The sequence below is a fragment of the Lucilia sericata genome, unplaced genomic scaffold (genome assembly GCF_015586225.1).
Source record: "Lucilia sericata isolate MDLA Ls3-8-SP2 unplaced genomic scaffold, ASM1558622v1 Contig000026F_arrow, whole genome shotgun sequence".
Classification (NCBI taxonomy): domain Eukaryota; kingdom Metazoa; phylum Arthropoda; class Insecta; order Diptera; family Calliphoridae; genus Lucilia; species Lucilia sericata.
Window position 1 is genome coordinate 16126 of NW_023994064.1, and position 113365 is coordinate 129490.

General features: G+C 30.0%; 1 protein-coding gene across 1 annotated transcript; it reads left to right on the plus strand.

Annotated features, from left to right (window-relative positions):
• The first annotated feature begins 23730 nt into the window (after positions 1-23730).
• On the plus strand, positions 23731-93680 carry LOC119609959 (selenide, water dikinase 2). The gene is made up of 4 exons (XM_037965020.1): positions 23731-24035; positions 24102-24471; positions 63701-63894; positions 93086-93680. Exons 1-4 carry the CDS (start codon positions 23858-23860, stop codon positions 93475-93477), a joined length of 1134 nt encoding a protein of 377 aa, XP_037820948.1. The 5' UTR covers positions 23731-23857; the 3' UTR covers positions 93478-93680.
• The last annotated feature ends 19685 nt before the right edge of the window (positions 93681-113365 follow it).

Here is a 113365-nt window from a genome sequence, read left to right on the forward strand (position 1 = left end):
TTTGATTCAAATAGAATTTACATTCGGATTGTGCCCAACAACATTTTGCATTTGTACCAACAAGTCTTTTACTGTTGTCCGAAAGTGTTGCCTAAAATGTCATATTTGTTGGCCCAACGGTTCAGTTGCTGTTGTCGTAACTGCAAAAATTGTTGTCTCAACAGTTTAATATACATTTGTCGCGAATGCAGAAATTTTTGTTGGACACATTCAGAATGTAAATTCTATTTGAATCAAAATAAAAAGTTGTTGGGCACAATCCGAATGTAAATTCTATCTGAATCAAAATCAAATTTTCTTGGCATTACAGTCCTTTTTTGTATGTACGCACACACGATGTTACTTGCTCTGCGGTCACCACAAAATAAAGAGTAAAATAGAACAATATTAAATGCAATGCAAGCACTTCCTTGGATAAATCCACCGTACAAATTGTTTCCTGAAAAATATCTTCCGACATTGTTGTTTGTTTATTTGAAACACTTTAATTTTTATTTTAATTATTTTTAAAACAAAAACCTCAATTTTTCATTTGTTTCACACCGACAAACTACGCAATACTGATTGCAATGAATAGAGCTGTGCCGCTCTCAACTAAAACGCTCTTTTTAATGATTTATATTACGTCTACAATTCAATTACAAAAACAACATTGACACATTGTTTTAGTGTATCAGAAAATAAGAAATTACCTGTTGTTTTTGTAATTGTTTTGTAGTCATAGTATAACCTTTTAAGTCAATCACTAAAAAAAAAGCGTTTTAGTTGAGAGCGGCACAACTCTACCAATAATGTCATTGACAAATGCACAACGACAACAGTAATATTATTTAATTCATAAAATAAATATTTTGTGGCAACAAACATTTTTATTTCCTTCAAATGCAAATCATTTACCTTAACAGCAATTTTCAATGTGCTGAATACAAATTGAATACACCAAGAAACAAAAACAACATACACATGGCAATGAAACACACAGCCATCCAAACATAGGTACCGGGTAGCTATATCTTCATTGTTTCCAAAAAAATTTGACTTTTTTTTAAATTAAAAAAAATATTAATATTTTTTTAATTTTTGCTCAAAAGAATGCTTAGACAATTTCCAAAAGGCTTTATAGTTCCATAATGGGATGCGATTGGAATATCATCAGAAAATATTTTTTAACTTTAAGAATAAGATTTTTTCAATATTTGGCAATTAATTTCACCCCACACAGAAAAAAATATTAACAATCGTTTGTTTAAAGTTAATTTCGATTTTTATAAATATTTTTATTTGGTTTTATAACGAATTTGTTTGATTTTCATACAGAAGGAAAATATTTTCTAACAAACACTTTATTGAAATAAATTTAATTTTCAGTAAACATTTTGACTGGTTCAATTAATGTTTCAATGTTCAATATATGTGTTTCAGTTTTCACAGTGCAAAATAATAGTTTCTAGAATGTGAAATAAAATTATTGTAAGTATATAAGTACTTTTTTCTACAAATTTTAATTTTATAGAATTAGTAAAATTTTTGTTAAAATTCAAAATATATTTTTTAACAAAATTTTTGTAGATTCAATAAGGAATTTTGTGTATTATTATTGCCAAAACACAATAAATAAATTATCTGTTTCAGATAAAATAATTGCTTGAATTTCAGTACAAATACAAATAATTTGCGTTATTGTTTTAGTAAAATAATTGTTTGGAAATGTTGCGAATATTTATTAATGTTTTTCGTAAATAGTATATTATTTTAATTAAAAAAATCTTGAAATTTTTTCAATAAAGAATTTACGAATTTGAGTACTTGATTTTACGAGTTTCGTGATAGGTCCTATTTTAGTAAAAGGAATACTTGGCTTTATGAATTTTTTGTTTAATTTTGAATTTACTTTTTTTCTGTGCGTTTGCGTTTGTGGTTGCTTAGTGAGATGCGAGTGGGAATCTATAAAAAAATATTTTATCTCGAAAAGCAATGTTTTTGAGTTAAAATATATTTTTTTACATCCCACTAAGTGACCACAAAGCTCTTAAAGGAAATGGTCTAATCTTTCTTTTGAGAAAAAAAACACAGCAAAAACGTCCATTTAAAAAAAAATGGGTAAAATTAAGTGCCAAATATTGAAAAAATATTATTTTTGAGTTGGAAAATTTTTTTTTATAGATCGCATCCCATTATGAGACTATGAAGCCCTTAAAGGAAATTTTATAAATTTTATTTTAAGCAAAAAAGCGCAAATTACAAAAATATATATATATGTATGTATAAAAATTAAAAAAAAAAAAATAAAAAAGAAATAGTTTGGAAACAATGAAGAAATAGCTATCTGAAATCCTTTCGACAATTTTAGCTAGGATCAATGGGTGAATAGTTACACTAATTAGAATAAAACCCTGTATATAGATCCTTGGCGCAAATTTCATCCAAATCGGAAGACATCGATTTTAAAAGTTGGGTCACTTGACACGAATTCGCCGTATTTATATCTACAACACTCAATGACGTTTTATTACAGACTGACTCATTTGGTTTCTTGGGGCACTATTTATACGAAGTTATCATTTAAGGTGGTATGTATTAGGTAGGTAGGTTGATAGCAGGATGTATACTACATCAAATCCGAAGAAATAACCTAGGCCACTATCGGGCCTGCTGTGAGCTCCTTATCATGAAAAAAAAGGGAACTGACTGATTTATTTTTCAGTGTTCCGAAACTCAGTTTCCTGAACGTAATTCCTAAGAATCTTCCAATCACTCTTAGTCAGGAATGTTATTTCTGGAATAACATCACTTCCAAGATACTTGGATCTAACTTTGACGAATGCCTGGCAGTGGCAAAGAAAGTGAAGTTTCACTGTCCTCTCCACATGCTCTACATTTGTCTGAATCCGCACGTCCAATTTTGCATAGATGTGCTCATAATCCTGTGTGTCCACTCAGAATACGTACCATCATACTAACTTCAGACTTGCTAATTTTGAGGAGATTTTTCGTCTTGCTCTCATCAGGGTCACCCCATAGAATATTCGTGGTTCTATCCACTGTTTCATTATTCCAAGAGGCCTTATGGGATTCTCTCACCCATATTTTTAGTTCAGCTTTTGTTGCGTCGAATGGTTTTGCGTTTGTCAGGTTATCTGCCTCGAGCTTCCTTCCCTTTAAAGCTATTACATTCGCCCTTTCGTTACCGACTACTCCCGAGTGGGCTGGTACCCATAAGATGTGAACCTTACCTCTGGGAGAATATTCAGTTAAAGCTTTCTTACAATCCAATACGGTCTTAGATTTAGTTATATCGCCTGATATCGCCCTAATTGCCTTCTGGCTATCGGTAAATACCTATATTAAGCGCTGTGGGCGCCATATTTATTCTAATCCAATTTACGCATTCTGTTATTGCTCGTACTTCTGCCTGGAAGCATGTGTAATGATTTGGTAAACGGTGGTATATTTCTGTTTCTGGATCTTCAATATAGAACCCCAGCCCCACTTTGTCCCCCAATTTAGAGCCATCCGTGTAACAACGGATTCCTAATGGTATTTGCTCTAATGTTCCGCTTGACCAAGACATTCTATCTGGTATCAGCGTTTCAAAGTTTCCGACATATTCTGTGTCTGGTATACGATCACGCACGTCCGATGATTGTGTATAACCTTCCAATGTGTCCAGTATACATTGATGACGTGTCTTATAAAGTAAAGAGCCGTTCGGCTGTAAGCGCCGCCTGATATCTTAAATATGTTTCAATAGGTGGAATATCTAGCATCGTTTCTAGAGCCTTGGTTGAAGTAGTACACATAGCACCACTTATACCCAAGCAGCATGTACGCTGAGCTCCCTGTAGTAGTTTGATATTGCACTTTTTGTCTAAAGCAGTCCAACTGATTATTGAAGCATAAGCTAGAATTGGTCTAATTACACTTTTATAAAGCCAATTTGTCATAGTAGGACTAAGACCCCATTTCATGCCTATAGTTCTCCTACATATCGCCCAGCATCGATGTGCCTTGTTGCCATTTTAATTTCCGGTCGAGGATTACAGTGGTATGTATTGGACGACATGTATTTTACATATATACAGTCAAAATTTCCATCTGTAAAAGTTGTACATATCGTCTGATACATATGAAACATTGGATGTGTAAAATACATGTGGAAATGAGTATGTAATTTTTTGAATAGAGCGTGCTCTATTTTCTTGTGACAAATATAAACAAAACAGCTGTTTTGTTTTGAAATAATTTTTATTAAATAAATTAAAGAAAAATAATAAAGAACATGAAAAAGTAAGTATTTTTCAATTTTCAATAAACTAATTTATAATTTTAACAAATTTTGCACATTAAAAAGACAGCTTTGATTACATTTATAGGTTACTAGCTGTGTACCACGCGTTGCCCGGGTTTCTTCGAAAAGTAAAAACAATATCTGTAATAACTATATTTTTCTTAATAGATGTCAACATTTAGCTTATAACATTAATTAGTTATTATATGTTTCTGATGTTTCTGACTAATGTGTAGAACAATCAAAGGGAATGAGGTTGAAGGATTGTTAATTCTTTAAAATATATCTCAATTTCCAAAATATAATTAGAGAATCAATTTTTAGTGCTTTGCATACTTACATACATATGTATAAATGTAAAATAATATTAAAACATATACATTTTTTTTAATTATTAACAAAAATAATGTCTTTTCCGTAAACGTATGAATAATGCAACATTAATAACATTTTTTAATTTACAATCTTCCCAGCAAAAATATTCATCAGAAACTCGCCTGTTTTTATCATAATTTTATGTTATCAAGTTGTATAGTGACTCGACGACTAGAGAGAGCTAAAAATATAGCACTGCTATTACTGATTTGGTTTCTGAAAGTAAGAAAAAGATAATTTTTAATTTTACTGGATATTTTTACCCCAGTAAAAATATCAAACATACGTTCACAACATATGGTTGAATAATGAATATGTAAACAAACCAAAGAAAACGAAAATTTGGCAAGTTTTGCATTTTTAGAAAGACATACATAAATTAATAACACACGAATATCAAACAATTATTTGTAATTAGATTTATTTTAATTTTGTTTATCATAAATTAGTTTTTAAAAGAGTTTGTTTGTTGCGAACAATCATAACAAATATTGTCAATCTAGGAAAAAGGGTAAAAACCAAATTGGTAAATACCCAGTAAAATGGATAAATTGGGTAAAAATGGGTAAATACCCAGGTGTTTACAAAAAAGCTGGGTATAATCTAAGTTGTACAAAATTTTTTAAACACGCGAATTGTAAAAAGTAAAAATTAATTAATTTATTATTAAATTATATAAAGTGGATGCTGCATCTGTAAATGTGATAAAAGTTATAGATATGTATGTGTTCTTTTGTAGACATTTTTTTTAAGAGATTCCAATTCCGTGCTATAAAACTCTTTTAAGCTTTTCCACCAGTTGGTGGTATTTCTGGTATTTTTCTCATGTAGATCTTGTCATTTTTTAACCTAAAATGATTAACATTTATGGATGCACTACATACTTATGTACCTACAGCAATGTTGCCCAAAATCGCGATTCCCTATCACGCGAGATAGGGCAAGAAATTTCTGCTGACGTTGCGTTGACTCACCTACACTATAAGCTTACTTGTGTATATTCTTATTTGAGCATGTGTTAGTTGATTATCTCTCAACTTGCAAAACAAAATCAACTCAACATCAGCATTTGTCCAAGCAAGATCTGTACGCAACATTTTTAAAATCCACACAGAAATACAACAACAAAATTTTGAGAAAGCCGAATTTATGTAGATGAATGAGAGAGCACAGCTGATAGTTTTTTATATATGAACTTTAATGTACGCTGTCCGTCAAAATCCATAATATCAATTTGACAGTTAGAATATACTTTTTAGTTTGCAGTCATTTTATTAGTACAGTCAAAGTAAATTAATAAAGTAGCGACACGGGTTGTTGTACAACAAACGTCTACAAAAACCACAGGCAATTTGTTTTTGTTCGAAATACTCACTTGTCAAAATTTGTTTACAAAAATGAACCAATAATTAATGGAAAATATGGCATTATTGTTGTACTTTCCAAAAATATATTGTTATTTATATTAAAAGTAACAAAGTTTTCTTTATTTTTTAAAAATTAGAACATTTTTAAAAATATTGCACTTAAAATACACTTTTTCACATTAAATACAGCAAATTACTCAGAAATTTGTACAAAAGCAAGCGTTAAATGAAAACAAATATGGCAACATAAACATTTTTGACAATTAAGTCCACAAATAGCAAGTTTAAAAAAATAGTCAGCTGTTCAAATGAGTCTACTTTATAAATTTACTTTGAGTACAGTTTTATTTTGGGTTACATTTTGTTCTCTGCTCCTTTACCAATACAAATTAATGTGTAACAGTATGTGTATGGGCAGCACTGACCTACAGGCATCACTGATATATTCATTCTCTACAATTTTTATTCAACGTAATGCATTTGGACGCATTTTTTTGTAATTATTTTGCTTTTATAATTGTATTTTGTTATCTTTTATTATCAAAAAAAATGAAATGTAAAAATAAATATTTTAAAACATTTATGAAGTGATTGTCAATCAGTTTATGAAAAAAATGAATGTAAAAAAACTTTTTATAAATACCCCAAAAAGATAGAAAAAAGGAATATACCTGGTATTTACCCTCAATTTACCCATACATTGGGTAAATACCGGGAAGAATACATCTATACTAATGTGTAGAAAAATTTAAGAAACTTTTTTTGAGAAATTATATTGAAATCAGCGTTTTCAATCGCTGGTAGGGAACTAAGGACACTTTCGAATTAGTTGCTTTAATTTTTTGGTCACACTGTACTTTGAATTGTAGTCCGCCTGGTGTAAAGAGGCAAAAGGCTTCGGGAATTTTATTAACTACAAAAATACGTACCATTAAACGTACAAAATTTCAAGCGATTTTCTTGCTATTTGAAAAAGTACATGCAATTGAAGAAACTCTGAAACAATTATGAAAAATTCTGCACAAAAGCATGAAAAATTTGGGCTCATTGGAAGATTTCAAAATTCTTAAAATAGAACAAAATTACGTTTTTTTTCTGTCCTAGGAAAATATGAGGAGTCTTTGAATTTTGACAGAGAAAATAAAACAACTTTTAATTTGACAAACAATTTTGAGTTGTTCATTCAAGAGTAAAACTACCGTTTTTGTCTCATCATTGTCCCTCTAAAATACATCCATTTATACAAAAAGTATGTTTAAAAATATTATTTTTATTTATTAGCTTTTATGCATCCACATTAAAGTTTTGGATGGATTTAGACACCACTTATTAAAACCTAAGAAATAAAGTTTCAAAACGACGACTGTCTTCATTCTCGTTTACAAAGAGTTTATTCCAAACGTGCTAAAAGCTCGCCAGCGATGTTGCGGAAGTATAAGAATTCTTGTCACCAGTCGGGAAGAACTGATGCCGAGCTGGGGAACGTCTAAGAGTAACGTGGAAGATACTTCTGGAAGACCCGCAGAAGAAACTTCTAGATGACTCTTGGAAGTAAGGTATTGCCAAAGACTCTTCTAGATGTAACTAGGAAGTCACTTCTTGAAGTGACTACTTGGTATCATCTAGAAGTGTTCCTATCTTATCTTCTAGAAGATGAGTTTTCTCTTCTTCTAGGAGATGAGTATTCTCGTCTTCTAGAAGATGAGTTTTCTCTTCTTCTATTTGTATACTCACCAAAATAAAATCTATAAAAATAAATCTAAATAAAATGAAATTTTATAGTTTTTATTGAAATAAGTAAAATTAAAATAGTAGAAAATATAATTGATTTAACAAAAAAAGTAATATATGTACATTAGACCGACTCACAAAAAATGGTGCTTGAGTAATATTCGCTCTTATGTAATATGATGTTACCCAAAATATTTTCGGTTAAGTGTTGTCCATTCGTGAGCTGGACAGTTTTAAAAAAAATATCGTATGGGAACACGATTCTTCATGTTAAATTAAATATTTTAACCCAGCTTCAAAAAATCTTTGTTATGTTTTATAATGGTTCCCAAAATATTCCTAGTCTCTCGATGGCCGTTCGTGAGCTGAACCGGTTACAAAAAAGTCCCTTTTTAGTTATTTTGTTTTAAATTATACAGCATTTCTTAAACAATATATATAGTATGTGGTATCAGTTGAAAGGTTTTTTGAAGACAAGTCTAGTGGTGCGCGTTTTTCTTAGTGAAAAACATAACAATTTTAAATATTTTCGAATATGACAATTATAAGCAGATGGTTATTTATGATTAATACATCGTTGGACGCGGCTTTTACCTTTTAAACGATACCCCGTATTGGATATTTTGTTTCAAAACAAACAAAAATTTTAAAAAAATATTTCCAAAATATCTTTTTTTAATTTGGTCCAGCTCACGAACGGTCATCCCTAGACTTAAAATATTTTGGGAATCATCATAAAACAAAGAAAGGAACATTTTGAGAGGGGTAACAAAAACACGTTTTTGCTTTCCATACAAAGTGGGTCGGTCTAATGTACATATGTATCAAAAATTTAGAATAATTACCTTATAATAAGATAATTTTCAGGAAATCTTTATTAATATTCCAACTGCTGACTGGTATACTTCCAAAAATTGTAAAACGTTGGACTCTAAAATATTTTTGTAATTCTTCATAAATTTTATGATCAATCTATCAAATTGTAAGAGTTATATTTTGGAACGCATTAATCCTTCAACAAAATAAATAAAAATAATGTTATAATTAATATTGAATATACATACTTTTGTATTTATTGAAATTACCTGTTATACTTTAGGAAGCAATAAAATAGGATTCTCTTATGTCCAATACATTTACCACCAAAGTTTAAACTGTCAGATCCATTTTTTACATTTTCTGCAAATAATCGACATTTTTAATGGAACCGCGTGATGAAATAAGACATATATAACTTACCAGATCCCTTTTTTATATTTTAATTCGGTTAGAAGTATTTTAATAGGGGGTACAATATTAGCTACTACTTTCTAAAAAAATAAAATAATTAAAAATTAATTAATTTATTGCTTTTAATCAATAAAAACATTAACTTTCATGAACATTTTTAAATAACTTGGAATTAATCCATCTATAAAGATTGGAAATTACTGAGCCATGGATTATTTTTAAAATTATTTACAGTCACTAACACTAATACTGCAATACTATTTTGCTCTCTTCTAATTAAGGAGTTATACACGTTCAAAAACTATCTACTTAGGTTTAATATCTTGGGAACGGCATGCTCAATATTAAGAATATTAGTATCATATGATAGGTCATAGAATACTAATAACTAAAAAAGTACCTATAATTAGAATAATTAAATCCAAAGCTATGTGAAAATTAATAAAATTGTATTTATTTAAAAAAGGTGGGCTTAAAAATATCTGATTTCAATATTAAATATCTTATATGGGCAATTTCGTGTCGAGTAACCCAAGTCAAAAAATAATTTATGTATAAAACAGTAGTATTAATTTCAATATAATGATTCCAGATAGCGTTTGAATACTTTAAGTAAAAATTTTAATGTATTTTGTTTTTGTTACGATAATGAAATACAAATAAAATTTTAGCTCAAAGTGATCATACGTAATCTAGAAACAGGACCTAAACGCGCTAATAGTTTAAAAAATATTGAAAGTTAAGATTTAACTCAAATAAATCTAAATAGGTTAAAAATGCAATGTTCATCAAATGAAAGCCGAAACGTACAACTTGAAAAAGTCTTTAAATGCTTATAACTCCTAAACCAATTAAGAGAGATACGAAATTTAATATAAAAACATTTTTAATTAAACATATTAGACTTCGTTTAAAAATAATGGAAATGGAAGCCGTTTAGAGTTGTTAACTTATTCCTAAAATAGTATTTTAATGTAAAATATGACAACTTACTTTTTAATTTTATTTATATAATCCTTGAAGATAATTACTTTTTGGTATATATTTAATAAACTTCGCCAATTAACAAAACCTTCTTAAATGTTTATTAACAGTTGACTTTTAACACAACACTGTCATATTGTTTTTTATTACTTAAGATTCACATTATATTAATTACACTATTTTTCTATGAACATTAAATTCAATAACTCATTTAAGTTTAACAATGAATAATTAAAACTAAACATGACTGGACAAAACGCAAAACATCACTGAACTTAGCTAAATGTCTGCATTATTTATTTTTATTTTTTTCGCGTTCACGCTAAAAAATGGAGTATTTATATTTTTTTGTTTTTGTACTCTTCTTACTTTCATACGGAAGTAACCTAAAACTATACTTTCAGACGGCGAAAACTAGAAATCAATGTATTTTGTTTTTGTAAAATGTGTGCTCTCGTCTGACAATCGTCCAGAAGTGACTAAAATCCACACTTCCAGATGAATAAAATACAACATTAATCTGAACACTCTTCAAACTGTCTTCCAGAAGTGACATAAACATACAAATCAAGAAGACACAAATTAGGAAACAATGTATTTTGTTATTGTAAAATGTGTGTTCTCACCCAACTCTCATACAGAAGTCACTAAAACGTATACTTCCAGATGAAAAAAGTTCAACAGTCATGGTTTTTTGTTTAAGCAAGATGGATGCACTCTTCTAACTATCATCCGGAAGTAACTTAAAAGTGTATTTCTAGAAGAAGAAAATTCGAAATCAATGTATGTTGTTTTTGTAAAATGTGCGTTCTCGTCTGACAATCGTCCAGAAGTGTTTCTGACGTGGCGTCTGGGATGATGCGCAATAGTTTTGTCTTCTAAATGTTTGAAGGGCTTATAGTGTAGGTGAGTCAACGCAACGTCAGCAGAAATTTCTTGCCCTATCTCGTGTGATAGGGAATCGCGATTTTGGGCAACATTACTTTATATGCATCATTTGAGGGGTCTACCTATTTGCAAAAGTGCTGTCTTTCAGGACACTCTGATGAGTAGTCAAATACAAATCATGGTTTTTTAGATTTGAGCTGCATTAAGAAAAATGGCAACCGAATTTATATCAAGATAGTTTTTTGATGGTTTATTTAACTTATTGCAGATTTTTATTGAAAAAAAATTTTAGGAAGTTTTGTGCTATAATAGTTTCCCAGACATACGATTTTTTCTATCTTATTAATATGGGGGTTCCATTCTCCCTAATGAAAGTCCGCTTTTTTTCTCCAAAATGTTCAGATGGATATAAAAGTTCTTCGTGCAAAATTTGAAGATGCTAGCTTTATTAGTTTCCCAGATAAACGAATTTTTGTATATTTTATTCATATGGGAGGTGCAACGCCCCATTGGTAGTCCGCCAATTTATTACCCAAAATGTTTAAATGGATGTTAAAGTTCTTCGTGCAAAATTTTAAAATTCTAGCGAATTTTTGTATTCAATTTATATGGGAGGTGCCACGCCCCTACTGCTAGTCCGCCCCTTTTTTCCTTAAATAATCACATTGATACTAAAGTGGTTCCGACAAAATTTGAGGACTCTAGCTGTTATATATTCGCAGATATACGGATTTAACATTTTATTCTTATGGAGAATATCACGCCCACTATAGCCATTCCGCTCATGTTCTCAACAACTATTCTTATGAACTTATGTATTAGTGCAAAATTTTAAAATTTTAACTACAATATTTTCCCAGGTCAATGAATTTTATTATGTAATTCCTATGGGGGGTGCCACGCCCCCTATTGCTAGTCCGCCAGTTTTTTGTCCAAAATATTAGTGTCGATACTAAAGTGGCTCCGAAAAAAATTGAGGACTCTAGCTGTTATACTTTTACAGATATACTATTTTAAGATTTGTTTATATGGGAGAGGCCACGCCCACTGTGGCTAGGCTGTTAATTTTGTCAACATGTGTTCATATGGGTGTCAAAGTTGTTGCAGTTTCTGAGGTATGCGACTTTTAATACTGATTTTGTATGTGGGCGTGGCACCTCGCCCACTTGACTTTTTGAAATAAAAGGTAGCCTATAGTTCCTTCCAGACATACAGGTAGACACTGTGAAAATTTCGAGAAAATCGGTCCACAAACAATCAAATAAACACACATTCATTTATATTTATATTTATATATATATATATATATATGTATATATATATACATATATATATATATATATATATATATATATATATATATATATATATATATATATATATATATATATATATATATATATATATATATAACTACAGGCATCACTGATATATTCATTCTCTACAATTTGTATTCAACGTAATGCATTTGGACGCATTTTTTGGTAATTATTTAGCTTTTTTAATTGCATTTTGTTAATTTTTATTATTATCAAAACAAATGAAATGTAAAAAAAATATTTGAAAACATTTATGAACTGATTGTCAATCAGTTTATGAAAAAATTTAATGTAAAAAACTTTTTATAAATACCCCAAAAAGATAGAAAAAAGGAATATACCAATTTACCCATACATTGGGTAAATACCGGGTAGAATACCATCTATACTAATGTGAAGAAAAATTTAAGAATCTTTTTTTGAGAAATTATACTGAAATCAACGTTTTCAATCACTGGTAGGGAACTAAGGACACTTTCAAATTAGTTGCTTTAATTTTCCCATGTGCAGTAGATTTAAAGAACTGTTCAGTTTATATTTGGTCACACTGTACTTTGAATTCCAGTCCGCCTGGTGTAAAGAGGCAAAAGGCTTCGGGAATTTTATTAACTACAAAAATACGTACCATTAAACGTACAAAATTTCAAGCGATTTTCTTGCTATTTGAAAAAGTACAATTGAAGAAACTCTGAGACAATTATGAAAAATTATGCACAAAAAATTTGCATGAAAAATTTGGGCTCATTGGAAGATTTCAAAATTCTTAAAATTTATAAACAACAAAATAGAAGTTGTTTATTTTGTTTTTATTTTTTTAAGAAAAAATAAACTCACTGTTATTTTTAGTGCTTTGTCAAAACTTTAATGTTTTGTGAAAGATGCGTTTTGAATTCTTATTGAGTTTAAAATAATTCTTTCATAAGACATTTCTAGTTTTCCTAAAATATTAGGAAAGGTTTCCTAATGAGCTGGCTTAAGCAACCGGCGAAATGCGCATAGGAACTAGCTTCCCCACCATCAATACATTACAGTGAATTTATTTATAAATTGGGGTTGAAAAAAAAAAATAAAAAATCCCGAAATCAATTTTTAAAATAAGAGCGTGTGCCAAATGATAGCAAGTTCTATGGTGGATTGTAATTTTCCTATGGTGGGAACATTTTTACATTTTGCTGTGCCAAACGATATCTTTTTTGATTACATTAAATTTTTACAATTGTCACTAATTTTACAAGAAAATCCGCATTTAAAAGAAACACTTTTATTGATTTTTTATTATTGAAATAAATTTCTACAATCACAAATGTATTATAAACTAAAATTATAAAATATTTTATTTTTTGTATTTTCAAATTTTTCTTTTCATTTGTCAAAAATTTATATAGCCCTATGAGCTAGTAAAATTTTATTCACCTCATATCTATCAAAAATTTTCATTTTCAAGTAAATTGTTACCGATTGGCACACACTCTAAAAAAAAGAACAAAATTACGTTTTTTTCTGCCCTAGGAAAATATGAGGAGTCTTTGAATTTTGACAGAGAAAAGAAAACAACTTTTAATTTGACAAACAATTTTGAGTTGTTCATACAAGAGTAAAACCAACGTTTTTGTCTCATCATTGTCTCTTTAAAATACATCCATTTATACAAAAAGTATGTTTAAAAACATTATTTTTATTTATTAGCTTTTATGTATCCACACTAAAATTTTGGATGGATTTAGACACCACTTATTAAATCCGAAGAAATAAAGTTTCAAAGGTCAAATATCATTAGATATACAAAAAAGTTAAACAAATAATTTTACTTATTAAATATCCACATCTTCCTCTAATTAAAAAAATCGGAATTTGTTAATGGTAAATGGAAAATGTGTGCTGGAATTATTCAAAATCATTATTTAATTTGAAAAGCTTGGAATAAATACGGCGCTACATACGTGCAGAATTTTTGGTGGATAATTTTCTAAAAGTATAAAAAGATATTGAAAGATGAATTCATTCATATTTTATGTGAATAATGCTTTATATGCATCGTTTGAGGGGTCTACCTTCAGGACACTCTGATGAGTAGTCAAATACATATCATGGTTTTTTAGATTTGAGCTGCATTTAAAAAATGGCAACCGAATTTATATCAAGATAGTTTTTTGATGGTTTATTTAACTTATTGCAGATTTTTATTGTTATCTAGATTTAACAATAAATTTAAATTTTATATTTTTGACTAGCTATACCCAGTGTGCTTTGCTACCCTAAAAGCAATGTAAATTAAAAAACACTATTCCAAATGTTCATATTGATTTCAAAGTTTTCGTGCAAAATTTGAGGATTTTTGCTATAATTGTTTCCCAGATTTGAAGATGCTAGCTTTATTAGTTTCCCAGACAAACGAATTTTTGTATATTTTATTCATATGGGATGTGCAACGCTCCCATTGGTAGTCCGCCAATTTATTACCCAAAATGTTTAAATGGATGTTAAAGTTCTTCGTGCAAACTTTTAAAATTCTAACTCAAATAGTTTCCCAGATAGGCGAATTTTAGTATTCAATTTATATGGGAGGTGCCACGCCCCTACTGCTAGTCCGCCTCTTTTTTCCTTAAATAATCACATTGTATGTTTGTATGTATGTATGTATGTATGTATGTATGTATGTATGTATGTATGTATGTATGTATGTATGTATGTATGTATGTATGTATGTATGTATGTATGTATGTATGTATGTATGTATGTATGTATGTATGTATGTATGTATGTATGTATGTATGTATGTATGTATGTATGTATGTATGTATGTATGTATGTATGTATGTATGTATGTATGTATGTATGTATGATGTATGTATGTATGTATGTAGGTAGGTATGTATGTATGTCTGTATGATGTATGTATGTATGTAGGTATGTTGTATGTATGTATGTATGTATGTATGTATGTATGAAGTCTATACGGCTTAACCGATTTTGTTGAAATTTTCACAGTGTGTTCCTGTATACCTGGAAGAAGGACTTTTTATTTTGAAAACGCAAGTTGGGCGAGATACCACGCCTACTTACTAATAACTATTAAAGTCGTATCTTGTAAACTGGTGTAATTAGAGTCCTCAAATTTTGCACGGACAACTTTGGGCATCCAAAGAATATTTTTTGACAAAATGGGGGGAATGGCTATAGTGGGCGTGGATAAAAAAGTGGGCGCAGGACAGCATGGGGGGGGAGAAAAAAGGGGGCGCAGGACAGCAGGGGAGGGGCACCGCCAAGAGGAAGGAAAAAGGGGGGGAGAGAGGAGAGGAGAGATGAGAGATAGAGAGAGAGAGAGAGAGAGAGAGGATAGAGAGAGAGATAGAGAGAGAGACTAGAGATATAGATAGATATATAAACTAACTTTGTATATAGATATATACATATATAGATATATATATAGATATATATATATATATATATATATATATATATATATATATATATATAATATATATATAAACTAACTTTTTAATTAATATTGGAGGTGCCACGCCCCATGCTGTAATGCGCCCACTTTTTATCCACGCCCCATGCTGTAATGCGCCCACTTTTTATCCACGCCCACTATAGCCATATATAAACTAACTTTTTAATTAATATTGGAGGTTGCCACGCCCATGCTGTAATGCGCCCACTTTTATCCACGCCCACTATAGCCATTCCCCCCATTTTGTCAAAAAATATTCTTATGGATGCCAAAGTTGTCCGTGCAAAATTTGAGGACTCTAATTACACCAGTTTACAAGATATACGACTTTTAATAGTTATTTAGTAAGTAGGCGTGGTATCTCGCCCAACTTGCGTTTTCAAAATAAAAAGTAGCCTTCTTCCAGGTATACAGGAACACACTGGTGAAAATTCAACAAAAGGGTAAGCCGTATAGACTTCATACATACATACATACATACATACATACATAGACAGACAGACATACAGACAGACAGACAGACAACAGACATACAGAAGCAACAGACATACAGACAGACAGACAACATACAGACAGACAACAGACAGACAGACACACAACAGACATATACAGACAGACAGACAGACAGACAGACATACAGACAGACACATACAACAGACAGACAGACAACAGACAGACAGACAGACAGACAGACAGACAGAGACAGACAGACAGCAGACAGACAGACAGAAGACAGACAGACAGACGACAGAACAGACAGACAGACAGACAGACAGACAGACAGACAGAAGACAGACAGACAGACAGACAGACAGACAGACAGACAGACAGACAACAGAAGGGAGACAGACAGACAGACAGACAGACAGACAGACAGACAGACAGAACGACAGTATACATACATACATACATACATACATACATACATACATACATACATTACATGACATACATAATAATACAACGACATACAGTACATAATACATACATACATCATCATACATACATACATACTACGATACATACATAGACATACATACAACATAACATAACATACAGACAACATACATACATACAATACATACATAATAAATCAAACATACATACATGTACTAATACATACATACATACATACAGACCATACATACATACATACATACATACAATACATACAACATACATACATACATTACATAAGTACATACATACATACATACAAACATACAATGTGATTACTTAAGGAAAAAAGAGGCGGACTAGCCAAGTAGGGGCGGTGGCACCTCCCCATATAAATCTGAATACTTAAATTCGCCTATCTGGGAAACTATTTTGCGTTCGAATTTTAAAAGTTTGCAACGAAGAACTTTAACATCCATTTAAACATTTTGGGTAATAAATTGGCGGACTACCAATGGGAGCGTTGCACATCCCATATGAATAAAATATACAAAAATTCGTTTGTCTGGGAAACTAATAAAGCTAGCATCTTCAAATCTGGGAAACAATTATAGCAAAAATCCTCAAATTTTGCACGAAAACTTTGAAATCAATATGAACATTTGGAATAGTGTTTTTTAATTTACATTGCTTTTAGGGTAGCAAAGCACACTGGGTATAGCTAGTCAAAAATATAAAATTTAAATTTATTGTTAAATCTAGATAACAATAAAAATCTGCAATAAGTTAAATAAACCATCAAAAAACTATCTTGATATAAATTCGGTTGCCATTTTTTAAATGCAGCTCAAATCTAAAAAACCATGATATGTATTTGACTACTCATCAGAGTGTCCTGAAGGTAGACCCCTCAAACGATGCATATAAAGCATTATTCACATAAAATATGAATGAATTCATCTTTCAATATCTTTTTATACTTTTAGAAAATTATCCACCAAAAATTCTGCACGTATGTAGCGCCGTATTTATTCCAAGCTTTTCAAATTAAATAATGATTTTGAATAATTCCAGCACACATTTTCCATTTACCATTAACAAATTCCGATTTTTTTAATTAGAGGAAGATGTGGATATTTAATAAGTAAAATTATTTGTTTAACTTTTTTGTATATCTAATGATATTTGACCTTTGAAACTTTATTTCTTCGGATTTAATAAGTGGTGTCTAAATCCATCCAAAATTTTAGTGTGGATACATAAAAGCTAATAAATAAAAATAATGTTTTTAAACATACTTTTTGTATAAATGGATGTATTTTAAAGAGACAATGATGAGACAAAAACGTTGGTTTTACTCTTGTATGAACAACTCAAAATTGTTTGTCAAATTAAAAGTTGTTTTCTTTTCTCTGTCAAAATTCAAAGACTCCTCATATTTTCCTAGGGCAGAAAAAAACGTAATTTTGTTCTTTTTTTTAGAGTGTGTGCCAATCGGTAACAATTTACTTGAAAATGAAAATTTTTGATAGATATGAGGTGAATAAAATTTTACTAGCTCATAGGGCTATATAAATTTTTGACAAATGAAAAGAAAAATTTGAAAATACAAAAATAAAATATTTTATAATTTTAGTTTATAATACATTTGTGATTGTAGAAATTTATTTCAATAATAAAAAATCAATAAAAGTGTTTCTTTTAAATGCGGATTTTCTTGTAAAATTAGTGACAATTGTAAAAATTTAATGTAATCAAAAAAGATATCGTTTGGCACAGCAAAATGTAAAAATGTTCCCACCATAGGAAAATTACAATCCACCATAGAACTTGCTATCATTTGGCACACGCTCTTATTTTAAAAATTGATTTCGGGATTTTTTATTTTTTTTTTTCAACCCCAATTTATAAATAAATTCACTGTAATGTATTGATGGTGGGGAAGCTAGTTCCTATGCGCATTTCGCCGGTTGCTTAAGCCAGCTCATTAGGAAACCTTTCCTAATATTTTAGGAAAACTAGAAATGTCTTATGAAAGAATTATTTTAAACTCAATAAGAATTCAAAACGCATCTTTCACAAAACATTAAAGTTTTGACAAAGCACTAACAATAACAGTGAGTTTATTTTTTCTTAAAAAAATAAAAACAAAATAAACAACTTCTATTTTGTTGTTTATAAATTTTAAGAATTTTGAAATCTTCCAATGAGCCCAAATTTTTCATGCAAATTTTTTGTGCATAATTTTTCATAATTGTTTCAGAGTTTCTTCAATTGTACTTTTTCAAATAGCAAGAAAATCGCTTGAAATTTTGTACGTTTAATGGTACGTATTTTTGTAGTTAATAAAATTCCCGAAGCCTTTTGCCTCTTTACACCAGGCGGACTACAATTCAAAGTACAGTGTGACCAAATATAAACTGAACAGTTCTTTAAATCTACTGCACATGGGAAAATTAAAGCAACTAATTTGAAAGTGTCCTTAGTTCCCTACCAGTGATTGAAAACGTTGATTTCAGTATAATTTCTCAAAAAAGATTCTTAAATTTTTCTTCACATTAGTATAGATGGTATTCTACCCGGTATTTACCCAATGTATGGGTAAATTGGTATATTCCTTTTTTTCTATCTTTTTGGGGTATTTATAAAAAGTTTTTTACATTAAATTTTTTCATAAACTGATTGACAATCAGTTCATAAATGTTTTCAAATATTTTTTTTACATTTCATTTGTTTTGATAATAATAAAAATTAACAAAATGCAATTAAAAAAGCAAAATAATTACCAAAAAATGCGTCCAAATGCATTACGTTGAATACAAATTGTAGAGAATGAATATATCAGTGATGCCTGTAGTTACATATATATGTACACTGAAAAAAATCCATGCCTAATATATACGAAAAATATCGTACATTGTACGAATCGTTCGTTGTTTCGCACCACGAAATTCTTTCGTAATATATACGAAATATAAAATAATCTTGGAAAAATGAATTTACATAAATTGAAAAAGTGAATTTTTAATAAATATGGTAAAATTTACGAAAGATTAATTTATGCAAACATTTTTGTTAATTTTAAAATAATTTTTCTACTTTTAGTTCAAAATTATTCTCCACACGAATTTTATTTTTTTTATGAAAATAATTCTTGAATAATTTCTTAAATTTTATAAAATGTTGTAGTTTTATTTAATGATAATATAATTAATATCATTATGTTTAATTTCGCTAAAATTTAAGAAAAAAATATTACGAAAGGTTTTCGTACTTTCGTAAAAATAGAAAAGGGTTTTATTAAATAATATTTCGTATTATACACGAAATATTTGTAAATATTACGAAAAAGAAGTTACGAAATTTTTTTTCGTAAAGTTGAGCATGGATTATTTTCAGTGTAGTGCATCCATAAATATTAATCATTTTAGGGAAGCTCTACATGAGAAAAATACCTGAAATACCACCTACCAACTGGTGGAAAAGCTTAAAAGAGTTTTATAGCACGGAATTGGAATCTCTTAAAAAAATGTCTACAAAAGAACACATACATATTTATCACTTTTATCACATTTACAGATGCAGCATCCACTTTATATAATTTAATAATAAACTAATTAATTTTTACTTTTTACAATCCGCGTGTTTAAAAAATTTTGTACAACTTAGTTTATACCCAGCTTTTTTGTAAACACCTGGGTATTTACCCATTTTTACCCAATTTATCCATTTTACTGGGTATTTACCAATTTGGTTTTTACCCTTTTTCCTAGATTGACAATATTTGTTATGATTGTTCGCAACAAACAAACTCTTTTAAAAACTAATTTATGATAAACAAAATTAAAATAAATCTAATTACAAATAATTGTTTAATATTCGTGTGTTATTAATTTATGTATGTCTTTCTAAAAATGCAAAACTTGCAAAATTTTCGTTTTCTTTGGTTTGTTTACATATTCATTACTCAACCATATGTTGTGAACATATGTTTGATATTTTTTACTGGGGAAAAATATCCAGAATCCAGTAACAATTGTTGCAAATTATTACAAATTGTTACAAATTATCGAGTACGCGAACAGACCTAATATTGTGATAAACAAAACTACTTATTAGTTTGAAAGAAATACTTACTTTCAGAAACCAAATCAGTAATAGCAGTGTTATATTTTTATCTCTCTCTTGTCGTCGAGTCGCTATACAACTTGATAACATAAAATTATGATAAAAACAGACGAGTTTCTGATGAATATTTTTGCTGGGAAGATTGTAAATTAAAAAATGTTATTAATGTTGCATTATTCATACGTTTACGGAAAAGACGTTGTTTTTGTTAATAATGTAAAAAAATGTGTATGTTTTAATATTATTTTACATTTATACATATGTAAGTATGCAAAGCACTAAAATTCATTCTATAATTATATTTTGGAAATTGAGCTATATTTTAAGGAATTAACAATCCTTCAACCTCATTCCCTTTGATTTAATCCCTGTAATTTATTCTTAAAGCCTTGGATGTAGTTGAATGAATTCTCACGGAAGTAAATGGTATGAAATTGAAGAGTTGAAATAGAAAAATGAGTTGTATAACAAGAGAAATAAATTAAATAGTATTACGAATACAAAAATTTCTCAGAAATCCTACTTTTTAATCTCTCGGATTCCGTTTTTATTTAAAATCGTTGAAAATTTGAAAATAACTACAAACTTAACCGGCTTAGGGCGGGTTTCTTACTACTCAGTTAAACTAGGTTTAACTTGCTGTTTGATTAAACTCGGAACAAATTTAGGCGAACTTTAACCGATGATTGTGTTTTTCAGTTATGGATTTAAGTTCAGTTAACTTTGTTAGTATTGCCAACTTTTCACTCAAAAACATAAACAATAAACAGCTGGTTTTTGCAAATAATACTTTTGTAAAATTAATAATTTTAGAAAAATGTTAAATAAACATTTAAAACAATAATAAATAAAACAAAACAAATCAGAAAATTGCAATTTACTTAAAATATTAAGTTTTTGTTCTTCCGAAATCATTGTTTTATTGTTTTTGTTAATTGTGTCTTCTCACTTATAACTTAAGTTTAATTGGTCAATAACACTCAGTTAAACTAAGATAATAAGTAACGTTACTGTTTACTGAAAAACACATAACATATATTAAACTAGGTTTAAATAAAGGATGTAGATTATCATTATCTGAAAAACCCGCCTTTAGATCGATTTTAAGTCGCCGTCGACTTTTTCAGTGTTAGCCGCCACAGTCGTTAATATTTGTCGGCGCAGGACTCTGTGCAGTGTCGCCAGATTTAAGGATTTTCGTGGGGAGAGATTTGAAGATTTTCGTAAAATTTGGGAATTTTTTATAATTTTTGCGCTTTTTTTGGGGATTATTATATTTTTTATAAATATTAATAATTATATAAATATTATTATTATACTATAAATATGAATAATAATATAAATATTATAATTATACTAAAATATTTCAAACAGGATTCGCACCTCACACTCTCCGATTTGGAGAAATTTTGGCACACATGCTCTTTGAATAAATACAAAGATCTAAAGAATTTTCAAAATCGTAAATTTTTTCTCAAAGGCATGAAGTTTAATATCGTATAATTTCTAAATAAATTGTTCGATTATATTAATCTTGGTCCCTATTTTCACTCGTATTTGGATTTTTTCCAGTCCAAAAAGTAATGTACAATAAAAAATATAATAGAAATTCCCAAGGATATGAAAGGATGAAATTTTTAAAGGATATTATTTAAAATTTTTCGTCCTGAAAAATAAAAACAAAAATTATATTTGATTTCCGAAGATTGTCCTTTCTCATTGACTAAAACTATTAGTAAATAAATTTAAATAAATTTGTATGTCCTTAAACTTTGAAGTTCTTTAAAAAGGAAAAACTATAAACTGAAAACACAGTTTCACTTCAATTACCTCTAGTATCATATTCTCGTTCAATTTCAATAACAAATCTAAAATTGTACCACGGTGTAACAATAATTTTTTTAAGAATTGCCAAACTAGAAACATAACCATTAATTTAAAACCCAGAATAATAAAATCGGATAATTAGTTTAGAAAATATGCGATACTAAACTTCATTCCTCAAAAATATAAATTTTGGACGTCGATCCAAATAATTCAATTTCATATTTAAAATCAAAAAAATCCATCCATAAATAACGGAGATATGAGCAAAAATCAGAGACAACCTGTGAATATTTCATCAAAAAAAGATAATTTGTATGCTTGACAAAGAAGCAAACGCAACTTTGCTTATTGTAAAAAAACATATGTTTGGATGTCTGTTGGTTTTATTGCTTTGCGTATTTTTTTTTGACCGATCCTCATGAAACTTGTTTTAAAGTTATATAAGAATTGTTTATGTCGAATTTCGTTGTATTTTTTATACAGTCAAACTCGTTTATAACGAACTCCGCGGGACCAGTCAAATTTGGTCGTTATAAGCGAAGTTCGTAATAACACAGGTGAAGTTTTTGTAGTTCCAAAAATTAAGTGGCATTTTACGAAATTTTAAGAATATGATTTATAAATTTATTAAAATTCTTTACAAAAAAACACCATTAATTTTATTTGTTCATATTTTTCTTAACAAATTTAAGTTTTTTTCAACAAAGCATATCTTGTTTTGATTTCAACACATAATTTTGAAGTTCGTTATAAAAAGGGAAAATTGTATGAAATTGTACTTGAGGGACTAAAAAAGTAGTGCGTTTTATACGAGGATTCGTAATAACAGAGTTCGTTATAAGAGATGTTTTCTGTATGAAAATAGTTACCAAAATAGCGGGACTTCAAAACTTGTTCGTAATAACCGAGAATTCGTTAAAATCGAGTTCGTTATAAGCGAGTTTGACTGTAGTATACTTTCTAGCTACCAAATTGACCTAAATTAAATCACGATTGCTGCTTAATTAATATATGCTGTTTTAATTGTATTCCGGTGCCATATTCGAAATCAAATTCCGATATTGCGCCTCTTAAATACCAAACAGTGCCTATCAATGGAAAATATTTGTGTCGGACGGACATGAGGGTTTTTCATGAACAAATTTTGGGGAAAACCGTGGGGAATTCAATTTAAAAATGGGGATTTTTGGGGGCATCAAGCTTAAGATTGGGGACATAAGTCAACATTTTTCTGGCAACACTGGTTCTGTCACTTATAGCACAAAGTATACTTATAGCGCAGTGTAAAGTTGTGGTGAAGTTCTTATCTGTCTAGACCCCAGAAAAATAATTCTGTTTAGGTGACGAAAGTTATAATTAAAGCAACATGTTCGATCCTAGAAAGTATGGCCTTAGGCCAGATTTTCAACTAACGAAGTTTTCTACGTTACGAGGGTGAGGTTGTAAAATCCCCCAAGATACTTTGCTAAAGTATCTTCAGGGAACAGAAATAATACAATCGACCAACTTACAAGGAAAAGTAAATAATGAAGAAGATTATATTGGTGAGCAAGATAATAATATAAAAGTTAATTATATAATAAGACCCAATATGTATCGTTATATTTTAGGTTCAGGAATGGATTGCGCAGTAGTGCCCCTAAAAAAATATAAAAATATTTCACTTATACAAACGGTCGACTTTTTTTACCCATTAGTAGATGATCCCCATGTAATGGGGAAAATCGCATTAGCCAATGTAGTTAGTGATGTTTACGCCGTAGGCGTTACTGATATTGACAAACTTAACCTTATTATGACAGCTCCCGAAGAATTAAAAGAAGAGGAAAGAAATATAATAATGCCAATGATTGCTACCGGCTTTCAAGAATCTGCAAAATTAGCTGGATGCAAGGTTCATGTACAAAATATTACTGTAAATCCATGGTGTATAATTGGTGGGATTGCAACGGCTGTAGTCAAAAAAGAAGATGTCATCATGTATGTATAAACATTTTACTATCTAGTCAATTTTATTGTAAAATAACTGGTTTTTGGCATTTCAAAATAGTAGCTGTTTTGTTTTATAAAATTGACAATACCTACGTAATCTTATTTTTAGATGTTATTAGGATGTCGTTTGTACAGTTGGGAACTAAAATACATTGGGTATAAGTCTCCAATTTTGAAAAAGTTTACCTTTAATTCTATAATTTTTCAAAAATAAATCATTTATGATATGTCTTTTGGTCAACAAATTTTTAGTTTTGGAGTTATAGATCTTTTAAGTTTTTATATATATGTATATCCAATATTTTCCCTATTCATGAACCGACAGGAATAATAAATATATATCCGTTATTTCGGTGGATTTGTGAAGTAACGGCACTTTTATCAAAACACTATAAAAATATACTTTTTGTGGGAATAAAATGACAATATGCACCAATTTAATAATGCAATGCACGGCACTATTCAAAACAAATGAGTGTAACGAAAAATGATGCTTATATTGCTTGTCTTCTGTAAATGTCAACGAATTCTCTCAAACGCAACGAATACTAAATGATTGGTATGCTGATTGAATAAGTTGTAAGAACAAATTAACTTAACAATTTTACCATGTTTTTATTTATGGAATGAAGGTTAGACTTTCCGAAATTCATATAAATTTCGCAAACGTTTGCTGATTGTTTTGCTCATTATAAAGACTTTATTGAGTAAATTTAAAAGGTTTTGTTCATTCATATGTGGTTAACCGAAAAATTGGTTTTTAATGCATATTTTGTTTTTCGTGAAACGATTTTTTGAAAATATTGATTTTCGGTTAACTTGATTATCCCTTTTTTGTGGATCGTTTAACCGTTTTAAAATAGGTATTTGTAATTTTTAGTATAAAATTGTATGTTTTGTTTGTTTTTTTTATTGCAATGAGTATTAGGCTTCAGTCAGAAAACATTACAGAAAACGATTAAAGCATTATGACATTTATATAAGAATGTTAATATAATTTTTCTTGTTTATGAATATAATCCTAAACTTTTTGCATAAATGTTAAAAATATTTTATGCGTATTAAATGCAGATATAAAATAAAAAAATAAAAAAAAACAGGTAGTAAAACCAGTGTGATACGCCATGAGTATATTTTAAAAATTATTTATTTTCCATAGAGAAACTTTTATGTTGAATATTTATTAATAGCGAAACCATTTTTTGTCAGTAGGCCACGGAAAAATCGTTCTTCCGCCGGACTGTTGTATGTGGAACAAACATTCTGCAGAAATATTTCTTGTCATTATCTATTTAAATAGGTTTAAATGTATCCAGCAATTTTCTAGATGATTTGATGAAATTTTTATTTTTTATCACCAGGACGAAGCTTATTATGGTTGAAATCTATCAGAATAACACTTTGGGGCTCATAATATGTTAACTATTCTAGTATTCCTACAAAAATCAATATAACTATACATATTTTGTACTATCCTAAATAATTATTCCGATTTTAGTAATGATTTCTTGGATGCATGTACCAGATATATATAAACTAAATTAGTTTAATTGATGTTAATCTAACTAAATATTATTTTCACATTGTCCATGGATGAGTTGATTTAATATGTTTAACGGTTTTTTCATACTCGGTTAACCGACAAACCGGTTTTCTAGAAATAGTCAATTTTTGGTTAACCGACAAACCGGTTTCTCCAAAAGTTGTTTTTTTTATAAACTCTAAAGGGGGTTTTAAATTACAATACTTTGTAATAATGTCAGAGTTTCGTTATCTTTAATACAAAATCGAATTTGTTGTCAAACTGTATTGAACAATTTTCATGTATTATGAAACCTATTTTTTTGGTTTATTTTCAATTTCAAATGGATTATAACCAGGATTATAACTGTAAATAACAGTTATTCTGAAATTTTTAACAAAAAAATCTCTATATTGGTGTCATCGTAGACCTATACTATTATATACCAATATACTCGTATTGAAGTACTTTTTCAGAACATATGGTGATTTTAAAACACGATCTTAGCTCCACAAATAACAGTTATTTTTTGACGGAAAAATAAAAGTCTGATTGAAACAGTTAAAAAATGAGTTTTATTTTTCCGTCATAAAATAACAATTATTTGAGGAGTTTTATTTTTCCCATCAGAAAATAAAACTCATTTAGGGAGTTTTGTTTTAACAATCACAAAATTAAACAATGTTTTTATACATATGTATATTTTTTCAGTCTCTTATTTTATTGAGTATATCTGACCAAGTCCATTAAATACTTGATTTGTGCCGACGTTGAAAACATATGGATCAAAAACGGCAAATGGTAATTTTTTCTTTTGTGACTGAACATAAGCTTTTTTAATTTCTTCGCAAGGCATTATTATGGAAATTGAATTTTATTTTCTGACGGAAAAAATAAAACTCCTCAAATAATAGCTTTGTTCCAGAACTTTTCTGGCTAAAGAGAATTAATGAATTTTCTCTTCGTACTTATAAAAAGTACGGGAACAGAAAAAACAAAATTTCTCTTTCAATAAATTTGTATTGAAGTTTATTCATAAAAATTTCTATTGAAATTAAAATAAAATTGAAAAACTACAATCACACATACTTTTTTTTATTAAAACAAATCAAAAATATCAAACATTTTTTGTTTTCAATGTATTTTTTTAAACAAATAATTTATTTGACAATTTTTTTTTCTATTTGCCAGGAAAAAATTTTCTGGCTAAAACCTGAAAGTTCTGGCAAAGAGAAAATAATTTTAATTGCTCAAATTTGTTCTCTTTTACAATTTCTGGTAAAAACTTGCAAACTTGACAAGTAAAGGAACAAAGCTAATTTTTATTTTATGACGGAAAAATAAAACTCTTTTTTTAAAATTTCATTTGAATTTTTATTTTTAGGTTGAAAAATAACTTTTTCAGATGGATTTTTATTTTTAAAGTCACAAAATAACTGTTATAAATTAACTTTTTTGATATAACTTATAACTGTTACGGTCCTTGATTATAGCGAATATTATGATGTAAAATAAAAGAAAGTTAATTTACAAATTAAAATCCAAAAGAAAACTATAAATAAATTGTGTATTTTGTAAAGAAATATGTTAAAAAAAGTTTTTAAAAGCTATATTTCAAACTACAAAATGTTTTAGTTTTTCAGACTACAATACATATTCAAATAATACTTTGTATTAATACAAAATAACATAATGTAAAGTACCTTTAAAGCTGCCTACACACTATGAGAGAAGTCGTTAGATTTTTATTTCATACTGCCAAAACAAAATAAAATTAAAATTGGTATGATTATCAAAAAAATCAAATAAAAAAATATTTTGTTTTACACTATCAGATTTGAAATAAAATTAAACTTCAATTTGAAAAAAATTCAATGAAAAAACGTAAATTTTTATTTTGTTTCTGTTTTTATTTGAAATTTGTTTCTGTTTTTATGTTTTTCTTTGTTTAAATAAAAATAAAACTCAAATAAAACAAAGATATCCAATCGTTTTGAAATTTTTCCAAAAATTTTTAAAAATTATTGGATTTTCAATTTTCAATCCATATTTTCAGTAGGTTAGGTTAGGTTTTTCAGACTGCTTACTAACACGAGTAAGTCTATACTTGGGTCCTATTTGGTCCCTTTGTAACGTCTGTAAAGAGAAAAGTTAAGGGAAAACATTTGGAAGGGGAAGAGTAGTGATAAAGAAAGTAGTGAAGAAACAGATATAGAAAGTAGAATGATGAGTATAGAATAGCGAAGAAGTTAAGACTCTGTTACCAGAAAAATCATAGTGTGTATTTAGTTACACACCCACTTCGACAATTTCAAGAATGCTAGTATACACTCAGGTTGAATAGCTGACAGATCAGATAGATCAGAAAAGTGAGACGAACCCAGCGCCTGATGACGGAGCGATTCCAGGGCCGGGCAGTTACACAGAAAATGAGTAATAGTTTCCTCTTCTTCTTCATTTTGACAGCTCCTACAAAAGTCATTATATGGAATACCAATACGTCTAGCGTGGTTTCCAAACTTTGAATGACCTGTAAGAACTGATAACAAAGCGCTCAGATATATTCTGTTTAGCCCTAAAATGTAGGATGTTTTATGAGAATCCATACGAGGCCACAGTAGCCTAGCGATCGAGCAAGTGTGCTCCTGAGACCATCGCTCCTGGGCTGAAATGAAGCAGTAATCAAGTATTTGCTTCTTGATGACCGCTAAGGGGACACCACAGAACTGGTCAATATCCAGTATGGTCATCCTCGTGCCGGCTTTTGCCAGAATGTCAGCAGTATTATTGCCAATTGTTTCCCCGTGTCCTTTGACCCAAATAAGGGTAATTCTTGAATATCTCGCCATCTCGTTTAGAGACGCCCGGCATTCTTGGACAAGTTTTGATGTAGAATACACACCTATCAGGGATTTGATAGCGGCTTGACTGTCAGTATAAATTCTGATATCTCTGTTGGATATCCGATAGTACCTAAGCCAATTAGAAGCCCTTTTTATAGCTGAGATTTCAGCCTGCAAAATAGTACATTCGTCGTTGAGTCGGAAAGAGATTTTCGTCCCGAATTCTTCAATGAATATGCCCCCGCCGACACCTTTAGTTGTTTTTGAGCCATCTGTATATACATTAAAGCTTCCAACACTTTCAGGTGCTAATTCATTATAATCGCAGATTAAACTATACCGGAAGTTCCTCGATATGCACGGTTCCGGAATATGGTAGTCAATAGCTTGATGTAGGTTTGGTACAAGATCTACAATCTTTGCATGACCACTGGAACCGTAGTTCCATCTATTCGTAATACTTAGTCTGGCTGCAGTATTCATTGCCAGTTGTTTAGCAAGAAGATCCACAGGCAGCCAGTTCAGCATGGCAAACAACGCTTTACTGGGCGTAGTCCTAAGAGCGCTCATTCGAACAAGCCAGCAGTTTTATATGACCCTGGAACCAGCCAGCGTCATCATTTTGGGGGGCGGGTCCTGGATTTTCCTTAAGGATTTTCCAGTACACCCCTAGCATTCGTTGACGGATGATCCCCCATTTATCTTGAGAGATGGCCCCGTCACTATTGCTCCTGTCGATAATAGCCCTTACCAGTGGATTTTTGGCAACCTCACTGAAAGGCCTATTAACGACGACAGTTTGCGCCTTCTTTGGACGTTTAGTCGTCGGCTGGATGGTTGACAACGAAGGGGACTCTTCCTCTGATCTTTGCCGTTTAGGCGCCTCAGCAGCAGACTTCGTCACTTCTGCTTTGGCTGGAGGATTTGAGTCCTGTTGTCTAGCCAGGATACTTTTGGCCCATTCAAGAGACGATTTCTCGTCCTTGGACAATACATTGTTGGGCTTGGCGCCATGTCGCTCAACAATGCGCTCGGCGGCGCGCCGATGTGCAAAAGCCCTACGGGAAGGGGTTTTGTGCCGTTGGGAATCTGCTGGTACGCTGGAAGAGCCCGACATCGAGTTCGACGACTTTTCCAGCGTAGGGGGAGGTGCGGATGAGGAACCCGACATCGGGGTCGACGATTCCTCTCTTGCACAAGGTGGCACATGGGAGACATTTTTGTCACCCGAAGGCAGGGAAGAGGCTGACTTTTGATCAGCTAGGGCTGCTCTCGCGGCTGCAGAGGTACTTGCCACAACGGGCAGAGGTACCTCACCGCTTGGGACCTTTCCCACAACTGAAGGTTTGGTGGGAGGGATTGGTTTACAAGCAGCCAGCTTGGGCCGGCTGCTTGCGGGTTTTATTGTTGTTGTTGTTGTTGCTCCAGTAACTTGCGAATTAGACAGGCCCGGTGCTACCACCTGTCTAACTCGGATGCCAGTAACATTCGATTCACCACAGCCCGGTGTCGCCGCTGTGGGAATAGGGTCTCCGGGTATTGTCAAGCCCCGAACCGGATACGAGGGGCATTTTTCTTCTTCAGACATCATTTGGGGGGGGGGGGAGATTTGCATTTTTCACCTACTGCCAGGACACAAAAACTGCCGTCCCTCTGGGATCAGACAGACCATCAAGCCGCCCAATATGGAACAGACGCTTGATGGGTTTCGGACTGCACATTTAAGTGCATGAATCCTTTAAGGATTCAATCGGACTGCTCTATCGATTGCCCTATCTCAGTGATAGGAAAAACAATCGATAGAGCGGGTACTGACAGACCGCCCAATATGGGAAACAGACATCTGTCAGTTGGGAGGGGTAGTTCTTAGTTTCGTGCTCGTCCTATGGCCCGTCTGACAAGGGTGACCCCTTGGAGCCAGCCAGCTTGGGCAGAGCTGACTCCGTCAGCATGGCCCATAGGATTCATTGCACTTAAGCCTTCACATCGCGACAAGATGACTACCCTTCGTGAAGGGTAGGTCAGGAAGGGTATTTTCAGTAAGTTTTATTACATTTTGATTCTACACTATAATATTTTTAATTTTATTTAAAAATGTTGACATGTCGTTTTACTGAATATTATGGTGTGTAGACAGCTTAAGTAGTAGTAAAACAATAAAAAATTAATTGAAATCAAACACACTAAATGAATTTTTCATTAAATACTTTTCTGCTTTTGTTTTCTTACTTCAAAAGTATTTGTTTTAGTTTTGCTCATGTACATTAGTATTAATATTGTACATTATATAAACGTTTGCGAAAGCTTTCGTTTGCTTTCATACTCTGCAACGAATGCTGGGCGAATGGTGTGAATGTTTTTAGTTTTTTCATGTGGCATTGAATTATTTCGTTGCTTGACGTATAAAGTCATAAAGTAAAAAATCGATTATTTTGTGATCGATTCTACACTACCAATTTGATTCTGAAATCGACTCTTGGCGATTTCTTTTATAAAATGTGAAAACAATTATAATACTCAATTAATTATCAAATTTTACACAAATTATTTATATTTATATAAGTTAGAGAATTGTTTTTAAAAGTGGTATATTACATTCAAGTTTCTAATAAAAGTTTTATGTAATCTGAACATGCACAGTGGGGCAGAATGGACATTTTTTGGAAATAAATCTGGCATTTCTAAACGGCTGATCCGATCGGGATAAAATTTGGCGTGAGCGTAGCCAAGGAGTATTCGAGTTTAAGTTTTGAAGATGAACCCTGCAGATGCCCCAGGGACGGCGCTGTGGCGGCTCAAAATAGGGTACCTACGACATGTAAAATTTTTAAACTCGTGCCATTTTTTTTCACCCAAATACAAAGATTTTTATATTTTCTGAAAGCGCTCGACGAGATCTTGAAAAAACATGCTTGGACATACTACTTACCTCTTATAATATCCGAGTTATAGGCATTTAAAAATTTAGTGATACAAAATTTACCATACCTTGGTCCGCCTTTTTTTTAATACAGGGCGTAATTTTGGACCAAATGGATTCAATTTTTTCTTGTTAGTTAGACAACAAAATTTCCAATAATATACAAAAAATTTCAGATCAATATCATTTACAGATCCAAATATATACGTTTTTTAATTTAAAAATTCAAAAAATTTTAGATTTTTGCCGTTTTTTGCCAAAAATGTGTCTTAACTCTTTTATTAATGAAATAAAATTTTCTTTAAGAACATATAACAATTTTATAGTTTTCTAAAAGGTATCTTTACGCAGAACACTTTGGCGTAAAAAACTTGTCCTATTTTTTGAAAATGTTGCCACTGCGTCCTTCCGAATATGACCTATTTTTTATCAAAACTTCAACTTTGGGCGACATGTTCTAAAATCCCAAAGCTGGGATCAGAAAACTGAAAGCAGTTTTGGAAACCTCAATATGTTTTCTATTTACTCCAAAAGTATTTTCCCAGCCCTGAAAGAAATGTGGACCCTACGGGCAAAAAATCCCATTTTTGGGATTTTCATTCCTATTTTTGGGAATTGCGGGATTTTTTTTTTGCATTTTCTTATTTGAAACGACAAATTTAACAAGCGTTGAAAATTTCATTGAGTTTTGTTCATAAATAAAGATTTTGTCATATATTACATATTTGTTTAATTTCTAAAACTATGATTTATATCAAAATTTTAATAGGGTCGCAGATAGCTACAACAATTTAGTCCATATTTATCCCTTAATATCATTTTTTAGTTAGATATGGAAATTCTCGACCCTTTACAAAAAATTTCAAGCCAATATCTCAATTACATTCAAAAATATGTTCATTTAAACCTGTGTCCTTTAATTTCATGTTTTTCATATTTTAGTATTAAGTATGACAGAACATAGATTTGGTGTTGAATAAAATATTTGGACAATTTTTAAAAATTATTTAGTTAATTATTTTATTAAAGACTATAACATTGTATATACAATAAAAAATTATAATTTTATTATGAGCCACGCACAACAACACCTAAATCACCCCACACAAACCACCTTTCCCGCCCACCGAAATATAAAACACAATTTAATACAATATCATCAGTTAGTATAATAGCCTTTTTTATTTGAACGTTTATCTTAAACATAATACAATTAATTCTTACAACCTACTTATATAGTTAATTCCTAACACTACTTATTTTCTATAAAATAATCTGTCATATCGGTATACATATCCAGAAGGTAATATAAGTCCTTTAAATGTTCCTTGTTTTGAGATGATAGAGTTTCATAACAAATCCATCTTTTTCGCATAGTTGAAAGAACAGGATCAGAAGATAGAAGTAAACTATTAAAAATATCTTCATTCTGTGATTGCCTGGAGCATTTTCTTGAGCTGAATAGTTGAACATGCTTAAAATCTCTATTCCTCGCTTCCTGGGCTTCTTCTGTTAACTCTCCAAGTGGAAGAATATTCGATTCAATTATTATTATTTGACCATGACACAATACTTTGTGTACTGTTGGTGTTACTTCCCTCCATGGATACAGAGATACAAGTAATTTAGAAATTTCAGATGTATATTCCCCAAATCGATTTCCATTAATTTTATGTTTACTATTCAGTGCCATTAAAATAGTGTTAACTCTTCGAAGCAACTCCTTGTCGATTCCAGTTATTTTTGAAGTAATTTCAAAATCACGAAAAAACCTTCTCGCCGTATTATCGTCATTTGTACTACCGCAACTTGGAAGTGGTTTGTCGATGTTTAATCCCATCTGAACTTTAAATTCTTCTTGGATTCTGCTTTTTTCCGCAGCTCTCAGTTCTTTCAATTCTTCATTATTTTTTGTTGATTTAGTAAGATTCTCTGGCACACTTCTATATTTGAGGTCGTATGCTATGTGTAAAAAGTAATCCAAAAATCGTATTCTGGCATGAAGTGGTGAAATTCTTCATTAATACTTCTGCTTTTGTTTATATTTGAGAATTGCGACTTTTTCTCATTACATATTGAGCGTCTCCAGAAGGAAGAAGTTTCTGTTATGGCATTGCTGACCTTTCCATCAATCATTGTTAAGCTTAGCTGATATGATACGTTAATAGAGAATTCCTTATTTCATCTTTTAAATATTTATTTCATCTTTTAAATATTCCACTAAATCTTTTGTTGTTTTCTTTGACTCCTTTGTATATTCAATTCCAATGGGTCTACAAAAATTTTTTGAACCCGGAGTTGTATTGATCCATATATCTTCAAATGAATTTCCGATGCTTGACGATGATGGATTAAGGGAATATGAACGAATTCGTAATGGCACCAATGATGACATAAATACACTTTTGTAGTCTGCTAATGTCCGACTTCCACAAGCTTGTTTGTATTCTGGAAGTGCTGATAAACCGTCACATCCCCACTTACACATTAAGACAACATCACAGTTATGAATTTTCCTTAGTTGGTCTTCTGAAAAGTCTGACACAATTCTTGATGCTGTGTTTTCGAGCAAAGATTATATATCAATACAAGCTTCCACATTATTAACAGTAATAGGTGATGGTAGGATAGTTTGTTTTTTTCCTGGATCGCCTTGTATGATTGTAATATATTGTGTCCTTTTTCATGCAGAGCTTTCCTTAATATTTGGTACTTATTTCGACTGAGACCCAGTTCCAACATAGGCGCTATTGCTTCCTCTTCAGTAAAATTTGATTGTGATGTTGGAGTTGGTATACTTTCTACAATTCGCTTAAGTCGTTTTGGTGATGCATTAGGAAGAATAGTTGCAATATGTACGACATCCATAGGTTGCTTTTCCTTTTTCAGCATTTCGTTAAATGTATCAGCAATTTCCTCATTTGAGATTGAAAAAAGTTTTTGTGTGACCCTCTTTTTTTTGACCTTGAACATAAGTCTTCGTATGACTTGCAAGGCGCTCCTGTTGATGTGTTGTAAGTTGAGATTTCCGTAGTAGTTTCCATCCAACTACAAAATTTTAATCGAAATTTCTTTTGATTTCCATCCACAGACTTACTTTTCACATCAAAAAGTTTTAAAAAGTTTTCAATTTTTGATATGCCTGTTTTGTCTACTTTTCTACTATATGTAGTTTTTATATAATTTGAAATGTCTTCAATTCTTTCTGTCCCTTTTGAAGATACACTCCATAAAACGGAACACAACTCTTCGTACTTTAATGTAATCTTCATTGTAGATTTATTAAATATGGTACTTAAAATCTGAGAAGTTTACTTATATACCAATTCTTGTCATTTCCGATACAGGTATTCCAAAGTAAAAAAATACGAATTGTCTACCTATTAACATTTAGGACTATATTACTATAACCTGTAATTCAGTCATTGATATTTCTTATTAGTGAATGAATCGAAATTATCATTACCTGTATATTTTTACCTACATGATCATAAACAAAACAGAACGAAATGATCTGTCGAAAAAATTTAGATAAAAAATTGTTATACATTTTTGAAAATTTAAGCATAGTAGGACCTTTCAATTATAAAGATAAGTAAACAAATAGAAAATAGGTAAATATAAGATTTAAATATGTTCTGTCATACTTAATACTAAAATATGAAAAAGATGAAATTAAACGACACAGATTTAAATGAACATATTTTTGAATGTAATTGAGATATTGGCTTGAAATTTTTTGTAAAGGTTCGAGAATTCCCAAAAATAGGAATGAAAATCCCAAAAATGGGATCTTTTACTTTTTTGCCCATAGGGTCCACATTTCTTTCAGGGCTGGGAAAATACTTTTGGAGTAAATAGAAAACATATTGAGGTTTCCAAAACTGCTTTCAGTTTTCTGATCCCAGCTTTGGGATTTTAGAACATGTCGCCCAAAGTTGAAGTTTTGATAAAAAATAGGTCATATTCGGAAGGACGCAGTGGCAACATTTTCATAAAATAGGACAAGTTTTTTACGCCAAAGCGTTCTGCGTAAAGATACCTTTTAGAAAACTATAAAATTGTTATATGTTCTTAAAGAAAATTTTATTTTATTAATAAAAGAGTTAAGACACATTTTTGGCAAAAAACGGCAAAAATCTAAAATTTTTTGAATTTTTAAATTAAAAAACGTATATTTTTGGATCTGTAAATGATATTGATCTGAAATTTTTTGTATATTATTGGAAATTTTGTTGTCTAACTAACAAGAAAAAATTGAGTCCATTTGGTCCAAAATTATGCCCGGTATTCAAAAAAAGGCGGACCAAGGTATGGTAAATTTTGTATCACTAAATTTTTAAATGCCTATAACTCGGATATTATAAGAGATAAGTAGTATGTCCAAGCATGTTTTTTCAAGATCTCGTCAAGCGCTTTCAGAAAATATGAAATCTTTGTATTTGGGTGAAAAACAAAAAAATGGCACGAGTTTAGAAATGCCAGATTTATATCCAAAAAATTTCCATTCTGCCCCACTGTGACATGTTTAATACATTTCAGAACAGATACATATGTACATGCAAATTGTCTTTGGCACACATATTTTTAAAAACATTAAAATTTAAATCCTTCCATATCTCATTTCAACCATTGGACTCACAATACTTTCAAAATTAACAATTCATATACGTAAATAAGTCCCTTTTATGACTGTTTATGTACAAGAAATTTATTTAAAATAGTACACATTTATTATATTTTGTTTCGTTATGTAATTTTTCATGAAAAATAAAACAAAAATAAATAAAATCCAATATTTTATGTGTGTTATTTGAATTTAAACATACAAAATGTGTTGTTCAATAATACGAATTTTTCGGTACTACGAAAGGGCCTGACACTATATAATTCGTACTAGTGGACGTCCACTGTATCTCATTTCAACCATTGGACTCACGATACTTTCAAAATTAACAATTCATATACGTAAATATGTCCCTTTTATGCCCGTTTACGTACAAGAAATTTATTTAAAATAATACACATTTATTATATTTTGTTCCGTTATGTAATTTTTCATGAAAAATAAAACAAAAATAAATAAAATCCAATATTTTATGTGTATTATTTGAATTTAAACATACAAAATGTGTTGTTCAATAATACGAATTTTTCGGTATTACGAAAGGGCCTGACACTATATAATTCGTACTAGTGGACGTCCACTGTATGGTGCAAATTTCATCGCGATCGGAAGACATCGATTTCAAAAGTTGGTTCACTTGACGTGAAATGCCCCATATACAATACTTAACACAATTCGCAAATTTCAATTTGCCAATTTATATGAAATTTTGGTTCATAAAAAATTTTAAGTATAATTTCATAAAAATACTAGTATTTTTAAGCCTAACTAACGTTCATAAGTAATTTTCTATAGCGAACATTATATGGAGGCCATGTCCAAATGTAAACCGATTTTGTCCATTTTTAAGCATTTTTAAAACTTTTTGATGATATAAAAATATGATAAAAAAACATTTTATAAAAAGTTCGGCGTTCAGTGTTCGGTCAAAATTTCGCCGAACACCGAACATTGACCGAACCTCACTTTTTACCGAACTCCGAACCCGTACCCGAACGTTCGGTCGGACACTACTATTTTCTTTACATTCAAATAATTTGTTTGCAAAACAAATAGAGTAATTAGTCCAAATAAGCAAAAACCATTGAAATAATGTTAATATGTACATCCATAGACATACATTCATATTAGCAATTATCAAAGTTTTTTAATTCCTTTGAAATTGAACTAAATTATTAATAACTTTGATAAGAGTAAAATGTCAAACAATTTTTTTTTTCAGAATTATATACACAAGACTTCCAGCCTAAAAATGATCTTCATTAAAAAAACGCGTGTCACTAACTAGTTTTTTCACCTTCTTTTATTTTTTTGTCCATAGCTTTAAACTATTCGTTATAGTGCTAACTAAAGACATTTAGGAGATAAATTCTTTACAAGCTTATCCGAGTGATATCACTTGGATGTTGAAATTTGTCACCAGGTTTTTTCCAATTTTGAATTTTTTACAGTTTTTTTGACCGGGCGCTGACGCCCCTTAATAAAATACAAAAATTGGGACAACAGTGGTTAGCTGATGTAATTATACACAGTATGGTATATATCTCGTTAATGTGTCCTGAATGGGAGATGGGTACGATGGGTACCACAAATGCGTCAGAGGTGACTCAAAAGCTAACCATTTTGCTTATAAAATACTATTCAGTTTTTCACTATACATCAGTTTCAGTTAACCAGAATTTACCTCAAGATGAGTTAGCTTCTAGTGCATAAATAAAAGATCAGCTATAAGTTACCTGTGCAATTTTCTTATATTTTTATACTATTTTTAACAAATTGTTAGTGTTTATAAATGCCTTCAATATGCAGCAACATTTCCTTCCTATATACACCATTATCCATGTCTTATATTCCTGAAAATGTTAATTTAATAATAATAAATTAATTTTTCATTGCTGAAACAAATTTTAATTTTCATAATTTAATTTTTTCAATACAAATTGTTTGACAAATTTGATAAGAGTTTCTATTTTATTTTTTATTTAATTTTTTATTGAAATGTTTGTTCATTTCCTCGATTATTTTTGAGTTACTTTGAAGCTAGTCATAAGAAGTTATCAAAAAGTTAACTTGATTTTTAGTTAACTCACAAAATCCTACAGGGTAAATACTATTTTTAAGATTTTTTTCAAATATTTAGGTGAAAACCGCTATAACTTTTGCGCCCCTCGATCAAAATGATTAACGCGAACGGATTCATCACGTATTAGGGTCTGTTTATATTAACACAAAATATTTTGAATGTGCCATCGAACATTTTTTTTGATTTTTTTTAACTCTAAATTTAAAAAACTTTGATAATTGCTCCTATACAGTTAATCACAAAAATAAGTATACAGAAATACTGACGCACAGTGGTATAGGAAAAAAAAGAGGGAAATAATTCGGTAACTTCTAAACGGTTAATCCGATTTTAATGAAATTTGGTATGCACAAAAAGGAGGTGTTGTCGAGTTTAGGTTTTGAATTTGGACCTTATAGGCCAACCAGGGGCCCGGCGGGGGGTCCTCAAATTAGGACACCTCGGCTATGTTAAATTTTTAAAACGATCTTATTTCTTCATTTGAGTTCCGATTTAAAAAAAATTTCGTATATAGAATCTTCTCATCGAGCACTATAAAAAATGTCGTCGTAGCAGTAAATTATCTCTTATAGTTTAGGAGATATTCGCATTTGAAAATTAAAATTTTAAAATTTTTACCGTCCTTACTTTAGTTTTTTGATAATAGCGGGTCCAAATATTCCCGATTTTCGCCATTTTTTTTTTATTCGCTTAACAACAAGTCTATATATCAAGCAGTGAAAGAATTATGTAAAAATCATGACTGAGTCCAAAGTTATAGGCATTTTAATTTAAAAAATTAAAAAAAGGCGATTTTTTGCCATTTTTTTGGGAAAAAAGTATCTTTTTCTTTTTAAGTTATCTAAAAAGTTTCTAAGAAGATGTATATAGAATTTATACTTTTTGAAAAGCTGACTTTACATAAAATACGATAAATGAAACAAAACCTAAAAATTTTTGATACCGAGGGGACCAGATCCATCCAAAAAAACCCTATTTTTTATATAAAATTCAATTTTGAGCAAAAATTCTCAAATCGCATAGTCGATATCAAATTATAGTGACCTGTTTTATATGACCCAATATGTTCTTAATCATTTTGTAACGGGTTTCGATAACCCCGCCCCTGGTATGGATATAATAGGCAAAAAACCAAAAAATCCCATTTTTGGGATTTTTTAAAACTTTTTTGGGAATTCCGGGATTTCTAATAAGAAAATTCGAACTTTTTATTTAATTTTAGATTTTGAGTAAAAAAATCTACCTAACTGTAAAATTTCATCAAAAAATATTCATAAATAAAATTTTTATTGCAATTTGAAAAATTTGTATCTTCGCAAAAACTGAATAAAAAACATTTTTTAATTTTTTTAAAAAAGTATTCCGCGAATTTTTTAATTTTCAAAAATTATATACAGTTTTGAAAAATAGACAAAATTACCTTTCCATTGATATATAACATGCCTACCTAATGTTTTTTAAGTGACAAATTAATTAGGGAAAACTCAACATCTTTTAGAAAATTTACCTAGCACTATTATTTTCATCCATAACGTTAACTCTTAAATTTGTTACATATATTAAAAAATTTTCAGGTATTATTTTTTAAACTGTAATGATTTTTACCCCTATAGGTCACTTTAATAGGTAGCTTATTAAAGTGACCTATTGAGGAAAAATTCATTACATAAGGATACGTTAGACATATTAGGTAGAATATCATAACCCTTTAAAAAATAATTTAATTTAAGTACCTGTAATTAATATATAAGACAGGTTTATATCTGTTTGTAATTATTTGTAATTTTCTAACCATGGCGATCGTACTAAAAAAAAAATGATTTGTGCTCCATTTTATTTGAACACTCTTCAGCTCCTTTTCAAGATAAAGTGAACTTCTTATTGAAATATATTGAAACTGCACATAAAAATAAAGTGGATAAAACTGATATATGTAAAATTGAAAATTTTATAAAATCAGTTGATATAAAACTGAAGAGTGTTCGGTATTCCATTGCTAAATTTCGATCGAAATTTTCTGATTGGCTGGATGAATGTGTAGAAGTTGCTATTTGCGTATCAACTGTTGGTGCTCCCTGTAAGCAGTATGAGGATTTGAGCTCAAAATCTAAGAGGAAAAGGTTATCAACTTCACTAGAAACCTTATCTAACGAAGAAGTTTCGGACACTTTTAAAGCAATGTTAAGAAAAGAAAAACAGCCTTTGGATGCCATAAAAATTGCAAATATTCTTCCAACCGCATCACCAAGACGACTGAAAAGAATTGTAAAGAGTATACCCACACCATCATCTGATACAACGTTCACTGAGGAAGAAGCTATTGCGCTTATGTTGCAGCTGGGATTAAGTCGTGATAACTACATAACGTTAAGAAAGGCGCTATCTGAAAAAGGAGTGGATGTTTTACCATCATATGACAAAATAAATGAAAAGAAGAAAAGCATTATACCACCTCCTATTGAAATAACTGATCGGAAGGCTGTTATTGGACTCGGCGCTCTACTCGAAAATACTGCTTTAAGGATTGCTTCTGACTTTTCTTCAGACCAACTAAAAAAAATAAATTCTTGTGATCTTCAACTCATTTGTAAGTGGGGATGTGATGGATTATCAGCACTCTCGGAATATAAACAAATCAACACAAGTGAATCATCTTCCGAGTATAAAAGTGTATTTATGGCATCGCTAGTTCCATTAAGAATTCGAAAGTATGCTGACAGCGATTCTCCATCAACCAGTTTCGATGATATTTGGAAGAATTCGACTCCAGGATCCAAAGCTTTTTGTAGGCCAATAAGCTTTGAGTATATAAAGGAATCCAAAACAACAACGCAAGATTTGATAAATCGTATTGAAGCAGAAATTAAAAACTTGGAACCTATAACAATCGAAATAGAAAATTATTCGTTTAACATGTCCTATGATTTAAAACTTACAATGATTGATGGGAAAGTTGGAAATGCCATTACAGGAACATCATCTACTTGGTACTGCTACATATGTGGTGATAAAAAATCAGAATTTTCGAATATTTCCAAGCAAAGATCAATAAATGAGGAAACATTACAATTTGGAATATCCCCCCTACATGCTCGCATACGATTTCTGGAACATTTTCTACATTTAGCATATGATTTAAAGTACAGAAGCATACCGGAAAATGCAAACAAAAGTGCAAATAACAATAAGGAGTTAATGGAAATGAGAGCCAGTGAGAAACGAAGAATTCAAGAGGAATTTAAAAAGCGGATGGAAGCACAAACGATGGTAATACCGCTAGACGTTTTTTTAAACATTTTGAAACTACTTCCGAAATAACCGGAATTAGTATGGATTTACTGCAAAAGGTCAATATTATTCTAATGGCGATAAATAGCAAGCATAAAGTGAACGCAACAAAATTTGGAGAGTATTCTACAAAAGTTTCTAAATTACTTTTGGAATTATATCCCTGGAAAGAAATGACACCTACAGTTCACAAGATATTATGTCATGGAAAGGTCATCATAGAACATAATATTCTGCCTTTAGGAGAGCTTACAGAAGAACCCCAAGAATCGAGGAATAGAGACTTTAAGCATATTCATCAGTTTAGCTCAAGGAAGTGTTCTAGGCAGTCTCAAAATGAAGATATTTTTAATAATCTGATTCTATCTTCTGATCCTGTTTTATCTACTATAAGGAAACGTTGGATTTGCTACAAAACGTTAGCATTTGAAAATATTCATGAATTTAAAGATTTACTTTATCTTTTAGATATGGACTACTGTGATACCGATTATTTTACAAAATTATATTAATTTATAAAAAAAAATAAATAAAGACTATTTTTATATAAAATAAATACTTGTTAATTTTTTTAGGGATAAAGAATAAAAGATTAATCGTAAAAAGTGGCTGTAAAAATTCATAAAAATTTAGGTAGTAAAACATGCCTAACAAATGTATGGATGAAAATAATAGTACTAGGTAAATTCTCTAAAAGATGTTGAGTTTTCCCTAATTAATTTGTCACTTAAAAAACATTAGGTAGGCATGTTATATATCAATGGAAAGGTAATTTTGTCTATTTTTCAAAACTGTATATAATTTTTGAAAATTAAAAAATTCGAGGAATACTTTTTTAAAAAAAATTAAAAAATGTTTTTTATTCAGTTTTTGCGAAGATACAAATTTTTCAAATTGCAATAAAAATTTTATTTATGAATATTTTTTGATGAAATTTTACAGTTAGGTAGATTTTTTTACTCAAAATCTAAAATTAAATAAAAAGTTCGAATTTTCTTATTAGAAATCCCGGAATTCCCAAAAAAGTTTTAAAAAATCCCAAAAATGGGATTTTTTGGTTTTTTGCCTATTATATCCATACCAGGGGCGGGGTTATCGAAACCCGTTACAAAATGATTAAGAACATATTGGGTCATATAAAACAGGTCACTATAATTTGATATCGACTATGCGATTTGAGAATTTTTGCTCAAAATTGAATTTTATATAAAAAATAGGGTTTTTTGGATGGATCTGGTCCCCTCGGTATCAAAAATTTTTAGGTTTTGTTTCATTTATCGTATTTTATGTAAAGTCAGCTTTTCAAAAAGTATAAATTCTATATACATCTTCTTAGAAACTTTTTAGATAACTTAAAAAGAAAAAGATACTTTTTTCCCAAAAAAATGGCAAAAAATCGCCTTTTTTTAATTTTTTAAATTAAAATGCCTATAACTTTGGACTCAGTCATGATTTTTACATAATTCTTTCACTGCTTGATATATAGACTTGTTGTTAAGCGAATAAAAAAAAAATGACGAAAATCGGGAATATTTGGACCCGCTATTATCAAAAAACTAAAGTAAGGACGGTAAAAATTTTAAAATTTTAATTTTCAAATGCGAATATCTCCTAAACTATAAGAGATAATTTACTGCTACGACGACATTTTTTATAGTGCTCGATGAGAAGATTCTATATACGAAATTTTTTTTAAATCGGAACTCAAATGAAGAAATAAGATCGTTTTAAAAATTTAACATAGCCGAGGTGTCCTAATTTGAGGACCCCCCGCCGGGCCCCTGGTTGGCCTATAAGGTCCAAATTCAAAACCTAAACTCGACAACACCTCCTTTTTGTGCATACCAAATTTCATTAAAATCGGATTAACCGTTTAGAAGTTACCGAATTATTTCCCTCTTTTTTTTTTTCCTATACCACTGTGTGACGATTGATTTTTTTTTTAAAAAGATATTATTTTTTCAAAAAACAAAAAAGTAACACATTTATTTATTAAAAACAATTATGATAATTATTATTCACTACTTTTTATACCCTCCACCACCATCAGTGGTGATAGAGGGTATATAACTTTGTCTTTCCGTGTGTAACACCAAGAAATATTCATCTGAGACCCAACAAAGTATATATATTCTGGGTCCTTATCAAATTCTGAGTCGATTTAGCTATGTCCGTCTGTCTGTGTAAAACACGCTCACGATAAAACGAAGCAATAGAGCTTAACCAAATTCACCCAAAATGTTCTTCATTTTCCTAAGTTGTTTGGTATTGCAAATGGGCAAAATCGGTTCACACCGGGAAAAGTTATGAATCAAAATTTAAAACAACCTCGGAAAGAAATAAGCATTTTTTACACATTCTGATGTAGTTTTCTCGAAAATTATGCAAGATAATTCCATGGAAATCACCATACATTCGTTTCTGTACAAGATCTTGATCCCTGCTGAAAATTGCCAGAATCGGTCCACAATTTCATATACCTCCCATACAAAAGTACATATTCCCGGAAAATGGGTTTTTTGTTAATAACTTCCGCCACAATGTCGATATCTTCACAAAATTTTACAAATTAAAATCTTATGTCAATAGAATTCTTTCAGAGGAAAAATTTTATGGCTCGGTCCATAATTGGACATAGCTCCCATACAAGATCCCCTCCCGAAAATCACTTAAACGCGCATGACTCATTACTAAATTAAGATATCCAAATAAAATTTGGTATAAGTATTGCCCATATGCATAGAAATATTACTGTGAAATTTTTTTCCGATCGGTCCATAATTGATCATAGCTCCCATACAAGGTCCCCTCCCGAAAATCACTTAAACGCGCATAACTCTACTAAATTAAGATATCCATATAAAATTTGGTGTAAGTATTGCCCATATGCATAGAAATATTACTGTGAAATTTTTTTCCGATCGGTCCATAATTGGTCATAGCTCCCATACAAGGTCCCCTCCCGAAAATCACTTAAACGCGCTTAACTCATAACTAAATTAAGATATCCATATAAAATTTGGTACAAATATTACTCATATGCACAGAAATTTTGTTGTGAAATTTTTTTCCGATCGGTCCATAATTGATCATAGCTCCCATACAAGGTCCCCTCCCGAAAATCACTTAAACGCGCATAACTCATTACTAAATTCAGATATCCATATAAAATTTGGTACAAGTATTGCCCATATGCATAGAAATATTACTGTGAAATTTTTTTCCGATCGGTCCATAATTGGTCATAGCTCCCATACAAGGTTCCCTCCCGAAAATCACTTAAACGCGCATAACTCATTACTAAATTAAGATATCAATATAAAATTTGGCACAAGTATTACTCATATGCACAGAAATATTACTGTGAAAATTTTTTTCGATCGGTCCATAATTGGTCATAGCTCCCATACAAGGTCCCCTCCCGAAAATCACTTAAACGCGCATAACTCATTACGTAATTAAGATATCCATATGGTACAAATATTAATCATATGCACAGAAATATTACAGATAATTTTTTTTCCGATCGGTCCATAACTGGTCATAGCTCCCATACAAGGTCCCCTCCCGAAAATCACTTAAACGCACATAACTCATTACTAAATTAAGATATCCATATAAAGTTTGGCAAAAATATTGCTCATATACAGAGAAATATTACTGTGAAATTGTTTTCCTATCGATCCATAATTGATCATAGCTCCCATACAAGGTCCCAAATAATGATATAAATAAATACTATTTTTGTTCATAAATACTATTTTGTAATGCAAAAAGCACTTAATGCTATTTCAAAAATTTTTCACAATCGGTCTATATTTGGTCATATCTCTCATACTAGGTCCTGCCCCTAAAAGCGCTTTAACCGTATTTAACTATTTGCATTATCAATTTGTGTAGAACAAAATTATATATGTATATGTATGTATTTTTAAAATCCTTAAATCTTTCACACACATGCATACATGCAAATACGAAATATCGCTAAAGCATATCTTAGGGCGCTATAAAAATTTAAATGAAAGTGGCGTTTCTAATGTTCAATAAATCTTGGAATTGTAGTAGATTTAAGCTGTTTAAATCTTGGGATTTTTCTATTTAAGACATGAGAAAACTTATTTCTACAAATATTTTATTAATTAGAAATGTATTAATACAAAAGTTGCTGGTGGAGGGTATTTAAGATTCGGCTCAGCCGAATATAGCACTCTAACTTGTTTTCTTCATATTTTGGTTCTTTGAGTTCTCATTTAAGCTGAAGTTAAAAAGGTGCAACATTTACGTCACAAAAGTAAGTATACAGATCATTTCAGTATATATTTGGTTTAATGATGTTAACAAAATTTATGAAAATTTTACTTGTATTAATATAATTACTTTTTAATAAAATATACCACCGTTTACCTAATCATAACACAAGCTTCCAGGCAGAAGTACGAGCAATAACGGAATGTGTAAATTGGATTAGAATAAATATGGCGCCCACAGGGCTTAATATATTTACCGACAGCCAGAAGGCAATTTGTGCGATATCAGGTGATAGAATTAAATCTAAGACCGTATTGGATTGTAAGAAAGCTTTAACTGAATACTCTCCCAGAGGTAAGGTTCACATCATATGGGTACCAGGCCACTCGGGAGTAATCGGCAACGAAAGGGCGAATGTAATAGCTTTAAAGGGAAGGGAGCTCGATGTAGTTAACCTGACAAACGCAAAACCATTCGACGCAACAAAAGCTGAATTAAAAATATGGATGAGAGAATCCCATAAGGCCTCTTGGAATAATGAAACGGTGGGTAGAACCACAAAGATTCTATGGGGTGACCCTGATGAGAGCAAGACGAGAAATCTTCTCAAAATGAGCAAGTCTGAGGTTAGTATGATGGTACGTATTCTAAGTGGACACACAGGATTACGAGCACATCTATACAAAATTGGACGTGCGAATTCAGACGAATGTAGAGCATGTGGAGAGGACAGTGAAACTCTGGAGCACTTTCTTTGCCATTGTCAGGCATTCGTCGAAGTTAGATCCAAGTATCTTGGAAGTGATGTTATTCCGGAAATAACATTCTTAACCAACACCGATTGGAAGATTCTTAGGAATTACGTCCAGGAAACTGAGTTTCTGAACATTCAGTAAACAATTTTTTTTTTTTTTTTTTTTTTTTTTTTTTTTTCTTGAATTGGAGCGCACAACAGGCCCGATAGTGGCCTAGGTGTATTTCTTCGGATTTGATGTAGTATACATCCTCCTATCAACCTAACCTAACCTAACCTAAGTATACAGATCATTTCAGTATATATTTGGTTTAATGATGTTAACAAAATTTATGAAAATTTTACTTGTATTAATATAATTACTTTTTAATAAAATATTTTTTACACAATAACTTGGAAAAAATCTACTTTTAGTTTCGAAATCTTGAAATTTGGGCCGATTGGCTCCGGAATTAATGCTCCTATAAATAATATTCAGATCAATTACCAAAAATTAAAATTTTTCGGAACAAAAGGTGAATTTTTTCCATGTTATAGTGTACAGAATATTTTATTATAAAATAATTACATTCAAACAGGTAAAATTTTCATGAATTTTGTTAATATCATTAAGCCAAATACATATTAAAATTATCTGTATACTTACTTTTGTGACGTAAATTTTGCACCTATTTAACTACACCTTAAATGAGAACTCAAGTAACCAAAATAACCCGGAAAAAAGTAGTGAATAATAATTACCATAATTGTTTTTAATAAATAAATGTGTTACTTTTTTGATTTTTGAAAAAATAATATCCTTTTTTAAATAAAACCAATTGTCAGTATTTCTGTATACTTATTATACCCTTCACCTTCGTGAGAATTGTATATATAAGTTTGTCATTCCGTTTGTAATTTCCACAATATAATTTTCCGACCCCATAAAGTATATATTTTCTGAATCCTTATAGATAGCGGAGTCGATTAAGCCATGTCCGTCTGTCTGTCTGTTGAAATCAGTTTTCTGAAGACCCCAGATATCTTCGGGATCCAAATCTTTAATAATTCTATCAGATATGCTTTCGAGAAGCTTCCTATTTCAAGCTGTGGTGCTTGTTCTTACACTGGACATATGTAAAAACGCTTTGACAATTTGTATTTGTGTGAGCTGAAGACAAACAATTACTACAAATTTTGTTCTTTTCTACATAGTCAATTCTCTGCTTTACTGGCCGTATACAAGGTCCCCTGCCGAAAATCGGTTAAGCGCACATTACACAATGATATCCATACAAAATTTTGCACAAATATTGCCTTTATATACAGAAATGATACTGCATTTTTTCATGGTAGGTCCATATTTGGTCATAGCTCCCGAAAATCACTTAAACGCACATAACTTATTGTTAAATACCGGTATCCATACAAATTTTGGCACAAATATTGCTACTGTAAAATTTCTATTCAAAATTTACCACAAATATTACTTTTGTAAACAAAAATGTAATTTTAATATTGTTTCACGATCGGTTCATATTTGGTCATAGCTCGCTCCTGTAGAAGATCTCCTTCAAAAAATCACTTAAACGCACAAATAATGATATCCTTACAAAATTTGGCACCAATATTAATTTAGTTTACAAAAATTTTATTTAAAAAAAATTTCACGATCGGCCCATATTTTGTCATAGCTCCCATATAAGGTCCCCTCCCAGATATCACTTAAATTCACATTACTCATTACCAAACAATGATAGCCATGCAAAATTTGACACAGACATTACTTTTGTATACAAAATGTTATTTAAATTTTTTTGTTCACGATCGGTCCATAATATGGGTCCGATCGGTCCCATACAAAGCCTCTTCCGAAAATCTCTTAATGCACATCACTTATTACCAAATAGCTATATATATAGATACAAATTTTGACAGAAATCTAGCTTTTATTTACAGAATGTTATTGTAAAAACACTTTAACAGTATATAACTAATTGTAATTTGTTTAGTAAAATTAATTTAGTATAAACAAATTCTGAACAACAGTACACATACCTAAATTTTCTTAAATATTTCACACACATGTATGTTAAATATATTTAAAGCATATTTTTTAGGCGCTATAAAGTATTATAGAAAATCGTGCTTATAAGAAATGCTGCGAAAAAACTCGCAATTGTAACCGATTTAAAATATTTAAATCTTTGCTTGTTGTATTAGAAAAGATGAGAAACCCTATTTCAACAAATATTTGATTAACTAAAATGTTATTAATATAAAAGAAGCTGGTGGAGGGTATTTAAGATTCGGCTCAGCCGAAGTGAAGTTCCCAATTAAAATTTTATCATCCATCTAAAAATCCGCTGTATGAGACACATTTTCAAAATAATTCTAAATCACATACAAAAAATGTATGCTTATTATAATGGATTTAGGTCTAACTTTTCCGATATTTTAAAGATTTAATCTATGTGCATTTTTCTTGTCACATATTATTGACCAAATCGGACCCCATATTCATGTTTTTTGTAAATATTTTTTGTCTTTTATTTAATTTTGAACTGATTTTAACATAATCCATACCCTTTTTTTAAATATAACGGTGGAGTTCCCAACTAAAATTCCATCATATTCCAAAAAAGGTCTCGACAGGATTTTACATTATTTTTATCATTTTATCTGCTTTTTAAGGGCTTTTTTTCGGTATTTGTATCTTGGGAGTATATATACCCAAAGAACTGGAAAATTTTTAAAAGGTGGAAGCATTTTCAACGACTTTAAAAAATGTGTAAATACTTTTGAAAGACAAAAAATTTGTGTAAATAATTTTTTCGGTAGTCTTGAGTACAATTGATGACAACATAATATTATGATCGAATATTCGAAATTAAGTTTGAGAATTCGAAGTTATGTTTGAAAAATTCTTTATGCTTTTAAATTATTCTTTGAGTCAAAAAAATTTTTAAATTTTTTAGAAAATTCGAACTCATGTTCGAAAAAAACTATTTGACTTGAATCACACAAACACTCTCAGTACGGCTGACTTCCAAAACTTACCAATACAAAGTTTAAACAGAATTGCACTGCGGTATTTAAATCTTGTACACATGTAAAGTTTCAAAACATTGCATCGATGCTTTGTTTATTTTCACGTTCTAAAATATAGAAGATGCAAAGTATTGTTTTTAGTAAGTCAGCTGTTTGTGTAGTTTTAGCAAATAATTTCAAGAAGCATCAACATTAAAACTGATGCCCTGATTGCCATTTCGCCGCGTTTATAATACTTTTCGATGACGTTTTGAAATAGTATGCATTGTCAATGTTTTGTACTGCGGCGTTATGAAACACTATATGTACTTTGTTCGTATACAAAGCAACTGACGTTTTGGAAGTCATCCTACTTGTATTTTATTTTCAAATACTTATACTATTCATTTCATTCATAAAACAATGAGTGAGTCAAACACAGTGTTTGAAAAAAATTAAATGTTTTAATTTATTATTTAAGTCACTCATGCAGGGCTATAGTAATTATATATGCATTTGAAAACATTTAAATTTCATACATAGCTTTTGAGAACAAATTTGAATTTTTTTTTGTTTTCAAGTGGAAAATAATGGCCTTCTCGAACAAAAAGCAGTTAGAAATCAAACGTATTTTTCAAATGTATATCAAGTATTCTGTATTATTTTCATGCATTTTTCAAACCTTAATTATATGCTAACTATTGCAAAATTCATATATTTTTTACATCACCTGAAAATAAAACATTTATACATTCATTTTAGCATATTTTTTATTTATTTATCCGAATGTTCGTTGTTAGTTAGTTCGTTGTCGTGAACTTATGTAGACGTGTTTTACAACCGTGCTCACAAAAGTGAATTATTTATAGTGAAAACTGCCACAAAAAATCTTTTTAAAAAAACTTACGAATACTTTGAAGTGAAATATAACAATCTGTTAAAAAACAATATTAAAAATTACATATCTTGCCGGTGAAAATTAAAATTTTTCATCAAATTTAAATACATACACTCCTAAATAAATAAACTTTAATATACTTTTTTACAAACTAACGAACAAAGCATAAAAGAAAATAAGAAATGGTGTCATTACCTATCCATATTTATACTTGTAAACAATGCTCTGAGCCTCTCCCGAGCAATCATGTAAAGTGTCATAATTGCAACAACAACTACCATTTCAACCCCTGCTGTTCCCTTTCGTAAAGCACCTACGCTAGTATGAACGGAGAGCGGAAAACAAACTGGAAATGCCATATATGCAAACCTCGATCAAAAATTACCACCAACAATCTCTACGAAGTAGCTATTTATCATGAAAAAGCTCAACAAAAACAACAGCGTGAGAGTGATGATAATGAAAATGAGCAAACAAAGCGTTTCAAAGAGTCAATCTCCTTAAACGAATTACAATCGAGTATATGCACAGTAAAAGCTGATCTCAAGTCCGATGTAAGCGAAGTCAAAGCCGATATAAATGATGTTCAAAATAACATAAGAGAGCTTAAAACAATTGTAGAGAATTTAACTCTTAAAGTCAGCGAATCTGATGACTCGTTTAAGGAAGAGATGAAAACTGCCCTATCGCAGATTACTTCAACACTCTCTAATCTATTAATCCAATTGGGAGAGATGAGAGATGAAAATAAAGAAAATAAAAAAGAGATTAAACAAATGGAAATAAAAATCAACCAAATAGACCAACAAATGTTAAGGAATAAAATTGAAATAAAAAATGTGCACAATAATGAACTAAATGCGAATGAGGTGGTCAAAACAATAGCTGCTTCAATAAATGTAAGCATGAACGAATATGATATCAGCGATGCTTATCGTCTGAAAAACATTCAGAACAAAATAATTGTAGAATTCACAACCCAGTACAAAAAAAAGGAATTCATGGGAAAGATTAAACGTCATATAATTGACGGTAACGTAATAAATAATAATGATGACAGTTTTATTTATATAAATGATTAAGCAAGAAAAACTTAACCTTAATCAAGTTGATAAATTATACTTGAGTTATCCCTTAACAATACTACACATGAATATACGCTCATTACGCAAAAACTTTAATCCATTTTTAGCTACTATCCAAAACATTATCAATAAATTAAAAATTATTGTAATAGTCGAAACAAATATACATGATAATGAAGTAGATATTTACAAAATAAGAGGTTTTAACGCCGTTTTTATAAATAGAGAAGGGAAAGGAGGTGGCATCGCAGTTTACATTAAAGAAGATTTGCCATTTATCACCAACAACACAAACACAAACTCTTTCGAAATAATAAATATTGAAGTACTTATAAACAACAAACCCCTTACACTTCTTGCAATTTACCGTCCACCTTCATCAAATGTAAATACCTTCATTTCTGAACTCGACGAACTAATCAGCAGCATCAAAAGAAAACAAGAGATTGCAATCATTGGAGACAACATCGATATCTTAAAGAACAATGCAACAACAAAAAAATATGTTCACATGATGATGTCGAGTGGCCTGGAGAGCATAATAAATGAGAGTACGCGTGATGATGTACAAACAAATACACGTACATGTATAGATCACTGCTTTGTCAGAGATAATAAAACAAAATCATCTGGTTATGCAGCAGTTATAACAACAACAATTGCTGACCACTACAGTATTCTCTGTTGTATAGAAGACGAACAAAGAGAAGATGATAATACAAACAAGCAGAGATCGCCAACGTATTCTAAGGCCTCCCAGGGAACCCCAAACCTTTTTAGTAACAAGCGATCGATCAATAATAAAAAAGTTGACAGACTAATAAGTGAAACAAATTGGTGCAATCTAATATGTAACACGTCAGATGTAAATGATTTGTTCAATATATTCAATAAAAAGTTCAGTGATATATACGAGAAATCTGTGATAATAGAAAAAAAAAGAAAAAAGTAGAAAATCAAACCGATGGATAAATAATGAAATAATATCATGTTGTGAAAAACGGGATAAACTCTATAGAAAATGGTTAAATAATAGAAATAATAAAGACTATGAAAATGAGTATAAAAAATACAGAAATTCGTTAAATAAAAAAATCAATAATACTAAAAATAATTATTACCGAAAAAAGTTTATAGAAGTTTATGAAGTAATCAAATCTTGATGAAACAATAATAAATAATTTCAGAAAGCAAGACATTCAGGATGTTTTAAATAAATTTGCATTAAATTTAAAGCATAATGTTCAAAAAATCATTCATGTATGTAATAAAAGAACGTTAACATATACTGAAAAAACCATCAATAATTCAATTTTTATTGAAAACACAAACGAACTTGAAATATACAATATATTAAAAACACTTAAAATAAACAAAAGTGCGGGCATAGACGGAATAAGACCACGTGACATAAAAGTTAATGCAAATTCCTTAACTCCTTTAATAATAACACATTTAATTAACATGATTCTAAACCAAAATATAGTTCCTGAAATTTTTAAAACTTCAATAGTCCGACCTATATATAAAAATGGACCCAAAAATGATTACAACAACTACAGACCGATATCAATACTACCAGTTATCGAAAAAATGATGGAGGAAGTAATCGTAAAGAGATTAACGAACTCCTTAGAACGTTACAAAATAATCAACGAAAACCAATATGGTTTTCAAGAAGATAAAAGCATTAATAAACTGCTCGGTAATTTTTCCAATCATATTAATACATGTTTGAGCGAAAATATTCACTGCTTAGTCCTCTTTGTCGATTTTAGCAAGGCATTTGACACGCTAAATCACAACAAATTGTTAAACACCTTGGAAAGAATTGGAATACGTGGAATTTGTTTAAATTTCTTCAAAGAATACTTATCATGTAGAAAATTTAGAGTGAAAATATGTAACAACATGAGTAATGAAACTGACTTAAATCATGGCGTTCCTCAGGGCTCTAAGTTAGGTCCATTAGTGTACCTTATATACGTTAATGACTTAATCAGTATTCTTAAAAACAGCGTCACATTTGCTTACGCTGATGATACCGCCATTATAGTCGCCAACAAGGATATAAACGTAGCAACAAAAACTATGCAAAGTGAGCTTAACATAGCGACAAAATGGTGTCATGATAATGGTTTAATTATCAACGCTAGCAAAACTAAAATAATGCACATTAAACCTCGTCACTTCAGGTACTCTAGAATAAGTCTGAAATTTCATGAAATTTATTGTATACATAATGAAAATGATAATGATAATGATCAATGTACAACATCAATCGAATTAGTAAACACATATAAATATCTGGGTGTACACAAAGACCAAAATTTCAAATGGAGAACTCACATTGAAGAAGTTCAAAATCAACTAAGAAAATCATCGATTATGCTGTATCATTTGAGCAACTCTGCAACATACAGTGTACTTAGACAGGCATATTTTTCAATGACGGAGTCTTATATAAGGCATGGTATCACTGCATGGGGAAGCTCTACTTATTGCAATATTCTTCAAAATTCCCAGAATAGAGTTTTAAAAATACTTTTAGAAAATTTCCAAAAATCAAAAAAGAATACAAATAATAATTCCAACATAACCGCAAACAATAACAGCAACACAAGCATGCACAACGGCAGTTTAAACACTAACAACAACTTTAATAATAACACTAGCACAAATGAAACCTGTACAAACAACACCCTCAATACAACCACAAGCAACAACAGTTACAACAATAACACAAACAACAGTACGTACAACCACTTCAACATAATTAATAACACTATTAGAAGAAGAAACAACTCAAATTTAAACATAACTATCTTCAACAATAATAACCAACCCAACCCAACCACCAACCCAAATAGTGCAATCAACAACGTCAACACAGACAATAACTACAGCTTAAACTACAACACCAGATTAAACAACAACACCATAACATACACTAACAATACAAATAATATCAACGCAAACAACAATAATATCATCTCAAATAGCAACACCACAAAAATTCAATCTATTGCCAAAAAACTAAATATATTAAATATTAAAAGCATTTATGAAACTACACTCATAAACAACTTTCAAAACGAAAACAGATATTTAAATAAAATAAACCACAACTACAATACAAGACTTCGAGCAGAAGGAAGATTTGTAACAGCTAAACATAAAAATAACTATGGAAAAGCCACATTTGATGTACGGTTGCCAAAAATTCTCAACAACTTACCTATAAATATAATAAATATACAACATAAACACAGGAAAAAGAAAGAAATTAAAAAATTTTACCTAAGTTCTTAAATATGAAAATTAACTTAAGTTTAAGTAAATAAATTGTGAAAAATTAAATTAAATTACTTTTGACCTACAGAAAAGCCATGAAATGGCTTCGTGGGTCTTAATAACTTTTGAAAATGAAATGTAATATTTACAATGAAATGAATACAATAAAATTAATTAATTAATTTAAAAAAAAATGTTTCTCTAAAATAATTTATCTTTTGAAAGAAAATTTTCTAATTTCGATTAAAAAAAAAAACTTTGAAAATTTTATAAATATCACACATTATATTTTATTAAAACTTTTTTGAAATTATTATGTATATTTCAATGGCTACAATTTTTAATTTCAAAACAATTTGAAAAATACATTATTTAGTTAAGAAAATTTTCAAAAATGTTCACAGGTTTGAATCGATGCACAGTGGTATAGGAAAAAAAAAGAGGGAAATAATTCGGTAACTTCTAAACGGTTAATCCGATTTTGATGAAATTTGGTATGCACAAAGAGGAGGTGTTCTCGAGTTTAGGTTTTGAATTTGGACCTTATAGGCCAACCAGGGGCCCGGCGGGGGGTCCTCAAATTAGGACACCTCGGCTATGTTAAATTTTTAAAACGATCCTATTTCTTCATTTGAGTTCCGATTTAAAAAAATTTCGTATATAGAATCTCCTATATGTAACAAATTTAAGAGTTAACCTTATGGATGAAAATAATAGTGCTAGGTAAATTTTCTAAAAGATGTTGAGTTTTCCCTAATTAATTTGTCACTTAAAAAACATTAGGTAGGCATGTTATATATCAATGGAAAGGTAATTTTGTCTATTTTTCAAAAATGTATATAATTTTTGAAAATTAAAAAATTTGCGGAATACTTTTTTTTTTTTAAATTAAAAAATGTTTTTTATTCAGTTTTTGCGAAGATACAAATTTTTCAAATTGCAATAAAATTTTTATTTATGAATATTTTTTGATGAAATTTTACAGTTAGATTTTTTTACTCAAAATCCAAAATTAAATAAAAATTTCGAATTTTCTTATTAGAAATCCCGGAATTCCCAAAAAAGTTTTAAAAAATCCCAAAAATGGGATTTTTTTGGTTTTTTGCCTATTATATCCATACCAGGGGCGGGGTTATCGAAACCCGTTACAAAATGATTAAGAACATATTGGGTCATATAAAACAGGTCACTACAATTTGATATCGACTATGCGATTTGAGAATTTTTGTTCAAAATTGAATTTTCCATAAAAAATAGGGTTTTTTTGGATGGACCTGGTCCCCTCGGTATCAAAAATTTTTAGGTTTTGTTTCATTTATCGTATTTTATGTAAAGTCAGCATTCCAAAAAGTATAAATTCTATATACATCTTCTTAGAAACTTTTTAGATAACTTAAAAAGAAAAAGATACTTTTTTCCCAAAAAAATGACAAAAAATCGCCTTTTTTTAATTTTTTAAATTAAAATGCCTATAACTTTGGACTCAGTCATGATTTTTACATAATTCTTTCACTGCTTGATATATAAACTTGTTGGACCCGCTATTATCAAAAAAACTAAAGTATGGACGGTAAAAATTTTAAAATTTTAATTTTCAAATGCGAATATCTCCTAAACTATAAGAGATAATTTACTGCTACGACATTTTTTATAGTGCTCGATGAGGAGATTCTATATACGAAATTTTTTTTAAATCGGAACTCAAATGAAGAAATAGGATCGTTTTAAAAATTTAACATAGGCGAGGTGTCCTAATTTGAGGACCCCCCGCCGGGCCCCTGGTTGGCCTATAAGGTCCAAATTCAAAACCTAAACTCGACAACACCTCCTCTTTGCGCATACCAAATTTCATTAAAATCGGATTAACCGTTTAGAAGTTACCGAATTATTTCCCTCTTTTTTTTTCCTATACCACTGTGCGATGTTTATTGGGGTCGTTCAGCTCCAACAAGTTTCCCAAGATTTTTTGTAAAAATAAAACAAAGAATATTTAAAATTTATTAGATTTATTATTATTAGATCGCAGGTGGATTTTTGGGAAGTCTCTCGACTTTTCCCACAGAACCAAAATCCTGCAGGTGGATTATTATTTAATATAAGTAATATAAGATATATAAAGATAATAAATAAGGGGTAAAAACATAAATAAGGTAGTAGGAACATAAATATATTTCTGTGAGCGTTTTAAAGTGATAATAAAATATAGGTTAAAAAGCGTTAGACCACGTAGAATACGTTAAACAGTCCGGTTCGAAGGACCAAATGGCTCCAACAAGTTTGCCAATATTTTTTATAAAAATAATACAAAGAATATTTCAAATTTATTAGAGATTTAGATCTCTTTTTATTTAAACCAAAATTAATTTAAGCGCCCAATGTGGGTGGTTTAAACTTAAGCACGAAATGCAAATGTGTAAACAGCTGATGCAAAAAATTAATACTATTTTTATTAATATAAACATTAAAATGTTCTATTTATTGATTAGTATAAATTATGGACACTTCAAAATACATTTTTTTGTTTTTAATTTATTTTTTCATTAATTTTCATATTAAATTTACAATTGTCTTCTTCTTTTTTATAAAATATGCATTGTTTTGATAACAAACAGTGACGTTTTCTGTTGTTTTGTATGGCAACACTGCGAAGTTTAATCTTGTACTCAAAAACATCAAAGGGGATTAACATAAGATTATATTTATTTTTAGATTAACTAATCTGATTATTAATTGGCATTTGATTACCATCTCAAAAACCCGCTCTAAATGTAATATGCACTAGGGTGATCGATTATTCGACATTTTCCAAAAACCGGTTTTCGAATAGTTCGAATAGTTAACATTTAAAAAAAACCGGTTGATATTTTTCAAATTCAGAAAAAACCGGTTAACCGGTTTTTCATTACAATTAAAAAAAATATATTTTAATTTGAAAAACTTAATGTTTATGTTTAAATTTGATTAATAAAACATGGCCCGAAATGATTTTTAACAGTTTAAAAGATTATAACTTTAGATCTAGTCGTTTGATTTACATTATTTCTTTAATATAAAAAAATTAGGAAAAAAGTGGGACACTTCTGTTAAACATGTAATCCTAGCTTATTTTAAAAGCCCTGTTTAGGAAATTTGCATAGGCATTCCAATACTTCCATAAAATTTCAGCCGTAAATTAATTATTGTAATTGGAATATAATCTTAAGATTGCTAAATTTTATCAAACAGTTATCCATTTTACAAATAATTTTTAATTAATTAGGAAAATCAAAAAAGTTTAACCAAAAGAGCTGTAGAAAAATATACTCTTGTTCCTCGACTCGAATATTTTTAAAATTTAGACGGGCTGTATTATTATTTACTTAAAAATTTCATTTAAATAATCTTTGAATACAAAGCAAATAAAAGTATTCGAAACCGGGTTTTAAAAAGTGAAAAAACCGGGTTATTTGATATTCGAAACGTCAACATTAAGAAAAAACCGACACTGGTAAAGCAGAAAAACCGGTTGAAAAATCGATCACCCTAATATGCACGTAGTGCTTGTGTCGTAGACAAATCGAAAGTGATTTATAATGTCAAAAACGAAACAAGCATAAATTTGGTGGCAAACAATATTTAAGCACCGTTAGCGGTGTACTCGTTAGAATCTTCCAAGAAAGTTGAAATAAAGAGGAGCTTTATAAGATTCTAACGTTGTTATAAAAAGTATTACAAAAAAGTAGTTACATCAATTCTAACTTAAACAGGGGTTATATTAAAAATATATACAGTGGTGGCCATGAGGTTAGCACATTTGGTATCTGTTAAATATAAAATCAAATATTTCCTATAGTTCTTAACTTTTTTAACAAATTCTTTTTTATGCGTAACACATGTCCTTCGAGGATCACGACACATTACATTTTGTTCCACTACTTTGTTGCATGTAGATTTTTTTCTTTCCAAAGTACATCTACCCCCAAAAAAATCTGGACATAAGTTTAGCACAAAATTAAAAAATCATTAAAAAATTAAAAATAAAACAAAACAACCGGTTATATTTATCTTATTGCACTTAAGATTTTATATTTTGTGGAATAGTTGCAGATTTTGATAATATCATTCCTCCTCCTGGACATAATCTTCACCAGAACCCTCTAGAAATTTCAGCCCATAAATTGGCAAAATTCTTGGTGATTTCTGCTTTTATTTGTTGGTCCATATTATGTTATATGTTCTCTATTGAATTGGAATCGAGAAAATATACTGGGCACTGCAAACATGACAATCCCGGTCGCTTCCAAGCAGCTCATCTCAGCACTTTTAGCATATTTACGGTCGATGTCGACCAAAAAACGCCATCTTTGTCCTCCGATTTTTTTAATAAAGTATTTAAGATCCTATTTTGATAGTCATACGGATCCACTTCTGCATCCAACATCAATATAGGACCAACAGCATGCCAAGAAAATGCAATGAATACCATGAAATTTCCCCCCATTGTGATATATGATTTCTCTGGAACACTTTAGCTTTATCTGCATGATTGGAGGATACTAGTTGAAGATTAATAGGATCAAATTTGATGGAAAAATGTAATTATGCTGTACTCCAAACATGCAGCAACAACCAAAGTGTACATTTAAAACCATAAAACACAATGGGTGAAATATGACGAATTCGGAGGCGTTTTCCGGGCTAGTGGAGGTTCTATACGCAAGGTGGATGCACAAATGGATCAGTATGACTATCAAAATAGACTCTTAAATATTTTAGTAAAAAAATGAGTGGACAAAAGTTCAGTTAAATGGCGTTTTTTGGTCGACAATGACCCAAAATATGTTAAAAGTACAGAGAGGAGCTTCTTGGAAGCGAGCGAGATTGACATGTTTGCAGCCCCCAGAATAATTTCTAGATCCCAATCCAATAGGGAACATATTAAACGAAATGGTGCAACAAATAAAACACAAATTCCTAAGAATTTTGCCTATTTATGGGCTGAAAGTTAAAATTTATGTCATGAAATTTCTAGTGGGTTCTGGTGAAGATTATGTCCAGGAGAAGAAATGATATTATCAAAATGTGCAACTATTCTACAAAATATAAAATTTTAAGTGAAATTACATAAAATTATCCAGTTTCTTTGCTTTATTTTTAATTTTTTAATGATTTTTTTATTTTGTGCTAAACTTATGTCCAGATTTTTTTTGGGGTAGATGTACTTTGGAAAGAAAGAAATCTATCTGCAACAAAGTAGTGGAACAAAATGTAATGTGTCGTGATCCTCGAAGGACATGTGTTACGCATAAAAAAGAATTTGTTAAAAAAGTTAAGAACTATAGGAAATATTTGATTTTATATTTAACAGATACCAAATGTGCTAACCTCATGGCCACCACTGTATGTATATTATTACATATATATATATATATATATATATATATATATATATACTAGAGTTCGCCCAGTGGTCGAAATTCGACCAGAACCAATGCTGGAAAAATTGCATAAATAAGCTAAAATAAAACCCTATTTTTGTAGTTCAAATCTGTGGTAAAAAATTAACTTTATTGATATTATCAAAGTGTATAATTTGCTTTGAATAATGTTTTCTTTTAGAAAATGTGATGGGTTTTAGTAAAACTTCCATCAGAAGTTTAAAACCTCAATTGTCATTAAATTAAAATTAATCCTTGAAAGATGTTTTTGAGTACTCAATTATTTAATTTTGTTTGCAAGTTTAAGCGCCCAATGGAAGTGGTTTAATCTTAAGCACGAAATGCAAAAGTGTAAACAGCTGATGCAAAAAAAAATAATAAAATTTTTATAAATATAAACATTAAAATGTTCTATTTATTGATTAGTATAAATTATGGACACTTCAAAATACATTTTTTTTTTGTTTTTAATTTAAGTTTTCATTAATTTTCATACTAAATTTACAATTGTCTTCTTCTTTTTTATAAAATATGCATTGTTTTAATAACAAACAGTGACATTTTCTGTTGTTTTGTATGGCAACACTGCGAAGTTTAATCTTGTACTCAAAAACATCAATAAGATAACATAAGATTAAATTTATTGTTAGATTAACTAATCTGATTAATAATTGGCATTTGATTACCATCTCAAAAACCCGCTCTTATTATCCCCTACATATTTACGCATCGTTCACAATGCTGGAGTACTCTACTGTACAGTGTACACACCAGTAAAGAAATGTTAGCTGTTCAAAATACAGAGTTGAAATGTTCTAAATAATTTGTGAAAACAGTAAAAATATTTAAAATAAATAATGTCTTATCTAATTATAAATAAATTTTATTTGGATGTCATTAGTAGTCCATCCAACAGGTATATGCTGTATAAATTTTCCCTTATAACACTCGACAAAGACTTCAGCAGAAATACATTTATTCAATTTTAATGTCTACTAATAGAATTTAATAGTAGATATTCTATGAGGCCTTTTAATGGGCCTTTTATTAGCCTTCATATAGAACCGCATAACGATATGCATTGGCTTCCAATTACACACTGATTTTGTATATGCATAATAAGGCCTTAATTTCTCAAGTACTGTTTTTAGTACTGTTTGAAAGAAAACATTAATAAACTATAAATTTCAGTCTTTTGTTAACATATGCAAGTTTAATAGCAAGTAAATGAATAATAAACGATAAATTGTTTACGGTTAAACACTCTTCATCCCAAAAGACATGATTTATATTTAGCAGTTTCAACTTGTATCTATTTTTATATAACAAATAACCATCACATATTCAACTTACAGTTTCACTTTACAGTTTCACTTTACACTACTTTTTCCTAATTGTTTAGAATAGCCCAAAAAAGAAGAATATCATCAAGTCCTCGCTGTGCTAAACCTGCATATAAGCGATATACATATCCATTTATTGCGGTGTATCATATACCGACATGACCAACTAAACTTTACTTATATTTTTTACAGGCTATTTTTATTTCTTACTGACACTGAATCAATTCGTTAATCCATCATTTAAATCTTCCAAATCAATCAAAACTAATAATTATGTACCGCAATTCAGTATTTTTTTTAACTACAACACTTTGTCGTTATGTGGTATGTATTCTGAACTTCATTTCACCGATTTTTTTCGTTAAACATAATCGAAAAAGTAAAAAATAAATTAAAAGTTCACGTTAATAATTTTATATTTTAAAAATATTTCAATACATAACTTTTGACATTCTTATATTTTTCCGATATTTGTCTTTAAAATATTCTACGGTTGTTAAAAAGTTAGGGAAATTCGTTAATGTAACTGATATTTGTCATTACTTTTAGATATCAATACTTAAAATTAAAAAAAAAAATTACTGAATTCCGGTACTGATGTCCTACCAATAATTTTCCAGTTCAAACACCAATATCAGTACATTGTTTGGCATTTCTTTAGGTGTCCCCAAGCATTATTTACGCATGTTTTTATATTCCCAGTTCGTTGTTTCGTCGGGAATGTCCTTCAATTTAACTACATATTTTGAAAAGTTTAAATAACGAAAAACTTCCAATCGAAAACTCTGAATATAAAACTGAAGTCCTACTTCTTATAAAAATATTCCTTTCGATTTGGTAACAATCGTAACGATATTATAACAAAATAGATCATTATCTCATTCACAATTTAGCACTTTACACAAAAATATAAAACAATAAAATCCTATTTTCGCATTGCCTAAGCCTTATTAAAAACAACAACAAAAACAAATATCATGCAAAATACAAAAATCAAAACAGCAACAGAGAAGTTAAACGTTTCTGCACTCTCCTCTCTTTTTTCAAAAAGCCGTGTTGTTTACTTTTTTTGTTTTGTTTCTTGCTTTGTTTGTTTTTAATTTCAAGAATACGTACGTGTGACTATTGTTTCTATGTATTAGTAAGAACTTTAAACTCTTATAGCACCTAAAATTCTGAACCGATCTCATTAATATATATATTGTGCACATCTGCGAACAAATACCTTTAAAATGATATAATTTTTGGCCAAGATCAGATGTATACTGTAAGAGTAAAAGGGGTCACAAAAAATCGTCTTGCCTATTAATTATATATATATATATATATATATATATATATATATATATATATATATATATATATATATATATATATATATATATATATATATATATATATATATATATATATATATATATATATATATATATATATATATATATATATATATATATATACGCTTCGTGATGAATTCGCTGATACATTTTACAAATAATCTGCATACATCCAAAAATTTTTAATATAACGATTTTTTTAAAATTTTTTTTCATTTAAGTAATGAAACATTATAATTAATTTAAAGTAGCCCTTAAAACCGTTAAATACATATATATATATATATATATATATATATATATATATATATATACGCTCCGTGATGAATTCGCTGATACCTTTTACAAATAATGTGCATACATCCAAAAATTTTGAATATAACGATTTTTTAACATTTTTTTTACATTTAAATAATGAAACATTATAATTAATTTAAAGTAGCCCTTAACACCGTTAAATTTAAATTCAAATACAATTTCGTAACACTATATATAAGTTAAATTTTACTGAATTTTTTTACGATTTCTCTTTTCTATTTAAATATTTAGGCCTCACAATGCTAAAGATGGAGATCATCTAGTTTTAACGAAACCATTGGGGACGCAATTAGCAACAAATGCATATCTATGGCTCAAAGAAAGAAATGATAAATATTTAAAATTGGCGGAACAATTTACTGACGACGACATAAAGGAAACATATCAAACTGCAGTAAATACCATGGCTTATTTAAATAAAAAAGGTAAGATCTTACATTATAGAAACATTTTCTAGGTTTAAAGGTCCAAACACATACAATACTTTACGACGAACTGCGACTGACAGCTACTCAACATGGAGAAGTGATGCCCAATCGTTGAGTTGATAAAGTATGAAAAAATAATTAAATATATATGTAAACATATTCGAAGTACATCAAATTTTGGTGACATCCAAATATTATTATTATTATTATATAAATATTACTGCTTCTAAAAAAGATTAGATGTAGTTCATAGTTTTTCACACTAATTTGAAGCACTTCGAGTTGTGATGAAAATACTACATCTTTTTCCACACTTTTTTTGCTGGGAAGTAGCGTCAAAAATTTTTTTTGTATAAACTACTGATTTGTGCTGTCAAAGTTTAACAATTTTTTTAATTAAAAAAAAGAAAACGTAAATTTAAGGTCTTTTAAAATTGAATTTAAATAAGAAAACATGTCTAAAATTAATATTTTAAAATGGAAGACTGACTCTATTACATGTACATGGAAATATATATACATTTATATGTAGGTTTTGTTAAACTTTTAGTTTTTTTCTTATTTTTTAAAAAAATAGTCTAAAAATAGGCTCTATTTGAAATTTAAAATGTTAGCATTTGTTTGTTCCGGAAAAATGCCTGAGTGTTTAGTAAACGGTACTCCTTTAATACCTAGTACAGACAAAGAAGTTTGTTACTTCTTGTTTAATATCAGTATTTTTATCGTTTTTGTTATTGTTTTAAAAGTAGCCATTAAATATTTACATTAAAGTTAGTAATGCCAAATTTGTTTATAAAATTGTTTGTTTTTTAATATTTCAAAACTATACAATGTAGTTTTTTTTCCTATTTGTTTTATAATCCTGTTAAAAGTTGGGATGTTTTATTTTGTAAAATAATATAAAAAGCATTTAAATATGTAGCCCGATATTTTATTCCTTTGGCTTAAATTAAGCTGACCAAACCTCCTCTTTTTTAGTGGACAATTATCTATTTTAACTGACTGTCATCTTTAAAATTTTTGTCCTCTTTCTGTCATCTTAATTTTTAAAACCTTGATCAATATTTATTTTTTGTAATTTTGTAAAATACTTAAAACAAATTTTATTAATTCATAAAAGTCAAGTAGCTTAAAATACCTTCATTAAACCATTGACAAATATGTATAAGATTTTTATTTAGGCCAACAATAAGTTGATTTTTAAAATTTTTTAGGTTGATAGCGAAATCTAATTATGATTTCTTTTAAAATACAATCTAAAATTTATAAATTTACCGTTTACAAATTTGCAAATAAAATCTCAGAAAAATTTTAAAAGGTTATATTTTAGGAAAAAGACTTTAACCTAGGTAATATTTAAATAATAGATGAATATTTGACAATATTCTAATTAGCCAGCACTATTTTTAGGCAATTTGGAAATGTCCCTCTGTCAACCAAATGATGGCCAAAATAATTTTATTTTCCTTCTCATGGTGAATATCGTCATATAAAAGCTAAGTTACATTAAACAAATTTTTCAGGAGAAGCAAAAAACATTATAAAATTTTAAATAAACCAAAAGTGTTCAACATTTTCTCTAATTAAGCTTATTTTTTATTCGGTAGGCAGGTTGATAGGACGATGTATACTACATCAAATCCGAAGAAATACACCTAGGCCACTATTGGGCCTGTTGTTCGCTCCTTATCATGAAAAAAAGGAACTGAATGAATTATTTTTCAGTGTTCAGTTTCCTGAACGTAATTCCTAAGAATCTTCCAATCAGTGTTAGTCAGGAATGTTATTTCCGGAATAACATCACTTCCAAGATACTTGGATCTAACTTCGACGAATGCCTGGCAGTGGCAAAGAAAGTGAAATTTCACTGTCCTCTCCACATGCTCTACATTCGTCTGAATCCGCACGTCCGATTTTGCAGAGATGTGCTCGTAATCCTATGTGTCCATTCAGAATACGTACCATCATACTAACTTGCTAATTTTGAGGAGATTTTTCGTCTTGCTCTCATCGGGGTCACCCCATGGGATCTTCGTGGTTCTACCCACTGTTTCATTATTCCTAGAGGCCTTATGGGATTCTCGCCCATATTTTAAGTTCAGCTTTTGTTGCGTCGAATGGTTTTGCGTTTGTCAGGTTATCTGCCTCGAGCTTCCTTCCCTTTAAAGCTATTATATTCGCCCTTTCGTTACCGACTACTCCCGAGTGGGCTGGTACCCATATGATGTGAACCTTACCTCTGGGAGAGTATTCAGTTAAAGCTTTCTTACAATCCAATACGGTCTTAAATTTAGTTCTATCGCCTGATATCGCCCTAATTGTCTTCTGGCTATCGGTAAATATATTAAGCGCTGTGGGCGCCATATTTATTCTAATCCAATTTACGCATTCCGTTATTGCTCGTACTTCTGCCTGGAAGCTTGTGTTATGATTTGGTAAACGGTGGTATATTTCTGTTTCTGGATCTTCAATATAGAACCCCAGCCCCACTTTGTCCCCCAATTTAAAGCCATCCATACCTTTTTCCTAATTGATATATCCTACATCTCGCAGCTTATCCATCTGTTCCTTAGCATGTTGTTGATCCAATTACGGAGCACCCGGTCAACATATAACTGGTCTAGGGATTGGATAAGAGTATAAGTGTGCACGTTATTGAAGGCGCCTTCGATGTCAATGCATACCGCCAGTGTATATAGTTTGCTATCAAAGGATGCACATATGTAGTGGACAACTTCGTTTAAATCGGTTTCCACCGATCGTCCCTTTACATAAGCATGCTGCTTAAATTTTAGGTCTTTGTCCGTTCCAAGGTTTTAAGTAGGAAGGCCGTAAGACTTATCGGCCGAGAAGACTTAAGTGTCGAATAGCTAGGTTTCCCAGGTTTAGGTATAGATATTACCCTTGCATCCTGCCATTTAATGGGGGTATATGTGAATTTCAAGCATGCAGTGAATATCTGGGACAGATGTACGGAAACCAGTCCCGCCTCCATCTGTAAGAGTGCCGGAAAAATCCGGCCCTACAGCTTTATAGGGAGCGAAGCTCTTGATTGCCCCTTTAATCATATCAGATGTAATTACAATTTCCGTGTTAGCCTCCACTTCCTCCAATATCGGTTCATCTATGTTATTCGATATACCGGGTGGAAAATGAGAGACCATTAGGAGTTTCATTGTCTTCTCCATATCCTCCAGCCTCCTGCCCGTGCCATCGACCGTAGATTCCGGTTGGACATGAGTTTTGGATAGGAATTTTTTAATCTTCGATACTTCATTTACGCTGTCTACCTGTTCACAGAAAAGTTTCCAGGAGTCTCGCTTGGCTTGACAATTTTCATATATTGACCAAGTTTACTACGAAACTCATCCCAGTATACTGCGGTCTTTTTACGACGTGCCCGGTAAAATAGTTTGCGAAGAGTCTTACCAAGTTTCCGGATCTCCCCGGCTACCCAATTCAACCAAGGCACTTGTGAGCATTTCTACTATTTATTTCGACATTGAAAAGTGTCCTGACATAAACGGTTCTTTGGTAAGGAACTTACTTATTTATCGGCTTTGGTGGCGGCCGTGGTGGTGAATCTTATGTACCGATGGTCAGAAAAGGAGTGCTCGTCCGAAACTCTCCAATCCTGAATTTCGTTTATAGGCTGTTCTAAACATATAGTTATATCTAATACTTCTTCTCTGATACAATTGACGAAGGTAGCTTTATTACCTAAGTTCGATGTGATCAAGTCTTTAGTATTAAGGAAATCCATAAGGGCTTGTCCCCTGCGATTGGTGTTTGTACTACCCCAAGCTACATGGTGGGAGTTGGCATAGGAAGAGCAGTCTTTTTAATTGACACTTTCCCAATTTTGGACAGCACTGCTTGGTTGTTTGGCCTTTGAAGCGATTGCGTGGTCCACTATCTTATTGTTCACCAGATCTTCTACCTTACTCTGTTGGTCTATTGGAATTTTGCCTGTCGGATTACCGGCATCGTAAACTGCATAACAGAGATCGTCCCGGTGTCTTCTTCTGGCAATTTTGGCGTAAGATGGCGGCTCTTTTCCTTTTTCACTGTCTAGCCTCTCTTTCCTCGCTTTTCGGGGCTTCTTTTGAGATACCCGTACCTTCGAGGTTGATTTCGCCGACGTTATCGTCTTCGGAATATCTACCTTGCCGTTGTCACCCTTACTCTCAGGATTCTGATTTGAGGTTCCTTTGAGAGAAGTATGGCTTGGCTTCGACTGTGAATTAGAAGACGGGGAGCTCTTTTTCTTCTTAGGTTAATTCTCAGTTGTCAACTCTTCGAGAGACCTGATCCTCTTTGCCTCAGATCTTGAGAGAGAGTCGGATTTTTCCTTTGGAGTGTCGTTGGATTGACTAACTACGATTTCCTGAAGCATCTTTTTCAACTTCGTCCTCCGTGCTCCAGATAGTCTTTTCTTAGTAATACGTAGTTTAGCTATGCTATCACTCACCTGTTTCACCATTTGCTCTACTTCATCCTTTTTGGGATTTGCTATAATGGTGTTGTTATTATCTTCTGAGAATTCAGAGTCGGAACCCTCACCTATATTTAAAGGCTGAGGTAGCTTAGAGCTCTCTCTGAGTACATCCTTCTCTTTCACCCCTATGTTTTTGCCAATGTCATGCTGTACACTTGACGCATTGTCCGCCACGGAGGCCAAGGTACCCACCTCCGTAGTAGCATTTTGCTCACGATTGCAGGATGACGACGACACGTGACTCGCGAGTGGATTAACACTTGCCGCCGGTACTGGGTTATTTAGGCCCTGCACCGTAACTTTCATCTTTTTATTTTCCATGTTGTTTTTTTTTTCAGTTTTTGGTCCGCGGGGAATATAATATTCCCAGGTGGTGGACAATCTGCCCTCCCTCAGCTTGATTCAAACTAAAACTGGGGGAGGACAGATGGTCCATCACCACCCCCTATCCGCCACCACCCCCTATTTTTTATTAACAATTTAGCATTTCGTCATATGAAATCCAAAAAGCCCTAAGTTATATTGAACAAATTTTTCAGGAGAAGCAAAAAACCGCCTGTAATGATAAATAAACCAAAAATGTTCAACATTTTCTCAAGTTAAGCTCATTTCTTATTGACAAATTATTATTTGAAGAAAAATTTGCGGTTTTTGTTTTACTTACGGAGATATGAAACTTACGCCCTTGAGAATTTGTTTTTTCTGAAATCCAAAAGGGCGTAAGTTACATTAAAAAATAGTAAGTTTTAACATTTTCAACTAAATTCAAATCGGTTTTTGTTGGTCAAATAGGCCTAAACATGGAAGACATAAGGCGTCTTTGTTTTCATAAAGATTTTCGGAAATTGAAATTTTTAATGTCTAAATTACAAGGATTCGCTAAAAGTGCCATTTTTGTTTTATTTGATGCCAACTTATAACATTTCACAGTTTCGAAGTTAAAAATTCAAAAGAATTTTAAAATTATCATGAATTTTAAGGTAATTTTAGAACATAACCTTTTAGAATTTCTTTGATAGGGACGTTAATTTTAATTATAGGTGTGTAAAATTTAGCAGGAGTATTTATTTTGATGCGGTGCATCATAATCAATCAAAAAGTCGATTTTGATTTTTTTGTAACTTAGGGCTTTTTGGATTTCATATGACGATTTGAAAGAAAATTTGGAGTTTTTGTTTTACTTACGAAGATATAAAACTTACGCTCTTGAGAATTAGCTTTTTCTGAACCCCAAAAGGGCGTAAGTTACATTAAAATATGGTAAGGTTCAACATTTTTAACTTAATTTAAAGCAGCTGTTGTTGCTCAAATAGGCCGAAACTTGGCTGGAATAAAGCTTCTTTGTTTGCATAAAGATTTCGAAAATTGGTATTTTTCTTTGAAAAAATTCTAGAGCTGTGAAAATAAGCCCGAAATCACAAGGATTCGATAAAAGTGCAATTTTTTTTTATTTGATGCCAACATTCGACACTTTACAATTTCGAAGTTTAAAATTCAAAAGAATTTTAAAATTTTAATGAATTTTAAGATAATTTTAAACCGTTACCTTTTAGAATTTCGATGATTTTAATTGTAGGAGTGTAAAATTTAGCAGGAACATGTATTTTGATACGATGCATCATAATCAGTCAAAAAATGAGGGCTTTTTGGATTTCATGTGACGATATGTATGTTATATATAAAGCTATAATTGATATTTATAGTGTTTATAAACCGTTAACCGAAACCCGTTTTTTATTGCATATTTCGGTTTTTCTCAAACCGGTTTTTTTAAAACATTGGTTTTCGGTTAACCGGATTATCCGGTTTTTAAGTCTCGGTTAACCGGTTTCAAAAAAATCGAATTTTTAGTACAAAATTTTATGTTTTCTTTGATTTTTAAAAATTTTGGATAGATAATTCTAAACATTATTTTCCGTTTGTGCATATAAAACAAACCTAAGATTGTTAAACAAATGTTAGGAAATGTTAAACATATATTATGTATATAAAATGAAGACTTACAATTTCAGACAATCAGGAAATTAGTAAAAAGTTGGCATTTAAACCAATATAAAATATGAGAATGTCAAAAGTTTTGTATTGAAATATTTTTAAAATATAAAATTATTAACGTGAACTTTTTATTTGTCGTTACATTGCCGATACTTTTCGTTAACTAATAATTATTTTTAACGAAAAAAATCGGTGAAATAAAATTCAGAATTCCACATAACGACAATTATTGTCAACTTACGAATTTTTACTATTTAACGAGAAATTTTTGTAGTTAAAAAGTTACTGAATTGCGGTACAGATCTGTATAAGTTTGTTTTCTTATAATACATTAATGTACATATCTATACTAAAAAGTGCAAATATCTTATAAAGTAATTCATAATATTTCGCAAAATTACATTTTTCAACTAAATCCTATATATGTATATATAAAACAGACTGTTTGTTTGTTTGTTTGTTACGCTTTCACGGCAAAACTTTTGAACCGATTTACATGTAATTTGGACCGCTAATAGCTCTAGCCCCAAAAGGAACAATAGGCTATATAAGATCTTGATCGGATGCCACGCTCCTTTTTACGCCCACTTTTTGTAAAACTATTATTATACCAATTTTACAATCACAATATGCAAAAACTACTAAACCGATTTACCTGAAATTTTGCATACCGATAGTTATAAGTCTGAAAAAACTATAGGCTATATATAAGATAGTGATTCGATGCCACGCCCCTTTCTACGCCCACTTTTTATAAAATTATCCTTACCTATATATTATCCTATAATTATTTGAAAGAGAATGTCTGTTTGTTACGCTTTCACGGACAAACTACTGAACCGATTTACATGAAATTTAGAACACTAATAGTTCTATTCTAAAGTGATGATTTGACGTCACGATTCTTCTTATTCTCACTTTTTTCTATATAATTGTCATACAAAATTTCCATTCGAGACTTACAGAAAACTACTGAACCGATTTACATGAAATTTGGTATACCAATAGGTCTGACCTCAGGATCTGGATTGGACGCCATGCCCCTTTTTACACCAACTTTTTGTAAAACAATTATTAAACCAAATTTACGTTCAGGCATACAAAAAACTGATCCGATTTTCATAAAAACTATTATAATGAATGTTGTGGAATGAACATTACGAAACATTACATCTTCAAAACGTATAATATGTATTTAATAATAAATATATATGACACTCTTTTTACTCTTTCACTACATAACTACTAATCCGGTTTACATAAAATTCGGCATATTAATAGGTATAACCTCAGAAGTTAAAAAAGACTCTATATTATATTGATTGGATTCTACGCATATTTTTATGTTCACTTTTAGAATACCACCTATAACACCAAATTTCTAGGCTAAATATAAAAAATATGAACCGATTTTCAAGAAATTTGGCAACATACAGTGTATTTTTGGAATCAACTTTTTGATCTGGATTTTATGCTTCATGAAATTCAGCATGATAATAGTTCGTGGAAGGTTAGGTTAGTTTGAGGAATAGAATATTTAATACATAAAATCCAAAAAAATACACCTATACCACTAATTTCAGGAATGTTGTGATCTTAATGAAATGCAATGACTTTTTTCCGTCTATTTTTTGTTACATTTATAATGCTAAAGATCATGATATATACTTCTTATATTATATAAGAATTATTATTTAGTTAAATTTTTAATCAAAAATTAATTTTTATTTAAAACTCTATAATGTTTAACTAACTTTACGATTACGTAAAATAAAAATCTGTAATCAATTTAATTTATTATCAAAAATCGATTTTCATCTAAAGCGTAAAATCGGTTGTAGATCCGTATATAATACTCCCATCACTTATATTTTCCACCGGAAAACTATTCTTATTTTAAAACCTGTAATCGGCTGTATATCCTCAAAAAATAACTATTTGAAAACAGAATCGGATGTAGTTTACTACGATCGAAAATAGCATATGAACATTTTTTATCAAAATTATATTGTTGTAGATCCATATATAAGACTCCCTCACTTATATTTTCCGCCGGAAAACTATTTTTATTTCAAAACCTGTAATCTGCTTTGTATCAGAAAATAACTATTTTAAATCAGAATCGGATGTAGTTTCCTACGATCCTAAAATAGGGTAAATGATATATTCATATTACATTTTCACAAAAATTCGAATTTAAATCGGCTGTGGTTCCTTATATAACACTTAAATCTATCTAGAAAATCATTCTTATCTCCCCTTAAAATTTATATTTATATAACTCTTTAAAAATTTACTTTAAATAACTCTCAATTCGAGAAAACAATAAAGATGCGTAATCACTAATATTTAAATCGAGATAACAATAAAAATCTGCGATCAGTTAAACATACCATGAAAAAATTATCTTGATATAAATTCGGTTGCCATTTTTTAAATGCAGCTCAAATCTAAAAAACCATGAAGATATGTATTTGACTACTTATTAGAGTGTCCCGAAAGACAGCACTTTTGCAAATCTTATATAAATAGGTAGACCTCTCAAATGATGCATATAAAGCATTGTTCATATAAAATTTGGATGAATTCATCATTCGATATCTTTTTATACTTTTAGAAAATTATCCACCAAAAATTCTGCACAACTTTTTCTGTATGTAGCGCCGTATTTATTGCAAGCTTTTCAAATTAAATAATGATTTTGAATAACTCCAGCACACATTTTCCATTTACCATTAACAAATTCCGAAATTTTTTTAATTGGAGGAAGATTTGGATATTTTAATAAGTAAAATTATTTGGGTATGTTTTTTGTATATCTAACAATATTTGACCTTTAAACCTTTATTTCATCGGATTTAATAAGTGGTGTCTAAATCCAGCCAAAACTTAAGTGTGGATGCATAAAAGCTAATGAATAACAATAATATTTTTAAACATACTTTTGTATAAATGGATGTATTTGAGAAACAATGATGAGACAAAAACGGTGGTTTTACTCTTTAATGAACAACTCAAAATTGTTTGTCAAATTAAAAGTTGTTTTGTTTTCTCTGTCAAAAATTCAAGGACTCTTCATATTTTCCTAGGACAGTAATTTTGTTCTTTTTTAAGAATTTTGAAATCTTGCAATGAGCCCAAATTTTTCATGATTTTGTCCAGAATTTTGCATAATCGTTTCAGAGTTTCTTCAATTGCATGTAATTTTTCAAATAGCAAGAAAATCGCTTGAAATTTTGTATGGTTAATGGTACGTATTTTTGTAGTTAATAAAATGCCCCGAAGCCTTTTGCCACTTTACACCAGGGGCACTACAATTCAAAGTAAAGTGTGACCAAATTTAAACAGAACAGTTCTTAAAATCTACTGCACGTGGAAAAATTAAAACAACTAATTTGAAAGTGTCCTTAGTTCCCTACCAGTGATTGAAAATGCTGATTTCAGTATAATTTCTCGAAAAAAGTTTCTTAGATTTGTCTACAAATTAGTAAAAACTTCCTAATTTAAGCTCATTATCAATTTGTAAATTTTTAAAGGACTTTTTGGTCCAGAAACTGACTTTAAGTATTAAACAAAATGCGAAAAAATATAATAACTATTTTATCGTTATAAGCTAAATTTTGACATCTATTTAAAAAAGTATAGTCATTACAGATAGAAAAATATTCTTTTTAATTTTCGAAGAAACCCGGGCAACGCCGGGTATACGCAGCTAGTATTGTAATATTTTAAAGAATTCCAAACATTTCGGTTAACCGGTTTAACCGATTTTTTTATACTCGGTTAACCGACAAACCGGTTTTCTAGAAATGGTAAATTTTCGGTTAACCGAAAAACCTTAAAATCTTTAAATTTGGTTTGTTAATATTTTAACAAAATTAATGCATAAAAATGGTCATAATCTTTATAAAATAAGATACGAAGCGTTGAAATCGGATAAAAACTGACAGAAATATAATTTTTTCGTAAAAACAAAAATTTACCAAATTTCTCTTTCTTGAAGTAAAATATCAACTTAAGATATGCAACACAAATATAATTGATAATTTACTTTAGAAATGAAAGATTTGGTAAATTTTTGATTTTACGAAAAAAATTCTATTTCTGTTAGTTTTTATCTGCTTTCAACGTTTCATTTCTTATTTTATTCATAGAAATATGGACTAAAATAAAAAAATATTTAGAAAATATGTTTTCTAATAAAGTGTGGGTAATTTATCGTCAATCGTAAAAAAATTGAAAAAAAATATAAAAATTTGTATTTAGATCTAAATACTTTACACATTTCTGTAAAAAATATATACTTTTTAAAAAGGACAAAGGATACTCTTTTCAAAACAGTTGAAAAATATTAAATCGGTTAAGAAAATTTTAAGATATAAATTTTTTGGTCTGTCTAGTCAACAAAAAGCGTTTTTTTTCCAATATCTTCCGATTTTTTGGGTATATTGAAGATTCTAAAAATGGTAAAATGATCTACTCATCTAGGTCTATAAAAAGCATTATATCGCGTAACGAGTGTTTTTTTGTGTCACAAAGTGTAATTATTGTTAAATAATTAAAATATATCAACAATATATATATATATATATATATATATATATATATATTGTTGATTTTGGTAAAGATACGAAAAAAGAAACATATTTATGAGCTCCAAACCAAATCCGGGAGGGCCGTTTGTATCGGAGCTATGCGAAATAGCGGAGCTATTCCCACCAAATTGAAATGTTTTCATTTTCTTACCGATATAAACCTATATGTCAATTTTTATTATAATATCTTTAAAATTGCAACATGCACTTATTAAAAATAAAGTCACGGAATGAAGGACGGATTATAAATACAAAAATAATTTTTAACACAAAAATAAACAAATTCTACAATATTAATAAAAAATTACGTCAATATTTGGAAAAGGAAAGAATATCTTTTTTTTAGGATCTTTTTAAATTTTTTACATACAATTATTTAATGTAATTAATTAAGATTATTATATTTTAAACCTCATATAATATTACCGAAACGGGTTTTCCGTTTTTCGAAATTCGCTATGTTTTGTATTTTATTTAAATATTTTAAAGCTTATTTTCTCCCCTGTATTGCGCAAGCTATACTTATCAAGCGAACATAATATGTACATCAGAATACGCGCAATTTCATTAGCTTTACATTGGTATATAATATTTTATAGTTTCATTCTATTATAAAACAAATTTTTCAGTTTAAATAAAATATTAACACAATTTATCCTAAACATGTACTTGTTTGTTATGCTTGCTTTGGTAATAACGGTTTGTATCAGAGACTGAAAATAACGGGTCCACTTTATTTTTATAAGGTTAATTGCTGTGATCATCATTTATAATTGTGTTTTTGCAGTTTATCACTGAGAGAAACCTTTATGTTAGATTTTTTGTGATAAGTGGTTGAGAGAAACCGAAAAGAAAAACAAAATAACTAGCTACAATTGATTTTTATTTTGTAAACATTTTTGAAAAGGTCTGCTTACGATTTTTATTTTTAAAAGCAAAACAATAAATCGCAAATGTAAATACACGATTAGTACACACATACACACAAACTATCTTCAGAAATCATAACAAACAACAACAATATACTCTCCCACTCTCATATAAGCAAGAGAAAAAAGGAATACAAAAACCAAGTGCTCAGCCAAAAACATAAGTAACAAAACAAAAGTAGTAAAGGTTATATTAAACCATTTAAGTAAAAATCATTATATAACTGTTATTCTGAGTGATTTATTTTAAAAAACAAAAATAAATCACAATTCAATCACTTTGGTTATGTGGCCTAGTTATTTTCAGTCTCTGGTTTATATGTTGTTGTTTACATTATTTTGCAATGTTTTGGTTGCGTACATAGGCTTCGTTAAATTCAAATAAAATTCGATCTAGATTGAATTTTGACAAACGGAAAAAACCGTTTCGGTAAATTTTATAGAGGATTATTATGTATTAATACAAAGGTATATATTCCCGGAAATAAGTTTATCATTAATAACTCCATCAAATATATCGGTATCAACACAAAATTTTGTACATGCAAATATAATATGAACAGAAATCATACTCTCAACGTAGATCTCAGTCGGTCCACAATTGGTCATAGCTCCCACATAAGGTCCACTTCTGAAAATCACCTAAACGCACATATTTCATTGATAAATAATGCTATTGTGATAAAATTCGAGTTGAATATGTTTTGTATACATAAAAAACATTCTACTAAATTTCTTCCGGATAGGCCGGGATAAAATTCGACATGAGTATGTTCTGTGTATAGATAAATCATTCTATTGAAATGTTTTCGAACTGGCCTATTAATATAAAATTTTCTGGACCTAATCAAAAAACTAGTTATCTAAAAATTAGATAGTTAAATGGGTTTTAATAAAAAGTAGCTTGTTGGTGGAGGGTAATAAGATTCGGCGTAGCCGAATATAGCACTCTAACTTGTTCTTAACTCGTTTTGTAATAATAAATAATAAAATTTAAAAAATCTTAAAAATACAGGTCAAGCTATTTTCAAATAAAAATAGTAGTTATCGCAAATTTTATATTTCTGAAAATACTCAGTGTATATAAAAAAATATATATATTTTATTTCAAAACCTAAAATTTTGCAAATTAAAAAATTTGTCCTAAAATAAGAGATGATTTTCAATGTATTGCAAAATGAATTAAGTTAATATCTCAGTCGGTTTGGAAGATAAAGCCATTTGAAGTAGCTTTCTCGTACATTTTTATATCAAATTAAAGTACAATCTTTAATATATAGTTGTCTGAAAGCAAATTTTTTTCAGATAAACGCTGTTAGGACCGCTATAAATGAAGAAAATTTATTTTTATTTCGAAATACACATCTATTTAATCAGTATAATTTATTGTTAAAATGTTTGCATCGCGTCTTTAGTTAAAAATACAAAGAAAAATAAATTTAAATTTTTCAAAAAAGTTATCATAAAAAGTTCGCATTTAAACAATTTTTAATGTGGATTTGACTCGGAGGTTCATAAAATTGAGAAATAATAAGCAAGTGGTCTGCAATTTGAACATATATTTACTTATTTAAAAAAAAATTATCGAAATAGGAGACATTTTAATTCAGTTTCATCGATTCTTAAAAATGTTTGATTTTGATCATATTTACTGTTTGTGACTAACGTAAAAATTATGACAAATTTGTTATAAGTACAATCTATATTAAGATTTGAAAATATTAGTGCAATAGAAAAATAATGCACTATAACTCGAAAACAACTAATGATACTCAAAAATATTCTTCAACCAAAATGTAGGAAATTCAATTCTCTATAGAAATTTTAATAAAATTAAAATGCGTACGACATTAAGCAAGATATTCGCTAAAACTGATCTTTGTAAACTTTGACCTCCAATATCTCGCTTAGCGCACAAAATATTTTCTGTGACTTTTAATCCCTTACTAATTATGCTAAGGAGAAGCTATGTGCCAATTTTCATTTAGCTATCTGAAATTTCCCAGATTGTTTATTTTTTTGCCTAATTTTCCTGGGGTATACCACTACTATATTATTACTACTGCTACATTTTGAGATTTATTTTTTTATAAGAGCGTGTGCCAAATGATAACAAAGTTCTATGGTGGATTGTAATTTTCCTATGGTGGGAACATTTTAACATTTTGCTGTGCCAAACGATATCTGCATTTATTTTAATAAAAGAAACACTTTTATTGATTTTTTTATTATTAAAATAAATTTCTACAATCACAAATGTATTATAAACTAAAATTATAAAATATTTTATTTTTTGTATTTTCAATTTTTTCTTTTCATTTGTCAAAAATTTATATAGCCCTATGAGCAAGTAAAATTTTATTCACCTAATATCTATCAAAAATTTACATTTTCAAGTAAATTGTTACCGATTGACACACACCCTAAGTAGCAATAGTTTTAAAAAGTATGACTACAAAACAAGACAAATACTACTGCTACAACTTCAGACAATTATTTAGAGCAGTAGTTAAAGCAATAATAAAAAACTTGGTAGGAAATTAAGATTTTCTAACACTGCTTATACCTAGGTATGCAACCATTATAAGTATTTTTTATATCCTACCACCACTATAGTGGGAAGGGTATTATGCGTTTGTGCTGATGTTTGTAACGCAATAAAATATTAGTACTATACACACCTTAAAGTATATCGATCGACTCAGAATCACTTTCTGAGTCGATAAAATTTGGAATACACGTTTGTTTTGACCCAAGGACGAAGCCTTTTGAAAATGGTTAAAATCGGTCCATTATTTCACCTAGCCCCCATACAACTGAACCCCCCGAAAAGGGCTTTTGTGCTCATAATTATGCACAACTAAGTTTAATACAAGCCTTGATGACCTTGCCGAATTTCGAAATGATCGGACTTCATTTAACCCTAGCCCCCTTCAGAAAGTGACTTGAATATCCGCAATTCATTTATTAGCACTGTTATTGCAATGAAATTTAGCACAGACAAATATTATATATATTATATAAATACAAATCTATCCAGCCCATTTTATCGGGATCGGTCCACATTTGCTCCTATCCCCCATATAAAGCTGCTTTTAGAAAATAAGTTTTTCGTCAATAAATTGCTTAAATAAATCGGAATCAAGGTAATATTCAAGATAAATGCTTTATTATGAAAAATAAATCACATTTTTATTTGGATTAGAATCAAAAGTGGACCTATTATAACATACTTCACGATTACTGCATAATTAATTATATTCATGAGAAATTTTATATGAGGCAAAATACCATCATGTTTTTTGATTTATTTCCATCGCCGCTGCTAAAATTTTAATCAATTCAAAATTTCTATTCACAGAGAAGATTTTCCGATTAATCGATGCAAAAGTAGATTTCAGTATAAAATTTGAAGTGTATAATCGATCACAAAATTATCGATAGCAATAATCGATTAATAAAAAATATCTGCTGCGATTTTCGATAAAATCCTAAATTAAACAAAAACAACATTCTAACAGTTATCTTATCCCTATCAAAAGTCTCGTGCATCAAAGTTGCAAGATGTAAATACTAGAAATAAATTTTTACACCAAAAACTAGGTAATGGGTTTCAATTGTAATCACTTACCTAACAACATACTTTTCAATGATTACTACATATGTCTGGATTATATAGAAGTAGTCTAATAATGTCTTACTAATAATGTGCTATATTTATAAATACTTTCTAATTCATTAGTCATCTTGCCAGTGAAGATATAGAAGCTGTATAAGTTTTTTCATACGATTTACAATGACTACTTTTTCTAATTATTTGTAATCGTTTATGGTAAGTACTTGCCACCAATGACATCATCGTGTTAAAATTATGACTTAAAATACTATTGTGTAAGACATAATTATGTAACTTCTAAACGGTTAGTCCGTCACTTGTGTAATTAAGTTTTGAATTTGGAGTTCAAGGGTTTACCGGGGCATGGACAGATATCCTCCAAATAAAACTCCTTGGGTATGTACAATTTTTAATAAATTATATATTATATGAAATGATAAACCACGATTGAAAAAATAAAACCCTTAAAACTTTTGCATTTTTTAAAGATAATTCAAGAAAATTTGGTGTATGTAGCTTTAAGGTCCAAACACATTCAATACTTTACGATGAACTGCGACTGAAAGCTACGCAACGTGAAAAAAGAGATGCCAAATTGTTGCGTTGACAAAATTTGAAAAAATAATTAAATATGTTTTTGTTTTCATTTCATCTTTCTCTTCTGTTTCGTACGCCAAAGTTGAATATTTTTCAACTTTTGTACTTCGTGCACATTTAAACACATACAGTAAATATGAGCTGTCAGTCGCAGTTCGTCGTAAAGTATTGTGTGTGTTTGGACCAGAGAAGCTCAAGATTGCCATTACATAGCACGCGTGATAGGGTAAGAAAATTCTGCTGACGCTAAGTTGATACACATACACTATAGGTTTAATTCTTCTTCTTTTTATAATGAGAAATATCAGTTGGTTTGCTCTCAACTTGAAAAACAAAATCAAATCAGTTGCTGATCAGCACTTGTTAAAGCAAGGTCTGTGCACGACGTTTTTAAAATACACACAGAAATACAACAACAAAATTTTGAGAAAGTCAAATTAATGTAGGAGAACATGAGAGAATAGTTGATAGTTTTTTATATATAGACTTTGATATACGCTTTGAATTGAATTCTGTTCTCTGCTGCTTTACCAACACAAACAAAACTATGGTAGTATAAGCAATAAAATGTTATTTTTGCAATTTAGGAGTTGTAGTCTCTAAAAATTATTGCAGCAGAAAAGAAAATACACAAAGTCAAAATCTAAAAAATGTTATTATTAATATTAAAAACGGTTCTATAAAAACAGAAATTGATTTAACGTTTAAGGCCCAAATAGACTACACAAGCGGCTTATTAAATATACTTTTTTCATTCGCACACACATTACAAACACCGATTTTTCATGTTTTTGTGGACTTCCAAATATACAGATGTCAATTTTTCTTAGAAATGTAAATTTTTTGAAAAATTTGTTATTATTGAATATAAACCATGCAAATGGTTTGACAAAAATTCAATATGTTTGTCTAAAAATCAAAATTTTTTAATTTTTGTACAAACAAACAGCAAGCATTTGTACAAACACAAAACACCCTCATACACTACACAACAGGCTTGCACAAACGTAAAATATTGGTATGTTTGTCAAGCCGCTTGTGTAGTCTATTTAGGCCTTTACATTAGATTTAGAGTTTAAAAATTTAAAAATAGTTTGATTTACAATCTTTCTCGACTTTACGTGAACCCTCTGTGTTTGCTGGGTAACGACATTATTTCAGTTTATTTTTCTGACATTTTCAACATTTTTTATTTATTTTTTTTTTTAAATTTACATAACTTTAGCAAAATAATGAACCGATTTAGGTTTCGACATATTCATACGAGTATATAAGTGTGGTGAGATCCATATACCCTTGATTCATTCTGTAACTTATTCCTTTGACACCAAATCTTCTGTATCTTGGTGTTATCGCAATCCGGGGGAAAAGAGGTGGTACCAAATGTATCTTTGAAATGATCTGAACAGGGACCGAACCAGGCAGCGGTTTAAACCAATAATCGCGAGAAGAGAATATTGTTTAAAAAGCTGATGCACGGTAAAGTCTTTAATACGGGATAAGTTCGGTGCTGTAGCTTAGATAACAGATACCACTCAGAGCATTGGAAATGAGTTGGTGTCAAATGTATATCATACGGGATGAATGTGGGGTTATACGGACCTTACACAATCGGATATTGTTCTCAATGAGTGTATCGGTTAAATAAGAAGTGTGCAGAATTGAATGGTGATGGATGAAAAGTATCTTATAAAAGTGATTCAAATGAATTTTCTTCCCATGTCAGGGTATATTTAGGGTTTATTCTGTTCATACCAGACTTACCACAGTGAGTTCTCTGTGAGTAAAGCTACGTTCAGACCTGTAAACTATTTGGTCCAAATATTTGTTATAAAATATTTATGAAGTTGCGTCTAACAAACGCAATATTTATTTCATGTTCAGACTTGTGCAAAAATAATTTGGTTCAAACACACATGTTTTTCAGCCACAGTATATCGTATATTTTCATGCAAGAAAAAAACAATTTACCAATTTGTTTTAATTTTAACTATTTTTATTAGGATTTAAAATTAAATTTACATATATAAACTTTGTCGAATCTGGACATAAAATATTTCATGTTAACAAACAGCAATGCGGATGATTTTCATAAAACAAATTGATTTGCTGGCAAATAAATATTTTGTCATTGTTTCATCTATGTAAAAACCAAAAGTCAAATAATTTAAATCATTTTGGCAAAATAATTATTTGATCTTGCAAACCAAACAGCGTAAAATAACAGCTTTTCGTTTATTTTCTGAAAAAGAATGTTATCACCTCATACAAAAATGTAAATAGTCGCTTAAATGACTGATTTTATTTTATTTTTTATAAAATAGAAATCTGAGACAAAGTAGTCGTGATATTTAATAGAAATTTAAGCAATTGCGTAAATTAAAGATAAGTATTATTTTTGTTGTTTATTTTGTTATTAATTGGTTGACAACAACATACTATTAGGGATGCCCATCCCGATCCCGAAAATCCCGAAATTTTCGGGATTGGAAAATCCCGACTCCCGGGATTTGCAAAATAAATCCCGGATTTTTTTCGGGATTAGGATATCCCGAATCCCGGGATTTTTCAAAATGAATCCCGGGATTTGTTACTAAAAATTTTTTTTTAATTCATTTTTGAGCCATAATTTCATTCAATTCGCTTGAAAATTACGATCTTAGTTTATTTTTGACTTATGCAGAACAAAATTCAGCACAGCTAATTTTGTACATTTTGATTCGATATATAGTACATACAAATTTATTTTATTCATTTCGTCGTAGACCCAAAAAGTATACACATTATTTGTCTATAGTAGACTCATTCTATTTAGGCCGCAACTTTGGACCAAAATTAACACAAAAAATTCTAAAAATCCTCTGAAAATCAATTTGATGCCCATATTAATATCAATACATTACAATCAGTTATTTGATGAAATTCATGAATCGATTTGAATCTACAAAAATAATACAAAAATTGTGTAATATGCAATTTCTGCGGCTTTTCATACAAATTATCATATTTTTTAAATTCATTATCTTAAAAGGAAAGTATTTTGTTGTCTGCGTAGTATTTTGCAAGAAAATAATAAACCATCCCTCGATCGAAATTCATCATATCATTTCAAATCGTTCGAGATTCATCACATACCGGAATATTTATTTAATTTCGACACAGTCACATATAAAATTTATTTTTTAAATGATATCTAGAAGGTTTTGCATTTCAAGCTTTCTACAAATCTGAGTGATAACGGTAAAAGTAAATTAAATTGTTCTGAATGTAGATAACATTTTCCAAAGAAAAGGTTCACTTATGATCTAAATTGATATTCGAAGGATTAAACGTGATATTTATTTTTATTTAGGAAGTATGTATGTAGTTACCAAATTTTTGAAATTATGATATTTTAAAAGTTTTTATTTTAGAATTGAAATTAATTGGATTGCTTCAATTTAAATTTATCTTCTGTCGATTAATTTCCACAAGATAAAACAATTTTCTTCACAAACATGAAGATTTAAGATTTTCATGTATAAAATAATTAAATTTATGTAATCCCGAAAAATTCCGAAATCACGAAAAATCCCGGAATTGCAATTCTCAAAATCCCGGGATTTGTAAAAGCCAGTCCCGTTTGGCATCCCAACTATATATAGGGTAATTTTAAAAATGTTTGTATATTTTCTTAATTATTTATCCGATTTTAATCGTTTAGTCCCCAATTAAAAAAAATGTCCTGTATTCTAGTCTAGTTTATAGTGTAGTCTAAATTCTAGTCTATAGTATAGTCTATTGTCTAGTCTATAGTCTAGTCTATAGTCTAGTCTATAGTCTAGTCTATAGTCTAGTCTATAGTCTAGTCTATAGTCTAGTCTATAGTCTAGTCTATAGTCTAGTCTATAGTCTAGTCTATAGTCTAGTCTATAGTCTAGTCTATAGTCTAGTCTATAGTCTAGTCTAGTCTATAGTCTAGTCTATAGTCTAGTCTATAGTCTAGTCTATAGTCTAGTCTATAGTCTAGTCTATAGTCTAGTCTATAGTCTAGTCTATAGTCTAGTCTATAGTCTAGTCTATAGTCTAGTCTATAGTCTAGTCTATAGTCTAGTCTATAGTCTAGTCTATAGTCTAGTCTATAGTCTAGTCTATAGTCTAGTCTATAGTCTAGTCTATAGTCTAGTCTATAGTCTAGTCTATAGTCTAGTCTATAGTCTAGTCTATAGTCTAGTCTATAGTCTAGTCTATAGTCTAGTCTATAGTCTAGTCTATAGTCTAGTCTATAGTCTAGTCTATAGTCTAGTCTATAGTCTAGTCTATAGTCTAGTCTATAGTCTAGTCTAGTCTAGTCTATAGTCTAGTCTATAGTCTAGTCTATAGTCTAGTCTATAGTCTAGTATATAGTCTAGTCTATAGTCTAGTCTATAGTCTAGTCTATAGTCTAGTCTATAGTCTAGTTTATAGTCTAGTATATAGTCTAGTCTATAGTCTTGTCTATACTCTAGTTTATAGTGTATTCTATAGTCTAGTATATAGTCTAGTCTTAAATTCAGTCTATAGTCTAGTAATTACTTAAGAAAATATTTAATTAATTTCTCAATTTATTTAAACAATTATTTATTATATTAATGGATATAAAAATATATTAATAATAGACAATTCTCTATAATTTTAAATTTAACAGATATTTTAATGATATAATTTATAATTTGGTTATTTCCGTGCTTATAGCGATTTTATTAAATCGCTATTAACCGTTCCAAACAACCAAGGGTTTTCGCTACATTGACTATACTAAATAGCTACAACATTACAGTGCAGGTCAACCATCTGTCTCTTTTCCACTTGCACAAGGTATTTTTTGTGGTAAAAATTTGTTGAAAAACAATATTAAATGAAATTATAGAATAGATAGATGTTATTATTCAATGATATATATTTTTAGTAAATATAAACACATATTTTTTTTGGTATTTGTTTGGTTGTGCATTAACTGTTCTTGTTATGTTCCTCTTTGCCTGCAAACAAAATCTTGTTTTGTTTTACTGTTTTATCCGTCAATTTTTTTTACGAAATTATTTGTTGTAATATGAACAACGGACAAATTTTCTCTATTTGCTTTGTTTCTTCAAAAAAAAAGTCAAAACAGAAATACTAATTTTAAGCACATTATGAAATAAAAATTTATTTAATTTTTTGTTTTGAGGCAGAAATTTCTATGAAACCGTAAAAAGCTATTGTAATTTCAATTAGTTTTTTTTAACGTTAAACAAAAATGTTTCGTGTTCGGTGTTCACATTGGGAAAATATTTGTAGGTTGACAAATAAAAATGTTTCACGAAAAACAGCTGATATTTTGTTTGCTCTTCAAAAATATTTTTTGTTCACATTACAGCCAACAAATATCTGATAAAAAACGTCAAATATTTGATAGGTGTGAACGAAGCTTTAAGAACAATGTCATTGGTTTATTTGATAGATTCGTATTTTGGTCTACCGATTGCGTCTCTAGGCGCTGTTGCCGAATCAACAGAGGTCATCCCATCTTTGTGGTTGTATACTGAAGTGATGTTTTGCATCTCGGAAGTTAAGCAGGGGTCAGCAAGAAGCACAAAGGGATGGTGTAAGTCGTATAACAAGCTCACTCAGTGGCTGTATAAGTCCAACACGTAGATGTTCACGTAAAGCACATTGACTTATGTATCTGTTGTCTTTTCGGTAACAGCACCTAACTTGTCCAGAAATATAGATTTCACCGTTAGTCTGTTTTTTAACAAACATCTTTCCGCAATTTTGTTTTTAAACTACAGCCACCACGTGCTTCCGAAGGGACCTCTGCAATAACCGGGACAAGACAAAAAATGGCAATCCAGATGAGTACGAGAGCAAACATTATAATTTTGATTTTTTTTTTTTAATTTAATTTATTTACATTAAATTTGACAAATGACTAATGATACTATCTGTACGAATTTCAGTAAAGCATTCGATAAAGCTTCTAATTTATAAGTTAGAGAAGCTTTGACTTTTACCAATATTTGTTAAATGGATTTCAACATATCTGGAAAATAGATATCAGTGTGTATTATTCAAAAGCTGTACACCGAAAGCTATCTAATTTACATCTGAAGTCCCCCAAGGTAGCCATCTTGCCGGCATTCTTGGACAAGTTTCGATGCAGAATATACACCTATCAGGTATTTGATAGCGGCTTGGGTGTCAGTATAGATTCTGATATCCCTATTCAATATCCGATAGTACCTAAGCCAATTAGATGCCCTTTTTATCGCAGAAATTTCCGCTTTTCTTTCCAATAGTTGTTTTAGAACCATCTGTATACACATTTAGGCCGTCAACACCTACACAGAGGGAAAAATAAATAAACACGCCTGGTACAAAATTAACACACAATTTTTCAATAACATCCAGTGTCAAGTATATACATACATACAACAACATGTGATGTAGACCACGCAACTTTGTCAACATTGCAACAATTCGTTGTCGCAATCTAAACTTTATGCACATCCGTTGTCTTAATGTTAACAAATGTGATAAGCTCACTATTGGCAACGCATTTTGAGCTTACCATGCTTATTAACTTTTAGACAACGGATGTGCATAAAGTTTAGATTGCGACAACGAATTGTTATTCATGTTCAATTCAAAATTTTACCCAGCTTCAAAAAATCTTTGTTTTGTTTTATGATGGTTCCCAAAATATTTCTATTTCGATGGCCATTCGTAAGCTGGACCGGTTACAAAAAAGGCCCTTTTAGTTTAAATTTTACAGTTTTTTCTTAAACAAAATATACAGTATGTGGTATCATTTGAATGCAAAATTGTGCATACATTTTATTTAAAATTGTGCATAGATTTTATTTATATTAATGAAAAACCTAACAAATTTAAATATTTTGGAATATGACAATTATGAGCAGACAGTTATTTATGATTAATACATCATTGAACGCGGCTTTAAAATCCCTTTCAAACGATACCACATACTCAATATATTGTTTCAAAACAACACTAAAACTTTAAAAAAATAATTGAAAAGAACCTTTTTTAATATGGTCCAGCTCACGAACGACCATCGCTAGACTTAAAATATTTTGGGAATCATCATAAAACAAAGCACGGTAAATTTTGAGAGGGGTAACAAAAACACGTTTTTGCTATCCATACAGAGTGAGTCGGGCTAATGTACATATGTACTTGACAATGGATGTTATTGAAAAATTTGGTGTTAATTACCGGAAGTTTCACGTAATGCACGGTTCCGGAATGCAAACTTTGCATGACCTCTCATAAGGTTGACCCCTTGGAGCCAGCCAGCTTGGGCATGGCCCATAGGATTCATTGCACTTAAGCCTTCACATCGCGACAAGATGACTACCCTTCGTGAAGGGTTATTCGGAAGTTAAATTGTAGTATTATAGAATACAACTAATTTGACTTAAATAATATTAACATTGATAAGGGTAATAGACACATTAAATACAGAACCCAAAATAAAAATTTTTATCTCACAAAAAATATAAGAACAAAAAATAAATCTTCAGCATAGAAAAAATTTAATTATTTTCGCTTCGAGGGCAAAAGTGGTGATATATGTTATTCTTTTGGAAGTACTTCGCTTTATTTTTGCTGGGTTATGTCACAAAGCAATTGTTCATTTCACAAGAGATCCACAATACGAAATCTATATAAAGAGAATTGGATTCGTCCAAAAACAATTTCTTTTATTTTGTGTCCGCAATCTACCTTGGAATCCCAATATTTATCTTCTATCATATAAAAGTCGATTGGCACTTATTAAACTCCCTACTCTAAAAGGTAGAAGAATATGCTTGAACATCCAATATTTCCGTACAAACGATGCCAACTTTGACCCGATGCGAAGAATGTGTGTTGAATTTATGTAATAATCTGTATGATTTTATTATTATATTTTTTTTATTAAAATCTGTTTTCTGAAGGCCCCATATATCTTCGGAATCCGAATCACAGATTATTTTAATAGATATACTCTTTGAAATTTCCCTGTGTAAAACCAGTAAAATCGATCTATAAGTATCAAAGATATGATCGACAAATTTCAATTACATACTGAATGACATGATTGGCCATACAAAATTTCAGCTGCGAATTACGAATTAATGAGTGTCATTTCTAATTTTTATCGGTTATTTATCATAGTCAGCTGTTTGTTTTCATTGGTTGGAGACAATTAAAAAATAAAATTACAAAAAATGCAAATAGATAGAAAATATATAACTTAATTTGTTAAAATAATGTAACAAACGTATTTTTGTATCGTACACACTAGAATGACCGCAAAAAGTCGATGTTGGAATCTTGTTCGTCTTAACCCCACTAAATGATTCCCCTTTCCAGATATTGAGATAGCCGAAATATAATAAACGTTAACACGTGGCGCTCGTCGCTCAAAGTTTGAATAAATCCAAATTTTTGGCCAAAAAGCTAACATATGAAGCTATAACTCCAGAACGGTAAATAATAGAAACACACTACCTCAAAACAATGCTAATATTGTACTTCAAAATTTATATTATATACATAATACTTGTTATTTTAAGTCAAACACAGTTACAACAGATTTTGTCTCAAACAACGTGACCTGTTCGCGGTAGGAGCATACTTCGTATATTTTGATATTATGTGATAAATGTTGCTATTAAGTAAATATTTTACATATTATTGTTAAAGAATCATAAAGTATATGGATTTAATATTTCAAAAAGACAACACAAAACTTGGTTCAAAAATGTAAAAGTTATTAAAAATTCCCCAGGCCATTAAGATGTCTCAGAGCACTTGATTAGGAAATGTGGAAAAAAATATTACTTATTTGGAAAATATTCTAATAAAACTATTTTATTTTCTAAAATTACAGAAATTTATAATATATGGTCCGATATTTAAAATAACAAAAAAAAATAAAAATTAACCCTTTAAAGCACTTGGGTCCAATATATTCCCTAAGTTCAACAAATCAATTTTAATAATGCTCTATATAATTTTAAAAAATAAAGGGTTAATTTTATTTTTTTGTTGTTGTTTTAAATATCGGCCCATATATTATAAATTCCTGTAATTTTAGAAAATATAGCGAACAAATAAATAATATTTCGACATGTTTTAATGAGAATTTCTAAATATTGCTAAATTTGACCTTTGACCTCCAAAGTTTACGCCTTAGGATTTTCCGATATATAACTCCGATATATAACTTCAGGGACATATTTTATATTATATGGGATATAATATTCTGTAAATATTTTGTTTAAAATGTATAACAGTAAGGAATTATGACATATTTTGTAAAATATTACAAACAAATAAGTTTTTCCCGAAATTCGCAGAGTTCAAATCGCAGGTACAGCTTTACTATAAGAAAGGCGCGGATCCAGCTCAAGCGTTTGGGGGGGGGGGGGTGCGAACTTTTTTTTTCGCTCGGTATATATTTTGGTTGTGACGAGTTTACTTGATTTTGATGACTATACCCAATTTTTTATATGAAAGTTTCAAAAATTTGTACACACACTCAATGTGTAAATACTAAATTTCCAAATTCATTACAGTTTAGATTTTATCGATGATCAAAGTTTATATTTTTAAAATTATTTTCAAGAAGCATAATATTTAAAATTATATTATATTGTTAATATAACGATAAAGGAAGGGGTAATTTTAAAAAATTTCGAACAAAAAAGTAGGATTTTGAACATGACCCTCTCCGATTTCGATGAAATTCGTAAACATATTCTTCATGTAAATACGGAATTTAAAGTTCTCCAAAATTTCTAAATATTAATTTTTTATCGAGGTTCAAAGTTCATATTTTTTAGAATTTTTATCAACAAGCATTAAATTTGACATCGTAGATTTTCTAAACTATTTATCCGATTTTAAATGTTTTAGTAACTTGTCATTTAGTCAAGAATATATCAAAAAAGGTACCTTCCATTTTCTGTATTCCTTCACATAAGATTGCTTATAGTGTACTCAACAATAAACGATTAAAATAGTTTAGAAAATATAAGATGTCAAATTTAATACATTTTGGAAAAAATCTTAAAAAATGTGAACTTTGAACATTAATAAAATCTAAACCGTGAAGAATTTGGTAACTTCGTATTTATAGAAAGAATGGGTGTACCAAGTTTCATCAAAATCAGAAAGGATAAGGTACAAAACCTGTTAGAAAATTTTTGAAATGCCCCAAAGATATATATGTTCAATTCACAATCGATGTTGTAGCGTTGTATGCGTAGTATGTCAGCAGCTGCTACAATAGTCGTAACAATGTTGTTCGTATTTTCTATGCAAAAGTTCTATACAACTCCTACGAAAATTTTTCATATGTTTTCGAATGTATAGGAAAGTTTAGTGTTGTCAATTGTTTATTTCAACATATAAACAAAAAAATCAATCGATTTTGGCAGATGTTTTTTTTTCGTAGAGATCATAAACTTATGACTCGCTGCAAAGATCTGTTCACAATCACTGTTACTACACTTTAGTAAGTACAATATACAACTTGATTGTGAATTGAACAATAATAACGTAATTAATTTAGAAAACAGACCATGTCAAAATTAAAAATTGTTGAAAAAAAAAATCTTAAAAAATATGAACTTTTAACATCGATAAAATCTAAACGTAAAGTATGTATTTGAAAATTTTGGAGAACTTTAAATTTCGTATTTATACGAAGAATGATTGTTCCGAATTTCACTGAAATCGGAGAGGGTCATGTTGAAAATCTCAGTTTTTCGATGTTTTTTTAAATTACCCAACAGACAATATAAATTTATTTGTTATAGACAACCGTTTTTCAAAATTCATTTCAAATGGTCTTTAGCGACTGGGCTTTTTACAATCTTTAATTTATGAAGCTTTGCGTTAAAATTTTGTAACTGACAAAAACTTCCTTTCAAATCAGAGGAATCAGAGAAATCAGGAAATAATAATGTAATTTCGAATGTAAAGCAAAAATTTTGTTAAAAACGGTATCTTTGAATTTTAGTGAGGAAAATCGACATCTTTAATTTTCTCCAGACAAACAGGACCTCTCCAATATTTCCCTTTTCCCCCGTGGATTCGCGCCTGCTATAAGAGGTGATATTTCAAAAATTTTAAAATTTGTTTAACAATAATTTAAAAAAAACTGAAAATGGAGTTTTGAAACCGCTATAAGAAATTTTAAAATTTGTTTATCAATGATTTAAAAAAACTTAAAATGGAGTTTTAAAACCGCCGTGTAAAAAAATATTTTTTTTTGATCATAGATGAGGTACACGATATCTTTTAATGATAAAAACTTATTTTCGAGTAAATATAGATATATTTTATGTAATAAAATAATTTTATTAGAATATTTTCCAAAATAAGTTAAATTTTTTTCCGCATTTCCTAATCAAGTGCTCTGAGACACGTTAATGACCTGGCAAATTTTTAATAACTTTTACATTTTGAACCAAGTTTTGTGTTTTACATCCTTTTGAAATACTAAATCCATGTACATTATGATTCTTTAATAATAATATGTAAAATATTTACCTAATAGCATCATTTATCACATAATATCTAAATATACGAAGTATGCTCCTACTGCGACCAGTTCACGTTTTTGGAGACAAAATCTGTTGTAACTCTGTATGACTTAAAGTAACAAAAATTATGTATATAATATAAATTATGAAGTGCAATATTAGCTTTGTTTTGAGGTACTAAGCGTGTTTTTATTATTTACCGTCCTGGAGTTATAGCTTCATATGTTAGCTTTTTGGCAAAAAATTTGGATTTTTTCAAACTTTGAGCGACGAGCGGCACGTGTTAACGTTTATCAATCGAGCTCAAATTTCGGCTATCTCAATATCTGGAAAGTGGAATGAATTTGTGGGGTTAAGGCGAACAAGATTCCGACATTTTTTTCTCTCCATATAAAATCCGGTTAGTCTAATATACATATATCCCACTCGCATTCCACTAAATAATCACAAAGCTCTTAAAGGTAATGGTCTAAGCTTTCTTTTGAGCAAAAAAAAAATACAACAAAAACGTCTATTTTGAAAAAGTATGGCAAAAGTAGGTAAAATAATTTAACTTGACATGTAATTGCCCATATGTATGTATATACAATTTATATTTTTATGAATAGAATTTATTCCGCTTTTGGTACTTTTTCTTTCTTCAAATGATACTCTTTGCATGTTCTATAATATGAATTCAAAACTCATGATTATTAAGCATACAAGGTCCTTATTGAATAAGATTCTTTAAGAGAGAACTTTTTAGTACCTTTTATCTTATAAATGGTACTTTTTGAATTTTCAAAAATATCCAACCTAGGAACATAAATTTGAACATACATGGTCTTGACTGAATAATATTCTGTAAGTTGTGACTCTTTGGTACTTTTCCATTCTTCAAATGGTACCATTTGGATTCTCTATAATGGTTAACCGGGACACATGACACACGGTCCTTATTAAATAAGAAATTATAGACAGAAATTTTTGTACTTTTTCGTTTTTCAGATGGTACTTTATGATATTTATTCAATATTGAACATAGAAATATAAAATTTAACATTAATGAATGAGAATCTACTGAAAGGGACTTTTGGTACTTTTTCATTCATACAATTTTTGATTAAATGAGAATCTTTTTTGAAAGTACTATTTTACTTTCGAAATTTTCTATAATGTGGAAGCTAATCGAATGAAACTAAAAATACATGCTTCTTACTGAATGCGTGATATTGAACGTAAAAACTGAAACATTAAAAAAACGTTTAATGAATTCTAAATTTCTATAAAAGTAAACAAAATTTTGTGTATTTAATTTTGGTTAGGGTAGCGAAGCACCAAGGGCAACACTTGACTCATTTAAATCCAACAATAACTGCATATTTAAATAATTTGATTAATTTTTTTATTTTTAGCTGCACAACTAATGCACAAATACAAAGCTAATGCAGCAACTGATGTTACTGGATTCGGATTGCTCGGTCATGCTCAAAACTTATCAGAGTTCCAAAAAGATTGTCTTCAATTCGTCATTAACAAAATACCTGTTTTCAAAAATATTTTGTCCTTTGGAAAAATACTGAATCAAGATGTCAAGCTCCGTACTGGAAAATCGGTAGAAACTTCAGGAGGTTTATTAATTTCAATACCGTCTAAATATTCCATCCAATTTTGTCAAGAGTTTAATAGCATAACTAATGGTGAACAGTTAGCTTGGATTGTTGGATATGTAAAAAAATCTGATAAACGCGAATCAATTCTGAGTAAAGAAATAGATATTTTCGAAGTTGATTTTTCTAATAGCTAAAATGTATATGAATGTATATGTAAATATATATTAATTAATTTGAATAATTTTTGTTTTATGTAAATATGTGCATCCAACTCATGACGATTATTTCATAAAGATATTAGTATCGGGAAATAATCCGAACTTATTTTTTGGAGTACAATTTATTATTAACAAAAATCATTTTATTTAATAAATTTTGTGTATGCAATCTTAAAAAATAAACAAATTTGAATTTTATTAAAATAATTTATTTTTGGAAGAAATCTATGGACAACCAGCAAAAAAATTTGAAGTTGTTCAAGAAGAAGGGATATTTTCATGACTTCTTTAGTACGTATTATATTAAATATAATATAATAATAAATTTGTCATAAGTGAAAAAATATTAAAAATAACATTAATTTAATTCGATTTTCCCAGCGGTAAAAATACACATTATGTACTCGCTTATCTAAGTGATATTTCGTGGCAGTCAGTGGTGATGCTTTCACTTATTCTTACTTCACTTTAATAATAAACGTAGTTAATTCTATAAAAATATAATTAAACAATTTTAACGAAGATAAATGAAATAAAAATAATTTTCTATTGAAACTTTCGGCCATCTTCCTTTACAGATCCTGTAAACAATCAGGAAATTGTCAGTATTAAAACTAGAATATATGAAGTAAATTTACCCCGATTTTTAAATCCGTTTCTGCGTTAGATCACCGCAATTATTTTAAATTTTTACAATAAAATAATAAATTTTTACAAATAAAATAAACTGAAACAAAAAGAATCTTTTTTTCATGTAGTATACAACAGAAAAATAAAACGGTACTTTAGTTCTGTTTTTTTCTTTAAGAAATAAGAACAACATGAAAAAGGCAGCTAACTCTCTGCTTAAATCGTAATCTATGTTATAATTAAAGTGGATGATATGTTGGATTACGCATACATTGCACTCTAAGTACTTAAATTGCTCGCTTAGAACGTCATACTGATGTCATCGAATATCATCTAAGTACTTTGTTTCATTTACCGCTGGGTTATTAAGATTATTGATTTCGTCGAACTGTGATATTGTAATGTACTTTATAAAAATACTTTTTATTATTATTTTAAAAAATCAATGTTTCTTAGATATAAATTACTATTACTAAAAAAAATATGAAAAATAAAATAGTTTTACGAAAGCAATTTTATAAATCAGGTGTGGGGTCGCAATAAAATAAAATGTTTATTGAAAATGGATCTACGGCCAAATCGTCAAAAAATGATTGATACTTTAATTGCATCAGGAATACAATTTCCTGAATCAGCAACTATGAGCCAGCTAAGATGTTTATATGATTCTGTGCTTTTGAATCAAACACACAACGAGTCAATTCCTTTACTACTGTAATTCCCGAAACTACTTCCGGTGGAATTCTTTATACAAATTCCGTTCCTTTTAATTATTCAAACCCTGTTGTTACAATTCCTTCAAGAATCCCTAATGTAATACTCGGTGGAACATCTTCATCGTTTGATGCAACAGCTGACGCAACATTACCTGTAAACAATGACGTACCAAGATATACTTCAGTTTATTCCAATTTCTCGAGAACCATTGCTCCTATTACCAATTCTACAACTTCATCTCAAGAGCTAGAACTTGAAACCCAAATTAAGATATTAAAAATGAGATGTGAGATGATAAACCTACAAAAACATCTTAACGACCTGAAATATAATTCAGTTAGTAAAACACACAGGGTTAATTATGATGAATTGAACAAAATGGTCCCGAAATTTGAGGGTGGTAATGACAATGATATTGAAAAGTTTTTTAAAAAATTGGAAGAATATACTTATAATTATAATGATGAAGAAAAACTGTTATGTTTGAAGTGGTCATTGGAAGGAACAGCTAGGGAATTTATGGAAAATTCAAGCAATTGGACATACAATAATTTGATGGGAGCTCTTTTCAAAATATTTAAAAGGGTTATTGCCCGAGAAGATGGACTTTGAAGGCTTCTGAATCCCGCATTAGCTACATAATTTTAATGCAAACCATCGCGTCTCAAGCAAAAATTGAAGGCCAAGAACTAGTTGACATTATTATGGTATGCAAGACAGTTCTACAACATTTCCCTTTTATATGGTTCAACTACAGTTGAAGAACTAATTGCCTGCGTTGATAGATATGAAAAACGTCGTAATAGATTGTATGAAAAGCGTCAAGGGAAAACACAAGTAAAAAAGCCAACTAATAGCAATAATCAAGATTCTATTCGCTGTTTCAATTGCTCTCAATTTGGACTTACGAAAAGTTCATGTCCGAAACCCATACGTCCTCCAGGTTCATGTTTCATTTGCCAACAAATGGGACATATTCATAAAAATTGTCCTAACCGTCAAAATATTCCAGCTTCAGTTTTTCCAGAAGATGTTGTTAATTCTAATGAAGTTGTTGTTGTTGATCCAATGTTAATGGTGAGTGTGGCATTTTTCCTACCTTTAAGAAACAAATATGCTAATTATCTTAATGTTTCATGTTAAATTGATTCGGGTAGCCCAATTAATTTAATTTCAATTAAATTAATTTAATTAACAATTAAAGCAATTGTGCCAAAATCTATTCAACTTTCTGAAGATCTACTTTCAACCCGCTATGTTGGAATCGGAAATTGTAATATGAAAATGTATGGCATAATTTCGTGTCAAATTAAATTTCAAAATATAGTTAAATCAATTGAATTAATTGTAATACCAGAAAATGATATTAAAATTTCAATGATTAAACGGTTAGATAATGAAAATGTATGTATATTTGATTCTAAACAGGAAATAAATAATACAGATAAAATTTCTTTGGTGTCAAAAGTTAATGTTGAGGGTAATTTAGACTTTTATTTGACTGATACTCAAGAACTTTCAAAAGATTTTATTAATTACAATTCGAAGCTAAGTGATGAACAAATATTGAAATTGAATAACATAATTGATAAGTTTTATATAAATCCTACAGATATTATTAAAAAAACCACATGACTACAAAATAAAAATTCGTTTATCTGATGATGTGCCGGTTTATTGTTCTCCTCGTCGTTTATCTGTACGAGATCGAGATGAAGTTCAAAAGATAACATCCGATCTGTTAAATAGAAATATTATACGACCCAGTAGTTCACCTTATGCATCCGCTATGGTTTTAACTAAAAAGAAAAGTGGTGAAACACGAATGTAGAGACTATAGGGCATTAAATAAAAAAAAAATCGAGATAATTTTCCTTTGCCTTTGATTAAAGATTGTATATAATATGTAGGAGGGAAAAAATGGTTTACTCTTTTAGATTTAAAAGACGGGGCACAGTGGTATAGGAAAAAAAAAGAGGGAAATAATTCGGTAACTTCTAAACGGTTAATCCGATTTTAATGAAATTTGGTATGCACAAAGAGGAGGTGTTGTCGAGTTTAGGTTTTGAATTTGGACCTTATAGGCCAACCAGGGGCCCGGCGGGGGTCCTCAAATTAGGACACCTCGGCTATGTTAAATTTTTAAAACGATCCTATTTCTTCATTTGAGTTCCGATTTAAAAAAAATTTCGTATATAGAATCTCCTCATCGAGCACTATAAAAAATGTCGTCGTAGCAGTAAATTATCTCTTATAGTTTAGGAGATATTCGCATTTGAATATTAAAATTTTAAAATTTTTACCGTCCTTACTTTAGTTTTTTTGATAATAGCAGGTCCAAATATTTCCGATTTTCGCCATTTTTTTTTATTTGCTTAACAACAAGTTTATATACCAAGCAGTGAAAGAATTATGTAAAAATCATGACTGAGTCCAAAGTTATAGGCATTTAAATTTAAAAAATTAAAAAAAGGCGATTTTTTGTCATTTTTTTGGGAAAAAAGTATCTTTTTCTTTTTAAGTTATCTAAAAAGTTTCTAAGAAGATGTATATAGAATTTATACATTTTGGAAAGCTGACTTTACATAAAATACGATAAATGAAACAAAACCTAAAAATTTTTGATACCGAGGGGACCAGGTCCATCCAAAAAAACCCTATTTTTTATGGAAAATTAAATTTTGAGCAAAAATTCTCAAATCGCATAGTCGATATCAAATTATAGTGACCTGTTTTATATGACCCAATAAGTTCTTAATCATTTTGTAACGGGTTTCGATAACCCCGCCCCTGGTATGGATATAATAGGCAAAAAACCAAAAAATCCCATTTTTGGGATTTTTTAAAACTTTTTTGGGAATTCCGGGATTTCTAATAAGAAAATTCGAAATTTTTATTTAATTTTGGATTTTGAGTAAAAAAATCTACCTAACTGTAAAATTTCATCAAAAAATATTCATAAATAAAATTTTTATTGCAATTTGAAAAATTTGTATCTTCGCAAAAACTGAATAAAAAACATTTTTTAATTTTTTTTAAAAAAAGTATTCCGCGAATTTTTTAATTTTCAAAAATTATATACAGTTTTGAAAAATAGACAAAATTACCTTTCCATTGATATATAACATGCCTACCTAATGTTTTTTAAGTGACAAATTAATTAGGGAAAACTCAACATCTTTTAGAAAATTTACCTAGCACTATTATTTTCATCCATATATGTAACAAATTTAAGAGTTAACCTTATGGATGAAAATAATAGTGCTAGGCAAATTTTCTAAAAGATGTTGAGTTTTCCCTAATTAATTTGTCACTTAAAAAACATTAGGTAGGCATGTTATATATCAATGGAAAGGTAATTTTGTCTATTTTTCAAAACTGTATATAATTTTTGAAAATTAAAAAATTCGCGGAATACTTTTTTTAAAAAAAATTAAAAAATGTTTTTTATTCAGTTTTTGCGAAGATACAAATTTTTCTAATTGCAATAAAAATTTTATTTATGAATATTTTTTGATGAAATTTTACAGTTAGGTAGATTTTTTTACTTAAAATCCAAAATTAAATCAAAATTTCGAATTTTCTTATTAGAAATCCCGGAATTCCCAAAAAAGTTTTAAAAAATCCCAAAAATGGGATTTTTTAGTTTTTTGCCTATTATATCCATACCAGGGGCGGGGTTATCGAAACCAGTTACAAAATGATTAAGAACATATTGGGTCATATAAAACAGGTCACTATAATTTGATATCGACTATGCGATTTGAGAATTTTTGCTCAAAATTTAATTTTCCATAAAAAATAGGGTTTTTTTGGATGGACCTGGTCCCCTCGGTATCAAAAATTTTTAGGTTTTGTTTCATTTATCGTACTTTATGTAAAGTCAGCTTTCCAAAAAGTATAAATTCTATATACATCTTCTTAGAAACTTTTTAGATAACTTAAAAAGAAAAAGATACTTTTTTCCCAAAAAAATGACAAAAAATCGCCTTTTTTTAATTTTTTAAATTAAAATGCCTATAACTTTGGACTCAGTCATGATTTTTACATAATTCTTTCACTGCTTGATATATAAACTTGTTGTTAAGCGAATAAAAAAAAATGGCGAAAATCGGGAATATTTGGACCTGCTATTATCAAAAAAAACTAAAGTAAGGACGGTAAAAATTTTAAAATTTTAATTTTCAAATGCGAATATCTCCTAAACTATAAGAGATAATTTACTGCTATGACAACATTTTTTATAGTGCTCGATGAGGAGATTCTATATACAAAATTTTTTTTAAATCGGAACTCAAATGAAGAAATAGGATCGTTTTAAAAATTTAACATAGCCGAGGTGTCCTAATTTGATGACCCCCCGCCGGGCCCCTGGTTGGCCTATAAGGTCCAAATTCAAAACCTAAACTCGACAACACCTCCTCTTTGTGCACACCAAATTTCATTAAAATCGGATTAACCGTTTAGAAGTTACCGAATTATTTCCCTCTTTTTTTTTTCCTATACCACTGTGCGGGGTTTATCATATAGAAGTTGATAAAGATTCGATACCACTGACCTCCTTTGTGACACCTCTGGGCAGTATGAATATTTAAGGATGCCTTTTGGTGTAAGAATGCACCAGCCAATTTTCAACGATTTGTTACAAATATTTTCCGAGACCTAATTGATAGCTTCAACAGATTTTGAGTCTCACCTTCAAATATTAACGGAAGTTTTAAAACGTGCTTATGAAACAGGTTTACAATTTAAATTGAAAAAATACAAATTTTGTTATCAACCCTTTGAATATTTGGGATACTCTATAGATCCGTTAGGAATCCGTCCAACTGAAAATCACTTAAATGTCATAAAAAATTTCCCTGTTCTAAAAAATCTAAAAGAACTCCAAACATGCATAGGTCTTTTCTCGTATTTCCGGAAATTTATACAATGTTTTTCAGTTATTGCCAGACCTTTATTAGATTTATTACGAAAAGAGAAAATATATGACTTTTCTCCAGATTGTGTCAGATCCTTTAATGAACATAAGAAATGCTTAATAAAACAACCGGTTTTATCAATATATTCACCTAAAAGAGAAACGGAATTGCATTGCGATGCAAGCACAAAGGGATTTGGACTGATGCAAAAACAAGATGACAAAAAATTTCACACTGTTGCATTTTTTTCAAAATCTACTTCTTCAGGCGAGAGTCGTTACCACAGTTTTGAACTTGAGACACTTTCAATTATTTATGCATTACGTAGGTTTAGAACATATTTAGAAGGAATTCATTTTACCATAATAACAGATTGCAATTCTCTAACAATGACACTGAATAAGAAGCAAGTGAATCCTAGAATTGCTAGATGGGCTTTAGAATTAGAAAATTTTAACTATTCTATTCAGCATCGTAGAGGAATGTCTATTGTAGTAACGTTATTACGGACAAATGTAATGTAATAGCTGCTTTAGATTGCAATGAACTTGACACTAGACTACAATTAACACAAGGAAGAGATAGTAATATAAAGAAATTAATCTTAGAATTGGAGAAAAATTAAAGGATATGAACTTATAGATGGTCTTCTATTTCGTAAGGATGATATTAATAACTTAATGTTGTATGTTCCTAATGAAATGGAGGAAAATGTTATAAGAATGATCCATGAAAAAATTGGTCATTTAGGTCCAGGGAAATGTTATGATCAAATTCGCTTTAATTATTGGTTCCCAAATATGAAGGACAAAATTGTTTCGTACATAGAAAACTGTATAAAATGTATAACATATTCAGCTCCTGCTCGCGTAAACGAGCAAAATTTATATAACATTCCAAAGAAACCTATACCTTTTGACACTATTCACATTGATCATTTTGGACCACTTCCATCATTGAAATCAAAACGTAAGCACATACTAGTTGTCATAGATGCATTTACAAAATTTGTCCGATTATATCCTATAAATTCAACCAGTACTAAAGAAGTTTGTTGTTCTTTAGAAAAGTACTTTAACTATTGTAGTAGACGAAAAAGACTAATAACAGATGTTGCGGGTGTATTGTCTTGCTAATAGGAAATCTATGCGTAGGACTACATGCATGAATGCGGGGGTTTCTGTGAGGGTTCTGATAAGAGCCAGGAGCTTGTCTTTTGTTCTTGATTTGTTGTGTATTTGGATGTTCAGTTGTTGGTTTTGTTACGTTTTAGGATTGTGCAGAAGTTTGTTGTTGTTGTTTTCTTTCTGGTATTTTTTCTAATGTTTGCGTGTATAATTAGTGTTCCGGAGTTTTCTTGTTTGAAAGTTTTTTATTTGATTTTATTTGCAAATTTGTGTTTTTTTTGTCTTTGGAGTTTTTTGTGGAGTAGTTCTGTCTTTTTGCTTTAATATATTTTGATGTTCCATGTGCGTCTGATTGAATGTAAAAATGAAAAAAATGAAGTTTGTATATGAGAGAGTGTGTGTGTGCTTATATTGTAGTGTTGTATTCGGTACTAAAAATAGGTGTAGGTGGCAACTCCAGGTATTGATATTCAACAGTGCTGTATTTTCATTAAAGAATATAGGGAAATAGGGAAACTGAAAATCAAAATAAAAATAGTACTAAAATCATGAATGAATGAAAATACTATTTAAAATTTATGAGCTCCTGATAATAAAATCGCCAGAGTATATCGCACAGATACACTCAAACCTCGTTTTATGCGAATTTATTTTATGCGAATTTGAAATAGTGCGGTTTCAAAATTCTAAAATTTTTCTTTGCAAAAATAATTTTGAGGAAAATTTTGGTCCACATATATCCAAAAAAAGTGATCAACAAACTACAACTACTGATTTTTTACCAATTCCGGTTCGGATATATAAAGTATTGTTCAAATCCTTTGTACATGAAGAAATATTAAGTTTTATTTTTAAGAAATGTTGTATATTTTCTTCATTTTTTGGAATTGGTATTGTTTTGTTGTTTGTTTCCTTTATTTTTTATGGTTTCAGTAAAGAATTAAATTTTTGTTGATTTTTTATATGCGATTTTGTTTGACTTTCAAGGGAATAATTTGAAAATGTGCGCTTTTTTATTTAAAACCCAATTAGTGGATTTTGTATGCAGCTAGTGTATCGTTTTGTGCGAATTTGAATTATGCGCTTTTGTGCGAAACGAATTAATCGCATAAATCGAGGTTTGAGTGTACAATGGGTTATGAGAATAGGGCAGTAGATAGGACAGAATATCATTTAAGGGGCAATAAGAATTTAGAAATATGAAGATAATTATGATAATTGGCATCAGGCACAGAAATTCAAATAAATAATGTTTTTAAATAAAGTGAAGGGGAATTCTTATGTATTTTCTTGTAAATTTGGCGGTAGTTAAATTGGCAACAGTTAAAATTTCCAGTATATGGCGAAAATCCGCGAATAAAGTAGGTGGTAGCCAGTATTTAAGCGATTGAGGTTATAAAAATATCGCATATGCTAATGTACTATTAAACGGTTTACTGTGTTGATGGTATAAAATAATAAGAAAAGTGAAGAAAGTAGAATTTTTGTGTCTTGAGAGTAATAATTAATTAAACAAAAAAATTTAATCTTGGATTTATTACCTGAGTTATAAAAAAACTTAAAAATCCTTTATACAGAAAATATGACAGCGGATATTTATATAATTTATAGCTGGCTATGTATACGTATATCCGTGGGATAGACAGAGGAGTAATTGTTCCAGAAATAGCCTGGTAAAACTTTTGTGTTGATACCTAAATATATATACCTAAGTGGTGAAAACTTTCTAAAATTGCAAAAAAAAAAAGAAAAGAAAATAATACCCTAGTTATTGCCAAAAGAGCCAGGAAATCAAATGCAGTTGAAGTTTTTTTTTTTTTTTTGATAACGGCTATTTAAAGTTTGTATATTGCAAGAAATTATAAAGCAAGAGAATATCTGAAGTCTGTGGAATGATATAATACCACGAAAAAAAATCGTTATACCAATCGACACCACGTATTAAACGAAACCGTAGATACAAAAATAAAGAAGGAAACTTATAAATATATTTATGCTTAAGTTAGATTTAAGATAAAGTGATGTGTCTGAAATTGTAAGTCTGTCGATAGTGTGTATTTATGTGTATGTTAATTTTGTTTAAGTACAGTGTTCCCTCCGAAAGCCAGGAAAAGAAAAGTTACGATAACAGCAAACCTAATAAAAAAATTGTAGAGTATAGGTATATCTCAGAGATTAAGATAAATAAGAAGTTAGAGTTCTCTCCTAGAGCTTAAGTGAAGCGGAATTTAAATTAAGTCCAGCATAGTGGCAGTGACAGTGGAATACTACCTCAGGGAGCTCCTTTAGGCTAGGAAATAATAGTTAATCGGAAGAGTATAAAAGTAACTTAAGCCCTAAATAGAGTGGATAAAAAAAACCGTGAAACTGGTAAATTTATAAATTTATAAAAACGTCTAAAGTGAGATATATTTATACAGATATTTTTTATTTGGTTCAACAAGAAAAAAAGTAACGGCTATAATAAACCTTTGTGAGGGAAAATAGAAAGAATCTCATTAGATTAATTATTTATTGTTATATTTTATTGTAAAATAAAATAGTTTTAATAAGATTAGTATAAAAAATTCAAGATTTAGCTTTGTTAGTTTAATACGTATAAATAAAGATATGTATTGAAATTTGAATTAGAAATAATGATGATGACTTAATAACTGGAAGGTAAATGAAGTGATGGACAGGTAAGTGGGAGTGGAGTTTGGGTCGCTGGAAAAATCTAGGGAACAGAATCGCGACTAGGCTGGGAGGGCAGTAAAAGTGGCTGACATCTGTCTCTAGAGAATGTTGTGTGTGTGGTCAAGTATTTGCTTTTAGTTTCAGTTTTTTGTTTTCCTTTTTTTTTTGTTTTTGTTTTCATGTTCGGGTACACGTTTGATGAGTAAGGGTTGAAACCTCCTGGGAAGACATACGAGCTAGACGGAACCCTCATCAAAGGAAAATAACCGTAACACAGATCGAGGTTCTTGTTTTACATCTATGGAATTCGCAAATTTTGTTTTGAAGAATAATATTGAACATATTAAGGTGGCCGTTGCATCCCCTCAGGCTAATGGCCAAGTTGAACTAATAAATCGTGTCATTAAGGGTATTTTAAGTAAGATTAGTAATCCGATAGATCATGCGGATTGGTCTTTGAAATTATCTCAAGTTGAGTATGCTATAAACAATGCTGTACATGGGTCTAGGAAATATACACCAAGCAGACTATTATTTGGTGTAAAACAGCGAGGTGCAGTAGTGGATGCATTAACAGAATAATTGGATGATAAAGTAGAAAACCAAAATAGTCGTGATTTAGAATCACAGAGACTAAAGGCGTTAGAAGAAATTGAACGATACCAGAAAAACAACGAAAACTATTTTAACAAACATCATGTACCTGCTAAACAATATTCAGCAGGAGATTATGTTGTAGTCATGAATACTGATAATACTGTGGGTAAGAATAAAAAATTATTGAAAAATATCGAGGACCTTTAATTGTGGACAAGGTATTATCTAACGATCGCTAGATTATAAAAGATATTGATAATTGTCAACTTACCTCATAAAGACATTGTAGAAGCTAAACGTTTTAGAAAATGGGTGACACCAAATTAATTGTTTATGTATTATTTGCCACACCACTTCATTATTATTTTTTTTTTCTTTGATATTGTTTTTTGATTGAGGTCAATCAAATTGTCAGATTGGCCGAACTGTAATGTACTTTATAAAAAATACTTTTTATTATTACTGAAAAAATATGAAAAATAAAATAGTTTTACGAAAGCAATTTTATAATATTAATATTATTAATTGAATATTCTGCAGGTTCGAGTTCGAGTCCCACTTGGTAATAAGTTATTTTCCCAAGATTTTTTAACTTTTCCACAAAATGTGTAAATTTATTTTCGAACCATAAAAAATTTCTTTAAAATTTTAGCACCCTTAGATCAGACTTTTGGAAACCTATTCAGGATTTTCGTACATAAATTGTGTCTCCTTTTCATAATCGATCCAATTGGCATTGCTGAGGGAGCAAATTGTGTTTTACTGTAATGTAAATTTTCTTTTCCCAATTGTTTAAAAGCTCCATGTCATTTTTGCTTTTGTAAAGTTATAATAAATTCGTTAGTTTGTTCAATTGGGTTTGATTGGGTAAAAAATCGGAATTTTTGAAGCAAAAATCGGGAAATTGGCACTTTACTATTTTGATGATAAAATATCGGCAAAATGCCGATAAATCGGCAAAATGCAGGCCTGATCGTAATGTTTCCCCTATGCTTTAATAAAAACAAAACAATTTTATTTTTTGGCCGACTTTTTGTTAGGAGGTCTGATAATTATTTGTCATATGTAGACATGGGCTAACGCGTTGCACTTATAGATGTTGTACATAAGTCCTCTTTTACATGAGACTTTTTCCCCCTGGGCTTTTCTCAATTTTCTTTTAAATGTCCTTTGTAAAATCTTGAATGTTTACATGAAAGTTTTAAGGCATGCCTGTTTTTTGAAATTATGAGTGTAAGAGTTGCCATCTATATAATTCTTAATTTATTGTTTTAAATATTTTATAAATGAATAAATCTATTTTTTTAATATTTAATATATATTAAATATGGTTTTAATTATTTAAGTAATTATTTATATAAAATAATTTATGAAAAAATATTAAAATACTTTAAAATACATATTTTTGCTACTATTAGCTGTATGTTTTAGTTCTTCTTATAGTTATTTTTTATATTTATATTTTTTATTAAAGATATAATGACATTTTAATAGTCCTAACATTTGAAAAAATAAATTATTTTTAAATTAATAAATAACTTAAAATAAAAAATTAAATTATTTCTAATGTCAACACTAATTCATGTGTGAGAGTAGTCACACACGATCTTTGCGCTGTAAAGCAGAATAGATATAAAGCAACTAGTAAAATCACGAACATGAAGGAAAAGCATGTCGAAAAACCCCACAAATTACGATTGTGCGTGTCTTGCTACTTCCCTTTCTTCTTTCTCCCCTTGTAACGATTCACGCGTTGTGCCCTATCCTTTAGAAGACCTGCGCTACCTATTATTCCGACCGTGCTCAGGGTTTGGGGTGGTGTTCTTGTCTCCATCAGGATAGGCTAAGAACCGCACATTTATTTAAAAAGGTAGCTTTAAAATATTAACTAAACTAAAACCAAAAAAAATAAGGAAAGTTTGAATTTAAAGATCTCGAGAAGATGGTGGCATTTCTTCTCATTCTAGACCCTCCCAACCTTACTATCTTTAAAAAAAAAATCTGCAAGATAGCCCTATAATGATTCCCTATCTACATGTTTAACTAGCCTTTCGTGGAATAAAAATTAATTTAGATTGTCATTATTTCAATACAATAATTAAACAGGTTTATTATAAAAATTATAAACTGAACCTATTTATAACATTTATATTTAACATTAATAAATATTATTAGTTAACTTTTGTAACTTTTGTTGTGCAGTGTAATTTGTATGTTTTATTTTTAAGTATTCTAAATTGAGATATTCAACAATAAAAAAAATTTAAGTTTACTTTCAAATGTTGTTAACATAATAATTTAAGATATTATGTTAATAACATAATTTAACATTAACAAAAAAAATCCAATTCAATTTAGAACACTTATATTCATAAAGAATTTAAATGAATACTAAACACAATTTAAAACTTACCAAACATAATCCAACGATGACAACAGGCCTGATGTGATGCTGAATTAGGGTTTATTATTTAATTTTGAATTTTAAATTCTCATATTTTTATAGATTTTTAAGTGTATTTATGTATGTATGTTAGTGTATATGTGTGTAGGGTGTATAAAGTGTTAGTGTATAAGTGTTATTACAAGTTTTAAGTTAATTTAAGTTATGATTAAGTTTAATTTTAGATAAAGTTAAGTTAATTAAATTGAAATTAAGTCAAAATTGAGTTAGATTTTTATCAAAAATTAGATAAAATTTAAGAAAATTTAAGTTTTTCGTTAAATTATATGTAATTAAGATAAAATTAGGTTTAAGATAATTTAATTAGATTTTATGTTAAATTATATAAAATTTAAGATAGTTTTTTAGATAAAGATGATAGTTTTAGTAGCTTTAAGTTAAAATTAGCTTTAGTTTAGCGGTTTATTAAACCAAACTAGTTTTAGAGGCTTCTCAAAATTAGAATTAGATTTAATTTAAGTTTAGATTTAGCGCTTAAGTAACTTTAAGTAGGTTTTGGTGATTAAATTAGATTAGATTTTTAAGTTTAAGTAGGTTTTAAGTTAGATAATTAGTTGTAGGTTATTTTAAGTTTAATTATTGATGAATTTAGCAAGATGCTGAGGATTGGCGAGGATTTACAAAACTTCTTAAATTATCTTCAATTGATGGCAAAATTTAATTAAAATGTTTCTGATAATTCTTGAGGATTTATTATCTCGATTTGCTAATCTTTGTTTATTAATCTTGATGTTCAGTGACCAAAATGGCGTCCGTTATTTTGTAGAAAAATCTTCTCTTTCTATTCAATTTTTTTTTCTCGATGCCGCTTATTTCCAAATAAGTTCAATTATAATAATTAGCAAAATCTCTTATTTAATATAACGGAAATTGTTTGAATAAATTTCGTTTCCGTTTTATATGTATGTATGTATGTATGTATGTATGTATGTATAATATGAAAATTTTATTTTCAAATAAAAAAAATGAAGTACAAATTTTTCAATACATACAAAAGTTTGTATAAAATTGTTATTGGAAAATTTTTAAGTATTTGAATCCCAATAAACAATTTGAAAACCCATAGCCCTCACAAAACAGATACAGCTTAAGATATGCTCTAGCAGATCGGCAACTGGATCTGGAAAGGGCGATTTTAAAACTAAACTGGTTTTGCTTATGCATTGACCTCACAAAACAGATACAGCTTAAGATATGCCTGAGCATATCGATAACTGGATCTGGAAAGGGCAATTTTGAATTAACTAATGTTACTTATGCTTTGATCTCACAAAACAGATACAGCTTTAGATATGCCTAAGCATATCGATAACTGGATCTGGAAAGAGCAAAGTATAAACTAAAATTTGGAAATTCTAATTAGTCTTAAGTCCAGATGTCTTTTGCATGATATATGCCTGTACTGTTGCTGTCTATATCTTGTAGTTCGTAGTTGTACTGTCCTATTTTACGCAAAACTTTGGCTTGAATTCCCACTGGAGCAAGTTTTGAATTGAAGTTATTGATTTTTGAACTTTGCGCAAAATTTCGTCTGATAACTGTCTGTCCGATAGTAAAGTTCTTTGTCCTAGAACGTAAATTGTATGTCCGCGCGTTTTTGTCGAAGGCCTTTTTAATCAACTCTCTAATTTTGTTCCGTATTAAAGTAAATTCGTCCTGTCGTTCAATTATAGAGTCACTGTCAGCCAAAAGATTAAGTCTTTTCAAAAGTTTATAGTCTTTACCGTGAGTCACCATGGTCTGTCCGAAAACTACTTGGTATGGGGTCCTGCCAATGGATTGATGGATACTATTTCTAAGAGAACAATTTATGCTGTCAGTATATAGGTCCCACTCCCGTTGGTCTTTTCGAATGTATGAGCGTAAAGCTTCATTAATGCAACGATTGACTCTTTCGCTTGCATTCTCTTGTGGACTATATACTGCAGTCAACATGTGTTTAACACCATAATTTTCCAAGAATTTCTCAAAATCTTTGCACTTAAATTGAGATCCATTGTCCGAAACTAAAGTCTCCGGTACCCCATAGCAGTTAAAAATGTCAGTCCGTAAATAATTTATAATGTCCTTTGAAACGAATTTCTTAAGTGGTTTAAGAAATGTGAATTTTGAAAAGTGGTCCAGTACAATTAGTAGTCCAATGTGTCCTTTTTTCGTCCTTGGAAATGGTCCTATTAAGTCTACGTATAGTCGTTGAAAAGGTCGTTCAGTATCAGTCATCTGTCCCAAAGGTGGTCGTAAAATATTTGTCGGAGTCTTCGAAGTCTTACAAAGGTCACAATTTTGAATATAGTCCTTAACGTCAGTAACAAGTCGAGGCCAATAAAAGTATTGTCGAATCCGTTCGATAGTTTTAGTGATTCCACCATGTGCCGATGTTGGTGTATTGTGTGCCGAATATATAACGTCACGTCTTAGTTCTGTCGGTACATACAGTTTCCACAAATTTGATTCGTCCGTTTCGCCAGAAGAAAATTCAGTCCTTTTATAAATATAACCGTCCAACATTTTGTAGTCTGGTAAACCTGAATTTTGAAAATCGTCTCTTAATTTAGCATATTCTTCACTGTTAAATGCGTCCGAGTGAAGGTCAATTGCCGGTAATGTCTCCAACTCAATAGAGCTCAAAAAGTCTTCGCCTTCATGGGCCCGAGATAGCGTATCAGGGACAACGTTTTCTCTCCCACTTCGGTGTTCAATCGTGAAATTGAAACCTTGCAGTTTCAATGCCCACCGAGCTAAACGACCGGAGAGATCACGTTGACCCATCAACGACTTCAAACTTGCGTGATCGGTCACAACCTTAAACTCTAAGCCCTCAATGTACGATCTAAACTTTTTGATCGCCATCACTACGGCTAGGCATTCTAGTTCCGTAATGGTATAGTTTCTTTGAGCTTTATTGAGTTTGTGAGACATATAGGCAATTGGCCTTTCTGTCCCGTCCTCGTCTTTCTGCGCCAATACTGCACCCACCCCATAAGTGCTAGCATCACACTGTAAAATAAAAGGTTTACTGTAATCGGGATGAATGAGTAATGGTGCAGACGTCAGTTTTGTCTTTAGTGTGTCAAAAGCTTCTTGAGCTTGGTCTGTCCAATTAAAAGTTTTTTCTTAGTCAATAGTTCTGTCAAAGGAAATGTCAACGCCGAATAATGCTGTATAAATCTGCTGTACCATCCAGTCATGCCTAAAAATCGTCTTAAATGTTTTATTGATTTTGGTACAGGGAAGTCTTGAATAGCTTTAATTTTGTCTTCGTCCACTTGCAACGTCCCGTTCCCTACAATAAATCCTAAATATTTAACACGGCTTAGTGCAAAGCTACTTTTCTTAACGTTGATTGTCAAACCTGCTTTTCTAAGATTCGTAGCAACCTCCATCAAGTGTGTCAAATGTTCGTCAAAAGTCTGCGAAACAACAAGTAAGTCATCTAGATATACAAAAACGTGAGTTTTTAAGTTGTACGGAATGACCATGTCCATTAGTCGGCACAACGATTGCGTTGCGTTACAAAGTCCAAACGGCATTATTGTAAATTGATACAATGGCCGATTAGGGACTGTAAAAGCTGTCTTTGGTTTCGAGGCTTCGTCCAGTTTAATTTGCCAAAAGGCGTCTTTCAAATCAATTTTTGAAATACAGTGAACTGGAGGAAGTCTTGATAAAATTCCGTCAATGTTCGGTATCGGGTAAGCGTCCTTAACTCTTACGGAGTTTAATTTTCGACTGTCCACACACATCCTAACTTTTTCAGGTTTGACAACAACGACTGTTGGGGATGACCAAGGGGAATTTGGAGCTTCCTCTATAACTCCGAGAGAAATCATACGATCTAATTCCCCACAAAGCTGTTTTTCTACCGCCGGTGAAATGGGATAGTATCGTTGTTTTATGGGCTTTGCATTACCCGTGTCAATACTATGTTGTATAAGAGTAGTACAGCCTAAACCATCTACTTCAGAGTTAGGGAACGTTGCAATAATTTTGTCTAGTCTATGTTTCTGTTCAGCAGTCAGTTGAAGTTTGTCCGGGTCAGATTCGGCACAATCAATTTCACCAACAATTGGCAAAGAAATTTTAGTCCAAAATCTGTCCAAAAGTCATAGCCACAAATTATGTCTTGTCTGATCGTCGGAACCACTAAAAATTCAAAGTGTTTTGTCTGTCCTTGAAATGTCACGTCTAATGTCGCTGTACCTAAAACGTTTTGTCTTTGTCCGTCTGCAGTACGTACGTTGCCTAAACATTTACTAAAATTTGGTTCACTCTGAATTTCTAACGCTAAATTTCCTCCAATCACGCTCTTATTCGCGCCACTATCTAAAAGAGCCAAATATAATTTATCATTAACTTTTATGTTAATGTAGGGCCTACTATCAAATTCTTGAGATATAATTGGAGAAATAAATAAATTTATTAAAATTTATTATAAATTTTGAACTTCTTAATTTTGCGATAAAATTCTCTAATTCGTTTTGAAGATCTACTAATCTTGTTTTCACCGAACGAGCTTTCTTATATTCAGCCAAACGGATGTGATATGGCTTCATCAGAGGGTGTACGTTTTCTGTTTTATTGTCTTTAGTATCAGTCCCGTTGTCGTTGTCCGAGTTAATGTCCGACGTTTTATGTCCAATATTACCGGATGTTCTTAATGCGTCCGTCGAACATCCTTCTGTCCGTTTGCTTTTTCGCTTTTTCGAGCATTTAGTACAGTTCGGTTTGTATATGTCCTTGGCCCCACAACCGTAACAGAAGATGCGTCTTGATTCCATACAGTCGAAATATGTATGTCCATCTTTGTCACAATTCCAACAATTGACTTGTTGAAGTGCACAAATATCATCAGTCTCAGTATCAGTATTGTCTAGGTCTTTATTCTCGCCGTCAATTTCCGAAACGCGTCCTCTGTCCGTCTTACGTATTTTTGAATGTCCTTAATAAACTTTTCATGTTTCCTTACTTCTTTACGAAGTTGGGAAACACTGGAAATTTCCAAATGTAGCAGTTCATGACGAACTTCTGTCTTTAAATTTCTAATTAAAGTCTCACATAAGTCTCTGTCTGTAATTGGCGTCTTAAGTCTATCTGTCATGGCCAGAATTAAATCTAAATATTCGTCAAAATTTTCATTATGCTTTTGTGTTCGTCTTCTGTCATTTGATTGTCATGTCCGGTGAACTTGATTCGCCAATTGCGAATTATATTGAGTACTTTCTCAGCAAGAAATGGTTCTTGTTCTGAGTTATGGTTAGGTCTCGATTCAATAGGTGAAATATTATCGTGGTTTTCTTGTCTAGTCTGATTGTTTTGAATAGCAATGTTTTGAACTACTGCTGACAATTCATTTGAAATTAAATTCATCATTTCGTTTCGAAATGATCCCAAAGACTCAGCAACAATTTGTCTAATTTGTGTCTCGTTTGAATTGCCAGTTGGTCCGTTTTGTGATTGTCCTGTTCTTTTCGATCGCGTTCTTACACCTGTGTTTGATGAGTCCATATCTACCGTTAAGCTCACATTAGTTGGCTGATCGATGTTTGATAAATTTTCTTGACTTCGTGTCAAAGGCATGTTTAAAATTGTATTTAAACTCAATAAAGATAATATATTCCACTACTTGGTTAATTAACATATAGTTAGGAATCAGATAATAAAAAAAATATGACCTAAATTCAAACTATAAAAAAAATAATAGTCTAAACTTTCGAAAGAGTATTTAATTGACAAATAAATGTCAACAAATAAATCTCATTAAGAAAGTATAGAAAATATAGAGGAAAAATCTCAGTTTTTATATGAGGGTAGGTAATCAAAACAACTCCAATTACAAAAATCCCGATCATAATAAAAACTAAGCAAACATTTTGAAAACTAAAAATTGACCTAAAAATAATGTATGTTATTCGCGAGTAAGATCTCAATAAAACTCAAGATCAAAAATCTCAAACAAAAAAAATCATACAAAAAATAGAAGATTTATTAAATATTTGGTTCAGAATTCTATTTAAAAAAATCTAAAAATGCAAAATATTTTCAACAAGTAAGAGTGCTATATTCGGCTGTGCCGAATCTTATAGACCCTTCACCATAGTGTATTTAAAAAATATAAATTTTATAAAATTTAAATTTATGTACCTACATATTTAATTTTCCCGATTATATCATTATTATAGCAATAGCAAAACAAAATGAACAACAACAACGCTAAACGAAATAAACACTCAAAAAACAAAATACATAAGGCAGTAAAACCAACAGACATCCAAACATACGAAACGAAATACACAAAAAAACAAAATACACAACGCAATGAAACCAACAGACATTAAACATACGAAACTGTACACCAACAAACAAAAACAATATACACAAGGCAATGAAACACACAGCCATCCAAATATACGAAACTGAATAAACCATGAAACAAAAACAATATACACATGCCAATGAAACACACAGCCATCCAAACATGTGAAACGAAATACTCTATGAATAAGCAGTGTTGTTGTTGTTGTTGCTTATTAATCAAAGCATGCAAAAAATTGTCTTTTTTTATGAAATTTTCAGAGGTTGTCTCGGATTTTTGCTTATATCTCCGTTATTTATGGACCGATTTTGCTGATTTTAAATAGCGATCTTCTCGAAAGCATGTCTAACAGAATTATTGAAGATTCGGATCTCGCCGATATCTGGGGTCCTCTAAAAACTGATTTCTACAGACAGAC